The sequence below is a fragment of the Tenrec ecaudatus genome, chromosome 6, assembly GCF_050624435.1.
Source record: "Tenrec ecaudatus isolate mTenEca1 chromosome 6, mTenEca1.hap1, whole genome shotgun sequence".
NCBI classification, from domain to species: domain Eukaryota; kingdom Metazoa; phylum Chordata; class Mammalia; order Afrosoricida; family Tenrecidae; genus Tenrec; species Tenrec ecaudatus.
In genome coordinates, this window is record NC_134535.1 from 129,428,971 (window position 1) to 129,572,511 (window position 143,541).

General features: G+C 47.5%; 3 protein-coding genes across 5 annotated transcripts; 2 read left to right on the forward strand and 1 right to left on the reverse strand.

Moving 5' to 3' along the window:
- Nucleotides 1-16,833: 16,833 nt before the first annotated feature.
- RAD51AP1 (RAD51 associated protein 1) lies at nt 16,834-42,328 on the reverse strand. Of its 3 annotated transcripts, XM_075552191.1 has the most exons (10): nt 42,195-42,325; nt 41,800-41,933; nt 35,787-35,836; nt 32,763-32,901; nt 31,408-31,517; nt 30,134-30,220; nt 29,472-29,621; nt 27,631-27,795; nt 23,607-23,753; nt 16,834-17,804 (listed from the first exon to the last, which is right to left on the reverse strand). In XM_075552191.1, coding segments are annotated over exons 2-10 (984 nt in total). In that variant the 5' UTR covers nt 41,802-41,933; nt 42,195-42,325; the 3' UTR covers nt 16,834-17,670. The 3 variants fall into 3 exon arrangements, with proteins under 3 accessions (XP_075408306.1, XP_075408307.1, XP_075408305.1); XM_075552192.1 differs by lacking the exon at nt 41,800-41,933 and having other exon boundaries at nt 16,835-17,804; nt 42,195-42,327; XM_075552190.1 differs by lacking the exon at nt 41,800-41,933 and having other exon boundaries at nt 16,837-17,804; nt 31,414-31,517; nt 42,195-42,328.
- Nucleotides 42,329-42,587: 259 nt separating this feature from the next.
- Nucleotides 42,588-86,740, forward strand: FERRY3 (FERRY endosomal RAB5 effector complex subunit 3). Its single transcript, XM_075552193.1, has 14 exons — nt 42,588-42,735; nt 46,124-46,318; nt 49,131-49,276; nt 56,361-56,542; nt 59,183-59,282; nt 59,403-59,524; nt 63,102-63,208; nt 63,563-63,760; nt 64,772-64,900; nt 69,741-69,815; nt 74,139-74,341; nt 83,569-83,626; nt 84,386-84,453; nt 85,030-86,740. The coding sequence occupies exons 2-14, from the start codon at nt 46,141-46,143 to the stop codon at nt 85,120-85,122; spliced, it is 1,659 nt and encodes a 552-aa protein (XP_075408308.1). The 5' UTR covers nt 42,588-42,735; nt 46,124-46,140; the 3' UTR covers nt 85,123-86,740.
- A 24,799-nt stretch (nt 86,741-111,539) lies between these two features.
- On the forward strand, nt 111,540-125,883 carry FGF6 (fibroblast growth factor 6). The gene is made up of 3 exons (XM_075553143.1): nt 111,540-111,885; nt 113,220-113,323; nt 125,707-125,883. The coding sequence occupies exons 1-3, from the start codon at nt 111,540-111,542 to the stop codon at nt 125,881-125,883; spliced, it is 627 nt and encodes a 208-aa protein (XP_075409258.1).
- The last annotated feature ends 17,658 nt before the right edge of the window (nt 125,884-143,541 follow it).

The following is a 143,541-nucleotide window of genomic DNA, read 5'->3' on the forward strand; positions in this document are numbered from 1 at the left end:
ACCGGGCCGCCTTCACTGGCAGGGACAGACTAAAAGCATGCCGGTGGTTTTCACACCATCTGAGAATGCGTGCTCTTTGTTATATTACCATGTGTCTATCGTGGGATGTAAAGGGGCAGATTCAGCAAGCATAAATGGAGGGGAAGGTCCACGCTAGACGCCTCACAATCACGAAGGAATCTACGATTGGAAGCTGAAAAGAGACAAGCCTTCCTCCAGAGCACGTGTCTCCCACCGAGCCGCTGTGCTGCAGGTCGGCTTCCAGCCTCCGAAACGGAGAAAACACACCCTCTGTTTATTCAAACGACTCATGTTGAGCATCTCCGTTCCCGCAGCACTAGATGACTCAGACAGAAGGTGAGATCATTTTTTAGTCACATTTTTAAAAATTCCCTGTTGGCTTATGCTTTACCAACACTCAATGGCATTTAAAATAATTTTTCAATACTTGCTCAGAGCTACTGAGATGTCGAGATCCATAGCTCTCATCAGTGGTTTGTTTTTTTTGTTTTTGTTTTTTTTACGTGAAGGAGTTAAAATGCACCTTTTCATCCTTGAATTAATATCATTACTCTCCATGGAAACCTAAGCTTTCAAGAGTCAAGGACAGTGATGGATTTGTTTATATTCCCTTATTTAAACCTATTCGATTCTACTGGATGAGAAGCCCACTAGGAAAATAGACAGATAGTGAGAAGACATATATTAAGGGTCCACTAGGATAATTTGCCATGCAAATACAATCAAACATAAGCTTACATGGTTATTTCATAATGATATTGTGAGTGTTGTGGTTCTTGTTATTGTGCCATTGTTCAACACAAAAGCATGGGATGGAACATAGGCATCCAAACTTATTTGGCCTACCAACCCCTGGTGGGGCAGTGCTCACAAGTTGGGCTGTGATCTGCATGGTTGGCAGTTTGAAACCACCAGCAGCTCCATGGGGAAAAGACTGGGCTTTCTACTCCCTTTGACAGTCTCAGAAATCCACAGGGAGGTCACTATGAGTCAATGTTGACTCAGTGGCGGTGAGTTTGGTTTCTGGACCCCCTTTTCAGAAAAAAAAAATTACACACACACCCCCAGCAATTAAAATTTTCTGTATAGCCCATAATCTAGGATAAAGTGTAGGTATCTGCTTCTGCAACCCCTTGGGTAATTCCAGTGTTTCACAAGGAGGTAGTACCCACTTTAGGAAACACCGGAATAGAGCAGCTATGAAAATAGGTTTGAATTCTGTCCTCCACACACTGGCTTGTGAACTGGAGTTAATTAGCCTCACTTGGATCTCAATTTCCCTGTCTGCAGAATGAAGGTAATCAAGGACTTGCCTATAGGTTCGTGTGAGAGTCATGCAACCCCCACGCTGGGGATTCTGGTACAATGGCAATTCCCCAGGACAGAGCAGAAATGCCCACAGACTTTCCAAGGTTAGACATCTTTATAGATGCCGCAGACTGTCACCTCTTTCTCCTACTGGTGTCCTTCAACCGGTATCCTTTGGGTTAGCAGCCAGTGTCTTAGCCACTGCACCATCAGCATTCTTAAAGATAATGTAGGTATAAGTTCAAGGAGCAGTGGGGGGAGAGGGGGACATACCCGAACCCTGCAAGAGGCAAATCCGGTAATCAAGACCATTTGGTTTGTGTACAACTCTAAACCAACAGAACGTTAATCTTTACCATTCCTATGTTTTTCTGTAGAATTACTATTTCAGTTTATGAATTTTTTCTACAATGTACTTTGTAAATGTACTTTGACTGTGGAGTGCCTATTTATGGAAAAATAAGTGGTTTTGTTGTAAGTGGTGCTGAGGGGTAGATGCATTGCTGTGAGTTACATGCCTTTGAGGGGGAGCATGCTGGGGTTCAGTCAGATGAAAGGTTGGAGGTGGTGACCTAGGGTTATCATTTTAGGGGGGGGTGCCTAACCCCCCAGCAGGAAGCTTTCACCAGACCTCGGGTAGGTGCTGACTTCCAGCTTTCCCAGGATTCTGAAAGTCACACCTGCCTGCTCTGAGCTAAAGTTGGCTGGAAGCTTCCGGAAGCTCTCAGACAAGAAGAGCATTTGAGAAACCTGAACAATTCCAACTGAGGGCTGTCAGCTTGAACTCGCCTCCGATTCAGACGGTGATCTTGAAAATGGCAAACACCAAAGCGCAACATTACAATATCAGTCTGACAGCATTTGGCTAGTTTTATATTTTAAAAAAATCCAAGTCCAAAGATATCTTTCATGTCTCCTTTTCCTGGAAATGCTTTTTTAATATTACTCAGAACTGTTGCAGGAAGCCTTGAGTATGGTTCCAGGTGTAAATCTGAGCAGAATGAAAGCTGTTATGGAAATATGCTAGCCCAATTTTGTGTCCCACCCCCCACCCCCTCATGTTACCACGGAGTCATTCCAATCCATAGGGTTTAACGGGCTGTGTTTGTTTTCCAGAAGCCCTGGTGGTGGAGCGTTTACACATTGGACTGCTAACTGCAAGGCCACCAGTTCGAAACCACCAGCCAGCCCACGATGAGGCTTTTCATTGCTGTGACGAGTTACAGTCTCGGACACCCGCAGAGAGTCAGTTCTAACCTGTCATGACAGGGAGTGAAGGCACCTCTGGGTGAACTCAGCCAAATACATTCTTCCCTTTGCGCGGTTCCTGCACCAGGCAAACAGCGTCAGTTCTGACTCACAGCGGCCTGCTCCCTGAGGTTCCCCGGGCTAGTATATCCATCAGTCTTTACAGAGCAGAAAGCCTCCTCTTTCTCCTCAGAAGGGGCTGGTAGGTTGGAACCGCTGGCCTTGAGGTTAGCAGCCCAACTCGGAACCCACCGCGCCAGCAAGGCTCCGCCAGGAGCGCAGGCGCGTCTCACATACAAGTGGCCTGGACCAGGAAAGCCTGGCCGCTCTGAGGCTCAGGCCTACACCAGGCCCCCGGCCGCTGGCCCCTCCAGTCCCGTCCACACCTGGCTCCGCTGAGCACCCTGCTCCTCTGACGCCTGCACCCCCCCACCCCGGGCTCCCGCCCCCCGCGAGTCCATAGAGGTGCTGGGGCCCAGCCATCGTGACAGGGGCCCGAGCTCCCCCAACCAGGGAAAGTCCAGGGTCCCTACCTTTGTGGAGGTGGACACTGGCTTCTTCCTTGCCTTCAGGATCGGGAAGGAGGTCAGATTGTGTTTCCGCGGCTTTTTGGCGTCCATATTCGTTCTGCGGGAGGAGGAATGGAAGATGGGTTGACAGGAAGCGTGTCACGGAGGGTCCACACCCTGAGGGGCAGGTCTGGACACCGAGGCGGCCTCTGGGGCGAAGCGCCCTCTGCTGGGGAGACGGCGTCGGGACGCCGCGCCGCAGGGCGCCCCCGCGAGGCGAGGCAGAGGATTGCACCTGGCTTCTTCTGGCTGCAGGGCGCCCCCGCGGGCCAGGCAGAGGATTGCACCCGACTTCTTCTGGCTGCAGGGCGCCCCCGTGGGCCAGGCAGAGGATTGCACCCGGCTTCTTCTGGCTGCAGGGCGCCCCCGCGGGCCAGGCAGAGGATTGCACCCGGCGTGTCCTTACCACAAACACCGTATGTGGGTGGCACCTTTACCGAAAAGCCAAAGGAGGACAGGTGGTAGAAGAGCTTTCTCCTGGATGCCACGCGGCCCTATCCCAATGCAGACACTGGGGCCTGCGTATGGAATCGAGTTCAAGCACGTTGATAAGGGAGGAGATTGAACCAGACAGCCTCTAAAAACAAACAAAACCTCGCTGTCATCGATTTCCCACTCCTAGTGACCCTCATAGGGCAGGCTTTCTACTCCGAAAGCCTCATCTTTCTCCCTTGGAGGGACTGGTGGTTTCAAACTGCTGACCTTGTGGTTAGCAGCCCAACACATAACCGCTCCATCCCTTCCAAACCGCTTTGATGCAAATGCCACGAATATACTGTCACACAGACCAAATCACTGCTGTGATGTGTTCCTGCACTCCTCTCCTTTGGCTAATTCTGTGGCTCTAGTCTACCCACTTCTTTATTTTCTGCAGAGTTGGAATAGCTTACATATCATAAAAGTTACCAGGGTACAGTCAGAAAAGGCAGATACCATTAAAGAATCACCCATGATTCCGTTTGGGACATTCCCGGCACTCCAAAATGTGCCCGTGTGCCCGCCGTTGCAGGTATTGTCTGCTCCCTGCCCCAGGCAGTGGCAGGCCTGCTTTCTATCGCAGCTATGAGTGAGTAAGTGAGTGAGTGAGTGAGTGAGTGAGTGAGTGAGTGAGTGAGTGAGTGAGAAATGTCCTGCAAATGGAGTCCTAGAGGAAGCAGTCGGGGGGAGGGGGGTGTTCCAGCCAGAGTTGAACAGGGGAGCCAGAGGGCCAGGGGTCACCTTCTTTGCGCCTCCATTTTCTCATCTTTAAAAGGCGGGTGCCGATTCTTCCTCCTCTAAGGGGGACAACCGCACATCAAACTATCGCTGGGGAGTCGCCTCCGACGCCAGGCCCACGTGTCACTGGATTTTGCATGGCTGCGGGAAGGGAACCAGATCACCAGGAGGTGCCCCCGAGTGGACGCCACCCTCCAGCCTCTGCAGGAGCAGCCGACTGGGTCCATCAGCTGCACCACCCAGGGGACTCCCTGAGGGCTCAATCCCCGGGCAAGAGAGCGCAGCACTGGCGTCTGGCCTGGCGTCCTCACAGGCGGGGCCTGTTGGAGAAGGGAAACAAGCTGTACCTGTTCCTTTCTGCCTTCAATCTGCTGCAGATGAAAACGCTCAGCCCCGCTGAAGCTCTGCGCGCACTGCTTCTTATCCCCCAAAGCTGGCAGACGACTTAGGGAAAGCAGGGAGAGGCTTCTTTTCTATGGTGTGCCGTGTGACATGGAGGGTGGGAGAGTGGAGGAGCCAGCACGCTGTGAGGAGAAGTGAAACTGAACGTTTTATATGCATCCTTTCCTTTTTTTTTTTCATTGTAAATCAGTTTCCCTACTTCTCCAGCCCACATTGGCCCCTTCATCTAAAGTGTTCAGCACATCAACTCTGTGTCCCAGCACTGTACTAAGCGCGAGGACGTACATAAGGACTGTCCTCTCAGCAACTAGGGTCCTGAAGCCTCATGCATCTACATCTAAGATGCAACTATCGGTCTCTCTTTCTGAAGGAAGAAAGACGAGTGAGGAAAATTGAAAGACACACGGACACAATTCCATTGGAGACACCCGTCTCCGTGACCCTGTGACCAGGACTAGCTGGTGCCCAACCATTCCCAATTGCTCTGCAAGGGACCACTGTAAGAGGTCCTCAACAGAGGGGGAGGAAGAGAACTTATTCAAAATTTATAATGCCCTCCAACAAAATAATGTCTTCCAAGTGAACCAGAAGCACATATAATCCACAGATGCATGAATAGATTTGGGACTTTCACTTAATCATAGCCCTCATCTAAGAACAATTTGTTCTTATGACATGGTCCTACTCAATACATGCACCCATGAAGAGATCACTGAAGATAAGGGTGCATTAGCAAAGTGTGGTGAAGAAATCAGATGATGCCTGGCTATCAGAAAGAATAGTATCTGGGGTCTTACAGGCTTGCCTTGAAACAAGCAGACATTTAACTGAGGTGTCTGCCAAGTCCACCCAGAAGAAGCCCACCAGCCTATGTGATCGAAGGATTGTAAATAATAAAAACCAAATCTGGAGGAGGGAATATTAGAGTCTAAATTCTGAACATCCGGCTGTCAGGAAGTGGTGGTTGACAGTAAACTCCCCCAGTTTGGGTTAAACCTCAGGTGAATTACCTGTGATATGGACCAAGGATTAAAAAGGCCTTGTTATCAGAGAGTACACTGTAGGACAGATCACTGCCGTCATGGTTGGGTCCCATGTGGCACCTGCCATTTGCTCCCCTGCCTAATTGTTCCAGTTTTCAGTATTCTTTACTGAGGTCTTCCTGTTTCCTTCTGTCATTGTTGCTGAGCCGTGTGTGCTGTGTTTTGATTGTGTGTGCTTTTCTGTCTATGGAATAACTAAAGGGATAAACACCGGATGGGGTTGTTTCAAAGGGACATGCCAGGGGAGGTAGGTGGGAAATGGAGAGCTAACCACGAGGACAAGGAAGAACTATACTGGAATTGATAGAGATGATGGTTACACCATTCTCCTGAATGTGCTGGAACTCGTGAACTCTGTGATATGTGAATCGTATGTCAGTGAGACTGATAAATATAATAACCTGATTAATTGAAGAGAAAGAGAGACCTTACTAATCTAACATGACGAGCTTTTAGTCAGCCTTCAGATCTGCGTCTGAGCTCACCCGCATGGCTCAATTTTCTGCCAAAAATAGACAAATATACAAAAGGAATAATATTAGTTACTGAATGGACACACCTTAGAATAATCATCAATTTGGTATCAAAAGGGCAGCATGTCCCCAAGGATGAGGTTCAGAGGGTTAGGAAAGAAAGATAAATGAAAATATAAAGCGCAGGAAGGAAGCCAGCACTCGACACCTTCAAGGGATCCCAGTGATTCGGAGAAAATAAAATGTGTGTGAATTGTTGCGTGTAAAACTGAGGCTCTTGTGCTGCAAACCATCACCGAATTCACATTTTAACATGTTTTTTAAAGAGAAAGAACGTTTACACTCCAGCAGTTCCAAGCCTGGTGGGCAAGAAGGACCAGCACAGCGTGGGGCTCGTAGGACTACCTTGCATGGTAGTTTATCATATGCATCAGCTGCATATACCGAACTTCTGTGGCTGGAGTGGAAGCGTGTATTTTGAGATTTACTTAAGATTTCTATTGCAGTCGTCAGTCACTTGATCTTCAAGTTGTGGGGCCCTGCTTTTAGCAGAAATTGAGGCACTAGAATGGCTTACAGTGACTCCCTGTGCCCACGTGTACTTTAAGTGCATCACTTCTACCAAAGCGAAGGACCCTGGCTGGCACAGCAGTTAGCACTTGACTACTAACAAAAAGGTTGGTGGTTCAAACCACCCAGCAGCTCCATGGAAGAAAGACCGGCCTGGCGATCTGTCTCCATAAGGATTACAGCCTAAACGGATCTTTGATAAGGGCCCCAAAATATTAAATGAGGATCAGATGTCATCTTCAATAAATGGTGCTGGGAAAAATGGATATCTACCTGCAGAAAAATGAAGCAAGATCCTTACCTCACTCCATGCACAAAAATAAACTCAAGGTGGATCACAGACCTTGAAATACAACCCCAAACTATTAGGGCCATCAATGAGGGAACTGGGACAAACCTGAGAACCTTGGCACAGGGAATCCATAGGCTATCAGAAATAGGGAAGGATACAAATACAGAGGAGTCACAAATAGACAAGTGGGAAATACTGAAGATAGGACACCTGTGTACATCAAAAGAATTCACCAAGGGAGTAATAAGAGAGTCCACTGACTGGGAAAACATCTTTAGCAATGACACATCAGACAATGGCCTTATTACTGAAATCTACAATACTTTTCAAGTTTTCAATAAGAGAAAAACTAATTTCCCACTGAGGAGGTGGACAAAGGACCTGAACAGAAGGTTCACAGAGTCTGAAATCCGAATGGCCAATAAACATATGAGAAAATGTTCCCAATCATTAGTCATAAGAGAAATGCAAATTAAAACAACTAGGAGATACCACCTAACACCCTCAACGATAGCCCAATTCAAAAAGTCAGAAAGCAACACGTGTTGGAGGGGCTGTGGTGAGACAGGTATGTACAGCCACTATGGAAATAGATTTGGCGATTTCTAAAACAGATGGAAATTAAGTTACCATACGACCCAGCCAATCCCTCTACTGGGCATATATATACCCAGAAGAGGCAAGACACAAACCACAGCCAGACATCTGTGCTCCAATGTTCATTGCGGCACAGTTCACAATCACAAGGAGTTGGAAACAACCCAAATTTCCATCAACAGACGAATGGATTAAAAACTGTGGTACATACATACAATGGAGTACTATGCATTGCTAAAAAGCAGTGATGAACACATGAAGCATATCGACACATGGGAAGAACTGGAGGAAAATATGCTAAGTGAAGTAGCCAAGCACAAAAGGACAAGTATAACATGAGTCCGCTGAGGTAAGTTTGTATATATATAAAAAAAGAGAGAACAGAAAGGTAAGTGCAAAGGGGGCACAGGGAAAAAGCTATTGGATACAAACACTCCAGGGGTGAGGTCCAAGGGTACATATGGTAGCCAACTAAAACGGGGATGGAGGGAGGAAAGGGGAAAGGGGACAAAAAGAGATGTGGCAGGGGAATAGGGCACTGACCCACCCAAGAGGAGGGTATTCAAGGGTGTGAGGGACGATGCTGGGAGAGTGGAGGGTGAGTGGGTTGGAAAGGGGGAACTGATTACAAGGATCCACATGTGACCTCTTCCCTGGGAGAGGGACAGCAGAGAAGGGGGGAAGGGAGACTCCGGATAGGGCAAGATATGACAAAATAACGATGTATAAATTACCAAGGGCATATGAGGGAGGGGGGAATGGGGAGGGAGGGGGGGAAAAAAGAGGACCTGATGCAAGGGGCTTAAGTGGAGAGCAAATGCCTTGAGAATGATTGGGGCAGGGAATGTATGGATGTGCTTTATACAATTGATGTATGTATATGGATGGATTGTGGTAAGAGTTGTTTGAGTCCCTAATAAAATGTAAAAGAAGAAAAGAGAAAAAAATGATTAGGGCAAAGACTGTACAGATGTGCTTTATACAATTGATGTATGTATATGTATGAACTGTGAAAAGAATTGTATCAGCCCCAATAAATTGTTAAAATAAAAAAAATTAAAAAAAGAAGGGAAAAAAAAAGAGGAGGGTATTGTTTGTGTCTCCACAGGGAAAGAGGAACCAGATATAAAGCCAGTGCCAGACGAATGCAGTGTGCCGGCAAGGAGTGGGGAGCCAGTGGAGGAGCCTGAGGGCTCGACCCCCATACCAGCTACGTGCACAACTGCCCCTCACCCCAGAAGAATTTACTTGTGAGGACAGCACTGAAGCTGCAGCTAGGGGAGAGGGGCATGTTTGATCAGAGCAAATGGGAGCAAAGAAGGGAGAGGAAGAGAGAGTGGAGCACATCCTGGCCCATAAGGCCTGGAGGACGATATCCCTGCTCTGAACAGCCAATGGACAGAGTGGACAATATGGCTGATCCCACTATGAGACACACTGTCCATTGATGGCCCAGGGCCCTAAGGGGGACAACACTGAAGACTCAGGGTTACAACTGGCCCATACTGATCCTATGACACTGAGGCAAACCACTAAAAGTGTGTGGCAGAGCAACCGTGGGAGCAGAGCAGGGAGCCCCTGAGGTAGTACAAAGGACAGACTCTGGGGTCAGAGCATGGTACCCCATTGAACCTGACTGAAGGACATGCCTAGAAATCAAAAATAAGACCTTGATCTATTTACAGGTTTTTCTTTCTTTTTTAAAATTTTTTCTTTTAATTAATTTATTCTTCTATGGGTAATTGGTTTCCTTTTTAGTTGTCATAGCTGTGTTCTCACTCATCGCCTATCTTGCTATGGCTTGATTTTTAGTGCATATTATTATCTCTACAGATTTATCTAGATAAGATTGACTGGATGAATAGTCTGGAGGAGAAAACAATGGGACCAATGATTCTGGGGGGACAAGAGAGAGGGGAAGGAGGGGGGAAGGAGGTGGTACTGACCAACCCAGGGATAGGAGCGCAATAAGTGATCCAAAATCAGTAGCAAGGAGGGTGTGAGAGGCCTGGTAGGGATTCAGCAAGGGCAAGGTAACCAAGAGAAATTACTGAATGAAGGCTGAATGAAGGCTGAGCATGATAGTGGAACAAGAGGAAAGTAAAAGGAAATAGAGGAAAGAATTAGGTGACAAAGTGTATAGAGGTCCAAAGACTAGAATGTACTTATGTAAATAGATTTATATGAGTGTAGGGAAACAGATCTATGTGCATATATTTATAGGTTTAGTACTACGGCAGCAGCAGATGGACATTGGGCCTCTACTCAAGTACTTACTCAATGCAAGAACACCTTGTTCTATTAAATTGGCATTCCAGGATGCACACCTTCCCAACACAATTGCTGAAGAAAAATGTGTGCATAAGCAAATGTGAAGAAAGCTGACGGTGCCCGGCTATCAAAAGATATAGAGTCTGGGGTCTTAAAGGCTTGAAGGTAAACAAGAGGCCATTTAGCTGAGAAGCATCAAAGACCACATGGATGAAGCACACCAGCTTGGCTGACCACAAGGTGCAGAAGGGACCAGTTATCAGACATCAAAGAACTAAAAATCATATCAATGGGTGCCTACCTCCCTGATATCATCAGTGAAGACAAATGTGTGCATAAGCAAATGTGGTGAAGAAAGTTGATGGTGCCCAGCTATCAAAAGATATAGCATCTGGGGTCTTAAAAACTCAAAGATAAACAAGTGGCCATCTAGCTCAGAAGCAACAAAGCCCACATGGAAGAAACACACCAGCATGTGTGAACACGAGTTGTCAAAGGGATCAGGTATCAAGCATCAAGGAACAAAAAATCACATCATTGTAAATGTGGGTGAGTATAGAGTGGAGACTCAAAGCCCATTGGTAGCCAACCAGACACCCCTTACTGAAGGGTTGTGGGGAGGAGATGAACCAGTCAGGGTGCAGGGTAGCAACGATGAAACATATAACTTTTCTCTAGTTCTTAAATGCTTCCTCCCCCCCCCCCCACTATCATGATCCCAATTCTACCTTACAAATCTGGCTAGACCAGAGGATGTACATAGGTACAGATAGCAACTGGAAACACAGGGAATCCAGGACAGATGACTCCTCCAGGACCAGTGGTGAGAGTGGTGATTCCTGGAGGGTGGAGAAAATGCAGGGTAGAAAGGGGTAACTGATTATAAGAATTTACATATAGCATCCTCCCTGGGGAAGGGACAGCAGAGAAGAAGGCAGGGGGAGACATCGGACAATGCAATACATGACAAAATAATAATTTATGAATGATGAAGGGTTAATGAGGTAGGGGGGTGGAGCGGGAGGGGGAAAATGAGCAGCAGATATTAAGGGCTCAAGTAGAAGGCAAATGTTTTGAGAATGATGATGGAAACAGATGTCCATATGTCCTTGACACAATGGATGTATGTATGGATTGTGATAGGAATTGTATGAGCCCCCAATAAAATGATTTTTAAAATTCTGAAGCAAAAAAAAAAAAAGAAAGATTACAGCCTAAAGCATCTCTCTGTTAAATAGCGAGCAGGCCCTGTTACAATCTATCAGCCAATCCCTTTTTTGGGGATCCATCTCCCAGGACCCGTTTACCTAACAACACTCATCCCCTTTGAGTCCTAGCGTTCACGATCAATGGGTGTGCCTTCTACAAGACCCCATTGCTCTTCCTGCAGTGGGGGATGGAGTGGCTTGGTACCCCACCCTGTTACACCTTTAGACTTCTTTCAGTGTGGCCCTCTTGTGAATATTTCCCAACCAGTTCCGATGAGGTGCCAAGCGCTGCCACACAGTCAGAAGTCTACAACCCGGATACCTCAGGAACTTTGTGGCTTTGCTCCCATTGCTGGTCTGGTGCACTCCCCTCTTGGTTTGCGCCACGTGGGCGGGTCAGACCTGCCACAGTCCCCACGCTGTATTTTCAGTGCTATTCTCTGCAGCAAACATCCAAGGAGGGAGGGCATGTCTCAAGCTGAGTGGCTATTTAACAGGGAGATACTATCTACTTTGGGTCAGGACAACAGTTAGACTTGGAAGCATTTGTTTCTTCTTTTTCGTTTAGTGTCTATCCATACAAGATAGGCAGGGTAAGCAACCCCAAGGAGACAGCAATGGGACCTATGGCTCTGGGGAGCATAGGAGAGGAGGTAGGGGTGGGGGTGGGGAGTGGGGAGCCAATAATGACAGGGACAGGCGAACAGCAAGCGATCTAAAATTGACAGCGAGGAGGGTGTTGCATTCCTGGTCATGTTTGATCAATTTAAATATGTCTGAGAGGAATTACTGAAAGGTGAATAATGGGTAAACACGATGGTGGGGCAGGAGGAAAGAAAAAGAAAGGATAAGAAAATAAAAATTAAATCTACAGGTATAAATATAGATACGTATGTATGTAAATATATAAAGATAGGTGTATTTACTAAAAGTCAGAGGAGCCTTAGAGGTCACCGTCCTCATTTTCCCACGCCGGGAAAACATCTTTTAAAAATATTCCTGACAATCACGCGGTCTCTGGTTAGATCTTTCTACTCCTGCATCCCGTTTTTCCAGGCAACCACCTCACAGCCCGCTGTTCCTTTGGGTGTTCCACAGGGCGGTGAGCGATAGGCCCTCCACAGTGATCTTTAAGATCCACTACAGATCGACAGAGCCGGTTCACCAACTCCCGTCCTTGGATATTCAACAGTGGCCCACGTCCTTCCCCCAACTTACTGACCTCTAGGGAGTCCACGGTTTTCTTTCTTCAAGCCCTTGCTTGTATGGTAAGAAGCCGTGGGGACACTGTGGGGCAAGTATTGGACTAACTGCAAGGCCGGTGGTTCAAAGCCACCACCTGCTTCCCAGGAAGACAGTGGAGGCGATCTGCTCCCCTCTGGATTCACAGCCTCGGGAACTCTGTATAGGGACTCCAGTGAGTTGGAACAGACTCCATGGCCGGGGCTTGATTCGGGTTTTGCTTACACTCTGTCGCATCGAGGCACGATGGGAGAGAGTATCATTGGATGGGTGTGTTATCTCGGGCTTCTGGTTGTTTGTTTGTCTGACTGTCTGCTTTTATGGTCCCTCTCAGTGGTTTTCTAGAACAAGAGTCTATCTTACCAGTGCTAAGTCAGGCGCAGTGGGACCTGTCTGTCTGTCCCGTGCTCGGGTCACTGTGGTGTAAGTCATGCAGCAGCCAAGCTGGGCCCACACTCCGGCTCTCTACAAGCAGCCAGCCCAGCCCGGGTCCCACACTATGGAGAAGCACCGGGCTTTGTAGCAAATTCGCTGACAACATGGTTGAGTGGGAGAGGGTCAGGGACAGGGAAGTGTGGCCTACTGCTAGGGAAGACTCCCTGGAGGTTTCCCTCAGGCCTCTAGACAAGGGCCCAAACAGAGGGAAACAAAGCAAAAACAGGCTGGCCCACTGAACCAGTTGGACCCATTCTAGCTGGTTTGAACAAATACGCCCACAGAACCAGTTGGACCCATTCTAGCTGGTCTGAACAAATACTCTGAATGACGGATTTTGCAAATTGACCTCCAGGAGGCGGTGACACTCCTTAAGTTACACACACCATAGGACATTTCCATCTGTCTGTTTCACGTCTTAGGAGGCCTGGTGGTGTCCTGTAAACAGTTACCTTCTCAGAAACCCTGGGGGGGGGGGGGCGTGTGTGTGGTGGTGGTGGTGGTGGTGGTGGTTTTTCTCTGAATCAGCATTAATGGGATGGCAGTGAGGTTTCCCCCACATCTTCAAACTGTCCTGTCTTAAAGGATCCCCTATTTTTGCCAGATCTTCATTTAAACCAATAGTTTTGGAGGGTCACAAGTTACTGAAAGCCTGACTGGGTTGCTGGGCGGTTTAAACTTAGTCAATAGCACCGGCGAACTATAAGAATGGAAAGTTCCTCCAAACTAGGCTAAGCAGGAGAAGGGGCCACCCCAGCAGGGGAAGGGGCCACCCCTAGGGGAAAGGGTTGCCCTGGGTGCTGGACCTGCACCTTCACGCGCCCTGCGTCCAGGGCTGGGGCTCTGGAGGAGGGCGGGGCACACAGGCACAGGCGTGCCCCTGGCGACTCGTCAAAGTGAAGCGCGCAGCAGCCCCCCGCCCCCCCCCACCAAGAGCACTCGCAGAGAAGGTGGGTAGATTTTAGGCGCTCCCTAAAACCCACCTCTCCCCACCCCGCCAGCCATGCATGCAGCCTTCCAGGAGGCTGATGTCGGGGTCTGCGGCGGCAGCCAGTGCCCGGAGATCGAAGGTGGTACCTTGCCCCTTCCCTCCGCACCCACGCACCCCGCCTTCCCCTCCCTCCCCATCCCTCCCCCATCATGGACCCCTTTCCCGCTTCCCAGGTCGCAAAACTGGCCTCCACTTTCCTGCAAACCTACACCTTCTATTCCTCCCCCCTCCACCCCCCCATCCCTCTTCACCTCGCAGCGTCCCGAGGCCATTTCCCTGGGGAGGTTTCGCGACGGCCCCCCCTCCCCGGCCCCCCCCCACTCCCCGCGAGCTGACTTGGCGAAGCCCCTCCCGCCTCCGGGCCCTTACTTGGTTCCGGTGGGGCTGGGAGGGGCGAGGAGCTGCATGGGGCGCGCAGAGCTCGGCGGGGAGCCGGTGGAGCATTGCAGGTGGGGGGCCACACCCTCCTTGGGTCACTATAGAAACTCTTTCTGCCCTTTTTGTGACTCCGGAGCTGGACGGGCTGACACTCCGGTCTGGTCCCAGACCACCTTTCACATCAGCGGAAAGAACTTGACCCCAGTCCCCCTCCCCCTATTCTCCTGCCTCCGTTCTTAAAGGGACGACTGCTTCCCTGGAGTCAATTCTGACTCACAGCGACCACATAGGTCAGGTGCCTCTGGCCCCAAGGGTCCAGAAGAGCGTGGACTGAGCAGACCCCAACACAGGAAATTGCCTCTCCCCTGCCCCTCCCTCGACAAGTACCCGGCTCTTAGAAGCACCTATAGCAAACGTTCCAAATAGCCTGTAGTCAAGGGAGCTCTATGGAGCACCCCTCTAAACCAGGTGCTGGGAAAGCACGGTCACTAAGGAAAGCTATAGATGCGTGACAGATGGCCCGGACAAGTCCATTGTCTGGACTGGGGAGAACAGGCATTCCCACAAAGTGCTTTGAAAGAAGTGATATTTGAGTCTTCCACAACAAGTAGGAGCAAGCCTGGAACGGACTTTCAGCCAAACAGGCCTCTCTGCTAACCGTCACACCCACCGCTCCCTGGACCGACCTACCACAGGGGCTGACCTGACACTGGCAGCCTTGGCCCAGGGATGGAGGGGTAGGAAGGTCCAATGGAAATGGTACAAGGAGGAAGCAGGAGGGAGGGCGGGCTGTCACACTGTGGGGACTGCAACCAATGTCGCAGAACCACAAGCATGTGGCTCGCTGAGCGCCAAGCCAAATTGCTCACTGCACCTTCATCCACATCCCAGGAAGACCAGGTAGGAGGCCAAACCCTCCTCCAATAAAGAAGCTACAAAAACCATACCAGTTGTCCCGGACCCAAGTCGGACTCATAATTCCACACGGTTTGCCCATGATAAACCTTCTTCTCAGAAGCACATAGGGGAGCTTTTCTTCTAGGTGCCACTGGGTAGACTTGAACTCGGCAACCACTTGGTTAGTAGTCCACCACTTAATACGCACCACCCAGCAACTCCTGGGTGAAGACTTCCATGCCGCCAACCCGCAGCTATCTGGTCGGAAAGCCTGCTCCTCTTTTGGCCCCCCCGGAGCATATCCCCTTGTGGCTGGGGTCCAGAGTACAGATGGCCAATACAGCCAGTGAGATTTCCAATTAGTTTGTGAACTCAAGGGGCTGAGCATGTGTTCAGACCGGGCTCCTGCTCAGGTCTTCTTTTACAAAACTCACTCAGGCCATAATGGTGTGGAGGCTGAACAGAGCAGGTGAAGAATCAAAGCGAGGAGGCCTCCCTAACACGTGGCAAGTGGGCGTGAGAACATAGAACGCCACACTTATTTGGCCTACTGCCCACTTTACAGAAAAATGACCCACTGCCCCTGTCACTGGGAAACCCATCATCCAGGATAAAATGTAGGTATCTACTTCTGCAGCCCCCAAGTGCCCCCCTGGGCGGGGCTATCTCCCACACTGGGAAAGACTGATTTAGGAATGGGAGGGGAGAATGAGTGGGCGGTCTCAGGCCTCGGACACATGGGTGGAGGGGGGTGGGGTGCCATTTACTTATGGAAGATACAGGAGGCAAAAGGTTGGGGGTAGGGAGGAGGTCGTTGAGTGACTGATCGACCACAGCCAACTGTCAGTGGACTAGGCAACAAACAGGCCTGTGTCATAGCCCCAGGTATGCCCTCAAGATGCTGATGTGACCACTGGAGCGTGAAGTCTCCCAAGGTTAGAAGGAAAACGTGGAGGGTAGCGGGGCTGAAGACGAAACACCGAGAATCCACGGTATTGGGGTGAGTGCATACACAGGAACACAACAGCCAGAGAGCTGCATAACAGAGTGAGCACAGGTGGGACAGGGGAATGACACTCAAACAGCATCACGCGAGTCAAGGCAATAGGGGTTTTAAACAGGTTCCGTAAGACTAGATGAGAAAAATGTACCGGGGATTGGGCCCCTAGAGGCCATTAATGATGTCAACTTTAATAGCTCGTTTTAGCACACGTTGAGCTAATTATCAAACCCCACCCACCCACTGCCAGAGTTGTTTCCTTCTCAGACACCCTACATAGGGCTTCTAAGGCTGTCATCCTTTCCGGAGAAGAAAGCCTCATCTTTTTCCTGAGGAGCAAGTGGTGCTTTTGAACCCACAACCTTTCAGTTAATTGATCAACCCTTCACCCACATCACTGAAGTCTTTCCATTTCCATATAGAAATGAGCTCTTAATAAATGGCTTTCTCCCTCCGAGCGGATGGTGGATTCGAATTGCCAACCGATGGTTAGCAGCCTAATACCCAGCCCACCCATTAGATAAGAGGCATTAGATAAGGGGTGGGTGGGAGTACGACAGGAATAAAGTACATGCTCGCTTTAATCATATTCTAAATTACTTATTTTCATGAACATAGATGTTTCCATAAACCAAGCTATATATTTGACATTTTTAATGCTTACCATGATTTTAATTTTTTTCAATTTAAAAAATGATCAAGAGCTAGTTGCAATTCTCAGCATAAAACATCCACAACTAGTTTTATTCATAATACATTCATCTCTAAGCATTGTTAATGCTCCAGGGTGGACTGAATCACCAGTCTATTAACGAGACAGTTCATTCTTTAAGAAGTTCTCATTTTCCCACGGATTTTCAACCATGAGAGACAAATGGGTATCAAGGAAGGGGGCATCTCACATGTTTTCATTTTTATTAAAGACTTGACAAGAAGGCTTCATAAAATATCTTGAAATTCCATTATACAATAAACAGCTATTTCTAAGTAGGGGCCATATGGTATAGTACAGCAACTATTTTAATGTGTAAGATAATTCTGAATTCTGACCATAAATATACTTGGCTAATCTATGAAACGTCTTTGTAATAAACTGACGGACCTTTCAGTGGTTTGTAAGACTGTAGACAGGCCACTGGGAGGCCATTAGGGTGTCTCGCTTTGCTAGGTAAACAGGGCAGCGAGCTGCCAGACGCCAGACAGCCAGAAAGGAACAGCAGGCTAGAACAAAACAGCATGCGGTGTGGACTTCCTCCGTCAGGGTGGCCTCACTCAAGGACATAAACGAAAGGACTGGGGATGATCTTCAGGAAGCAATGACATAAGAAGGTCATTTTCACGTATTTCTCCTTGAAGTCCTGAATCGCTCTTCAGAGAAGCTGAACCCCAAATGGGAGATCGATGACATGCTGTTAAATGACGCCCCACTCCTCCGAGAATAACACGGCTGAAGTAGAAACACAAAACAGCGCTTGTCTGGAATCGGGAGGTTCTTTGGCAGCACCCGGACTCAGGTGCTCGCAACAGTTGGATGCAAAGGTTTAACTCGCGCTAACCGCGACAAGCCCAGGCGGAGACTCTGATTCGGAGACTTCGCAAGGACTCCTGCTGCCGGCCTGCTGCTGCTGCAGTTACCTCTGGATCCTGTGGAAAGAAAAACACACCACCGGATGCCGAGGTCAGGAATCTCTGAAAGATTAATTTATAAGACAGACAGAGCCCAGGAATTGACCCTACTCTGTTCTGCAGAATCTATCAAGCCAGCAGGTGGATCAAGAGAATGAAACATGAAAGAGGAGAACGAACCGCCTCTTTCCAAACATCCCCCAGGCCCCCGGTAGTGGCGCCCAAACATCCACGGGGAAAGCTGCCGTAGGGCGGCGGGCAAGCCACACGAGTTGTAAAGGCATGAAAGCACGCAGCTATCGTGTCCAAGGCTGGGGACAAATTTAGTGCATTTTTTAAAAACTGTAATCGTCACATCTTGAAAGGACCCTCCCCCAACTACTGAAGAGCTTTGTACATCACAAAGGCTTATTTTTATTTCCATGTGTTTCATTTGTACTAGCACCAACACAGCAATGATCTCCATCAAGTAGAAATGTTCAAGATGTATTCACATACATATTCATAGTTGTTGAGGGTAGTCATAATAAATCAAAATGTTTTATTTTTCATTAAAGATTGACAAACCCTTTCCTGTCCCTAATCATCGATTTAGCATTCTAAGTCGCACGTCTGTGTCGCTGTGTGTTGGAATAGACTCGATGGCAGTGGGTTGAAGCAGTGTTTTGGTTTGGCCATATCTTGGTGACTTCCTAGAGCAAGCATTGTGGTTCTAGTTTTCAGGCAGTGTGGCTATGGGAAATGTAGCCGTTAAAGCTCTTCTTCATTTATCAGAATAAACTCCCAAGCATATTTCCTAGGTGTAATGGAGAGAACTGCCCCCACGACACATGGCACTCAGGACAGATAAACCCTCGGGAACAGTAGTGGAAGTGGTGATATCATGAGGGGAGGGGGAGAAAGGAGAAAGGGGGAACCCATCATGAGGGTGGATACATAACCGCCGCCCCTCCCTCCACCAAAGGGGACAAATAACAGAAATGTGGGTGAAGGCAGACAACGGACAGTGTAAGATACGAAATGAAAATAATATAGAATTGACTAAGGATTCATGAGCGTGGAGGGTGGAGGAGGGAGGGGAAAAAAGAGGAGCTTATACCAAGGGCTCAAGTAGAAAGTGTTTTGGAAATGATGATGGCAACATGTGTACAAATATGCTTGATAAAATTGATGTATGGAATAAGAACTATAAGAGCCCCCAATGAAAATATTAAAAAAAAGAATGGTCCCCCCCAAAACGTGTGCTATAAGCCTCTGAGAATGAGTTGTCTTCATGACGTTAATCATGAGACGAGACATGTAAATGAATCTTGAGTCATCTCTTTTGCGATCTCTGAGACATGAAACGCAAACCAGCAAGCAGAAACAGAAGACGGATCCCAAGCCCCACAAGATCATCAAGGCGTTAGGAACATGGGTCTACGGATGCCAAAGAGTCAAGAAGCTTCCCCTAGCGCTGGTACTCTCAATTCAAGGACTAGCCTCCTAAACGGTGAGAGAATAATGTGCTTGTTAGCGCCCCCATGTGCAGGGTTCTCCTATAGCAGCCCAAGACTGACTCAGGCCGGATTTGGTACCACAGGAGGTAAGTGCTGCCCTGTCAGCTACCTAAATTGTGAAAGCAGTTTTGGAATGGAGTAATAGGGAGAGGTTGAGAGAGTTAGGTGCTCGAAAGCAAATGTCTAGATTGCTTTAAAGAGACTGTTGGTAGAACTCACCCCACCCCTACCCCACCCCGTCCTTCAGCCAAGCATTTATCTAAAAGCTAAAGTACCTTCCAAAGGAGGCCCAGGTCATTCTCTACAGAATGCATTAGACCTGTTGGTAGGATTCTGTTGAGGAAGAGCTGCAGAGAGAGTCTCTAGCATCTTGGAGAATACATCTGGCACCAGAAAGAACTAGATCCTAGAGATATGGACATTAAAATGCTTCTTATGGGACTTAGAAAGTGGTGAACATGTGATTGTACACCTAAGTCAGGAAAAGAACGTGCATGAGTTATATGCACGTGTTTGGGGGAAGCAGAACTGTACGTGATGAGCTTGGATATCTGGCTGAGGAGATTTCTAAGCAAGAGCTTAAGAAGGTCACATGGTTTCTCCTCCATGCTTGTAGTAAAATGCATAAGCAAGACCAAAGACATGGACTTTGACCATGAACTGTGCAAAATGAAAACAAACCTTAAAAAGTTTGGAAAATTCTGTTGCACAAACTATGGGCATGTGTGCTAGAATTTTCCCCAAGGATGTTGCTGTACAATCTGTTGGTGGAGATTAAGCCTGTAAATGATGGATCTGGTCAATGACCATAAGAGAAAACCTGTCAGCTTAAGGGGCACAGAAAACCGAGAAGAAAGATCAGTGCCTGTCTCTTTGGATTCTACAGCAAGAAACAGGGCAAAGGAGTTATATAGGCTGTCTTCCAAGACAAGAAGACATCCTGGAGCACAGGAAGCAGGGCTTCCTCCATTCCTAAGGGTGGCGCCAAAGCCTGCTGAGTGTCAAGGGGAGGCGTCAAAATGCATTCTGTTTCAAAGGATCTTCACCTACTCAGTTCCAGAGTGTGGGGCTGTGTTTACAAGTGCCAGGGGGCGCTTTGCTGCCCAACACTGAGGGGGTGGGGCTGTCACACACAAAGGGCAGAAGAATGAGACCCGCCAGGGCAGAGGGATGGGGGACACATACAAAAGGACTAGAAGAATGGGCCACCCAGTGCTGAGGGAACAGCTGGAGCCCAGGGTAAGGGACCTCGCACCCAGAACTCACAAGGCATGGCCAGTATCTAGAGTTGAGAGGGCAGCCACTGCCAGGTGGTCTCAGAAAACAGAGCATGAGTTTGAGGTCTTGAGAGTTAAGGCAAAGTGTTCTGCTGGGTCTTGGATTCGCTTGGCACCTGTTCTGCTGTCTTCCCTTTCAATTCCTCCCATTTGTAATGGAGACGTTTGCCTCGCACCTCGTTCCACCTTTGTATTTCAGGAGCAGAGAACTCGTAGCCTTGATTTCACAGGCTCCCAGGTGAAAAGGAATTTTGCCAAAAGCCTCATCCATAGTTGATTTAGATGATGCAGAAGATGAGATTCTGGTATAAGATATAAGACTTCACATAAGACTTGGGGATGATGTGAATGTTTTGCATGTGGCAAGGACATGGCTCTTTGGGCAGAATATTATGGGTTGAATTGTGATTACACCACCACCACCACCATCACCACCAAAAATGGGTTGTAAATCCTAACCTCTATGCCTGCTATAATCCCATTTGGGAATAGGTTGTCTCTGTCATGTTAGAGGCAGGCTCAGTGTAGGGTGTGTTGAGTCAATCTCTTTCACCTCATGTAAGAGCTTAAGCGGGATCAAAAGAGAGCGTCATAAAACAAAGAAAAGTCTTGCTTGGATCCATAATTAATGCTCACAGCAACCGCAGTCAATAAGTCAAGTAACACATTACACTGGATAAACCCGCTACACCAGACCTCTTTAAAGTGCTACAGAGCAAGGACGTCACTTTGAGGACTAAGGTGCACAGGACCCAAGTCAGGACATTTTCAACGGCCTCTTATGCGTGTGAAAGTTGGATTTTGAATAGGAGCATCAGAGAAGAATCGATGCATTAGAATTATGGTGCTGGGGGGCGGGGCGGGGAACGAAGAAATGGGGCGCTGATATCAGGGGCTCGAGTGGGAAGAGAGTGCTTTGAAAATGATGGTGACAGCATGTGTGCAAATGTGCTTGACCCACTGGGTGACTGTGTGGACTGTGATGAGAGATGCAAGAGCCCAATAAAAGTATGGGAAATAAAGAGTTACGGTGCTGGCTGGTGGGAAGGAGAAATGGGCACTGACTACAGTGACTGACACAGAAAGCCCTCTTCCAGGAGCATAAACAACAGACGTGGGTGAAGGGAGGCGGCGGACAGCCTAAGGTATGAAAATAATCCTTTATCATTTATCAGGGGTCCACGAGGGTGGGAGGCTGGGGAAGGGAGGGGAAGAGAAGAGGTGTTATCAAGGGCTTAAGCAGAAAGAAAATGTGTTGAAATGATGGCAACATAGATGTACGAAGGTGTTTGAAACAATTAGCGTATGGATTGTTAGAAGAACGGTAAGAGCACCCCAGTAAAATGAGTTATTTAAAAAAAAAGAATGATGGTGCTGGCAAAGAATATCAAAAGTACCAAAGAGTGCCAGAAGAACAGACAAGTCTGTCCTGGAAGACGGCCAGCCAGAGTGTGCCTTGGGAACAAGGGTGGGTGGAAACTGAACGGGAAGAGCGTGTAAGTGCAGAAAGTCCTTATTCTCATTAGTCTAAGAAACCTGGCAGGCTGGGCTTCTCGGGTGGAGGGAGGCCTTCATACTTGTGAGTTAGAGATGAGTCCCAATCACATTCTCATAACGCAGATTGATCCCCACAATATCCTCCCATAATAGTGCTACCTTAAAGTTACTTCCTACCAGCACATGGCTCAGTGCTGCCTTGCCGGCAGCTTTCTCTCTGGGAGCAGACATGTTGCTATTGCTCTCCCTGCTCAGGGGACAGTCACTCCCCCTTACCTGCCCCAGCACTAGTGTTAAGTTCCTCCTCCAATAAGCACGGGGACCTCTAGGGTTAGGGTACAGCCCACTTTGTTAGGTGTGTGGATACCTGTAATCAGCAGGGCTTGCATGCCCAGAGAGAATATAAGGCCTCACTCTCTCTGCTCAGACCTGGTTCTTGAAGTCATGGAGGAGGTGAGCACCCCAAAATTTTTGTCTGTCTCTTAATTTGTTCCCTTCAATTGCAAACTGTCCCTAAGGACCCATCCAGATGTGAGGCTGGATCTCACAAGTGGTGGGACATCGTCTCAGATATTTTAGACATGTTGTCAGGAGAGACCAGTCCCTGGTTTCTCTTCACTGGGAGGAGGAAGGACATCATGCTTGGTAAAGTAGAGGCAGCACAACAGAGCAAGGTCAAGGAGATGGGTGGCACGGTGGCAGCAATCACGCTTCAAGCACAGGAACAATTGTGAGATGGAGGGTCTGGCAGGGTTTTGTTCTGTTGCGAGTCAAGTCATTCCAGGTTAGAACCATTTCGATGACCCCCAACAGCATCAGGGACAGCAGGGTACTGCAAGCCAGATCCTGAAATGTCCTTCTCGACAATGAAGCCAATGCCATTTCTCTTGTGTCATTCCCAGAATTTATTCAAAACGGCCAACACCAGTTATTTCAGCTTAGTAAAGCCTAGAATATTGGTCTCCATGCATTCCCTTTCATTTGAATGACTTCTGATTCTCCTGGATTCATGCTGGGCGCGCCCCAAGTCCCAGTCACTAGTTGCTGTCTGCAGCTGTTTCTCCTCACCGTGAGTAGTGCCCCGTCACAAAGGAAGGTCCCAGAGCCCTTACTCTCTGTGTCACTGTGGCTGACTCTACTTTGGGATAGAAGCTCGTCCTGAGTGCCTGCTGCCTGAGGGCTCACTTCCTGGCACGATCGCTGATAAGACGTGCTGCTATTCACTGGGCCCTCAGCAGTTGGCAGTGTTTCCGCGTTAACCATCCGTTTTCCGTGGCTACTTCCTCTGAGGTGGACAGCAGGTTCCTTCTTCAGAGTCTATTCTTAGACTCGACGCTCTCCAGAAACCTGTGCACGAGGGTGACCCTGACAGCCGGAGGACCAGTGACACATCCGTCAACATCACAGCACCACACAAGCCGCCACAATACGACAAACTCATCGACTAATGGGGGTGTCCACCAATGCCCAGTAGGGAGCAGTGGAGAACAGAATTCACCAGCAGTAACTTTCCAAGGCCCTGCCCTCCATCAGTACATGGACTGTACCTGGTGGCACCCACTTGGGTCTCGAGCTCGCAGTGGGAGGCTTGCCTATCTGGGACGGCGTCCTGGCGATCTCTGCAGAGATTGAGACCTTCTTTGGTGAGGGTGGAGAGCCGGATTTGGCGGTCACAGGCGCAGAGACTGCCAAAGCTGATTTGAAAAAATATACGTTAAAAGGTTCATCACACAAGGAGATCAGGTTTAAGCCTAACAGGTTATGTGTAAAAGTTATAAAGTTTCGTAATCATACAAGAAATGTTGAAAAGGAAGTAAAGTAATAAATTCTTATTATCCAACAGTTAGTGAGAGCCTAATAATAGCATCTCTTGTGAGCATTAAGATGCCAGGCATCGAGGTAATTCCAAGGTTTTCAGTGACTAATTCCTCTGACGTGGAAAGCCTATTCCTTCTTTGTAAGCATCACCTTGAACCCTGACAGTAAGTCTCATCCCGACACACGATTCCACAGTCAGAGGAGGACACAGAAAAGTGCTGAGGTCTGCCTGTCCTCTGACAGTCTTAGAGCTGCCGCACGACTGCACTCCGCCATGCTAACACACGCTGCAACGGACGGCTGCGTTCCAACCAGTGCCACTCAGGGGCCCTGCTCCCAGGGACGTTCCGCTCCAGGGACTAGCCTCTAGGGGGGGAAAGAAAGGTAGAGATGTGTACGTGCAATGTGAAAGGGAACGGCAGACTCTAGGGCAGCAGTCCTAAACCTGTGGGTCGTGACCTTTCACTGGGGTCACAGACTCAACAGTAGCAAAATGACAGTGATGAAGTAGCAATGGAAATAATGTTATGGTTGGGGGTGGGGGTCACCACAACATGAGGAACTGTCTGAAAGGGTGGCGGCATGAGGAAGGGTGAGAACCACTGCTGTGGAGGTAAGCAGACAAGGAAGGCCGTCTGCAGTCAAGTGTTCATCTGTACGTGCTTAGAAGCAGCCGGAGGGGTGCTGGTGAGGAGGTGAGGGTTGAATCGTAAAGCTGAGGAAGAGGGCAGCTGTGCAGGCAGAGGGTGCACACAATGCAAAGACAGAGAAGGCAGCACGTTCCAGAAGCAGCTTCTGGTTCCGTACGGCTGCAGGAGGAACCCCACGGGGAGGGAAAGTGAGACAGGCAGGGTGTGGAAGATCCCAGAAGAAGGCGCACATCATGTATTCACTGTACTCAGGAGCGACTTGCTGATGGAAGTCTATGGCAAGGAGAGGGCTCAGAAGGGAAGCGATGAGGGTCTGAACCAAGGTGAGAGGGAAGGCAGCGGGTTGGATGTGCTGATGGAGATAACGCACAGCGCGCAAGCTGCTGCTGCTGCCGCCCCGGGCACGCTGCTTGATGGGCCTTTTACCCAGGGAATGATCCTGACGGCAGCGGGTGCGGGGTCCTGTTTGTTGTTCTGTGGGGGAGTGCCACCGGGCAGTGCTCGGGTGAGGGCACAGACTGATACCTATGAGACATAACCTAGGACTGCTAGAGTAACAAATTCCATTTCAGATCACTGATGCCTGCTGTGAGATATTAGCTGAAAGGTATTCCAGTGCAGATAAAAATGAGTATTTCCAGTATATATGAGGGGCTTCAGAAAGTTCATGGAAAAATCCCATTGTCGTTTAACTCCATTTTTCTATGAACATTTTAAAGTTCTTTCGTATATACGGATATGCATACGTTACCACTCGCATCCCTTAGATTAGCACTGTCCAGGAAAACCTTCTGTAACGAGGGAAAGTTCTGCTATCTTTCACTACAGATTACAGTGGTCACTTGGCTACAGACAGCCAGCCACTGAGTGGCAGAGAAACTGCAGCTTGAAATTTTAACTTTATTAAATAAAACACCGTCACAATATCAACTGCCGGCTAACATCCTCAAATATCAAGAACTACTCTAGGTGTTTTCTCTATCAGTGGAAAAATGAAAATTTGTGCCTCTAACTTAGTAGATACTAAAAAGACTCAAGGGTGGCCCAATAAATTATTGGTGGGGTTAGAAATATAATCCATTTCCCCCTAATTCTTTATCCTATTACTTAAGTTTGACTTTTAAAATGATAAGCACATTTATCTCCTTATAACATATACAGAGGAGACTTTAACTGGAAAATCCCGGCTTTGCAATGGAAGCTTTCTCTTTTCAGTTACCTTGGTGACACAGCACATACAGAATTGCCGATGCCTTCCTGTGGTGGTAGGCAGCATGGTGACTTCCCAGGACGCCCATGCCCTAGCCCCCAGAACCTGTATTGTACGTGACCTTACATGGCAAAGGGTCTTTGTGGATGTAATTAGGAATTCTTGGGTGGGGGGTTGCTCTTGATGGGCCTAAGCCCTAAAGCAATCACAAGGATCCTTGTAAGTGGGAGAGACCAGGAGCCCAACGGGAGTCGGAGGCACACGGTGAGAAAAGCTCCGCCGCTGCTGGCTTTGTTGACGGGAGGCCACGAGCCGAGGACTGTCCCAGGAGCTAGCAAAGCCACGAACATGGGTCCTCCTCGAACGTCAACCTGGACTTTAGCCGTGAGAACCATTTTGGACCTTTAATCCCCTGAACTGAAAACTAATAAATGTGTTTTTAAACCACTAGGATGGTGATAACTTGTTACAGTAGCTATAGAAAATGAAAACTTAGTTTCAGCTAGAAAGGCCTCCACATTTAAAATCTAATTTCTGGAAATCAGATGAATTTTCTCAATTAAAAGAAGACTGTAATTAAAATGTCAATTCATAGTACAGTGAAGGAATATTCTTTGGTAGTTAATTCTAAGTACCCAGGACCATGCTACTTAAGGCAAATGCACCTCCCACCATTCATAAATAGGAAACCTGGATAAGGGAGCTGTTAGTTTCAAGTAGCAGCTATATTTAAAAACTAAGACATGGAAAATGACTAGCAATAAAACATCAAACCCCCTTGATAAAAATTATATTTGACAACAGTACATTATATGTATTATAAAGTAAACTTAAAATATCGTGCCTGGTCTTTTCATGTTTAAAACATAAATTCCAAAAGTTTTATTGGAAAAATGTTTTGGTTTTTTTTTTTTTAATGGAATTTAGAAAAACAAAAAGGGGGAGGAGGGGCTAGTCAGTGGCAAAAGAGCCCTCCAATCAAAGACCAGGTCAGGCATGAAAGCAAGGAGGTGGAGTCAGGAACACCCCCCTCTCAGTCCCAGAGAACGTGCGCTCCCGTAGACAGCGCATGGGCTTCCAACAGACGGGCTCAAATCCTAGCTCAGTTACTAGTTGCAAACATCCCAACAACCGATACAATCTTGTCATCTGTCAGATGAGGTGATAATTACTGTCTGAGACGGTGGCCATACCACAAGGGGGTGACACGCATTAAGTGCTAGTTTAGACAATGGGGCTTCGAATATTTTCTCACAAATAACATGCCAATGTAAATCACCTGCCCACGCGTCTCACATGGGAAAAGGACAAAACTAAGAAAAATCCTGGCGTAGCACACTCATGCATATAACGTGCAAGTCCTATGATGATCACACTTTTCTAAGCCATGCCCAAAGAGTCATGGATCCATGTTTGCTAATATCCCTTGGTAAATGGGAGCATAAACAAGCTAATCTCTGTTTGTGATTATTAATTTAAGTTGGTAAACAGAGTGCATTGGCCCAATGGTTCAATTTAAAAATCTTATCAGCTGGTCTTAAAAAAGTGAAACCGCTAGGTTATGTTAGGGCTGCTCATTTCAGAGTGTGTATCTTTTTAGTGTTACCTGAAGTCAGAGACAACAATCGGTATATAAATAACGTGGGGACGGAAGTTACAAGGCTGGCAAAAAAAAAAAAAAATAGGATGCACACTTTCTTTGTAAAAAAATATGCTATTCTACCTATCTCCTGTTCTCTCTTCATCTCGCCACCCCACCCTGCTTCCTTTTTGTAATTTTTCTAAAAATAAACGTTGGCAACATCCGCTGGAGACCCATGGCAAAGAGAAGGCACGTGCAGCACGCACAGCACACACACGGTCTTCACAAGGTCCAGGGTGCAGCAGGCTTACCCAAAGCACTACATTTGGACTTGGGGTTCTTCTCTGCCCTTTCTACTGGGGGCTTCGCCTTCTCTTCTTCCCTCACCCTGGCTTTTGCTTTACTTTTGCTCACGGTGAAGTTGTCATCAGCGTCTTCACTCTCACCCACATCGGAATCCTCCGCAGAATCGCTGCCTAAAACAAATCACACAGCATTTTCTCAATTTGTATGTAGTTTCTTTTAACCTTTGAAATCAGTTTTTTCCCATCTTTTTAAACCTGATGCTTTCTGAGCCCACAAACACGAAATACCTCCCCCCCCCAAAAAAAAAAACTCTTCCCAAGACTCCATTGCTTTGCTACCCTTTAATGAAAGCACAACAAAGCAAAAGATGGAGTCAGTTCCACGTCATAAGGCCCGGAGGACGGAAGAGAAGCGCTCGTGAGGGCTCCTGGGATGGCACGCCTCCACATGAGCAGGAGCCTCACTTTTCTCTCATGGAGCAGCTGGTGGGTTTGAACCACTGGCCCGTTGGTTAGCAGCCCAGTGCTTAACCCACTGCACTACCAGGACCCTAAGCTCAGTCCCCAGTGTACTGCCTCTGCAATTACCTTGAGCTCGGATCAATGGGGTTTTCATTGCCACCAATACACCCTGACGTTGGCAAATGCATTGGTTAAGTTTGTTATCATGTGTTAGACCTAACCATTGATTTAATCACTGCTTCACCTTCAAAACCTGTCTCCCCTGCATTTCTAGCCATTCTTTCTCCGTCTCCATTGCTGTTTCTAATCTTTCTGACCCCTAAATGTTGAGTATCCCAAAACCAATACCCAATGCCAAGCTGTGCAAAATAGCTGGGAACTGCCCCGAGATACTTCAGACGCTGTGATCTCCGTGGCAGTAGCCGCCACTCTTCCCGTCCACAGAGTGGCTGATGGCCTTGGACTGATGATCTCTCAGTCGGCAGCCAGCCACGCACTAAACCCTTCACTACCAAGACTCTTTATATACTCCAAAATTCAAACTCACTGCCATCCAGTCAATTCAGACTCCTAACAATCCTGTGAGGCAGGTTACAATTGGCCCTGTGCGCTTTTGAGGCAGTGACTCTTTATGGGTGTAGATAGCCTCATCATTCTCCCCAGGAGCCGACTGGTGGTTTCAAACTGCTGACCTTGAGGATCACAGCCCAACTCATAACTACTATGCCACCAGGTCTCCATCTTTATTCACAGGAGAACTCAAATACATGTTGGATAAATCTGTTTTTGCTTGCCTCGTGTGTGCTAAAATCTACCAAAACAGCCCATCAACAGAGCATAAATGTTTAGGCATGTATTCATTTTCATTTCCATTGCTATAGTTTGCTGCTTTGTCAAGGTCACTGTGATTTGCAGTTGTCCCCGTTTCTGAATGAGTCTGAAACAACTGTAGTAATAAATGCAAACTATCATATTACTTCTACTTAGAATATTACATAACTTCTGACGACCTATATCAAAAGTCACATTCCTTAAGATGGGTCTGAGCGCCTCTGTGATTCAGGGTCGACCTGCCTCTTTAGCCCTCTCCACGTTGCCCTTCAAGCCTAGTGAGCCCTTGAATGCACACTTGCCCAACAGCCAAGACTGCCATTCTACTCCTTGAGCTTTCCAGAATGTTCCTCAGTTTTCAAGCCACGGCCTAAAGGTCCCCTTTTAGACACAGCTCTTTCCCTAACCGCCATGGCTGAATTTCCCTGGCCTGGGTGTTCCTCTAACTTGCGTATCTCGAATGTTTAGCAGAACACTTGACATTACACTGGTGACTACCAACAACTTCCTACTGGGTGTCCAGATGGCCAGTTTTGCAGCAGGAAGGCACTTACTACTGTCAAAGTCGGGCTCGGAATTCCCAACACTGTCACCATCGCTGCTTCCCAAAAGAATTTCCCTCTGTTGCTCGGCACCTTTAGCGGCTGCTTGTCTTTTCCCCCGAACACTAGGCAGGTCGTCTTCCTCAGTGATCTCGTCCAGATCTTCAGGAGACACACAAATTAGAGGGGGGGGGGGAAGTTCTTTGATATGTAATATTTGAAGAGCTGCATATTATAGTTATTATTTGCCCCACTCCATTCCTCCCCTGCTTCCAGTAATAAATCTAAATTCCCAACCATGTGACCCAACCTGATTCAGGATTAGACCACCACTCATTCGGCAAGGGAATTTGGCGTAAAGATATATCTACGACCCAAATCGATGGTCTGTCCCCCATGAATTAAAAAAATTTATTTATCCCCGCCCCCCGACGAATTTTCAAGCGGGGCCTGAGAAGCAGTCCCTTTCTCTTCAGTGATCCACACTGTGGGCTAGGGAGTCGTGCCCCTCCCCGAGGGAGTAGAGAGGGTGCCGTCTGCAGAGAGAGGAAAAGGGACAGAGGTCAGGGGCGGGAGACAGCAGGGATAGTACAGGCCTCCAGGCGCAAGGCCTCCTCACAGACTCAAGCATTAAGGCGAGAGTTGAGCGAGTATGACTGATATCAAAAACTGACCTACATAATCACTGGTTACGCTACAATTAGAGACGTGGGGTGGCCTGGTCCTTGCTTCTGTGCCATTGCTGTCACAGTGCTCAGGGTCTGAATAGAACAAGAAAGAAAAACGAGGTGCATTTCAGTCAATGTCTGGAAACGGGAATGACCGGGCCTAAAAGCTCATAGCAGGTCCCACATCCAGCATGGCGAGTGCTGACCAGGAACAGCCCTCTCAGAAAGGAGAACTGCCCCACGGGGGTCCCAGAGGCCGAGCAACTTCACAGAAGTAGATTGCTTTCTCTTTCTCTTTCCAGAACTGGATTTGAACAGCCAACCTTCTGCGTAGTAACCCAACACTGAACTCACTGCACCACCAGGGATCCCAATAGCATATACTCCAATCAACCAAACCCACTGCTATCAGGTCACTGGGGACAAGGGGTGACTCTATCGAAGTAGAACCACCCCTATTTGGGGTTTCCAAGGCTCTGAGTCTTTACAGGATCAGACAGCGTTACCAGTGTGTAGCCTCGTGGTAACCCCCTACACTACCAGGGCTCCTCCTAAGAGCACAGAGACCCACTGCCATCGAGTCATCCGACTCTCAGTGACTCTCTAGGGCAGAACAGAACTGCTCCCAAGGTGCCCCGAGCGCAGAAATCTTCCCTGGAGCACACAGCCTCATAGTAGAAGGCAGGTTTAAACCGCCAACCTATCAGCAACTCAACATCGAACCCACAAGTGCCAGCAGGGCCCCTTCCTGAACAGCAAAGTCAGCTACAATACCCGCACCAGTCTCATCGGACGATGCATGAGCAGTTGGAGTGCCTTTCCAGGAGCGCTGTCTGCCTCTGAGAATGCCAACAGTGCCACCTGCTGCACGGGGATCAGAAAAAGACTCAGAGGTCTAGAAGTCGCGCATCTCTGAAACCTACCGAGATCACTGCTCAAATTAGTGTTGCACTTTGAAAAGGAGAAAATTACCATCACTAGCTCACGCTTAACTGATGGGTATGGTGCACATGACTTCATGTGATCAATTTTCAGTGTGCCCAAACACAATTAGACCACCAGGCCCAGGATCGACATCCTCAAGCTACTCTGGGTGTTCAGCACAATATGGATGGACGGATGTGACTTAGGCAGCGGAATAAGCATTTGAATCCAATGGTGTCCTTTGCTAACTGCTACTAATGGCCCAAAGCATTCCACTTTCTGTGCTCTGCGCACGCACTTCCGCAGAGAGGACGGCACACTCCCTAAGCGGACTTGAATATGCAGAAAGCAGTTACTCTGACCTCGCGCCTCTGGGGAATCCGAGGAGATGGTTGGAGTTTGCTTCACTGATAAAGCGAGCGCCAGCTCCAGGTCTCTGTGATAGAGCTTGTCATCTAACGCCATCCTGAAACAGACACAGGGGCAGCGATTATCCACCCCAACCGTGAGTGGCTCGAGCCTCACAAAGATGCTCTCAAATTAAAATCATCCCCATGAACTGGCCTTTGAAGGTAAGACTTCTGAAACGGAGAAGAGGTTTGGAAGTATGTATCTCTGCACGCGCTATTTCCTTTCCACGGATTCTCCTTACCACCAGTCCCGTCCAGCTGGGAAGCACCTTCTCAATCTCAGAAAGACTTGGCTCACACATACATCACTCTGCTTTAGGCAGCTGTGATTTGAACCAAGTCCACAGCTGGCGGCTGTCGAGTAGTGTGCTCCTGAGCAGAACTGACCCGCGGGGTTTGCTTGGCGATGACCTTTGTGCGAGCAGCAGAATGCTAGGCCCTCCTTCCGGGACATTGCTGGGTGGGCTCAAAGCACTACCTTTAGGTTTGCCGTTAGGGGCACACCAATGTTACCACCCAGGGACCATACTGACGGAAGCACACATATTTCCATCTGTCCCCTCAGCTACACCGGAACAAAGTCTTTGCCCAGCACTTACTGTGCACAGGCCTTACCCTAGACGGCCCTAAAGTGCCTTCATGCGGGCTGAAATCACAGGAGAGGAGACGTAAAATCAGTGCCCGAGTTCATTCCACCCATGGCGACTCTACAGGACAGGGTAGGACTGTCCTGTGGGTTTCCCAGACTGTTACTCCTGAAGGGAGTAGAAAGCCTGGTCTTTCTCCCCAGGAGCTGCTGGTCGTTTCAAACTGTGGACCTGGTGGTGAATAGGCCACCAGGACTCCTCCAAGACACGCCACAGCTACCCCACACAAGGACAGTGTCCAGTGCTACGGTGTGTGACAGGGGAAACCAAAGGCAGTAGCCAAGGAAGGGTTCCATGACAGAGCAAGTGCTTTCCGTTTGCACATTTCTTACACACGGAATAAAAGACACGTGGCTTTAGTGTGTCGCACTGCTTCACGGAAGCTCCCTGTCACCAAGACGAATCCCTGTCGTAGGCAGACTAGCACTTCAGCCCTTTTGATGGCCTGATTCGAAGGACACAACTCCGTGAATGTGATGGCGAGGCTCTTCTTTGAAGGCAGAAGAACAGCCAGGGGGTGTAAGCGTGCCTGTGGGTTCTTTACGCTCAAATGAAGGAAGACTGTTGGAGTCCTCATGGAGACACAGCGCTCCAAGCTGGATCTGTTTGGAATGACAAGGCAACTCACCCATTCCACGGTGTCTTACCTCTCACCTTTTATTAGGGGCTTTCTCTTGCAGTGGGGAGTCTTCCTTCTTGAGTTTTGTCAACTTGGGTTTTGGTTTTTCTTGTTTCAACTCTTTTGTGTCTGTTCTAGGCTTCTTCTTTAAGGATGCAGTTGAAACAAAATCACCTATTTGTGTGTGAATTAAAAATAAAAGGGCATGAAATCTGCTTCTCTTGAAGAAAGAAAGTGATTTTCTTAACAGCTGAAATCCAGTAGTTTATCTCTTGAAGTTTTAACACCCAAGGAGAAATTCTACATCTCCCCCATTTTACAATGTTCCACTGGTGTGCCATGGCTCCTCCTCTGCTTTCTAAAACACCATCCTATCTGACGCCGATTAGTGAACGAGAACCACTTGCCTGTGGCTCCGTGAGTCTGAAGAGGGACTTCTGGAGTTGAGCTGGGCTGGGCTGTTTGCCTAAAGCTTATTAAACTAGTGTGTACACGGGAAAGGAAACGTGAGTAGTCGGAAATCTGTGAAGCCATTAGAGAAATTATGTCAGACACCACGGGGGAATTTTAACATGTTGAAAATTATTTTTGTAAACGGCTCCTAACATTCTTCTTTCAGGGTCCTATCTGTCCCTAATACAGTAATCAGGATAGGATAGGAGTTAGAAGCATCAGAACATACGGAAGGGGGAGAAAGCTCCAATTCGAAGCTTGTTGCCATAGTATCTACACTCTTTCCGTGAGAATATACCGCATATGCTCGAGGATAAGCCGGCTGACAATCAGCCGAGGCACCTGATTTTACCACAAAAACTGCATTAAAAATGTGCTGAGAAACTTGGCTGATACACGAGAATATACAGTAGCTTTTCTCCGATCCTACCAATATAATTGTTAGACCAGGTTGACTAAAGAAACCAAACCAGTGACACTCACAAGTGTGTCAGAGAAGTAGTTACACATCAGGAGAACATCCCAGCCCAGGCCAGCTCAAGTCTGGAAGTCCACCACGAGTCCCTCAGTCCCTCTGCAGACTCACAAAGCCACAAGCAATGATGCAGAATGCAGGAACATCACAGGTTGGCGGGTGCAAAGCCGTGTGGATCCAACGGTGGGGGCCACATCACAGGGCTCTGGCTGCCATCAGGGTCAGCCCTTAGGAAAGGTGAAGGCAGAGAGAGGGGGAGGTTCTCAGGACCCTCCTTATGAGAAGGCCATGACCACACGGTGGCCCCATCAGGCTGCGACCTGACTGACAGGTTGAATGCCACCCCTGCTTTGGTTGTGGCAGTTACATGACATTATGGGACTGCCACAGTACTTTCGACATTTCCAGCAAAGGGGTGTTGTTTTTTTCTGTTCCACCTGCCAGTAGAGCTGACACAGCTCTCCTGCTGACCTTCCTTCACCACATAAAGCAGTTGGTGTGGCATTCGACACATGCATGCCACATGTATGGACTTTGGTGTAGCATTAACTAAATCCTTTGTCGATCCCCAACCGTTACTGGTGATCCCATACACGGGAGAACAAAGCGCTGCCTGGTCCTGCAGTGTCCCCATGCCCAGGTGCAGATGGGAGAGTTGTGGCAGTGTTGTCATTGGCTGATGTCCAAAAGCAGATCGGCGGGCTTGTCGCTAGGCCATCTCAGCTTGGAAGCTCTGCTGAAACGTGTTCAGCATCACGGCCACACAGAGCCTCCACTGAGGAGCGGTGGCTGCACATGAGAGACCAAACCGGTTGGAAATCAAACCGGGTCTCTTGCACGGTTGTCTCCCTTAGGCTCCCCAAGTGGGAATACAAAATGTCTGTGATTCCCTCCCTCGCCCCACAGTGTGCAGAAAATACTAGTGATTCGTATATATATCTGGTGACAGACCAGCGACCGAAATAAAAAGCTGTTATGTTATATTCTGTACTATTGCATACCCAGTTTTAGACTCGTGTATGGTTATGATGAAGGCAAAGTACAGATTTCTTCAAATCCTAGGAATTACTAAATATTAGATTTATAGAGAACTCAGGTGTCTGAAAGAAAACCAAACCAAACCAAAAACCTATGCTTTTTTGAGACCTAACAATGTAGTGAAAAGCTTCTCAGAGTGTTTGCCTAAAGCTCCCTTATTAATGGAGGTGAGTCAACAGAGGACTCAATGCGGCACACCTCAAGCCTGATCTGCCTTCAAGGTTTGGTTTGGTTTTATAATTAACGGGATTTCTACCCTGCATTGTGTAGCACGCTCTTATTTCAGAAGGACAGTGTTTACCTTCTTGAGGGGAGGTAACAGACATGCCCTGGATCTTGAGTCGTTAAGGTCTAACGAGCCACTCTCCCCTGGCTCTGTTCATGTATCACACTTACCTATGTACTTCTTATGTATGTGGTAGCAGCATAATTATCCCCAGTTCTCAGAAAAGTACTTCCCCAGCTCTATGCCAAATAGAAGGTGTCCCTGAGTGGGGAAAATGGTTCAGCACTTGACTACTAACCACAAGGTTGGCGGTTCAACCTGCTCAGGGGCACCTCAGAAGACAGGCTTGGGGATCTTCTTTCCAAAAGGCCACAGCCTCGAACACCCCACAGTGATGCTACTCAGCACACGTGGTCCTCACGGGATGAGATCAACTCAACAGCAACCGACGACAAAACCCACCCGGCCCACCACCGTCACATGGACTCTGACTCCCGAAAGCCTGCAGAGCAGCATCGACCGGCTCCTCCTTAGGGTTTCAGAGACTGTAATTCTCTTAGGAAGCAGCTTCATCTTTCCCTCACAAAAGAGCTGGGGAATTTTTTGGTTTTGTTTTTAAATCATTTATTGGGGGCTCATACAACTCTTATCACAATTCATCCATCCATCCATTGTATCAAGCACATTTGTACATTTGTTGCCGCCATCATTCTCAAAACATCTGGGGCATTTGAATAGCTGGCTCTGTGGTTGGCAGCCCCATGCTTAACCTGCGGCACATCGGGGATGCCTTAAATAGCAACGCCACCAGGTAAATGCTGAGAATACGAAGTTTCCGAATCTTGTAAGCACGAAGCTTCCACTTACCATCGCTGTCAGAGTCTTCGAACTGTGAATAATTGACTGGTTTCTTATGCCTATGACCAAGACAGAAAATTTTATTTACACAAATGTCAACTTCTCACCTCTCCTTCCTCAAAGTCATTAATGATCTTTGAATAAATGAATATATGTTTGGATTTCTGCCAAGTATCTTTAAACTTAAAACATGACATGCGCTCCACAGGAGGGATTTAGGATTCTCAAAATTCCCTGCCATTGAGTCAGTGTTTGCCAAGACAATAAATCTTTATGGGTGTAAAAAGCCTCACCATTCTCCCCAGATTTAGAGTTAGCTGAAATCATTATTATCTCTTCTACTTTAATGTTAGATGGGATTTGTATAAAAAGTGACTAGTACAGGTTACTGGGAAAATATGATGGTGAATGGAAAAGAAAATTAATTCAGGTGACCAAAAAGACTAATTCATACGATAATGCGTATATTTAACACACTATGTCATTGGTATTGAGTATTTTACGTTTCTGTTGTAGATGTTCCTTTGTTTTCTATGTGCATTCTTAATGCAAGTGGGGTATGAGGATGAAACAAATGCTATGAGTTGTTGATGGGAAACCGATCCGCTCTGTAAGCCACCCAATTCTCAATACAAACAAATTATGGATAAATGGAATTAAAAGATAATGTAATTTCTTTGGAAGCCTCCTCATATTCGTTCACTCAGGTGTGCAGGTCTTCTAAATCCTCATACATTTCAATACACAATGCCAAAAAATCCACTCGGCAACCTGAACACCACACTGGTTGGAAAAGTCTTGGAACACCGGAAAACTATCAAGCTCATAGTAATGGGCGTATTTTCCAAATTTCTAAATTTCCCTTGATATCTCATATTTGTTCACTGGCAACAAATATCACCAGCTGCTGTCTTTGAAACGGCATGCTCACAATTCACTTTCCCCAAAATGTGCATCAACTCAAGTGAGAATAACCCAGTCTGGTGGTCAGTCCATGAAGAGAGGCTGGTTCTCCTTGGAATTCAATCACAACACAGGAATGCTTCTCCCTGAGCATACAGTCAGTATGTTTAGTGCTTTATGCATACTTCCCCTTTCCTCTGTTTTTCAGTACATGAAAGTATATATTGAGTATATGTAGCATTGAGGATTCTTTTTTTCAAGTGTACTTTTGTTGTTACTCTCCTATTCTTTCAAGGATTTGAGTTGTACACATATGGAAAACCCTTAATAAATTCTGATCATAAATAACAGCAAAATAAAAGCCCAAGCCATTATGAACAAAAGTACCCTCAAGGATGCAGTGAGCTAAGTAAAACCGCCTTTCCACCTTTCTTTCTTTCAACTGAGCAGTGACAGCAAATGATACAGTAACTACTAGGGCAATTAGGTGCCACTGCCTTGAGCTGTGCAAAGGAGCTGGCGGTGCACCACTGCAGTACAGATGGTAAAACAGCGAAGAAAGCAAAGAACCTCTCTAACCCCTGCACCGGCGGGTCCTCTTCACCTGGTACTGTCGCGACAGCAGGCTCTCCTTCGTGGACTTCCTGAAAGGTCCCAGTGACTTTGGAGGGCGCAGGTCAACATCTGTGCTGCTAACCTCACTGTCCCCTACATTCACGTCATAAGCAAATGCTATAAACAGTACTTCCAAAGTATAGCCCAAGTGCATTGATTTTATTCCATTTTTGCTAATATGCTCTTCCAAACTACTACCCAATGATCTAAAGCCTACAAATCTCTAGAATGCAGAAATTATTGAATATCATACTCAAGTAAAATTTTGTTGAAGATAATTGAAAGAAAAAAGAAAGACTGCAAAAGTATAGCTGCCAGAAATTCAAGTTGAACTCTGAAGAGAGCACGGCACAGGGATATCAGTGCTGACGTCGATGAAGGCAGAGAGTAACAGAAAGACGTACACTTATATCTGACTGACCGTGCAAAGGCCTTGAACTGTATGAACCCTAACAAACTACAGATACCAGGGTACAGAATGGAAATTCCAGAATACTTAACTGTGTGCATGCAGAACCTGCACACAGACTAAGAGGCAGTCTTTTGGCAGAACAAAGGAATACTGTGTGGTTTAGATGTGCATCCGGGCTGTATCCTTTCACCAAACATATTCAATCTGCACGCTGAGCAAGCAGTCCAAGCAGCTGGGCTCTATGAAGATGAAGGTGAGATCAGGCTCATGAATATAGCACATGCAGATAGCACAGCGCTGCTTGCTGAAAGGAAGGAAGAATTGACGCACCTGTTGGGGCAATCATAAAAGCTTTCCCTATGGCTTATTCCAGACATGACACCGAAGAGGAGCACTGTCACATGCATCGTCAAACAGAACATTCTAAGCTCTATTCTGCAGGACAGCACGATCAGCGATGCCAGTGACAGGACACTACACATGCGCCTACAAGGAAGGCCTGTCAACACGATGGCCACGAGACTTCCACACCACCCACGGATGAGGTAAGGACTTCTCTCTCATGCCGTGCGAAACTGACCCAGCATGAACCAAGATGCACTGCTAATTACCGGTAACTAAAATATCAAAACTAGAAACAGAAAAGAAGGATCAGTAGTTATAAAATATGGCCTTGGGGACAGACACCATGCCAGAGATAGCATGATAGAATTGTGTCAATAACAAAAACAGCAACTATACATGTAAACCTTGCCAGACGGAACACGCAAGGATCAAACTGAGATGATGGAGAGGCTCGATGTCATCCGTCAGAACAAGGTCAGGGGCTGACTGCAGAACAGACCGTCGAGAGCTCACAGACGAGCTCGAGTTAGAGCTGAAGAAGGTGTCGCGTCCAGGAGAGCCACACTAAAACCTCAACTGTATCTCCCTTGAATGTAGAGACCCTCGCAAGAACAGATGGACAGACGTATCAAACATAATGCCCAACAAGTTGTGGGATGACTTCAAGGACATCACACATGAAGAAAGCAAAAGGTCGTTTTCATGAAATATGTAACACCTAGAGTTAGAAAACCAAAAAGGGAAAACAGAGTATTTTTCAAACTGAAATAACTGAAGGGGAGAAAAAAAAACAAAAAAAACCCCACTAAGGATTGTATGCGAAAACATCAAGTTACATAAGAAGCATCCAAGGAAGATGTACAGAATAGAAAGAAGCACTACACCCAAAACAACTGTAGACATTCAGCCACTTTAAGAAGCAGCATGTGATCAAGAAACAATGGTATGACAGAAAGAATCCAAGCTGCTGGGGGGGGGGAGGAGGAGGGAAGGGGGTGTGGCCACACGGGTTGTGGAAAACAGTACCCACTGTCAATGAGTCAATCCCTTACAAGAGTGGAGCAGAACTATTCCACAGCGTTTTCAAGACGATGACTCTTTACAGGAGCAGAAAGCCTCCTCTTTCCTCCTTGGAGTGGCCAGTGAGTTTTACCTGCTGACCTTACAGTTAGCAGCAGGCTTCAGGAATCGCCAAATGAAATGTTTTTACAAACAGATACAACACTGGAAGTGATTACTCCAAGTGATTATGCCAGAAAAGTTGGGCAACAGACTGGAAGAGATCCATACTTGCAAGGATTGCAAAGAAAATGTGATCCAAAAGAACGCGGATGTTCCCCACAAATAATAATACTGCACAGGTGTTAACTTCTGCCAGAGATCTCTCTAATTCACTTGCAATAGTCCATCCACAGAGAACTGCCAAATAGCCGATCAAAATTCAGAAAAGGATATGGAACGAGGGACATCAATGTTGAGGTCGCATGGATCTTGACTGAAAACAGAATACTAAATTACCTGTGTCACTGTCAATGCAAAGGTATTTGTGTGGATAATAAATTATGGGTAACATTGCAAAGAATGAGAATTCCAGAACACATCTGCATAAACCAAGATAAGTTATTCAAACAAACTGCATGGCTTAAAATCCAGGTGTGCCAGATTGTACCCTCTCACCATACTTATTCAATCTACATGCTTTGCAAGTAATCCAAGAAGCTCATCCAGAGTGAAGGAAGGCTTTTAATCTGATTTCCTGCATATGAAATCCAGGATAGGTAAATCTATAGAGAAAGTGGATTCAGGGTTTCTTGGGGATGTGGCAGGGGAGGTTGGGGGAAATTGGGGAGCTAATAACAATGAGTCCAAGAAAGAAGAAACTATTCTAAAATCGATTGTGGTAATGACAGTCCGGTTCTTCTTTATGTCATTGAACAATGGAATTGTATGATATGCGGATTATGTGCCAATAAAACTGTTTAATTAAAAACAGATCAGAAGAAGGCTCATTAGCAAGCTGCAAGATGTAGATGATACAATCTTACTTGCTGAAAAGACAAAGTGAAGCACTTACTAACGAAGTTCAAAGGACTGCAGCCTTCTGTATGGATTATGCTTCAACATAAAGAGAACAAAACCCCCACACATGGACAAATAAGAAACAAGATGATAAAGGGGGAAATGATCGCAGTTGTCAAAGATTTCATTTTATTTGGATCTATAATCAACATGCAAAGAACCAAGTATCAAGAAAGGAAACCATGCAACAAGGAGGGCATAGAATGCCAGGTGGACTGAGAGGAATTACTGAGAGACAAATGATGGGTGAACTTGAGAGTGAGGCAGGAGGAAAGTAAAAGGAAATTGAGGAAAGAATAAGGAGGCCAAAGCTATATAGAGAGGTATAAATATAAGCACGTATATATGTAAATATGTCAATATATAAGGATAGCAAGTACATATATTTACATACTAAAGTATTAAGTACAACGAACTTTGGACCTCTACTCGTCCTCCTTAAACATACAAACACTTTGTTCTAATAACCTGGCACTATGTGATACTCACATTCCCAACACAATCACTGAAGACAAAATGAGTGCATAAGCAAATGTGATGAAGAAAGTTGATGGTACCCGGCCATTAAAGATACAGTGCCTGGGGCCTTAAAGGTCTGAAGTTAAGCAAGCATCTATCTAGCAGGGAAGTAACCAAGCCCACATGAAGAAGCACACCAGCCTGTGTGATCATGAAGTGTTGATGGGATAAGGTATCAGAAGATCAAAAACAACTATATGAATGTGAAGGAGAGGGGTCAGAGTGGAGACCCAAAGTCCATCTGTAGACAACTGGACATCCCTTCACAGAAGGGACAATTCAGCCAGGGTGCAGTTTAGCACCAATAAAACACACAACAGTCCTCTGGTTCTTTAATTTCCACACTATCATGACCCCAGTTCTACCTCACAAATCCTGCTAGACCGGAGTATGTACACCAGTACAGATAAGAGCTTTCGACACGCTGACCAGGACAGACAAACCCCTCAGAAATAGTAATGGGTATAGAGACATCATGAGGGTAGAGGGTAGAGGAACGGGAGGAAAGAGGGAACCGATAGAAACGATGGATGTTTAACACCCCCCTCAGGGGAGCGAACGACAGAAATGGGGGTGAAGGGATACAGTGGAAGGTGAAGATAGGGGGGGGGGTATATATATACTTTATCAAGGGTTCACGGAGAGGAAAAAAAAGAGCTGATAATAAGGGCTCAAGTAGAAAGATAATGTTTTGAAAGTGACAATGGCAACATACGTACGAGTTTGCTTGATACAACTGATTTACGGATTTTTATACTATCTGTAAGAGCCCCCAATAAAATGGTTTAAATTTAAAACTGAAAGAAATCAAACGATGTATTGCATTTGGAAAATCCGCTGCAAAAGACTTATTTAAGTAGGGTATGTGAATTATATGTTAACAAACTGGTCAATAAAAAACTTCTTAAAATGTTTTTTTTTTTAAGCAAAGCTATCCCTTTGAAGACTAAAGTGCGCCTTGTCCAACTCATGGCACTTTCATTCCCCTTATACGCATGGGAAAGCTGGACGATGAATAAGGAAGACCGAGGAACAATCAATGCCTTTTCATGATCAAGACGGAAGATACCATGTGCTGCCAGACGCAAAAACAAATCTTTGTTGGCAGACGGATAACCAGAATAGTGCGCCTGGGAGACTTGGTCTTACATTCTCTGGACGTGTCATCAGCAGGGGTCAGCCCCTAGAGAAGGCCGTCATGTCCGGCAGGATGACGAGGGTCAGCGAAAAGTGGGAGACCCTCGAGGAGATGGGGTGATAGATACAGTGGCTGCAACCAGGAACTGAAAACACAGAAGTAGAACTTAAAGCTTCCTTTGGCTGGTTAAAAAAAGAAAATAAAAACAGCAGTCGCTGCGAAGAAGGAAAAGCTGTAACTTCTGAGGAGTTCGGGGCTCTCACTGAGGCTGGAGGCTCAACCAGACCATCCACCCCACTCCCGCCGCCGACCGACCGACTCCCCCGGTGCAGGTAAGGGTGCCCGCAGCCACTTGCTCTCCGCCCCCCCCCCCCCCCAACCCCGGAGGCTGTCAGGAACGACTCACCGCGCAGGCCGCATCTTGGACGCCTTTCCCGGCTGAAACGTTCTAATTTGCAAAGTGGCCCAAGCGGCAGCGACGGCCGTTTCCGTTCCCGCGCAAAACCGAACGCCGGCGTCCTCCGCCCAGCGGCCGCGCTCCTCCAATCACGCCCAGCCGCGCTTACGTCGGCGCATGCGCCCTGAGCAGGTCCCAGTTGGCCCCGCCCTGCCCGACGCGCCGGCAGCTCCGCGATGGGCTCATCCTGACGCCTGCACTTTCGTCACAACAGTGGCTTTTGGTGCTGCCTTTGGAACACCCCATCATAGTCGAAAACCGCTAACGACTTTTTTCAAACCACTGAAGGATCCATTCTGGATTAAAAAGACACCCGAACCCACTTATTTTCTACTGGGGGCCAGGCAAAAAGGGAAAATATCGGGGCGAATCTGCCGCGGCGGATTACTGGTTGCAACGAGGGGTTGTCAGGTCAGCTGACGTTCGTGGAGGAAGTGCTCGTTGACAGGTCGGAGTGTGCGGACTGCTCGGGATTTGGCAACCAGGAGAGGTGAGACCAGAACCCCAAACAGGGAACTTCTTCAGACTAAAAACTCCCAAATGATGGGCAGGTTCCCTCCCTCGGCGGAAGCTTCTCAGTGATTTGAGCCTCAGCGTCTCCATTCGATTGGTGGTCTGCGCTCGGTCCAGCCCTCCCGCCCCAGCTTTGTATCGAAAACCCTCCTTAAAAATATTTAGAACTACCCTGCAAAACACAGGAGAGTCTTCAGATAGACTGTTAGCCAAAAGCATAAAAACAAAAATGGGGGTGGGAGGGGAGTGGGGGGATGGGCGCCAGTATCCGTTTGCAAAAGCCGCATAAATTTAAGCTTTGATTCGGTTGAAACCGTAGCTCCTCGTTTCGGATCCCTGCTACAGTGGTCTTTTACAGCCTCTGCTTTCATCTTGTGACTTTCATGGTGATAGGTACTTATTTTATTACAAGGTTCTATTTATTGATCATCATGTGCTGGTGTTTGACTACTGACAGTTGTCCTTCCAACAAGGTGGCAAGTAAATGGCAGAACTAGAATTTGAGCTACCGCGTCTAGGATTGCCGGTATCACACTGCCTTCAACCCACACACAATCTTACCTTAAAGCTAAGTGCACCGCGTCAGAGGCTGTGGTATTGATAAGACATGGCCCTTTACCTCAGGATGCTCACAATCTGGTGAGGGCATGGTATCCATAAAGCTGGGGATGTAAATAGGGATTCAGTTCTGAGGGTTGTTTCCAGTTTGAGGTTTTAATGAATAAACCGCAGTGAATAGTCTTCTACGTGTTTTGTGTGTGTATGTGTATCATAAGTTATCTATGTCTCTTATGCTGTCTATGAGAGTAAGTAAAAATTCACTTCTACAAAATCACAAAAACCTTATTAAAGGAAAATGTCAAAATGTAAAGCTCTTGCTTCTTGGCATATCCTCCACCTAGCTCTATGCGCTTCAGTGTTTTTATCTCTCCTAACTCTTCCTCCCCAAACTCTGCACTCTTTGATTTATACCAAATCAAAACATAAGTTTTTGTATCCTTGGGGAATCTCAGACTGTGTTCCTTTGAAATGTTCTTTGCATTTGGGAAACAAGAAGAAGTCTGGATGACAAGATCAGGCCTGTAGGGTACATGGTATAAAGTTTCATGACGAAATTTTCATAGGACAGCCCTTGCTACTGTTGAGAATGTGCAGATGCATTTTCCTGGCAGGGGAAAAAATTCCTTGGTTCAACTTTTGTGACCTTTTTCTCACTAATGCAATTTTCAATTTTCATGATGGTCTTATGTCCTTCAAAAAATATATATTTTTGATTACTCAGGATCAGTGGTGAGAGTGGAGGGTGGAGGGAAGGTGAGGGTGAAAGGGGAACAAATTACAAGGTCTACATATAGCCTCCTCCCTGGGGGATGGACAGCGGAGAAGTAGGTGAGGGGATACGTCAGATAGTATAAGATATCACAAAATAATTTATAAATTATCAAGGGTTCATGGGGGAGGGGGGAATGGGGAGGGAGGGTGAAAATGAGCTGATACTAAGGGCTCAAGTAGAAAGCAAATATTTTGAGAATAATGATGGCAACATATGTTCAAATGTGCTTGACACAGTTGATGTATGTATGGATTGTGATAAGAGTTGTATGAGCCCCTAATAAAATGATTTCACACACAAAAAGATTACTCCTTTGGAATCTTAGAAATAGCAGCCATAACCTTTTGAATTGACCTCTCTGCCTTGACTTTAACTGGCCCAGCAGATTCCCTTGGAAGCCACTGTTGGATTGGACCTTTTGTTTAGTATTGAAGACTTCCTAGCAGCACATTACTAAAAGAACATGCCTGCAGACATACGTTGATTGTATAGACATGTTTAAATAATATGTGTGAGTGTCTGAACTAGGACCCTAGTAGCAATACCTTTTGATTTACTCATATTTGCAAATTGTATAACTTAAGTATGCATACATATTTTTGTATATATTTATGAGTCTTAGAAATGATTCATATGCATATAGAAATGGTATAACAAAAGACACATGTAGACTTATACTCAACACATACTGTGTATTTCACAAATAACACATTACAGTTTTTGTCAAACTGCAAGCCCTCATGCGTTAGCTTCCTATGTACATTCCATGTATTTTATTTATATGGGTGCATTATATGCAAAAATATAGTAGACAATTACATGCATCTTTTTTAAATAGAAGAAACCCAGGTGGAAAATTGGGTTAAAAATTAGACTGCTAACCACAATATCAATGGTTGAAACCCAGCAGCTGCTCTGTGGGAGAAAGATAAGGCTGTTAGTCCTCCTAAAGATACATAGTCTTGGGAACCCAATGGAGCACTCTACTCTGTGCTACGGGGTCACCAGAAGTCAGCATGGACTCACTGGGCATAGGGTTATATGTGGTATATCCTATACAAAATAAAACCAAACTCAGTGCAATTTTTGTTGAATCCAACTCACAGCAACTCTAGAGGACGAAGTAGAACTGCCCCCGTGGGTTTCCGAGACCGTAACTCTATGGGAGTCGAAAGCCTTGTCTTTCTCCAGGGGTATATACTTGGGGTGGGGCAGTCTTCCAAAGTAGCTGTACCAATTTCCATTGCTTTACTTTTAATAAATGCTAGCTAATTAACTGTGAATGAAACAAATATCTCTGCGCTATGGTAAAATAATTTGTTTAAAATTACTGTATAATAACCTCGATGCAGATTTGAAAAAATAGTCTGGACTTTAAAAAATCAAGCCAGTGGCTTCCTCTTCCACCTCACCTCTGCTTCAAATCCTTTTGTCTGAGTTATTTTTATAGTTCAGGTGACCTCTTTTTAGAGAACAATATAGATAATTGCTTGTTCTTTGTTTTTTTCCAGCAAGGAACACAACATTTTAAAACACCATACAATGCAACAGCTATTAATTTGTACCTGAAATTATATTGCCAGTACACTGTCTGGCACATGAATTAAAACAAAGTCTTTCCACCTCAAAGAGACTTGTTGAGAGATCAGATGTGCCAAGTACCATGCTTCAGATCAGTGCAGTGTGATATGAGAGCTTGTAGTGAGGAGAGACCCCAACCTATTTTGTAGCGGATTTGAGATGGCTTCTTGGAGAATAGCCAAGCTGAGCCCTGAAGAGTCCATAGCTGATAGCCAAGGAAAGAAGAGCAGTAATTGTGCTCTAGGGGAAGGGAAAGACATTGAGAAAGGTTAGGAATGGAAAGAGAGGTTTGGTATCAGAAGAAACCGATGTCCTGAGTCTAACAAGGAAAAGCGTTGAGTGGTGGAACTCCGTAGAAATGGTGCGGCAACAACAAAGCACCGTGGTTGTGGTTGTGCTTGTTTTGTTTGGTGGGCTTACATCACCTGCAGCTGTTTTGTTAATTCCACAGAACTCCTGCCAAAGAAGATGAAGAAATACCGAGGAAGGCTCTACAACCGAGAGAGAGAATTTGTATATAAATTCAAAGTAGGAAGGCAGTGCTTAGAATTGAAGGTGCCGCTCCAATTTCCTGTTGAGGAGGATGCCAGCCATTTGCATGGACGACTGATGCTGCTGCACAACTTACCGTGCTTTATCGAAAATGGTGAGGACAGACTTTTCAATTTGGTCCATCTTCATCGACCTTTTTCTCACTAATGCAGTTTTCAGCTTTCTTAAAAGTTCTTAGTTCTTCGTAATAAGCCCCCACCCCCGCTGATGGTCCTATATCCTTCAAAAAGTATATATCAAGATTACTCTTGCATTAGAGCCTTTGGAATGTTTAACCAGATTAGAAAGCAGCAAACCAAAGAAACATTGGGAACGCCCATAAACTATGCCTGTAAGAATAAAAAAGTTTCCCTAGATATTTAATTGACGGTCCCTTCCCCATGGACTGTAAACATTACATTCTGGGATGAACAGTTAGTACACCATCTTGATTAGAACACTTAACCTCTGATTTTCATGGAGTGGATTCATAAGCCATTTAAAGTACCACTGACTGTGCTTTTAGGAACTCTGGTGTACTGGTTATGCGTTAGGTTGCTAATCACCTACTGTTCCTGGGGAGAAAGATGTAGCTTTCCACTCCCAAAGAGAATTGCCGTCTTGGAAACTCACAAGGGCAATTCTACTCTGCCCAATAGGGTTGCTCTGAGTCAGTGTGGATTCTGTGGTGGTGAGTTTGTTTGGGTTTGGGGATTTATATCGCTAAATTAGTTGCGTTTCTCAATGATCTGGCCATCAGTTCCAGAGATGTCATGTAAGAGAAGGAGAAATAAACTTTAAATAAGTTTTTATTACCTAAATTCAATCCATAAAGTATCTGTTTTACCATTTGTGTGTTTGTGTGTGTTTTTAAGGCCTCTGTTCTATCTCTAAGATACAGACAAAAATAATTTTAAATGAAAATATGTTGGGTCATAAAAGGTTAGAATCACAAGGGAACCCAGAAACTTTCCTGCACAGTCTCCCTGAACAGTGAGGAATCTGGTACTTAAAAGCGGTTCATCGCTTTGTCTAAGGCAGTGCTCCTCAAAGGTGGCCCCTGATCTGCTGCAGCAGAGTAACCTGTGAGCTTGTCAGAAATGTAGATTCTCAGATCATCACCCATTTCTGCGGAATCAGAAGATCTGAGGGTAAAACCTAGTTATCTGCTTTCTCATTAGCGTCATGCGGAAGCAAAGTTTTGTTGAAGGTCACTCAGCAGCTACAGCAGTACACGGACCGGATTTAAGCCAGGGTCACAGGAGAACGTAGAACCAGAGACAGTGTAATCAATGTCCGACACATCTCCGCTGAAAGCAGAGAGGATCAGAAAGATGCTGACTTGTGCTGTAGCAGCTGTACAATGACGTTAGACTGCGAGTCATGAACTATGGCTACGGCTGAGAAGAGTAGAACCCTGGAGCACTTCATGGTGCGCACGTGGAGCCTGTGCACAAACTAGGAGGCGGTTATTTAAAAACAACAAGGGAATACTGTGTGGTTTAAACTCAGGAAAGCGGTGTGTCATGGTGATATATTTTCACTATGCTTACCCAATCTGCACGTAGAGCAAATAATCTGAGCAAGCAGACGATGGAGCAGAACATGGTATCAGGATTGGAGGGAAACTCATTCACACCTGTCGCCTATGGCTGACACAGCCTAACTTCCTGAAAACGAAGAGGCCTTGAAGTACTGGTGAAGATCAGAGACTGCACCCTTTCACATGGGTTACATCGCAACACATGTCCTCACAGCCGGGTCCACAGCAGCCACAAACAGGGAAGACACTGCAGCTGTGGGAAGTTGTCGAGATGCCATTTTACTTGGATCCGCCATCATTACCCACAGAAGCAGCTGGGAGGAAATCAAATTATGTACTGGGCTAGGCAGACCTTCTGGAAAAGACCTCTTTAAGGGTTAAAAATGCACAGGTGTTACTTTGACGACTTGGGTTTGTCCTGACCCAGCCGTAATACTTTCTGTTGCGTCATATGCATGGGAGAGCTAGACAATGAAGAAAGAAGATTGTAGAAGAATTGATGCCTGTGAATGGTGGGTTGGGGAACAATATTGACTACACCATGGACTTCCAGAAGAATGAACAAAATTATCTGGGTTGTACAGCTAGATGCCCTTTAGAAGCAAAAGTGGCAAGACTTTGCCTAGGTGCTTTGGAGATGTTTTCTGTCAGGAAGGACCAATCCTTGAGAACATGATGCTTGGTAACGGAAAGGACCAGCACAACTCTCAGCAGGATGGGTTGAGAGCAGCTAACACGAGAACAAGAGCATCGGCTTTATAAAACCTCTTGAGGGGTCCGCTGCACATACAGACTGAGACCCACTGAGCTAAAGGCACAGCAGGTTTACTGACTGTCCCCTGTGCCCTTTTCATTGTAGCAAACAATCAGTGTTGTAAAGTGTGATCATAAAAATCACTAAGAATATACCAGTCATTCGATTTCTCTTCTAAACTCAAAGACCAAAACAAACTACTTCTAGAAGTTAACATGAGAAACTTTTTCATTTAAATCCAGGAACCTTCAGAGCCTAAACATCTGTAGAAAGTTTTTATTTTTTTAATATGCGTACATAATCATCTTCAAACTGAAGAACCAAGCATGCAAATGTATTAATTAGTGTCCACTTTATACATAATGTTAGGAATTTTGACATTTTCAAAATTATAATTACGTTATAATAAGGAAGAATAATTGTAAAATTAGATAAATCTTCCCATAAGCTGATTCATTTTAAACTGGACATTCTACTAAGGTTTTAGACATGATACTTTTTTACTCTGGAATGGGAAACTTAATAAAATTAAATTTCCCATTAGCTAGGCAAATTTTTCTCCAGTTATGTCTGGGGTTTGCTCATGATGGCATTTGTTTTTTTTTTGTTTTGTTTTTGTCGTTGCTTCAGATTTGAAAGAAGCCTTGAGCCAGTTCATAGAAGAAGAATCCCTTAAAGACTATGATTGCGATGCTGAAGCATCACTTGAAGCTGTGAAATCAGGAGAAGTAGATTTACATCAGCTGGCAAGTACATGGGCCAAAGCTTACACGGAGGTAAGAAAATAGGTCCGCTTGTACATTTCAAGCGTATGCCGGACTTTGATGAAGATTTTTAAATCTCTAAAGTAATTCAGAAATAGTTGTAGAATTATTTTTCCTTTGTATAGCAAAATTTATCCTATAATGTAGACTACATGTTGCCACTTCTCTGCTTCCTTCCTCTGTCAGGAACCACAAATACCACAAAATACTTTATTTCATCCCTTTGTTAAAAGAGAGGCTGTAATAGATCTGCGTGCATATATTTATAGGTTTAGTTTTAAGACAGCAGATGGACATTGGGCCTCCACTCAAGTACTCCCTCAATGCAAGAATACTTTGTTCTATTAAACTGGCATCCATGATGCTCACCTTCCTGACACGATTGCTGAAGACAAACGTGTGCATAAGCAAATGTGAAGAAAGCTGATGGTGCCGGCTATCAAAGGAGATATAGCGTCTGGTGTCTTAAAGGTTTGAAAATAAACAAGCGGCCATCTAGCTCAGAAGCAACAAAGCCCACATGGAAGAAGCACACCAGCCTGTGTGACCACGAGCTGTCGAAGGGATCAGGTATCAGACATCAAAGAACAAAAAAAGCATATCATTGTAAATGAGGATGAGTGCCGAGTGGAGACTCAAAGCCCATCGGTAGGCAACTGTACACCCCTTTACTGAAGGGTTGTGGGGAGGAGATGAGCCAGTCAGGGTACAGGGTAGCAACGATGAAACATAACTTTCCTCTAGTTCTTAAATGCTTCCTCCCCCCCACTATCATGATCCCAATTCTACCTTACAAATCTGGCTAGACCAGAGGATGTACATTGGTACAGATAACAACTGGAAACACAGGGAATCCAGGATCGATGACCCCTTCAGGACTAGTGGTGAGACTGGTGATGCCTGGAGGGTGGAGGGAATGTGGGGTGGAAATGGGGAACCGATTACAAGAATCTACCTATAGCTTCCTCCCTGGGGATGGACAGCAGAGAAGAGGGCAGGGTGGGGCGGGGAGACATCAGACAGTGTAACATAGGACAAATAATAATTTATGAATTGTGAAGGGTTCATGAGGGAGGGGGAGAGGCAGGGAGGGGGGAATGAAGAGCCGATATTAAGGGCTCAAATAGAAGGCAAATGTTTTGAGAATGATGATGGCAACAAATGTACATATGTGCTTGACACAATGGATGAATGAATGGATGCCATAAGAATTGTACGAGCCCCCAATAAAATGATTTTTTTTAAAGAGGCTGTTTTCGTACTGAGAACCAGCCCAAGGATGCCAGATTTACCTAATAAAACCAAAAATACAGCCACCTAGTGAAATTAGAATTTCATGCAAAGAATAGTTTTTAGTAGAAGCAAATAAAGTATTGAAATGAAAACTTTATTTGTTGTTTATATGACATTCTAACTTAACTATGTGCCCTGTATTTTATCTGGCAACCATAAATCAGCAGTAGTACTTTATTTTAAGATGAGCTCTATTTTGTGCTCTGATTTTCCTTTATTGTCGTACAGTTATATAGCACTATCTTTTTTTTCATTTCTATAACACACCTTCATAAAGTCTGAGATGCCATAGAAAGCCCTGTTGGCACAACAGCTAAGTGCTTGGCTGCTCACTGCAGGGCTGCTGGGTGAACTCCCCACACCAACGGCTCTGAGGAGGAGAAGACCCGGTGCTTGGAGGTCTTTTCCAAAGTGTAATCCAGGAGACCTGGTTGCCAGCGCTCCCCTGCTTTACAGGGTTGCTGCGGGTCAGAATTGGCTCCGTGGCACCTAACAACAAGACGGCAGGGCGTGCAGCCTACTATCACTGTATTTAGTACCAGGAAACAAAAAGGCCACCAATTATACTTGGAATGTTACAGAACAGTAGAACGCCAGCAAGTATAAACTGCTCTGTCATTTCTGAGACTTGTGGAAAATAAAATATGCATCCACTGAGGGGGAATTTCTGCCAGGCATGCACTGCATGCCAGGTACTATAGTAGGTGTTGGGGGTAAAATAGTGAACAAGACCATGGACACAGAATGGAATTCGCATCTTAGAGAATCAGAGACACAAGTATATAAGCAGACAGACAAATGAATAATCTCAAAGTGTCTTGAGTGACTTACATCCTACTCTGAGCAAATTCGGTCTGAGAACGTGCAAGAACCCAGCTTTATTTCAAGCAGTTCAGTTTGCTCAAATGTCCCATCGTCGCCCAGCCCAGAAAGGCATCATAGTTCATCCAAAACATGGCCGTGTCCATCGACTTGTACCTGGAAATGGGTGGATTTTAGTAGGAAAATTGTATCACAAGAAAAGCTTTTCTTTTTAAAAGCAATAATTGTATATGTTAGCTGGAATGTTGAAAACACTGCATCAAAATATATTTGTAATAATTAGCTTTTTAAAAAACAAAACTAGGCTCTCTGCTGAATACAGTATAAAGTGTATTGAAATAATAACTCTGCTTAATTTATTCCATCAAATTTTTTTGCTAAAATGGGCTGAGTATATAGCGAAGAGTAACTCTCTAGCCTCAGGGAGCTTACGTGTAGTAGGCAGAGACAGCGAAGTGCACAGACGGTTATCACGCGGCACAGTTTTACTGTTCTGTCAGAGAGGTGTGTACTGTGATGCTGTGGGAGGACATAGGGAAGTGGGGAAATGAGGACTGAGCAAGGAAGGGCTCTTGGAAAAGGCAGCTCCTCCCCTGGGAGTTTCCTTTCTTCCGATGGAAGATCTGAAAGCAAACCTCTCCCATCCCTGATCTTGTGGAACTAAAGCGAACACTTTCCATGCGTTTTTACTCTTTTTCAATTTCAGTGTTACAAGTAATCAGAATATTTCTAGAACATCTGGCTTTCCTTTCTCTTGTGTTTTTAGCTGTTCTAAAAAAGGAGTTGACACTAATTTAGATAAGTTATATAATAATATAACAGTAATAGTAGCAGCATAGCAAAATAATACTTCTTTGTGTGTAGTGACTCAGGTAATCACTGGAGTATGGCTTTTCAGTAAAAATACCTGTTGAGCAAATACTCTTTGCTTGCCCCATGCACACACAGTAGATGCAGAAGGAGTTTAGTGACTCTAGGATTGTAGAACTGTATTAAACTGTTGATTTTTAAAGTAGCAAGGAAATAAAGCAAAGGATCTACCTCTAAGAGCAAAAGAGGAAATATTAACAAAATAACAAATAAAATCTAAATATTATACCCATAAAACTTGTACAGGTACCAGAGTTGAAAGGGAAGACTAGAAGAGTGGACTGTGCAGTCGATGGAGAAGGGGCCAGCAGAGGCCAGGAGCTGCAGCATGACAGGGATTAGAATCCAGTGTCACCGCCAGCAGCAGACTCTGGCAGTGGAAGCAACATGGGGCCCTAGGTGACAGAAGGGGGATCTCATGGCTACCTAGAGGTGTTACAAATGAAATACTATACGTGGGTGACTTCACAAACAAAATTTCATCTTCTCAGAGTTGAGGTAGCAAGAAATTTGGATCCAGGGTGCCGGCTTTGGAGGAACACTTTTTCATGCTGTTGGCCTTTGTCTCTAAGCTTCTCTTCCTAGTGAGCTTCGTGTGGAACAGACATCCCTCCTCTTCTATCTCTGCTTCCCTCACTTGCTATTTTCTTATATACTGCGATAGGGAAAGATACTGACTCAAGACACCGTACACCAGCGGTTCACAACCTGTGGGTCTCAACCTCTTTGGGGGTCGAACGACCCTTTCACAGGGGTCGCCCAGTTCATAGCAGTAGCAAAATTACAGTGATGAAGTAGCAACGAAAATAATTTTATGATTGGGGGTCACCGCCACATGAGGAACTGCATGAAAGGGTCTCAGCATGAGGAAGGTTGAGAACCACTGCCCTATTACTAATCCTGTCTCATTAACACAACCAAGACAAAATGCTTTCCCAAGTATAACCATAGGCCTAATTAGCGGGTAAGAGTCACAACACATATTTTGGGGAAATACCGTCCAGTCTGTGACAGGTATTAGAGCATCTCTCCAAACCCACTGACCTTTTATGGTGTTTCTGAAATTGTAAATATGCATGGGCACAGACAGCCTCATCTTTCTCTTGTAGAGTGAGTTGGTGATAGAGAAGGTGAGAAAGGATGTTCTAGGTAGAGTATTACATATGTAAAAGCCTGGACGTAAGCAAGCCCTTGGCATAGTATAAAAATAGAGCCCTGTTGAGAATGGCTGGAGAAAAGTTTTGCCAGCCATGTTAAGTTTTGCCTTTCTGCTAAGGGCAGCTGGGTAGGCGTTGAAGGAGCTGAAGCAGGGGATCACACCTACGTTCCAGAAACATCAGTGTGCTCGAGGGAAGAACGGCATAGAAGAGAGCAAAGACTATTACAGTTAGGGGGAAGAAATAATACAAGTTTAGACTCAAAATTCGCTCCCATCGAGTAGATTCTGACTCATAGTGACCTGACCCTGTAGGATGCAGTTGAACTGTCCTGTGGGTTTCCAAGCCTCCACATTTTTACAGGAACAGACAGGTTCATCGTTCTCCTTCAGAGTGCCTGCTGGATTTGAACTTCTGGCCTGGGGGTTAGCAGCCAAAGCAGGTAACCCACTATATGACCTCTCATCGTACTATCAGGATTCCTTGTGCCATCATGGCGATAAAAAGACAGTGGTTATTTTCACTCCTATTTCATTTAGTTAACAAATACTATGTGTAGGTTTTGTGCAAGACATTAGGAATATATTAATAATTTAGTTCTAGTTTAAATCTTCTACATTGAGCAGTTCCTTGTGAAATTATGAATGGATGACTGCTGTGGGATAAAGAATTTATTGAAGTTAAGGAGGTTCAGGGAATTGATGCCTGAAGACATTGATTGGATTACTGATGCGGACATGAAAATGAAACAGGTTAATGGCAGGATTTGGTACCAAAGGTTTGTACGAATGAGGGTGACGTGGCAGGCAGGTTCTTAAATGAAGGTGGCCGCGAGGGATACGGAAGCCCAGTGGTTAGAGCAACAAAGAGGTTGGGCTTTGTGTCTGAAGGTAGAGGTGAGGAAATGAGAGCTTAGGTACTGACTAGCTTTCTCTTTCCACCCCTTTCCTTGGTATCCCAACGTTCTCCGCTGTCACGCCCCCTTTCTCCCCTCTTTCTCCTGAGAGAATGACAGGAGTTTCAGGTAAGTGGCTTCATTTCTCACACAGGTAGTTTCTAGGAGGGCTTATTGTAAGCAGATTTAAAATCGGGGCTGACAGTGTTAGAGACAGGCTATCTGGTGAGTGGAATTAACAGAGCATCCATAGAGGAGTGTTTAAGGTTATCAAGAGCAGGGGGTAGCCGACTTGAGACGGAAGACCCAATCCTGTCCCTCACAACAACTGAAAACTTGTTCTGTAGCCATAATATACTTTTACAAACAAACGGGGCCACCACTATCTGAATAACGTCCTTCAGAGGTTTATTTTCATCTTCCTCTTTACTTCAGAGCCACATGTGTGCCCTGTACTGAAGGAGCTGTGTGTGGTAGATGCGCACCCAGTGGTCTAGAGTTACACGAGGCCAGACAGATCTCTAAGCTCCTGCACTGGCTCCTTGCTACCAAGGTGCAGCCTCAACCTGAAGTTAGTCTGAACAGAAGTTAAGTTACAGGGCTGATCATAATTCCTAGACCAGCACCAGATCCAATGTTGGGGTGCAGTTAAGAGAAGGAGGCTTCAAGTGTCCAGTGACCTTGAGTGGCTGAGACCAAAGTTCTTGGTTCACCTAGTCATTTGAAAGGCCTCCACCCTGACCGGAGAGTGCTGCGGACTTATAATGGAAGGAGAAGGGGAGGGAAAGTGCGCCTGTTGAATGACTGAATTCAGAATTGCCTTGAGGTATGAGGTTGTGTGTATGTGTGTTTTAATTTTGTTATTAAATCAGTGATGTCACAGGTCCCTTTTTTTAATGCTTCCCTTGGTAAGAAACGTGAAGAATAGGTAGTTTTTCATCCATAATGGGAAAAAACATTGAACGTCAATACAAGCCTTTGGTTTATTTTCACTTTTGCTATTACATGGTATGATCCTTAGTTAGAGATTTCCCAGCATATCATATTGTTTTTCATCTGTAATGGCACTGATGGGCGAGGCCGCAGTCCTAGGGACAGGCATCTTTACTCGTGTGAACTGAGGGCCCCCCTGGTTTGGTCTGGCTCTGTGTTTCCAGCTTTCTTACGCACCGGTTCTTGTACTCTTATCAATTTGACAGCTACTGTTCACAGGCGCTTTTTAAAAGCTTACCATTCAAGGAAAGCAGAATGCTAGAAACGATACAATCAGGAGATTGCACAACCACTAACCTACAGGTTGGCAATTTGCAACCCCCGGCAGGACTGCAGAACAGAGTCATTGTAGCACCGCACACGACCACGCAGGTGGACCTCATTTCTGAACATCACCTATGAAATATTTCTAGCAGTGTGTTTAATAACAAAACAGAGTTTTGTTTGGGGTTTTTGCTTCCTGATATTTCCTAAAAAGCTATCAGAAATCCACCTGCCCCGAAAGACCAACCATCAGCATTTGGTCGATCATTCCTTTAGTTAGTTAGTTAGTTAGTTAGTTAGTTAGTTAGTTAGTTAGTTAGTTAGTTAGTTAGTTAGTTAGTTAGCTAGTTAGTTAGCTAGTTAGTTAGCTAGTTAGTTAGTGTGTGTGTGTGTGTGTGTGTGAGAGAGAGAGAGAGAGAGAGAGATATTGATTTTTCCAGAAATCAGATCGTGGTATACTTTTTAAAACAGAGGCCACTTCCTGTCATCTCCTCCACTTAGCATTTCACCTTGAGCCCTGCCCCACAAGTAACTCATGTTAACAACTTAGGTGATATATTTCCATATATTTAATGTGCTCAGGTAACCCTAAGCAACACATATATGATCACATGTATACAGGTGGGCTTCAAAAAGTTTGTGGGAAAATTCCATTATCATTTCATTCATTCCATTTTACTTTCCACAATCTCTTTTGAAGCCCCCCCCCCTATCATATATATGGCCTTTGAGTAATGCCTGATCATGCTATGCATACTTTAATTGAAATGACTGAATTACAGACTGCGTGTGTATGTTTTAGACTACTTTAGAGCACGCCAGGCCAGAAGAGCCCAGCTGGGATGAAGACTTTGCAGATGTGTACCATGACCTGATCCACTCTCCTGCCTCTGAGACGCTCCTCAATTTGGAACATAATTACTTCGTTAGTATCTCAGAACTGATTGGTGAAAGAGATGTGGAGCTGAAAAAATTACGAGAGAGGTATTCCAGATTTCTTATCAAATCTTAATTAAATGCTACATTGTCAAATATGATGGCCTGCAGAGCAACTTGTTTTCACGTTTGGTAAAATTAAGTAATAAAATGGAAACACCTTCAATATCAATCATGAATTTTATTGTTTAAGCGTGCAATTTCAACTGAGTGTCGTCTTCTCACTAAACTCACCACCATCCAGTCAATTTTGAAAAAGCCCTGGTGGCCCAGTGGGCTACTCACTCACTGACCTGCTAACCACCAGATGAGTGGCTCGAACCCACCGACTGTTCTGTTTGGAAAGACGAGGTGGTCTCTTCCTAGGAAGATTTACAGTCTCAGGAACCGAAAGAAACAATTCAACTCTGTCCTATAGCATTCTGAGCATCAGATTTATAGACTTCCAAAAAGGATTTTTTCCCCAAATAAATTACCATATCTACTCTAGTATAAGCCTAGTTTTTCAGCAGATTTTTAATGCAGTTTTTGTGGTAAAATTAAGTGCCTCGGCGGATATTTGGGTCAGCTGACACTTGAGTATCTACTGTAAGCTATGTCTCCCCTGTGGGAGGAAGTGTTCCCTAAGTCTCTTCAGAGTCACCTCCAATTGCCAAGGTTCGCCCTGACTTCTTAAGCCAGTCTATATTTAATATTTCACATCAAAGGTGATAAAAGTGCCTTGCATCATAATCATAGAAAATGTATGTTATTATTTAAGGTGTAATTAACTTGCATTTCTGATACATCCCAAGAAGCCAAATTTCTGACATAGAGTCGATGCTGACTCACAGGAACTCTGGGGGCAGGGTGGAACCCCCCCTCTGAGTACCGACTTTAAGATATTACATAGTACATTAGGGTGAAATGAGTGTTTATGAAATGTTATTTATTAAGTTCCTATTTATTGAAGGTGTTTGTTTTTGTCTTTTACTCCCCTTACTGGGAAGTTTGCCCTTTTTTTTTTTTCTTAGCGAACCAGATTCAAGAGATTCCTTTACGCTTTAAAAATGGCAATATCTTGTGTCCTGTAAAGGGAACGTGTAATGTAAAACGATAATCCATGTTTATATGTAAATGTACAGTGATGCTGTTTGGCAGCTTCTCCAGTCTCTGACTGAGAGTGGCACTTACAAGCACGGTCTGCCGCTGAGCCGCAGTCGGTGTTGCACAGTGGAACCAGCTGCGTGCAACTAGTAGGCCTAAACAGTGTTGCCTGTGTCACACCAGATGGCATAAGCCTGTGGGAGTGAGTTTCATTCGTCATATACCTTTTAGTAGCTTCATCAGTTCTTACAAATGCAGTTTCACTTGAGGAGAAAATTGCTGAGATCCCCTAGACCAGTCATAAATCCCCTTTGAGTTCCCTGTGCTTTGCTCGTTCCCAGTTTGTGTGAACTATGCAGAGGAGCACGTTTTTACAACTGTTGCTATTAGAGGATAATTTTGCAATGTGAACATTTTAAGTGGACTTGTTTAAACAGAGCACACAGCAGAAAGGGAACAAGCTATGGTATCTATAGCTCTAGACACCGGCACAGAGTGAGCACAGCTTTGTTGCCATCACGCAGGCCAAATATTAGAATAGTCCCAGCCCCGGGTACTCCTCCTCACTACCCTGTTCCTCCCATAAATAACCATCATCCAAACTTCTGACTCCACAGATTAGTTTTTCCAGGAGTGAGAGCCGTTTTTAACTTGTACACATGTTTTCTTGGGATAAATGAAGAAGATAAAAACTCACACTCACATATCTTCAGGGTGTATTTTTGCATTCCTCTGTAAAAGGAACTCTAGGACTTAATCTATTTTTTCTTAGAACCAGTGGGCAGCTTCTGGCTATCACATTAACGTTAAGAGATTGAAGACGCTTTAGCTCATGTCAAAATAAATAGAAAATATTTTTAATTGGGCATTACAGAATACCTTCTTTGAGGACTATGCGGATGTTTTATTTATATTTCGATGGCTGTCATGTATGCATTGAGTTCACTTCATGCTCGCCTGCACAGGTGACCTCGCTACATTTTGCAGCACCAGCACCGTTAGTGTCATATGTCCAGTTCCAAGAATGCAAAGTGCCCGCCAGGGGTGAGGATCCCCACTCTTGGGTCTATCCCTAGAGAAGACTATTTTCATTCTCTGGGGTCCCTCCCTGTGCAGTGCTGACAGCTAAGCACTCAGAAGCAGGAAAGGTTTGATGGTTTGGACCCACCAAGAGCAGTCAGTGGTTCTCAACCTTCTGAATGCCACGATCCTTTAATACAGTTCCTCATGTGGTGGTGTCCCTCCCCTCCCCCCCAACCATAAAATTATTTTCGCTGCTACTTTATCACTCTAATTTTGCTACTGTTATGAATCGGGTGACGCCTATGAAAGGGTCGTTCGACCTCCACAGGGGTCACAACCCACAGGTTGAGAACCGCTGACTTAGAGCATCTCAGGAGCCAGGCCTGGTGTTCTGCTTCTGAAAGCTTGCAGCCTTGAAAGCCCTTGGAGCCATCCCACTCTGTACACACAGGCCACCCAAAGTGGGAGCCAGCTCGACAACTACCAACAACAAAACGGATGGTTCAATGAAGCCGAAGTGGCCATACATGCGCCTTAACAGTTATATGAGTATATAAGCTCCACTGATTTATCTTTTAGACAGGGTATTGAAATGGAAAAAGTGATGCAAGAATTGGGAAAATCCTTGACAGATCAAGACGTCAACTCTCTGGCAGCTCAGCACTTTGAATGCCAACAAGTAAGTGGCACGCCTCGGCTTTCCGCTATGCTGCTTGCTGTACGTCCTGTTGCTTACTCGCTTGGGGGTTTAAAAACACAAGTCAACAACCTAACCAGTCGGCACACTGTCTATTTACAGGACTTGGAGAATAAGTGGACCAATGAACTGAAACAGTCAACTGCCATCCAAAAGCAAGAGTATCAGGAATGGGTGATAAAACTTCACCGAGACCTAAAGACGCCCAACAACAGCTCCCTCAGGTATGCATCATGAACGGCCCAGATTTCTCCATCGCACCTTCCTGATGGTACTGTGAAGTTGATGAGAATTCAGGATGATTTTATACTTCTTTCACAACTCTTACTCCTTGTGTGTGAATTATCTGGGGAGATGAGGCTTGATTTGTTTGGGTTGCAATAGTCATTTCCCCATAGATTTACACATCTTTTTGGAGGCACATATAAATACAGAGCCCTGGTGGCACTGTCAGGGAAGCAGTGAACTTCTAACTACAAGGTCAGGGCTACTCATAGGCGAACAATGAGGACATTTGCTGCCTTCAAACGTATAGCCTCAGGAACACATTATAGGGTATCTAAGTACACTGCAGACTCTTACTTCTTCAAGGTGACTTCTGTTTGATACAGCAAACATCACTGGAATTTCTGCTAAATGCCAACCTGTAAGCAGAGAAACAAAAAGATATCTGACCTCATTGAACTTACATTCTAAAAAGAGAGACTAACTTATAATGAGAAGAACACTATGTAGAATGCTATGTGTATCAATAATAGCGTGTGTCGGGTGCAGAGGGAGTATGCAGGACTTTCGTAATTCATAATTCCTATGGCAGCGTTGGTCCCAGAGCCGACAGTGCCTGTGCTGTAGCCCAGTTAGACTCAAATATTTGAGGATTGGTTTATTCTTTCAAATCCTATATTATACTCAATTGGAAATATCCTGAGTATAGACTAATGGCCCTATTTCCAGCATTTAGAAGTAAATGCTGGCACAAACTCTAAACATTTAGAAATACCACTTTGTCAGTGTCTTTGCACTTGTCTTGAAGACAAGATCAATGTCTCTGGGTCCACTGGGCAGCCTCTTGCTGAGTGCTTAGCTCTCGGTGCTGGCACACGAGGTCTGCTCAGCAAGTAAAGGATTTTCCATTTCCACCAGCAATGTCTGAGGGTTCCAGATGCTTCACATCCTTGTCCACACGTGGTGTGTTGGTATCTAGCCAATCCAGTAGGTTTTGCATTTCCCCGATGGCTAATGATGTTGAACTTTTTGCATGCCTGATTTTCTGTCCATATCTCCTTTGTGTTTTCTTGTTATTGACTTACAAAAGTTCTTTATATATTCTGAATACCAGTCCATTATCAGATATGGGTTTTACAAATATTTTCTCTCAACCTGTAACTTGTCTTTTCATTTGCTTAAGTGCCTTCTGAAGACAGAGCTTTTGATTTTATTTAAGTGTAGCTTGTCAATTTTTAAAATGCTTCTATCTTACCTAAAATATCTTTATCTAACACGATATAATGATTGCCTCCTGTGTGTTCTAGAAGTTCTGTAGTTCTGTGTTTCTGGGTAAATTTCTGGACTTTCTATTCAGTTCCATTGATTTTTATGTGTATCTGTAAGTCAGTGATGTCTTCATTGTTGTAGTCTAATCTTGAAATCAAATTGTGTGAGCCCCTCTGCTTTTCATTTTCAAAAGCATTTTGCTCATACACTCTCTGATTTTTTATATTAATTTAGAATCAGCTGATCAATATCTAAAATTCAATAAAAACTTGTTGTTTTTATTTAGATTGTATTGACTCTGTAGATCAATTTGGAAGAAATTCAAATCTTAATAATATTTAATCTTCCAATCCATTAATATGGTATATATCTGTTTAAGTCTTTTAAGATACTTATCTTCAATGTTTTATATCATTAAGCATACATGTGGTACGTAGATCTCGTTAGATGTATACCATATACACTCGTGTATAAGACGAGTTTTTCAGCACCTTTTTAATGCAGTTTTGTGGTAAAATTAGGTGCTTCAACTGATCTTCGGGTCAGCTTATACTCGAGTATATACGGTACTTAGGTATTTAATTTTGGGGGGGGGGTGTGCACTTGTAAATGGCCCTGTGATCTTAATTTCAGTTTCCCTTTGCTCACTGCTAGTGTGTAGGAAAGCGCCCTCGGGGCGGGGCGTGCCGGCTGATTGCTCAGCTGCTAATGGAAAGGGCCGGGGCTCAAACCCACAGGCACCTCAGCAGAGGAAAGGGCGTGGCCATCACTGCTGAGAACTCCACAGGGCAGCTCTGCTCTGTCATATAGGCTCACTAGCATCAGGATCATGACACTATCTAGGCAGATAATAGGTGCATACCTATCGTCTGTATTCCCTGCATCCTGTGCTAAACTTACTTGTTAGTTCCAGGAACTTTGTTGTAGCTTCCTGGGAATTTTCACCTAGACAGTTACTTCACCTTGTGCAGTTTTCTTTCTTTCCAATTTGTGTACCTGTTATTTCTTTTTCTTGCCTAATTATACTGGCTAGTAAAACAATGTACCACCTCACACACGTCTGGTTGGCTAGTTACAAGTGGTCCCTCTGGCTGGGCCTCGGGAACGGGATCGTTCTGCTTTTGGAGCAGACAGACCCCTGCTGGCGTCTGTGTTCTTGTGTGGCTTTCTGACTCTACTACACCAGCAGCAGAGCTCTGTATGATAATGGGGTGGGATTTTAGCCCAAGCAGCCTTGCCCCCTCCCCAGATGGGCGGAGGGTTTTCATTTGTACCCCTCCCCAGCAGCACCGATCCTTGCCTGTGTCTTTGGGATAGAAGAGCAGGCAGATGTTGCTCCTCATTCGCCCTTAGAATTAATGGATCTGTGGCTAGGTTCTTGGAACAGGTTTATTTTCTCTACTCCAGCGACAAGCAAAAGCTTTTCCTGAAATAAGAATTCAGCACGGCCTTAGGAAGGCTGAGAACCACTGCCCTACAGGGACTTATGACTGTTTGGAATTCAGTTCAGATCTCTACTAGGTTCAAGGAAAGTTAGGGTTTTGTAGATTATGTGACTTATCTTTCAGTTACGGTAGAAACAACATTCATTTGCAGCTTTCTACATCCTAAAATGAAAGGTTTTTAATTATCGTGCATTTTATTTTTAACCTTAAATTTACCATATTTACTAATGAAGACAATTGGTGAGCCTAATGATCTGGCCTAGACTAACCCCCAAAGTCAAGATATGAATGAATATTATAGACTGATATTACCTTTGGTATACCATGAAATTAGAATGTGAACTGCTGTACAGTGCCAGCAATCTCCATGGAAACCTTTTCAAAGATGCGCAGAACGGAGCAGAGATTCTTTCATGAGAGGATGCTGCTGGGAGGAAGGTGAGGGGAAGGAATGAGAAAATAGGAACTTCAGTATGTTTCAAAGTTCTATTTGCCTTCTTAAAAAGTTTTCATTGTGTCCTTTCACCGATTGTCTAGTTTTGCGCAAGGTTTTTGACTTAGCATAAGAGAGATCACATGTTCTTAGACCACGAACAAACGTTAAATGGCAGTACATGAACTGCCGTTACAGTGGCTGAAGAGAGTAATATGCGTTACTGAGGAACCGAAGGAGAAGTGGGGATTTTGGAATCTGTTGACACTTGTGGTCTTGGCAGCCTGGATTAAGGATCCGTTTAGGAATATATTAAGCCCTTTCAGCTGTTGGTTTTTCTCTCATTTTACCACAAAGTTTCTTTCCTTTAAGAAAAGTTTCTTGAAAAGCATACAAATAATGCATCTCAATAACTTTGATTAATTTTAGTGAAGAAATTAAAGTTCAGCCAAGTCAGTTGAGAGAATCTGTGGAAGCAAACGGGAGGATTTATGAGGAGCAGAGAAAACTAGAAGAAAGTTTTACCATTCACTTAGGTGAGTGTATTAATCTTGCTTTACTGTACTGTGGGACATTTTCTGTGTGCTCTGTAAGAGCAGAAGCTCGAACAAAGGAAGAGTTTTCTTTTGATGTCCCCGGGGTCTTGGGAAGTCCCCATTATGCCCCGTTCCAAGAAAGCCTTTAGGTTGCTGGCCCTCCATTGCCTGTTTCAGCTGGTGAATTATCTTGTGCAAATAGAAGAGTTATACAGTAATAAAACATGGAATTGCAAGACCCATTTTTAATCGTTTGTAGCACACTATTCTGGATTCTCCTGTAGAGATTACCATCTTGTTCGACTGGCTTTTTGCAGCTGTCTAAGTGTCTTTCTGGGGCTGTCCCCACCCCAGGAGCCCAGTTGAAGACCATGCATAACTTGAGGTTGCTGAGAGCGGACATGCTAGACTTCTGTAAGCATAGACGCAACCATCGCAGTGGCGTGAAACTCCATCGGCTCCAGACAGCACTGTCACTTTACTCCACGGCTCTCTGCGGCCTGGTTTTACTAGTAGATAATCGAATCAATTCGTACAGCGGGATTAAAAGAGGTAAGGTAACAACATCCATATTCATGTCATTAAACGCTCTCCTTCCTTAAAACCAGTCTTACAAAGAAATGAATTATAGGAACATTTACAAATTGCTTTCCTCACACCAGTCTTGAAGGCGATCAGACAACACGCTCTAGTAGATCTCGTCATACTTTAGCAATTGTAGAGCGCTTCACGATACTGTTTTTCTTAAAATGCTGCGATTGAATGGTGCTCTTAGAGAACTCATAGAATAAATGTATTTTTTCATCTTAGAAGTTTCTGAATCAGTGGATTTTACTTCATCCATTTTGCTCCATTTAAATTTTTTTTCACTTTGCTCTTTATATTAAAAAATAATCTACTTTTTAAATAATGCTGAGTAAAATTCTACCTTTGCTCCTATCACAGCTTCCTTTTTATGATAATTGTAAATCTCTGAATCTATGTTATGTTGAAATGTATAGCTGTTTTTAGGAAGTTTGAATAGAGTTTATTTCCTATCATAAATATTAGAACCTTGTAAGATTTTTAGTACTCTTTGGGACCAAATTATGGTCAAAGTATCTATTATTTAAAGAAGAGTTGAGATTTTTTAGCATTACTTAGTCTGTTAATAGGAGCCTTGGTGGTGCTGTGGTTAGGTGTTGGGCTGTAAACCACATAGATGGCAGTTCGAAACCACCAGCAGCTCCTCGAGAGACAGACTGGGCTTTCTCCTCCCATAAACAGTTGCAGGCTCAGAAACCTACAGGGGGTCACTTTGAGTCAGCATTGACTCGATGGCAGTGAAGTTGGTTTTGGGTTTTGTCTTTGAATCGGTTCCTTTTATGAGTGATGGAGTGGTTCAGTTTCTGATCAACATGAAATTGTTTTACCCTAACTTTATAAGGGAGGCTTATTAAAAGGAGAAATACAAGAAGTCAGACTCATGAATTTTTATTTTCTATTTTACTAGATTGTATTTCTTTTAAGTAAATTCTAAATATTTGAGCTCACAGAGGTTTGTGAATGTTTCGAGTCCCCTAGATTTTGCCACAGTCTGCCAAGAATGCACTGATTTCCATTTTCCCCGGATCGAAGAGCAACTGGAAACTGTCCAGCAGGTGGTCCTTTACGCGAGAACCCAGCGCAGCAGCAAATTGAAGGACTCACATGGTTAGTAAAACGGTTACATTTCACTTTCAATGTATCCTGTCCCTCCCATTCTAATATCCTATGGGTCATCGTTAAAATTAGATAGAGTACTATATTGGTGAAAAGTGGTGGAAGGAAATTAAGAACAAAATTCAAGATCTTCAGAATTTCTTGTGTGCATGACTGTCTTGTTCAAGATCCTTAACAAACGCTGTGGTTTATGTTTTGCTTTTAATTTTGGTACTGTTGTTAGCCATGATGACTCCTTGGTGGAGTAGTGCTTACGCGTTGGGCTGCGATCCTCATGGTCAGCAGTTTAAAACCACTAGCAGTTCCACGGAAGACAGAATGGACTTTCTACTTCAGTAAACAGTTTCCGTCTTGGAAACCCACAGGGGCTCACTGTGAGTTAGCATGGACTCGATGGCAGAGAGTTAAACATGAAGTAGGCACCCAATGGGCAGTTCATCTTTTGAACCAATTTCTCTATCCCTGTATTTCTAAAGTGGACAAAATCATTATTCTAGGAAAAAACCTTGTCCCTGCCTGGCCCCCCTGTACGACAGGGCAGAACTGGCCCTTTGGGTTTCCGAGACGAACTCTTTCCAGGAGCAGGAAGCCGGTCTTTCTCCTGCTCTGCTACAGGAGGCAGGGAAGGGGAATGGGGACACCGATGCACATCTTTTCTTTCCTTCCATTGTCGATCCACTCGAGTAGTATTAAATCAATTACATGAGTTGTTTTGGGTGGTTCTCTAAAAATTAAAATAAAAAGTCCTTAAGCTACCGCCTTTCTCTAGTGTTCACAACATAACTAACTGTCCATTCAAACTACTGGGGAAGGTGCTGGGAGATCTTTGTCAGGCTATGAAACCTAACAAAAACGTTCTGGTCTCTTTCTTCAGACGTCTCTATCTGCACTTGCAGGATTTAGGGGATAAAATGCTCTAACAAATTGCAGAGTCATGCTAAGCTTTAGTTGAAAATGGAAGTTGAAAAAGTATTGTTCTTTGTAAATTAGATTGGTGTCATAAATTGGTTTAACTAGGAGGCAAATCATGTAAGTTTCCACAGTTTCTCAAGCTTGCGCGTACAAAGGTAACCGTCATTTCAAGTATTTGTAAGGTGTGTCTTCACCTCATCACAGGTGTAAAATCACTAAGCATGCTCTTGTTTAGCTTGAATACATTATCAGGATTTTATTGTTTCCTATAAAAAATTGTTGCCGGTTTCCAAGAAAAAGAATTATTGAAAGTTGTAATATTGGAGCCAGTCAAACTTTTAAATCCACTTTGGGTCCCTACCGCCCATGGCTGTAGTGTGTAGAGCAAATCATTGCAGTAACTTAAATGCATATGTCTTGTAGAAAGCAGAGAGATACTGTTCTATCTTTGGTTGATGGCTTTCTTCTCATTTCATAGTGTAATTTATGGACTTCTTCCTTTACTTTTGAAGCTAACAGGTAGGCTTAATCTAGGCTTAAATTGGTGATTAGTTGACAGTATAATGTTCAAAGTGGAATGGCAGCCAAAAAGGGGAAGGGCCTCAAGGAGCTGGACGGGCACCATGCCTGCAGCACGGGCTCAGGCAGAGGAACACTTGGGAGGTGGTGCAGGCCCACGCTGCACTTCAGTCTGTTGTCCAGGACCAACGCGATGGCGCCTTACGACAACACCATGCTTTCTCTAAAGACTCGGCGGACTTTTATGTTAAAAAATCATTTTCTGAAATAGGAAAAACATTTCCAAGATTCCCATATCAAACCATCAGTTGTAAGCTGCTTGATTTCCCTCCTAAAGTCCGTAATTATGATCGTTAGCTGTGCATTTTGTGCAACCAATGCAAAGAATTGTCAACCCTACCTGAGAAGTAGAGGGTGGGAGAGATGGTTGCTGTTAGAACTGGCAATGACAGTTGGAGGGTGGAGGCTTGCTGAACTCAGACTCACAGGGGTCAATCTTGGGTTAATGGAGAGTTTGATTCTCCTTCTCCCTTATGAAGGAAGTCTGCGGAGTCTGCCCCACCCCTGTGCCCTTTTTACAGAGCATACATTGACAGTGTCTTTCCTACCTCTCTCGGGCTTCTAACCACAGGGCAGCAGTTTGCAACCACCAGTCTCTACACAGGAGAAAGGTGGGTTTTCTACTCCTGTAAAGAGTTATTTCTACTCCTATGCAGTCTTGGAAACCCACAGGGCAGTTCCCTCCATTCCCTGGGGCCCTGGGTCACTATGAGTTGGAATTGACGCAACGACAGTGCATGAGTGAGCCTGTGGCCATCCCATTTTCCTCTCCAGAGTCACCTTGTGTTCTTTCATGAGAACCTTCTAGATAAATGCTTATGTATATGAGTGTGTGTATATGTGCGCCCTTTATGTATGTATTTCCCCATGACACATGCGAGTACGACAGCTTTCTGTGCACCCAGTTCTGCACTCTGCTTTTTTCACCAAGTCCGTTATTTTGAGTTTCATTTCCTCTCCGTCAAGAACATCCTCAAACGTTTTTACTGTGGCATAGTAATCCATGTGGGATGTCCCATTCTCAGTGAACCTTCCGTAACAGCCATGCAATGTTCCTGATGGTTTGCTCCTGTAAGTAAGGACGCGTGAATCAGTTTAGACACGTGTCGTCCCACCTGTCCATACACTTCTCTGTAGTAGAGACTCCAGGGTTAGGGGCACATCCGTGTATGGTTTGGATTAGCAATTGCTCCCTGTAGGAGCTCCACTCCTCTCCACTCCCACGAAGGGTGCGCTGCTGCAGCAGCGTGCGGCCTATGTGACAAGCCAGCGTGAGCAGCAGGGCCATCGTACGCCGGCCTAGCCTAACAAACGGTCTTTCAGAAACTGCACGTGACCTCTGATTCTTGTACCATCTCCTTCCTCCACTGTCTCCAAATTGGCAACAACGTGATCAGGGGCTTTTTAATATTATTCTTAGTAGTGACCAAAAGCATCAAGATTGAGCTCATGACAGGTGTGGAAGGAGGAGGATTCTAAGTATATTTACGAGAGCTAGAAAGTGTGCAGTAAATGACAGGAAGCTTTTAAACCACATACGGGTAAGGCAGTACATGTACATCATGGTATTATTTTGTTCTTGTCCAAGCGACTACTTTGTGGTTTCAGTGAGTCAGTGAGACAAGCCGGGTTATAGAAGACAGCTTTCTTAAAGGAGCCTGCATGTTGTTATGGAAGAAAGTGTTTTTGTGGAAATACGTTTCGCGGTTTTTTCCTCTTTGGGGGAAGTTCCACGTTTGTTCTTTGTATCCTGACGTGGAAGTAATTTCTAAGACATCCCATCATTTTTCTTACTGTGATTGTTATATTAGACATCTTTGTAGTCCTACAATCTATGATGAAGAAGCAAAAAGTATTTGTCTCTGACAGTCATTCTCTTTTGCCTTCCTAACCAAGCATTCCCATTAAGACGCAGGAGGGGCGGGTGGACTGTGGTACAGATCTTTATTCTGACCCCACATGATCAGAAAGAACAGCAGCACAACTAAGACACCTCACAGCAATGAGGACTTCTCGCACGTCTGCAGGACACAGCGGAACTGCCCCGGGGCTTCAAAGGCTGTAAATCTGCACGGAGCTGAAAATCCTCCTCTTTCCTTCGCAGATTGGTTAGTGGTTTCAAACTACTGGCCTCGTGCTTAGCAGCCCAGTGTCTACTCTACTATGCTACCAGGGCGCCTAATGAAAATATCGGCAACATTGAAAATGTGTTCGTTGCTCAAGCGTCCACCCTCGCATATTAACTCAAAGCTTGCTCTTTGGTGGCTCTGTCTGAGGAACAGCTTTATTCTCACTAGGCATCCTAGCCTTTTGTTCTGCTGTCTGCTTAGACATTTACAGGAGCCCGTGTTGGAGCACATTTCACCAGAGGTTTTGAATCTATGGTCTTCTGTTGGCATTTGCTGTGTACTCCTTTGAAGTTGTGGCTATTGTCAGTGCCGTTTCTGATGTGGAAGACCTTTCCAAAATAGTTTTGAACTTCACTGGAATAAAAATACAATACTCGATACATAAAACTTACATGTATCTTTATTGAAAGTATGTACATGTGTGTAGAGCAGTTTGTGTTGTCATCAACCATGGTGTTTCTTATTTCACCCACATTTGTCCTTGAAACCTGTGTCGTGTACTCTAGGAAGAATAGGGGGCATCTGATGGGGTGCTGTTGGGGGAGAGGAAAGCCGATGAATATCCAAGAAGGAAATCTTTCATTTGAAACCAAGTCCTAACCATTTCTTTTTTTAAAGTGAATTGTATCAGGGGAGCTACAGAACATTTGGGAGGAAATTCCATGACCTTTTCATTCCATTTGTCCATGAAGTTTTTGAAGTTCCCTTCTCTCCTGTCACATAAGACACCACAAATGTGGGCGGACTGAGAAGCTATTCCCTACGGTCCTGACCAAGGACAGCAACAACAGTGACTCGCAATCTAACGGCCACACGGGGCCCACATTACAACTACCAAGTGGAGCTGTCTGATGTGCCCTCAGCTTCCCACATGAAGAACAAGGGCTGCTGCAGCGTCTATGGGGGCGGAGACCAGAGATTGGGGATCACGAGCATCAGGGTGCAAGACCAGGCTCCCCCACCTCTCTGTGCATCTTCATTCAGCTAGCTCAGCCTCTGTTCCCTGGTTTTCCCGGGTGAAACAAAGGTGTCTTCAGTACCTACCTCGCAAAGGTTTTGTCGGAATTAAATGAGACTGTTCATCCGATGGCTGGGAGCAGAACGCCTGGCACGCAGGATGCCCTTAGTGCACGTGTACTGTTGTGATCTTGCTGCTTGTGTGTTTTCATACGTTGCTGTGTTTTTCTAACGTTGCATTATCCTGTGCATAGATTCTGGAAACCGAAATGGAGAACGTGATGAGAAGGCTAAGAATGCTGATCGCAACTATTTAAATATTTTACCTGGTAAGGATTTTTCATCTTAAATTGCCGAGGGTTTTTGTTTGTTTGTTTCTTGTTAATACACTTAGCCCCTTACTTGTCTACTACCTTGTTAGCTGACATTTGCATTCACAATAGTAGAAACCCTGCTGGACTGTTTTACACATTAATGAAGTAAGTCTCGCCGTACAAACACCAAAGTGCAAGGGAAGGGTGATGGTTAAGGTTGTGGGCCACCTTGGGTGGGCCATAATTCTCAGTGGCTTGACAATTAGGTAATAATGTAATTGATGATATGATGTGATTATCCTCCATTTTTGCATTCCGCCATTTTTCCCCTAATGGCCTGGTCTTTGGAACCTGATGTCGTTAAGTGAGAAGTGGATGTAATTATGTACCTTGAAATCATAGATCTGAAATATAAACTCAAATTTTATAAAATGTTTGTCAGTATGTAACTTAGAAACATTATATGTGCATATATTTGAATATACACATTCATTCATATGCTTACACATGCATACATGTCCATATACGTACTCAGATACATATATACACAGTTGTATACTACATAGCGTCTGTTCAGCCAATCTCAAACTGCATGTATGTCCGCATTTCCACCACTCTAAAGCCCATTCAGAATTCAAGGGACAGCCATGTTAGTAATAACAAATGTGTGCTGCTTTGCAACATACATCCACACGTGTTATTACTGTGTTATTATGTTAGATATGATTTAAGGTGTCTGAAAGTGTATGCCTAGAGAGGTATACTATATACTAAGAAGACATTTAACCAACTCATGTTAGATCAAATCTATACCTAACTGGTCTGAGTTATGTACAAACTAGATGTAAAAGACATACCTATAAACGGAACTCACTCACAATCCAGGGACTCCCTGTTTTAACATGGTGTTTACATAGTAGCTAAATCGCAGATTGGCATTCTGCCCTGTTTCACACAGTGCATCATGGATGAGCAATAGATGGCTGTCTACAAGGGCTTCAAACACTCATGGAAAAATTGAATAAAAACATGAATTTTTCCGCGAACTTTTGATACCCCCTCAGATATGTAAAAATACTTCCACTGTGTTTGTTATCTGATGTAAATTTTCGTTTTTATACTAAAAATGACCGTTTCCCTGAACCATACAAGAAAAGCTGTGCAAGGAGTTGCATGAGTTTTTTAGTTATCTGCTACTTCAGTTTTCCTCTTACATACGTTTCTCAGTTTAAAATGACATTAGCTAAGACATAATTGTACTCTGAGATGCAAACAACTGTACAACGAGACATAAACAGTCGCTTTGTAGAAAGACCTTGGGAAGATTTAGAATCTTTCTCTTTTCCTTTTCTTGCTCTTGGCCGTGTTGTTCATCAGATGGAAAGTCAGCTCCTTGCTCCTCTTGCTGATAGACTTCTCACTGACCATCCTCGGGCTTGTTTCTCCGGCAGGCACGCTTGTCATTGTCAAGCCTTTCAGACTCGTGGGTAATTGTCTGTGCCCCTTTAAGGCAGCTTCCTCACATTTCCTTCCCCGGGTCTACTATCTATAGGTCACCTTTCCTTTCATGTAGGCACATGGCAGACCTAGACCTGGCGATGACCCAGCCGCTCAGCTTGTGGTCATCAGCCTCCGAAGTTCCTCCCACCTGCAGCAAGCCCACCTTCGTGGATAACGTGGGAGCCAGGATTGCCTCACCACATGCCGCTTCCCCCACTTTGTGCAGCAGGAAGCCGTCCTCCTCGCCAGCTAAAAATACCTTCATTGAGGCAGTTCTCCCCATAGACCCAAATGCAAAGTATCCATATTTTGTGGCTTTCTTAAAATACGCCGATCTCATTATCTATTCTGGACCTACTGATGTCTGATTTCTTTTCTAGCTTAACTCTTAATTGCTAAATCAGTATTTCCCATTTTGGGCTCCTTTGTGGGGGAAAAATAAGCCCTTATCTCATTATTACTATCAAATCAGGAGCCTATCTCTAATGTGTCAGAAAATGAATACCAGACGACCCAGTTGGTTGGCCTAAGGAGATCAGATTTTCCATCTGAAGGAGGTCTGCACACCCAGGAAGTTTGCAGACTCACAAAGACCCAGATCAGGATCACTGATCCTTCTCAGTGTCTGCTGAAGACGTTTTAAACTGCAAAGAATACTCTTGTTTTATTTGCGTATTCTCTGAACCACTAGTAGTTTACGTTATCACTGTCTAAGTATTTGCCCTTTCTACCACCTAGTACACACAGCAACCTTCTGAGGACGGTACATAGCTGTTCCTTTTCCCGTTTTATACACCACATAGGAGAGGGTCAATCAGTACGTGGCATTGACTTGCCCAAGAGCACTCCGCTAAGATGCGTCAGAGATCACATGTGCTGTAACGCACAATCTAGTCCTTTTTCTGTATCATATTATTTTCATTGTTTTGATCAGCCCTTTGACCCCTATTTTACTAATAGGTAAAATGAGGTCAAGAGACAAGTCACTTAAGGTCAAGCAAATCAGTGCCAGTCTGGGGATGAGCAGCACCTGACTTTGTTCACTAAGTCAGTTTGCCTAACTGCTGGCCCGCTGTCACGTTTAACCCCACGGCTTCTGCCACCTGCGTTATCAGCAGAAGCAAGCTTAGACGTGCATGTGCCTCACTGGGCTCGCAGGAGACTGTCTTACATCATTATCATCTCCGGGTATGCCCCATAAGCAATTTGTGTTTTTCAGGGACTTACAATTACACTAGTCCCCACTAGGCAATTCTCTCATTACTTCCTCTTGTGTAGTTTTATTTTAGGCATCTCCATCACTGCTGTTTCTTTCATTCTTTTCTGCATCTAATTCCTTTATCTTGTTAACATTTAGAAGAAAGAAAAACCTTTGCCTGTGGCCTGTGTATCCTGGTGACTAAGAAGCTCGTAAGCTTCTTGTGCTGAAGTACACCAAGTGTTTTTGAATATGTTTCCTCAGTAAAGTCCTAAGGTAGTGACTTTGAACCCAAGATGAGCAGAACTTGTGGGGGCTAATGGTACAGAAAGCAGAGACATGCCAAGGTCTCCTAAAACGGGATAACAGGATTCCTAGTGAGGCATGTGTATTTATGAAAGCACTTTCTCTATGTGTTTGCGAATTTATTGATGAATGTGACTATAAAGTAAAAACGATGAGATTGTTCTTGGCTACTGGGCCTACATTAAAAATGGTGTGATTGTAAGGAGCATGGATTTTAAAGGTTTGAGGAGCACTATTCTAGCAATTGGTCAAAGCATCCATTCATTCATTCAGCAGGTATTTATTGGTTCTTTCTATGGCAGGTAGTGTTCTGTGTGCTAGAGATAGATCATCAAATAAGATCGATTAAACGTGTGTGGGGGGGGTCATGGAGCTGAAACGGCAATATCTTTAACACTTAACACAGCCTATCTGAACAAACTAGCTCTTAGAAGAAGATAAGATCGGATCATGCGCACGAATGGGAAGGGCTGCCCTAGGTTGGCTCGGGGAGCCACAGCCGCTCTCTGAGAAGGTAGTACCTGAGCTAAGATTGTGACTGATGGAAAAGGCCAGCCAGGTGAGGAGTGTAGAGACAAACTTGTCAGGCAGCAGCCCTGAATGGGGCATGCATGTTCCACGATTGGAGGCCCGAACAGAAGTGCGTGTGTCGAGAGCCTGAGGAGAGAGACTGAGCCACGAGGGCGTTAGGGGGAGAGCATCGGCAGGGATGGTGCAGACCTCTTGGAAGCTGGAGTAGAGACGTGGTACGATCTGGTCTACACTGGTATCCTTTTGGCTGCCAGCCAGAGGGAATCATTTGTGAGGGCAAGGATGTGAGCTAAGAGGCCATTGCAGTGAGCAGTGACGTGGCATACTGGTGACAAAGGTAGACGTGGGCTATTTGTTGGAGTTAGAAGTGGTGGGTGAGATTTGGGAATAAGAGGAAGAAAAGAATTCAGGACAAATTCCTCTCTTCTGTTTTAGCCCTGAGCAGAATGGCTAGCGGCTGCTCTTGTCACTGGGAGAAGAGCAGATGTCGGGAATGAGGTAGACATGTCATGGAGGCACATGCTAACTGTGGGCTACACAGGGCAGTGTCACTTTCTGTCTCAAAGAGCGATGACGAGAACTCACTCGATTGCCTTACTTCGTAGTGATCACTTCCTACCCATTTATGAACTTAGTGCTTAATAGCCCTTCCAAGATTCAGGAGCTCTAATCACCGTCGCTTCCTAAGCCTCAGATAGGTTTCTGGACCCCTCCTCTCATTCGGCTCCATCGCTTTTCAGCTTTGCCCATTGATGACTCTGATTTATGCACTTGAAAGTCATTATTGTACCTGTTGTCCACAGGAGAATTTTACATTACACGGCATTCCAATCTCTCCGAAATCCATGTTGCCTTCCACCTATGTGTGGATGACAACGTCAAATCTGGAAACATCACGGCCCGCCACCCTGCCATTATGGGGCTGCGAAATATTCTCAAGGTCTGCTGTACCCATGACATCACCACAATCAGCATCCCCCTCTTGCTGGTGCACGAGATGTCCGAGGTAAGCAGAGACAACTCCATGAGCTTATGATGACGTTCGGAGGCCCTGGGTGGAGCAGCTGGGTGAACGCTTGCCTACCAGCTGAGAGGTTGGTGGTTCGAACACACCCAGGCACATTTGGGAAGACAACCCTGGCAGTCTGCTTCTCAAAGGTCACAGCCTTTCTACTTCAGTTGGAATCCACTTGTCAGCAACTAGCTACAGGAACCACATAACTATATGGGCTCTCAGCATTTGATGTTAGCAACCCCCTTTACGCTTTAAAATACTTTGTTTTACAAGGAAATTCCATCTCTGTATGGTTAACAAAAGTGTTATCTTTCTAATGTAAAACAACACCACACCGTGAACACTCTTTAGTCATAAAGGCTTAGAGAATTAGAACTTTGTCCAACAGTCGGGAAGCTAAAAGGCAAAATAATCTAGCTTTTGAGAAGGCACTTCCCATCCTGGTCCTCCTCCTCCTTCCTTTCTTCATGCCTGTTTGCGTTTCCACTAGCACTACATTTTCCTCTGCGCTTAGAGTTGGTTTTAGCTGACAGTAAGCTCACTCGGCATTCTCATTAATGAGTAATGGAGAGAGATGCCAGGTGACAGGAAGAACCATTTTGAAAGGATGGTCTTTGGCTAATGTAGTCTTGATTTCCATTGTTAAACCATGGGCTAACCATTCACATTTAATTCCACACTGTATTTGGCTTGAGATTTTTAATTTAAAAAGTCTCCATGCTTCTCTGATTTTCTTCCTCCTTTCCTTCCCAACCCACAGAAAAGCAGTTAGAGGGGATAGCTTGTATAAATGATGCGAAAAACTGAAACTCGAAACAAAATCTTCAGCTAGTCTGGAGCAACATAGGACCTCTTCCCTCCCCGTGGGTGCAGGCTGGCCCTTCCAGGAGAGCTGTGGCCATGAAGAGCCCACCAGCAACTCCGCATGCTTGCCCTGTGGCAGCAGAAGGAAAAAAAAATGTTTCAAAAGGCAGAAGCTTTTTTTGCTAACCGTTAGCTACACATTGTGAATGCCAGAAAAGAAGGGCCACCGTTGATCACTAAAAGCAATTTGCCAAAATGCGCTATATGGTAAAGTACAACTGAAAGACCGTGTGACTCTTTTGAGTAACTACGCTCCCTGTTGTGCTCATTTTAACACAACGTTCCATGCTGCCGTTTTGAGTCAGAAAATTGCAGACCTCCTCACGTTTCAGGCCATTCCCGTCTGTGGCCTCAGTCATCCGGAACATGGCACCGGGAGGCGTGGACCCACATGGGAGTTGTTTTCTGCTGTAGGATCCTGAAGTTTCAGTTGACAGTGAATTCCTGCCACAAGGAAACATCCAAACATTCTTGCAGCTGGACTCCTGGTTAACCAGCTTATAAAAATGGTTCTATGTAGGTGGGAAACAGCCTCAAAAGCAGTGTTTACAGAAGTCACCAAGTTCAGATTTACTTCCAGACATCTGATACTACGAGCGCTCCCTCTCCCACAAGGTTACAAAAGTTAAATGTTTTAAATTGGGACCGCCAGCTGCAGGACATTAAACTGCTCTCGGAAGTGTCCAATTTAATTCACAAAAGTATATTGAGCCACGATCCTCCCATTTGTTGTGTTTAAACAGCCCTTCAGGTCAAGGAGTTTACAATCACACAGCGGTTGTCATAGGAGTGTTCTAGGGCTGCTATAACTGCAAGACCACAGCTGGATGTCTTTGATAAACAGAAACGTGCCCTGTCAGAGTCTAGGGAGGTGAAGTCTGCAGTCCAGGTAGCCAGATCCATCAGAAGGCTGTCTCACTCTTGGCTTTGGGGAAGGTCCCTGCCTCCTCTTAACATCGGTGGGCCTAGAGTTCCTTGGAGCGCTCCTGTGTCTACATCAATTATTGCCCAGTCTAGGAGGTTCTCAGCACAGGGGCCTTGGGTCCCAAGGACATGCTTTTCTTTCTTGGGGGTCCTGGGGTCCCTTTCATCTCTGGTCCCTTGTTTAATCTCTTATGTCTCAAATGAATTTGACTCACGATAGAACCTAATCCGGTAGATTGTAACCACTCGAATCCTGCCTCATGTACATCGGAGAGGCTAGGGGTTACAGCACATAGATGAGGACATAGTACCGAGCATCAGGGCTGACCCTAGTCCACACACTTTGAGGGAGACAGTTTGACCCCTAACAATGGTACGTGGGACATAGAGGCAATATTGTTTTAGCCTTCATGCAAGGACCCCACCCCCACCCCCAAAGCATTTTCAGATCCTATTTTCTTCCTCGAACAAACAGAATTGCTAGACACTCCTTTGTCACATTTAATGTGCACGGTAATGACGGTAATGTCTGCAGGAGTCCACGTCCTAGGGTGGGAAGAATGTGATAGAAATGGATGACAGCTAAAAGAGAGAAGAAAGGAAAATTCATGTATCAACAAGAAGAAAGACATACTGGTATTGCCAGTTTTATCTCTAGTTCCTGAGATCTGAAGACTCCGTCATAACTGGAATGAGTCTAGCGTGGCAGATGTGGAATGAACAGGGAAGTCAAGAATCCTGATTTCCTGATCTCTTATTTTAATATTGTTGAATAATTTGGGGCTGGGGGAGTGTTGGTTGTTGTAATTGGTGTTGATGAAGTATAATACATTTGTAGAAAATGACACTGAGCTTAAGTTTACATCTCGAGATCCAGACTGAACTCTCGTGTAAGAACTAGCCTGACGGTGAAAAGGGCCCTATCAGTACCCCAGAAGCCCATCTCCTTTGCCTCCAGTCACTTAAGCCACACCCTCACCCCAAGATAACCACTATTGTTACTTCTCAAAACAAACCCTGATCGCCTTTGTTTTCTTTGTTTTTAACTTGAATTGGGTGAAGGTTTACAGAGCAGATCATCAGTCTCACACCCACCTGCCCTTTCATAGTTTAAGTCGAATCATGAGACCTCCTCTTTTATCTGATTCCTCTTCTTTTATCATTTTATGGAGGGCTCTTACAATGTTTATTACAATCCATACATCAATTGTATCAGGCATATTTGTACATATGTTGCCATCATTCTTTTTCTGGACAGTTACTGTCTATTGAGCAATTGGGATCAGCTCCTCTTTTTCCCCACCTCCCTCCCCCTATCTGATTTCTATTATTCAGTATTGTTTGTGAAATTTATTCACTTTATTGTGTGTGGCTGTAAGATGTTCAATCTTATTGTTGTATATCATTCTACGTGTGACTAGACCACAATCACATAGCCATTCTAGTGTTTGTAGATATATGGGTGGCCCCAGGTATTCATTACAATGACCAAGGGGGCTATGAACTTTCTGGAACATGTCATTAGGCAGCCCTTTTTGGTTCATACTCAGGGATGGCACGTTTGAGCCTTCAGGTATATAAGTATTTGGCTTTGGTTGGCACAGCCAAGCAGTTTTACAACCTTGTTGTACCTGCCTAGTGTATCTCAAAGTGAAAAATGAGCAAGAAAACCAGACTCTCTCCATATGACCATGGCTGTGAAAAGTGATTAGTACAAGTATTTCTGGGACCACAGAGACACATTCTTGAGAAGGAAAGCATAGTCTTGGGATTTCCCCCCTGGATGTATAAACGCAGAAAGTAATTCCTATGGCTAATTATGGAGGGAAGGCCGAAAGCTGAGCCTGAGCCACCTCTCCAAGCCGTCCGCCTTCCAACCGAAGATTCAAGTTGAACAGTCGGAGCCTGGCTTTTTAAGGTGAAGTTGATAGTACTGCGTGCAGTTGTAATCAGAGTTGATGTTTTATCTTCAGTTTCACAGGTTTAGAGTTTATTCTTCATGTGTTACCCGCTTATCATCTAAAATGAACCCGAGAGCCCCTTTTCCTGCCTCAGTCCCAAAGTGAAACTTTCACATGATCCAGCCATCTCATTCAATGGCATTTCCTCAGTGTGCCGTATCACAGGTGTGTCACTAAGGTGCTGTCACTTTGCCACTACGTAGAATTCATGATCAAGAACTCTCTGTGCTGTTATCTGACCCACAGTGTGGTTTCTCCATCTACTATATATTACATACCAAGATTTAATCTCATAAATGAGCTCCTGGTGAAAATGAAGGCCGCTTCCTTAATGACACCCAGCAGTGATATCTTCCTATGACCTCGTTGACTTCGAAAGTCTGTGGCGTGCTCTTTCTATGGACTCAAAGCCAGTCTTTTTATGTCGTGACTTTAGAAACAAAAATGGCAAGATTAAAACCAAACTGACAGACCTTATACCTGATGGAGTCTATATGTCAGCATGTCGAAATTTTAAACACCACAGATATGTGCATGCGTGCACAAGATGTGTACATGCGGCTCTCTAGGTTTCTTTTCAGATTCATATGCTGCTAAAGACCCCCAGAACCAAACTCCCTGCCATCAAGCTGGATTCTGACTCATAGCCACCCTATGTAGGTGTTTGAGGCTGTAAATATTTACAGGAGTAGATGGCCTCATCTTTCTCACTCGGAGCTGTTGATGGATTTGAACTGCCAACCTTATAGTTAGCAGTCCAACAGAATCTGAGGGTTTGCACTATTCAAAAATTAATATTTCTAGCACTTAAAAAGATCACCTGGGACTCTACCACAACTTGATGTTTTGGAGTGTTCTCCTCCATGTAAACTTCCTAATTATTATCAGATTTTTTTTCTTCTGGACTACCCTGGGGCCACACATATAAAGTAAGAAAGCATGGTTTTCATAGACCTTGATGATCTCTAGACAAGTGGAGCTGTGAAGGGCTTTGCCTATTTTCCTCTTGACTTTGGTTCAGAGCATTAGGCCTATTCCTACTCTAGCTTATCCTGATTTTAATATGAGAGTATATCGTGTATTCTGTTTGTTGCTGTTCAAGCCTAGCCCTTCCAAAGTTGCATAGTTACCGTTCCCATTAGTTTCCCCATTTGAGTAGCAGTGCCCAGGTTTCACTTTAGCCTGAAACAGTTCAAAAGCGAATCATAGCTATCAGTACATTACTCTAGATTATAAACAATTTTCTCTCGAATAATTATGTCTATACATATAAATGAGCTTTGTGGACATTGTACAAATGGTAATAATTCTTTGATTGTGATTATTTGCATGTGATTCCAAAGACATATTGTAGAGTCATGTTTTATGAAGTTGTCGATACTGTCCTACTTTCCTACTTACTCCTATGTATGATTCAGTGAAAATGTTCAACTACAGGTGACTCGGCCTTTACAGAAGTGAAATAAAGGGAAAGGCCGACACAGAAAGAGAGAACCAGATTTGAGACGCTGGGGCTGCCAGCCACAGGCCATAGACTAGCTGATCAGTGTGCTTAAGGAATTCCCTCACTGCCACTGAGCCCAATCCAACTCCGCCAGTCGCCTGCAGCGCCCTCAAGCATGAAGAAAAAGGCTCTGGAAGTGGCCGAGCAAGCGCAGAACTGCCGAGAGAAACTTTAGGAGACTTAAACAAATGGAGAGACTAAAGGTTCATGGATTAAAGATTTAATTTTAATATGTCAGTTCTCAAATTGACCTTGCAGTTGGCAGTCCTGACAGAGCCACCAGGATCTGAAACATACTGTAGAGATTGCATCTCAGGATGATCAACAGCCAAAGCTGACTGGGGTCATGGAAGCCAGGCTGATGTGTCCAGAGTGCTTAAAGGAAAAACTCCTAACCTAAGACTTCTGTATCCATCAAATGTTTGTGAATGAGCAGACAGTAAAGACAGTCTCAAAGAGAGGTGCAAGCAGAGAAACCCCTAAAGGGTGCACCTGAGGCAAAAGCTAAATGAAGGCTATTAGGTTGAATGGCGGGTATGCAGGAAAATATGAAAAGCAGAGAAAGTGGTAGATGAGGGGGCACCCCCCCAAATAGAATTTTCTTTTAAAGTTATGTATTTAAACTTTTTACAAAACAGCCTTATCAACTCTGAAGTACTCTTCATTACACTTTAATACATTTGTCAAATGTGCGATTCCATTCTTGGACACATTTTTCAAACTCATCTGTTGGGTGACTGACAGAACCTACCTCGTTTTTTCCTTCATCTCTCCTACTTCATCAAATCACTGTCCTTTCATGTCCCACTTCATTCGAGGAAACAAAAAGAAGTCTCATGGAGTCAGGAGAGTAAGGTGCATGGGGCAAGAGAGACATGCTGGGGTTTTTTAGCCCAAAACCAGTGCACTCAAATGGCTGCATGAGCAGGTGCATTGGCGTGGTGGCAAAGCCGTTCCTCTGTCTGCCACAGATCAGGCCTTTTTTGTTGCACACTCTTAGGCAATCTTTTCAGAACCTCTAAATAGAAAGGTTGATTAACAGTCTGACCTGGTGGAACACACTCCAAAATCACTCTCCCCCTCGCATCAAAAAAAAAAGAAAAGAGAGCATTGGTTATTTGGGGTTGGCCTTGTATATCTGAGTAAAGCTAAATAATAAAATCAAACATAGGCATGTTCAAACTTTATATTTAGCTGTTAGGATTTAATAACATAAAATTGTCTCTCTTTGCCATCAAAAACTGGTATAGCATTAAGTTTGAAAATTCAACTTAATACAAAAACTCATATGAATGAAAATGGTAGAAAATTTTACACAGAGTAAAAGAAGTTAGGAAAACAATTTCTGTTTTTATTGAATGGAAACTTTTTTAAATTTAGAGGGTCTTTTCTTTCCCTTTCTTAGATAGAAGATATCAGTGCAAATATTACACACCACATAATATTGGTCAATTGTAATGGCAACAGCAGTGGAAGAAAATGTAATTTTAAAACACTCAATCCAAAAAGATGGAAGGGAAGAAATAATACATCAAAATAGTGGTTTATTTTTTTTGAAAGATGGTATAAATGAAAAGCATACAATAACATGGTAAACTGATGATGACATTCGGTATAAATAGATTAAATACTCCAGTTAAAAGATGAGAATAGCAGATTGGTTTTTTGAGGAAGGTTTATATTTTATAAGTAAGGTATCTAACATTCAAGAATACAAAAATGTTGGAAATAAGAGCATAGTGTTCATGCAAATGGTAAGCAGAACTAATGTGGCTACATTGATGCCCGAAAAATAGACTTCCAAGTCAGAAAACTTTACTGAATCATTTCAAAATGATAAAAGATTGATTCACCCAGACAAGAAAATGTTCCTAAGTATCTAAGTACGTATATTTACCTAAGAACAGTCTAACAATATATAGAGCAAAAACCTACATGCCTGTAAGTGTAGATAAACAAAGCCACAATCATGGAGGAAGATTTTCACATATTTGTGTGACTAATTGATAGAACAAGCAGACACAAATCAATAGTTATAGAAAATGTGAGCAGCGTAATTTATATTATACCCAGGACCTCCAGAATATGCATTTTTGTAAGTTTACTTTGGATATTTATAAAAACTGAACATACACTGGGCCATAAAGAAGCTGAAAAAAGACTGTATTTAAATCATACAGATTGTTTTGTGACTACAATGTAATTATAGTAGAAATCAATAGTGAAAAGGTCTCACCACCATCGAGTCAGTTTCAACTAACAGTGACCGTATAGGATGGAGTTAGAACGGCCCCTGTGAAGTTCTGAGATTGCAACTCTTTATGGAAATAGAAAACATTATCTTGATCCCATGGAACAGCTGGTGGAACTGTTGACCTTGTAGATCCCAAGCCAACTCATAACCACTATGCCACCAGGGTTCTAATCTACATAAATAGAAACTCAATAGTCTCAGTAAATTTTGAGAGTTCTAAAGATCCTGTGTCTCAAAAAGGTTGAGAATAGCCATAGTGAAAAAATGATTTTAAATGTTTATAGTTCTAACCTAGGAAAATAATTTTGATGTGAAAAGAGACCCACGAACAACTCCTTCCTTTGCCATGAGACGAAAAGAACCAGATGGTAGCTGCCTACTATTACTGAACATTTTTATCAAAGATACCATACACAAGTCGTGATCGAAAGGGATGAAATACAGAACAGAATTTCAAATTCTCGTGAACTTTCTAGAGCCATGGAGACTGGATGAGCCCCTGAAACTGTAGCCTTGAGATAATATGTGAAGCTTAACTAGAAAATATACCCTGAAATAATAATAAAACTGAGTGTCAACTGTCTGGGTTGACAAGAGAACATATATGTACAAGTGACACTCATATGTGTATAAGAAAGAGCTTTCTATAAAGAAGCCAAGTTATATCAAGAAAGCATCCCAGTCCAGTCCTGCAGAGTGTGGGAGAGAAAGTGAGGCAAAACCCAAAATCATACAAGCACCTGGGCTTCCTGGTCAGATAAGTAATGGGTGGAACCCCCGAGACTATGGTCCAGAGCCCTCTTCAAGTCTAGAACTGAACTCACCCCCGACTTGGAATAATCTCCCATTCACATAAAAGGAGCATCTTCTACTCAGGGCAACATGCAGTGGGTTAAGATAAAGACCGGATAGAAACAAGAAACACAAAAAGTAGGATACCTGATGGTACATTGAGGGGATTGCAATTGATGAGTGAATCAGAAATGTGTATGAATTGTTGAATGCAAAACTGTGACCTGCTTTGCCAACCTTCACCTAATTCACACTGGAATATTAAAAAGGGAAGTAAAGGGGGTGAGGATAGTTGTACCACTGAGTGCGACTGCGTTGTACACGTGGAGACAGTGGAGTAGGCGTTAGTGTGTGCCTTCTCCACAACAAAAGCGGTGGGAGGAACAAGTTCAAATGGACCATAACCATGGAGAATCAGAACTGTCCTGGCACCAGGATGGTTTGTGCATAGGGTCAAAGATCGAAGGGTGAATGAAAAGTACAGACCGTTTGTTACTGGGCTGGGATGGGGCATTTGTTTATTCCCATGACTTTGGAACAGCCTGTATTATATAATGGAAACACCGTCTTGCATTGCTTATGCAAATGTGCTGCAATTTAGTACAATTATTCATGCCGGCATACTGAAGGTAGTAAGTGGAATCCCTAAGCCATTTATGTATGTCTGTGGAATTAATTATGTGGAAAGTTAGGATGATGTTTATACGTCTAACTATGATTGCGAGGCTGAATTCGTTTACGTTCTAACAGCTGGAAGAAGTTGTATGCCCCAGAGCAGAAGAAATCCAGCCGGCATTAGACATAAGATGCCCAAAATCTGTTCACGACGTGAATAATCAACAGTATAGAGCAATTATTTATTTATGTATATTTTTACTCAGTTCCGTTCCCTTCTGATTCATTTTGTTTCTCTTTGGAGGAAATGACCATACCCTGGTGCCTGAAGCGAGCAGAACTGGTGTTTAAGTGTGTCAAAGGTAAGCATGGTCCTTACATCTAACAAACTACCTTGTTTTCCCCCCAAATATTGACCGTTGGAAGAAATATGAGAAAAAGAAAGAAAGAAATATGAGAGTAACTCCTGCCCTCTGGTACCTCATACGACGAGTCCTGCATAAAGGGCCACTTTTCACTTGCCTTCTTCCCGTCAGAAAATAAGTTAGCCTCCTCGAATAGACGAACACTTGAGTGCGTTTATGCGTTGCTCTGGTTCTAGCTTACCCTCCCGTGCCTTTCGTTTTCTTCAAAGGAAGTAAGATAAAGACGGGGTGGTGTTTCGTTGACCTTTGGTTATTTGTTTTAGCTTCCCAGGGTAGAGACCAAACGGGATCTGAGGAATCCCAAATGCACATGTGTTGTCGAAACGACGGGAAGCCTCTCCGGCGTGGGGCATCAGGGACTGCAGGAGTCCATCTGTGGTTGGGTTTGGCCTCTCCTGGGAGCCCCGCCCTCACTGCCACCGCGGAGCCCCACTATGGCAGAACTGCCCTTGGGGGTTCCCAGACTGCAACTCCATCCGGGAGTCTTTCTCCTGAGGAGTGTGGTCGTTCTGAACTGCTGACCGACCTGTTAGCAGACCCACGTGTACGATGCCATGAGGGCGCCTTCCTACGAGCTAGTGGCTCCCCAAAAAGTTAGGGCCCGGAGTCTTACGCTAACTCCGTTGGTCTCGGTAAGTGACCAGTAGCTTTGAAGACCAGAGCTCAGAATGAAAGTCTTCCTCTGTTCCATTTTAGGCTTCATGATGGAAATGGCTTCGTGGGACGGAGGGATCTCTAGGACAGTGCAGTTTCTGGTCCCACAGGTGTGTTACCTGACGGTATTCCACCTCACTCTAACCTCGTCTCTCTTCACATTCCTCTCAGACTTCTAAATCTAACTCAATGAAATGCTAGCAACTTCCTGTTTGTGAAGGGGACATTTGCTTGGATTACCTAGGGGTGCTTAATCTGTTAAAGATGGCAGCGTCTGCCTCTCCAGGGACCTCTTATTGGACCCCAAACTGACTCCTCCTGACTTTGCTCTGTGCCCATTGGAATAGGTAGATTGTGAAGAGCGCCTAGTAAAAGCATTAGCAGAACTTCTTAGATCTTAGTGATTCTCTGTAGAGCTGAGCAAGGTCGGTGATAGAGATTTCTCTCGAGTTCTTCAAGGGGTTTTCTGGTAGTCACGCTTACAATTTGACAGAAACAGCATAGGTTCTCAGAGCAGGGAGCCAGAAAGGCATTGCCTGCTTTTCACAGCGAAGCGAAACCCGCCACTTAAGATCATTTTCACACATAGCTAGAATGCGTGCCACATTTTAAAATACTTCTTAAAGGTTTTTTAAAAAGATACTATAACGGAGGAAACCTTTGTTCTCCCCTTTAACCTCTTACAGAGTATCTCTGAAGAAATGTTTTATCAACTTAGTAACATGCTGCCCCAGATCTTCCGAGTGTCCTCAACTCTCACTCTGACCTCCAAGCACTAGCGCCGCCACCGCCCAGTGCAGCCTGGAGTGCTGGCAGAAGACCGCTGAGAGCTCCAGGAACGGAGCTCTGCTGAGACGCCGCCCAGAGAAAGGCCAAGAGAGAAGACCTGCACCCCAGCCACAAACCATGATACGTGACGATAAGTCTGCGAAATATGTCGGTCCCTGTCTATACTGCACCCATCGGGGGCCCGACCTGCACATTTACTCTTGAAACCCCCTTCTGACAGCATAACCTGTCTTTGCCCAGGGCAGTACGTCGTCGGTTGGATTCCACCGGTGACTGAGAAAGCCAGACTTCCCGTCCCACCCAGGGGCGCCCTTCTCATAGGAGACACAGGACTCCATCTTCATGGAGACATTCCGCTTTCCCAAAAGGTTTGACTTATGTCACGACTGTACCTGGCTTGATTGGGCACGTTTGACTTATGTCACGACTGTACCTGGCTTGATTGGGCACGTACATAAAATCATCTTTGTACCATATTTGCCAAGTGAAGAATTAAAGAGCACTGAAATGCACACGGCCAGCTTTGGGTTTCTTGTGACGGTCCTTTACTTGGAGCACATAAGAGCAAACGTGCTGATTCCTTCAGTTCTGTGGCAAAGAGCAGCTGTTCGTGTAGTCTTTCTAAGGTTTGATGAGTCCGAGTCAGAAAAGGGTCTGAGATTCTTGATCACGGTCTCATCTTTCCTGTGTGACCTTGCCCTTGTCTATTTATAGCATTTAATGGGCTGAGAAAAGATTGTGCTCATTTGCAAGCTCGATGTTACGTTACGTCTAACTCAGGACCTGGCCGTTTCATGCTCTCCCACAGTGGGACGAACAGACCCCATTACTCAGAAGAGATCATTTTTAGTCCCCTCTCAGCCTGTCTGCACGCTCAGCTTCCTCAGCCATGTTTCTACCCCTGCCATCTCCTTGTCCACCTGTCGATCTTGGATCGATGTCCCCCTGTCTTTTCATGTGCTACTTCTTTCTCAGGTAGGGGACCCTTTTTATTAGCCCATCTGAGTCCACCTCAGAGAGTCTGTCTTTTATTTCTGTTTGGTTTGGTTGTTGTGTGTTAACCATATAGAACCAAGGTCGCCTGCAGATATTTATGAAAGCAATGTTGTTGTTAGGTGTGTCAAATTGGCTCCAACTCTGGGTGACCCTGTGTTCAACAGAACAACTCTGGGTGACCCTGAAGCTGCACCGTCCTTACCTTTGGTGCTAACTTGGAGCCCACTGTTGCAGCTTCTGCCAGTCGCTCCCCGGGCAGGTCTTCCTCTTTTCTCTGACAATGTCTCACTGTGCTCGGCTCTAGGGAGCGTTCTGACCGAACTGCTTCCAAGACAGAACTTTCATTCTCGCAGCGCTCCCTGGTTTATGAACATTCCTCACCAACACCATGTTCAAAGGCATGAATCACGCTCCATTCTTCCTCAGACAGTGTCCAACTCTCTCATGCAGACGAGGCCATTTACAATACCACGAGGGCTTGGGTCCAGGCCCTCAAAGGGACATCTCTGCATTATCACACTTTAAAGAGGTGGTTTTGCAGCTGATTTGCATTGTTTGATTTCCTGGCTGCGGTTTCTGTGGGTATTGAATAAAAATAATCATTTAATCAAATCCAAGTTGTCTGGACATTATAACTGGCCAACTGAATTCAATGAAGTATCTCTGGCATCATGAGATGGTATGCCTTCATGCCAAGACACAAAATGCACTCTGTGAACGTGTCTACTTGTAATAAATGTTACAGAAATCCTATTGAAACTCAAAACGCTTTCCTGCTATTCAGGATGTGTCTTCACTGTGTGCTCACAGGAAAGGTATGACCAAGTAACAACCCTGAAGAGAGGCCAGGTCTCCGAACACCGTCTGCTGCAGCGTGTCCACTCAGCACTTTCCAAATTCTTAACTAGAGAATCTGTTAAAGTCACCAAGAAGGCAGGAATGTTGGACTTAAATCCTCCACCTTATAGAAATTGCATTCCCGGCCCCTGTTGTCACGGACACTGGTCCTAATGGAAGCAAGGTGCCCACGTAGATACAAGAAGTGCGCGTGCTGCAGAGAGTGCCGTCCTTAGAGTGTGACAGACACGTTAGATGTGGTATGGGATGGCAACAAGGCAATCACAGAAAGCCCCGAGGCCCTTCCCACAGAGTTCCTGTAGCTAGCTGGGTCACACCGGCAGCTTAAAGAATGTACAGCCAAGTGCCAGGGGGAGAAGCAAGGATTCACTCACAGGACTGGTGAATGCTGCCCGACCTTCTCCCTGTAATCTCACAGCTGTTGTAGGTAAGCTACTTACAAAGTAATGGCTTTCACCGCATAGTAGCTTAAAGGTACTGCTTGGCCTATTAAGGTATTCTGAAATTGAGATATACATTGTTCACATGGTACCATATTAGGAAATATGCAGAAGCAGGAAGATTCTGCAGTAAGAAGGGAAGTCTTGCTTATGGGGTTACCTTCCACTGAAATGAAAAATGTGGATGGGAGAACGAATGCATAATGTAAATTACTAATTAGATGCATTTAGACGGGGGAGGGTGTTTAATGAAGTAGTCGATGAGGAAGTCAGGCGTTTGATACTTGGGAAGATTCGGATGAGATTATCACGTTTTTCGGATGTCTTGGGTGATTGATAGAATAGGAAGGGCATGTCCACGTACCAGGGACAGAGGGAAGTAGAGGGGGTGAACTGGAGAAGGACATTTTGCTTGGTAAAGAGAGCAGCACAAAAGAGGAAGACCCCCCATAAGATGGATTGGCACCATGCTGCCACAGGGGACTGACACCTCAGGGCAGTGGTGAAGATGGCACTGGGCCGGGTGGTGGTAAGTTCTGTTGTACATCGGGTCACGATGAGTTGGAGTTGACTCGATGGTGCCTGACAGCAAGTTAAATTGACCAGTACCTTCCGAGTAACCAACCAGAGAGTCGTTTTAGTAGGAGAGGGTCACATGCATATGACATTTTCTAGTTGCATAAACAGTTAACTGTTGCTGAGACACTGGTCCTCACACCTGTAAAATATGCTTTGGAGGTGCAGTCTATCAATCATCAGAGTCCACAATTTGTACCACTCTTTCCTGCTCTTCTTGAGTTTTGCTGTCAGAGCACCGTACCCAGTAAAGCTGGATCCTTGCCCATCATCCAGAGGGGTGGCACAACTGGCCCTCAGTATGACGGCATGGAAACTAATTGTAATGGGGAGACAGCTTAGTGTCCCTAAAAGTTGGCAGATCTCTTATTGGCACAGCGCACACCATCGTTTATGTCACCTCCTGGCTAATTCTCACAAGGAGAAAAAGGTTCCGTGATGGAGAGATGGATTCACCAGAGCATCCCTGTTCTAGAGGCCCCGGCAGAAAATCAGCAAAGCCACATTGAAAGCGGGAACAAAACTTAGAGTAGAATCTCAAGGCTGTTTTTCAGTTTGTAGATGAAGATGATTGCTTTTTCTGCTTTAATTTCCCCCATTTAATTGGAATTGGACTGCTTTTCTCAAAAGTAGTAGCAATGTAAAAACCATTATCTTAATTATGAAATAAAAATATTTCAACACCTATATATAAAGAAAAACTACACACACAAAAAACACAGGCTTGCTGTTGGCTTAAGCACTTACACATGAAGGACAAAGACTACAGCATTCAATGTGAATTAGGCTTGAATGTGAAGAAAGAGAAAATCTTCACAGCTGGTCCAGAAAACAACGTCATGATAAATGGAGAAACAGTTGGTGTGGTCAGCAGTGCTTTCCTTCTCAGATAACGATCAAAGTCCATGGAAGCAGCCGTCAAGAATCCGCACTGCCTGTTCATCTGCTAAATCCGCAAGAGACCTTTCTAAGGTTTCAGAACGTCAGGGGATCATGTTGATGACTAAGTTTCAGCGTGTCTTTTTCAGTCATTTCAGGTGCGGGGCAATGGCACAAGAATGACTGTATTCGACAGGCGACGCTGGCGAAGGGTACTGGCTATACCACGACTTCAGAAGAGCGAGCACATCGGTCTTAGGAGAATACACCTGAGTCCTTCGAACAAGGGTGACAAGGCTTCAGCTTGCTTACTTTGGACTTGTCCTCAGGAAAGACCAATGGCCAGAAAAGGACGGCATGTTGGTTAAGCAGACAGTAGACAAAAATGAGGGAACTTCTGGAAATGGATGGACCCAGCGGTCACACGATGGACTCAAACGTGCGACCATCATGGAGGTGGCGCAGCACCGACCATGTTCCATTCTTCCATGCACGAAGCGCTCGCACGTCAAAGCTGGCCTGATCGCCACCAACAAATACCGTAACGAGGAGAGAGAGCATCAGTGAGAAAAAGGAGGACCAGCCAGATTGAGATAGTGGCCGCCACAATAGGCTCAAGCATGGCAATCACTATGAAGGTGGTACTGGACCGGTCAGTGTTTCCTTCTGTGTGGACAGGCTCACTGAGTCGGAAGGAACTCAAAGGCCCCCTGACAAGGACAATGTCTACCAAAGGTGCCGTGTATTCAGACAAGGACAACGTCTACCAAAGGTGCCGTGTATTCAGACAAGGACAACGTCTACCAAAGGTGCCATATATTCAGACAAGGACAACGTCTACCAAAGGTGCCGTGTATTCAGACAAGGACAACGTCTACCAAAGGTGCTGTGTATTCAGACAAGGACAACGTCTACCAAAGGTGCCATATATTCAGACAAGGACAACGTCTGCCAAAGGTGCCGTGTATTCAGACAAGGACAACGTCTACCAAAGGTGCTGTGTATTCAGACAAGGACAATGTCTACCAAAGGTGCCGTGTATTCAGACAAGGACAACGTCTACCAAAGGTGCCGTGTATTCAGACAAGGACAACGTCTACCAAAGGTGCTGTGTATTCAGAACCACACAGATTCATATTGGCCTGTTCTTCCACCCTCAAGTAACCTTACTATTATGCTCCCAAATTTTTCTGAACTATTTTGGAAGCATTTGCTCAGCAGCCAAATGGAATTTGGGGTTATTTGTAAATCCCAAGACATGTCTGTGGAGCTGAGCTTCTGATCATTCTGATTATTCATAAAATTTGTATAATCTAGGCAGATTCACCCCCAAAAAACCCCTAAAAAACAACTTGGTATTTCATATAACCTGTGGAGTCTTCTAGTGAAATATAGTTTTGCAAAGATTCTTTAAATTGCTCATGATAAAGGACCAATAAGTTCAAGGAGCATGACTGTACTCCAAAAGGAGGGCAGAGGGAAAGGCGATGCAAGAACAGGACCCTAAGCATCCTTACTCAGTAAGCAGCATATTTACCAGGTTCCTTTCTTACATAATGGCACAATGCTCAGGAAAACTCAGCTTCTGGAAGGTTGTATTGAGCGTTGGAATTTGAGGGACTTCTTGGCTAGAGTAAGGCTTGGCAAGGTGATCTGTGATCTGTGATGCAGACACTCTGGAATGACCAAGGGGAACAATCCCAGGTCAAACAATGGAAAGGATGAGTAGCCTTCGGAAGTTCCCTGCAGAACTAATATGTGTTTGTGACATCTTATTTAAATATACACCCACTGCTAAGGTTAAGAAACACTTCAGATCTCCTTTGTGCCATTCCTGTGTTCCCATAAAGGGGGGGGGTGCGTTTTCTGATATATCCAAATTAATGTATATCAGGCTTTCTGATATATCTAAGACTTGCCTGAACCTCAGCCTACAGGTGTGTCTTCTCTCACACGCAAGAAAGCATACAGAGGTCTCTGTGGGTTTCTTTGCACAAGGAGACTAAGCCCTGGAAGCCATTACCATAGAATCAGAAGCACCCTTTCTGGAAATGTTTAAGCATGAAAGCAGCAGTTCTGCTGTTTGCCAAGGCTTAGGAGTAACACCTGCGAGAGGAAAGTGGACTCATAGCCCTCTTCCTCTTCCTCGCTTGTTTCCCAGTCTTCTCTCCTTTCCCCCAACCTCCCTCCTCCACAGGCTTTATGTATCGTGCATCCCACAGCTCATCTGCACTTAGAACTCTCCCACTCAGAGCCACGGCACAGCGTCATGGACGAAGAGCAGACTCTAGCGTTAAACAAACCTGGTTCAAATATGGACTCCTCACTTACTTTCTGTGGCTTGTTACATTGGGCATATTATCTAACCCTTCTAAGTATGGCCCTTCATCTGTAAACCAGGAAAAGGTAATAATAGCAGCCACCTCATTGAACAGTTGGAAGGATTAAATAAGGAAGTGCACATTACCTGGCATATTAGCATATCCTATAAATATTTGCTACTGTTAGCCTTCCTTCCTGTCTCACCTTTCTTCCTTCCTGTCTCACCTTCCTTTCTGTCTCACCTTCCTTCCTTCCTCTCTGCCTGACCTTTCTCTTCCTTTCATTAGATAGTACAGATACATAGTCACAACATCATGTCCTCAAGAGTGATATAACCTAATTCAATTGGGAAGATTATACACACAGTACCAGCCAATATGCCTGGTAAGACTACACAGTCAGTGCAGAGTCAAGGGGCCACTCAGAGCATGGTAGTCAAAATAGAAGCATTAGCAATGCATCAGGCAGACAGAGATGTCGGGCCCCTGGACAGCCCTGCTTTTCTCTGGCATTGAGTGGACGTACTTCTGGGCAGAGTGACAAACACCCTCAATTGGTCAAAGACAAATCCTCTTGTCAGGCAGATAGAATGCCACCTGCGCCAACCGTCCTTTCAGATTCAAAGCACAAGGGCAGGTTAGACTGTCAGGAGGAAGTCACAAGGGTTAGGTGACTACCCTGTGTTTCAGTGCAGGAGGAAGCATTTTTACCTAGTGAATCTGGATTTCAGGCAGAACCATCAAATGAAGTAGTTATGAAATTTCAAGTCTTCTACCCAAAGAGCAGACTTGTAAACGTTGCCTGGATAATGCTTTTCTAGCTGACCTCTGCTTAAGATTCGTTTGCAAACCGCTTAGACAGAGGAGGCATCTCCTCAGCTGGGATCAGTTACTCACTTTGAGGAGACCGGTGTTAAATGGCAGGATCTGCTTTTGAGGATGCCTCATAAATGGGAGCTCAAGGCCACCGTAGATTTGCTACTTTCACACTCTTCGCTATTCTTAGGCCCACTTGAGCCCAGCATCCCGCCTTCTGTCTTAGTGCGTGAGCATTATTGACGGTTGTGTCCTGTCTCCAACCCTCAGTGGAATGACCATAATGCCACATGGTACGGTTTATAATGATCCCCAATAACATAAGGATGTCCCTCAAGTGAACCAGGGACATACAGAAACCATAGATAAAGGAATGGATTTTGCACTCGCACTTAATCATTAATTGTAGCCCTGATCTAAGAAAAATTAGTGCTTATGACATGACCCTGCTTGATACCCTCATGAAGCAATCACTGCAGATAAGGGTGCAACAGCGGAGTGTGGTCAAGAAATCAGATGGTGCCCAGTTATAATAGCATCTGGGGTCTTAAAGGCTTGTCTTAAAACAAGAAGCCATCTAAGAGGTGTCATCCACGTCTGTGCAGAAGAAGCACTCCAGCCTGTGTAAATCACAAAAGCCAAGGCCAGAGAAGGGAACAATACCAGGGCTTAAATTTGGAGCCCCTGGTTTGCGGAAGGCTGTGGATGGCAGTGAAATTCCAAAATCCATTTGCAGGGTCTTCATGTGGAATAAGCCCTCCGTGAGTCCCCAGATGATTGGCCGGGGATGTGACTCGTCTCCCTCGTAGACAGAGTGCATTGCAAAGTGGATTGATGCAGACGTAGTTGGATTATAATGTATCACATTATCTTTTGTTTTCTCCCTTTTGACGCATTTTAAAGTTGTGCTAATTTTAATATATTCTGTGTTCTTTCCCATTGAGATTGTTCTCTATTTTATTTTTGTTGTTGTTGGGTTATTCTGTTTGTGTTTTGTATGTTTGTCTCTATATCAATGGTTCTCAACCTGTGGGTCACGACCCCTTTGGGGGTCGAATGACCCTTTCACAGGAGCTGCATAAGGCCATTGGAAAACACATATTTGGGATGGTCTTAGGAATCAAGACACCGCTCCTCTATCTGTCTCCAGGCAGGTCCACCCACATGCAGGTATGCCCACATACGAGTACCGGCATGAAGACTGTTACCCACCCTACACCATGCTTCAAGACAACATTCCATTTCTTTGTAATTAGAAAGAAATATTTCACATTATAGCATTACATATTGTTCTGGAGATAAATCACTATGCTTTAATTATGTTCAATTTGTAACAATGAAAATATATCCTGCCTTTCAGATATTTACATGATAATTCATAACAGTAGTAAACTTACAGTTATGAAGTAGCAACAAAAATAATTTTGTGGTTGGGGGGTCACTACAACATGAGAAACAATAATAAAGGGTCACGGCATTAGGATGGTTGAGAACCACTGCTCTATTTGAAAAGCAGGATAGGTAAATGACAGGGATAGTAATTGGATCACTAGTTTCTTAGGGGTCAGGCAGGGAGGTTGGGGGAGATGGGGAGTCAATAATGAGGGCAAGAAAGAAGAAATGTTCTAAAATTGTGGTGATGGTTACACAACTCATTTTAATAAGACGAAAGCAGTGGACTAGTCTTTAACAGTCCTTCTCTCCTGCCTTACAGACGATGGGCAGAGGAGGAAAGGCGGAGAAAGCATAGGGAAGATGCCCCGAGGGGCGAGATGAGCACCATGCTCGAGGACACTCCCTTTCATCTGGTCTGTGCTGTATGGCGGTCCGGAGAGAGCAAAGGGGCAGGCAAGCAAGCACTTCTTGATCTTTCCAAAGAAAAAATCAACTCGTCTATTCCAACATAGTTGCTTTTCCATTTTCATTTCAATTTAGGGTGAAATACTCAAGAAAAACAAAGTTAGGAGACTGACTTAAAAAATACCCATGAACCAATTCCTTGATTTGTTAAATCCACATCTAGCTAGAGTTGCTTTGGATCTCTTTCATTTTAGGACATGTAACATCACAGATAAAGTTCATCCCCGGCCCTCATAGTCTTCTCAGATTCAATTCCCTCTTCCTATATCAGCTAGTGCCGAGTAACAAACAACCCAAACTTGGTGGTTCCAACAGTAAATGTTCCTGATTGTTCATGACTCGATGGGCCCTCAGCAGTCTGGCCTGTGCTGGGCTCATCCATGAGTAAACAGTGGGAATGAGGTGGCAGCTTTCTTTGTTTATGATGATTTTTCATATGAACCGTTTTATTGACGTCTAGTTGACATCTGTGGTGTAAACCTCCTACAATGACATGGTTTCAGCTGTCACAGGGCTGTGCAGCCATGACCGCAGCCAACTGTGGGACATTTCCTTCATTCTTGTACTCATTAATATTAACTTGTACCCATTAACTCGCGACCTCTCCTACCGCAACCCTAAAAAATTATTCCTCCGGTGACTGTCTCTACAGATTTACTGATCCTGGCTTTCGTATCCAGGAAAACATTAGAAAAACAAAAACACTAACAACGTGTAACTGTGTAACCCACCATGCCGCTAGGGCTCCGGATATGAAGGAAATGTTTCCTTGGGCTTCATCTGGAGATTTCAGTCATGGTCCTTTTCAAGGTTCCTTGCGTCTGGGGAAAAGCAAAGACAAGACCATGGGAGTTGGGGGCGTGGGGTAAGCTTTCCTAATGAAAATGCTGGCTCCAGTCTGGTCTCTTGCCCTTTCTTCGTCCCATTCTAACGACCCCAAAAGAAACCATCGCCATGGGCTGCCCTTGCTGAAAAAGCTCCACTGCTTTTAGCCTGGCTGAAACTAGCAATTGGAAACGCTTCCCTGTAAGAGACTAGGCAGTAACAATATTAGGCATTTAGGGCCACATGTTCGCGGGGGCAACCGCGCGCCTCTTCAGTTGTACCACAAAATCAGTCGTGCATTATACACCCACGAGAGTTTCAGCAGGGTCAGAAAAAGGGGAATTCAACGGTAATGGGATTGCCCACACCTTTCGAAGGCCCCTCATGATCCGAACTCTAATCACCAGAGCAGGCAACAGAACTACCTGCAAATCCTCAGACAACAGAACTACCTGCACATCTATGTGGGTGGACGGTCTCGTCCCCTGAGTTGTGCATCTCCTGAGTTCTTTCATCTCTCGAGTGACCTCTCTAGTCTGTCTGACATGCCTCCCTCCTCGGCCTGGCTAACTTCAACCCACCATCAGATCTCAATTAGATGCCTTTCTTCAAACACATTGTTCCCTGGATTTCCTCTAGGGCTCCCTCCGTCTGTCTTTCTCCAGAACTTTTTCGTTTGAATGATGTGGGGAGGTACGTGTTTTGTTTGCACTCCACAATTTAAACAACCTATCGAGCCTCCCAGTGGCTTGCTCTGTTCCCCCCACCCCCACCATCTTGTTTTTATCACCCTCTGGCAGAATAATATCTGCGCCTTCCCCAAAGTGAACGCCTGTCTACCTTCTAGCCTGCTGCTTCCCTTCCCACGGTGCCCTCTCTCACATGGTGACCAGCAAAGTCTGTTTGTTTGGGGGTGTAAACCTTTTCTTGATTTGTATTTTATAACAGTGGTCTCATACAATATTTGTTCCTTTGTCTCTTACTCCCGTCACTCAGCACAGCATCCTCAAAGTGTGTCTGTGTCACGAGGGGTCCCACACGCTCATCAGGCTTCTTCAAAGCTGTGTCGTCATCCATTGTGTGTCTGGACCGAGGTTGATTTCTTCGTTCTTCCACCGATGGGCATCGGGGAGGTTTCCATCTTCTCGCTGCTGTGAATCTGCGAGGTGAACATGGATGCCCACAGGGTCTGCTTGTGCCCTGGTCCTTAGTTCTGTAGAGTATCCACCCAGTCACGCTGTTGCTGGATCAGGTGGTACTTGGGTTCCCAGTTGTTTCAGGAGATGCCGGGCTGTTTCCCACAGTAGGTTACCGCTTTACAGTTCCATGCACCACCACCCCTTCCAGCATGTGTTGCCTTCTGCTTTTTTTGGAACTTTGCTGTCAATGCTGGGGTGCCCCCCCCTCCATTTTGAAACCACACTAATGTCTACTGATTTGATTCCCCCCTTATGTCTAGAAGCTTCTGGAGAACAAGCGTGATCTCAGGTTCACATTTCAATACCTACTTCCTAGTGGACTACTCAATGAATCTTTGCTTCCTTTCCAGTGGGTGCCAGGAAAGCTAGTAGCCCTGTGGCTGGTCTAGTCCTAGTCTTAAAACTGTAGGGCTGGGGAAGACACTTTCTGAATAGGAGGTTGTGTCGCCATGAAAGCTATGATCGGATTTGGCCAAGCCATCCTATCTCTCTGGCCTGGTTTCTTCTCCCAGAGCAGTAGAGGCCCCAAATTAGGGACCAGCCACTATATCTCCTTTGGGGAGCACCCATCCCATCCATCAGGCAGCTCAGCACTTCGACCCTGTTTCCGGCAAACATTCTCGGTCACTTGTTTTAAAAATAAGCCCCGAGAGGGAAATTGCTACATCCCTGTCCAAAGGCTATTGTGGACGCCAAAGGCAGTGACAATGAGCCATTTGTGGTTAAGGGTGGAGACACCGCCCTACAGCCCGGCAGTTTTGGGGATTCTCTCCGCCTGGTCAGCATCCTCCCAGCCCAGCCCAGCCCATCACCAATGTGGTGTAAAGGGGAACTTCTCTCTGCAAGTCATGAGGTAACCAGACAACGGAAGAGCCAACTTGCTGGAAGGTCAAGCGCGTGTCCTGTTCTGAACTAGTTCTCTGGCATTAAATCTCAGGTGAGGGCAGATGGACCCATCCTAGAGCAGCCTACAAGCTCCCTGAGAATACCCAACGCGCTTATGCACTGGTGGAGATCAGTGAGCACAGTGCCTCTTCAGTGTCAGGCACCATGGGGGTAAGAAAGATGCAAAAGAGATGTTTCCCCCTGGAGAACCTGGCGGTCTAACAAAATGTGTGCCCAAGTGGGCAGATTATAGACGCTAAGGGGCTTTAGAGCCTGACAATAGCAATACATGGGGAGATTTGCCAGAGAAGGGTCTTTGAAGGAGGTGGGGCATTAACTGGATTTAGGAAAGTAGGAGATCAGAGCTCATGGGGCGCTTGGGGGCGGGGGGTGTCGGGGGATGAATCCAAGCAGAGAACATGGCAGAGCAGACGTGGGGGGAGGGTGGAGTGTGGGCAAGCACGGGAGCGGTGAGTAGTGGAAGACAGGCTGAAGAAAGAAGCGAGGATCCTATGGTGGGAAACCCGGAAGGTCGGGCTTTACACTTTAAGGGATGAGGGAGCACACATGATGAAGGGCCTGACTACTAACCAAAAGGTTGGCGGTTTGAAGAAGCTCCCCAGAGGCACTGCAGACAGGCTTGGCATTTTGCAGAGTCACAGCCCGGACCATTCTGTGGGGGCAGTTCTACTCGGCAAGCCAGGCATCCTCTCACAGACAGCTATGAACAGCTTGTTCCACGCACCGTGAAACCCCCAACCGAAAGCATCCCTGCAGCTCAGCTGTGCAAGCATCGCCACTCTCTAGTTCCCAAGCAGGTCGCGCTCTCCTGAACGCGGTTTCCACAGCACGCTGATGGCATAAACCTGTGTTTCAGGCGGGGTTCCCGGCTTCCCAGAGCGAGAATGGCAAGACGTTGAGAAGCCAGCTAGCAGGTGCACAGGTGTGGGGACATGCACCTCTCCGAAGCCCTCTCACTGCATGCACGATGGCAGCCTTCATTTCAGGATGCCTTCTTAGGATCTGGGCTTCTTCTCTCTTGGGGTTGGCTTCCGTGTTGGAAGGGGACCAGGCATTCCTGTGCCCTGTCCTGCATGGCGGGGAGGTTTAGCCCACAGAGTTTTGGGAGCTGGGCTGAAAGCAAACTGCCTCTAGAGAACCGCCCTTTGTGACTTCTGTCCTAGAATTCTGAACGTGATGCTGGGATTAGGTTGGGGGACGGGAGAAAGAGACTCTTCAGTGGCAGGGATCAGACAAACCAGAGAGAAAAGAGGAGATCCCCCTCAAACGTCAAAGAGCCCGTGGTTTCTGGCCCTGAGGGTAGTGGGACCTCAGAGGGTATGACCTGAGCCCCAGCTCAGGCTCCAGAGCTCCAGGATGGCAAGCACTACAAAGTACTCCCTTACCCAAGGCTTCCGGTAGCCCCAAGGTACCACTGGATTTGACATCGAGCACATCACTGATGACTGGGTGGACTGAAAATCAGAAGATCCTCTCCTAAGTACACTGCTCTGTATGGGAGTCCTAGGATTTTGCCCTTTCCTGGGCCCGGGGAGCTCCATCATGGTGGATGCTGCCTTGGTCACCGCCATGGCAGAAGGGGGCTCTGAGTCACCTTTACAGAACGTGAAGGCCCGTGTACTTTCCTGCGAGGTAGAATGACATCATCGTTCATCGCACAAGATTGGCGCCCCGAGATTGGGGTCTCAGCTATCTTATGTATTCCCTGGAGGATGTTTGGCATGTTCCTCTTTCACCTAGAAGGATCACGGGAATGAATGATATTCCATTGGTGTTAGTGTTGGGATTCAGTGAATTCACACTATGACCCTACCTGGAAGATAGCTAGTCCTCTATCAGGAAAGCTTGGTTGTTATTACTGATAGGTTAAGTCGTGGGAGAGAAAGAAACAGCAGGAGAAGATGAGGTGTTGGTCCATCAGGAGGAGAAATCGTGTGTGCAAACAGGGTGGGGAAAGAAGTGAGAAAGTAAAGAAGCAAAAGTGGAGAATGGGTGTGAATGCTTAAGGCATAGAGGTAAAGGAACAGGAAGCTCAGAGGATCACTGAAGATCAGTAAGGATAGAGAAAGCCATGGTTAGATAGATAATCCAATAGATAAATAGGGCGATGGGTATAAAATAAAATATATATATTTTTAAAGTCAGGGGTGAAATGTCATAAAATGAGGCCAACTAATGATGGTAGAAAGGTAGATGATGAACTCAGGTGGAATCGAGAAAGTTGGGCTAGACGCTAAAGTGGGGAGAAAGGAAACAAGAAAGTGAAGGCTCGAGCAGGAGGGGTCGGATGGCCTCCAGGCCATGAGATGGACAGAACTGCTGCCCCTTTGCCTAGCCAGTCGTCATCTCTCTGCCTACCCTGCTCTCACCCTGCCCCTCATCTCTGACTTCCGGCCCACAATGCGCTCTTTCTTCTCTTAGAAAGTCCCTGTTCTTTCTGGACAGTTCAGAAATCCATTTCCTTCTGCCCGGATCTCTCCATGTTCTGTGTGCCCAGCTCATCTCTATCCCTATCCAAAGTGGGATCTAGCCCTCACGTCCTTGGTACCCCACCCAGCGTGGGGCGGAGAGAGCACGTGTACAAGGACAGCCTTGGTACGGAGGAAGGAATAGTGGGGCTTGCGAGCATCCAATGACCACTTTCTCCATCCTGCTGGAGGTCACCAACCACTGCTCTAAAAGTCTAGCCAAGAGAGAGCTCACGCAGCATACCTCAGCACAGGACAACGGGGGCGGTAGCTGATGGGGCCTCCGCAGCTCAGCGTGTCCTCTGTAATCCCTGCTCTCCTGTACAATTGTGATCTCCCAAAGAGCAGGGACTTTGTGTAGGGAGGAGCAAAAATATTATAGGATGAGCGGGGATGTATATTCGGACCAACACTTTGTAGTTGGTATGCTTGGTCCTGGAGACAGAAGCGGGGTGGAGAGAAGGGACATTTTGATGTACAAATGTGTTCACACAGCTCCCGAACCTAGGACAGGAGCTGTGTGAGGATCCGGAGAGCATTCGGGTCATCTTGGCCAAATGAAACTCCCCCAGACTGATCTAAACCAGGTCCTTTCCTCCTAGACAAGAGGAAGGAAAAGTCCCATTCATAACCGCGGAGAAATAAAAGTCTTCCTCACTGATTATATACAATTTACAGCGGAGTGTTTCATTTGGTGCCCCGGAGCCTGTAATAGCTGGACTTACCCTTGTTCCTCTTCCCCGCTGAGATGTGCTCTGTGATTACGGGTCACGGTATGACATCTCCATACCAAACCCGCCTGGCTCTGGTTTCGCATGTGGCTGTGTGCGAACGTGCCCATTCAGAACCCGAACTTGCCTATCTTCCCCGCGGTTTTTTCACATTCGGTGATGACATGGTTTGTCACTGTGTCTATCCTTTTGGGAAAGGAAGGAAGGAGCAAGGGGAGAAAGAATCATCCCTTCACTCCCACGAACTTCACAGGGAGATGGAGAAGGCCCATTTGCGCACGCAGAAATAACTGACGTGAGGTCGGGCCGTGGGCTAAGGAGGTCGGTCGTGAGCAAGCAGATGGGAACCTAAGCATGACAGACACCCCAAGTTGTGAAGGTGAGCCCCACCACTGAGGGGAGGTGGCGGCGGGCTGTGAGGGGTGGGCTAAGGAAGGACGTCAACACCAGAAGGCAAGGATCGATGGCTGTCTGAGACCCTGGCAATCAAGAGAACCTCCGTCCTGAACCTGTATGCCGGGAACTGGAACCTGTCATAAGGAGGAAAGGGAACTGGGCTCCACTGATTGCAACACTCGCTCAAACTCACCGCCTCCTCCGAGGGACCCCATGAGAGGGCAGAACTGCCCCTGTGTGTTTCCGGGTCTGTAACTTTTCAGGAGTAGAAAGCTTCCTTCCCCCTTCTCCCGAGGAGCAGCGGATGGTTTTGAACTGCCGCAGGGAAGTGGTAAAGCTGTACCCTGTCAAAGGCCTGAACAAACTAGGTAGCCCTGCCGAGTTCTGGCTGCCCCAGGTTTCACTGTTCTCGGATGGTCCAAGGATTTGTGTTGCTTAGAGTGAATTCATTTAACAGGTGTGCACAAAACAAAACACCCACTTTAAAATGGATGACAAGATAGGACTTGTTTCTCTGAAGGGTTCAGGGATGGGAGGTTTCAGAACTGGTTTATTCAGCGAGACAATCATAGGAGGCTCTTCTTGTTCAAGTTTTCATGGATTTTCCTTCCTGAGCACAAGACTATTGACCCACCCCCACATCACATGCTTACTGAAGTTAGATATAAAAGAAGAAGAGATTATCAGGTGGGTCCCCGCGAACAGTGCTTGTCACAGAAACTTGATCTATACGAAGATTTAGGATATTCTGAATCGGGCGGTGTGATAGTCTGGGTACATTAGAGAAACAAATCCACAGAAACTCATATGCATAAGAGACAGTTTTATATAAAGGGTAAGTACTCATCAAGAAAACATCCCAGCCCAGTGCTGCCCAAGCTCACAAGTCCAACATTAGCCCATATGTCCCACAACAAGCCACAAGCTCCTCCTCCATCTCACAAAACACACTTAATGATGCCGACTGCAGGAGGAAAACTGAGTCAGTGAATGTGTAATCATCTCAGCACTGGCAGGGGTCTCCAAACGGCTGCTCCAGCACCCAGGGCTGCATCGGGGTAGGTCCATGTGGCATCTCCTTGGGGATGTCTTGCAGGAAGTGAGCCTTGTCAGTTGAAGCAGGGAACTGGCTAAGACAGCTGCACCATGGTCCGAACATCAGAAAGCAAGAGACCTGAGAAATAGAAAGGTGAGGCTCACCGAGCCATTTATCCCTCTGCCCTTCAGTTAACCCCACATGTGTTTATCGGCCAGGTTGGCACAATAAACTAACTACCTCAGGTGGCATGAAACATTCCTCTTGTAACTTTTATAAAATCCCAGGCTCCTGGGACTTTTAAGAGATCTTGGAGTTCAACCCCCAGGTGATGTTTGCATCCCTTCTACAAAACCCACAGGACATGGGTCAATGTCCACCATTTCCTTTCACTGCAGTAAATTCACTTGTGTATCCGAACTGTAAGACAGGGCCTTTAATCCCAGTGCACAATTGTACAGCATGTCAAAGGTTGAGGTCAGCCTGCTTAGGAACCATCCCCAAGTCCCTGGCACGTAGCAAGAATTAAGCAAGCTCTAGCCAAGCCTTGTACAAGAGACTGCCTTGCTCTCTGTGAATGTCAGCAGTCCGATATCTCTCCTGCCCCTGAAATAAGCTCCAGGAGGGCTCCAGTCCCCCACAACTTGAATAACAAGGCCAGGGAGTAAAATTGGCCAGGAAAAGGATTTCCCAAGCAGTGCTGTTGCTGCTGTTGGCGGTGCCCTTGGTGGAGCTCCTGCTCAGGACGTGCTGAGGACAACAGAGCCAAACACCACCCTCCCGTGCCACCCTCACGAGGATCGTCAGGTTGGAGACCCTCGTTGCAGCTATTGGGTCAATCCATCTCCTTCAGGGTCTCCCTCCTTTTCACTGCCCCTCTACTTCACCAAGCATGGTATACATACATAGATGAGGGGGCTTCAAACAATCCATCCAAAAATGGAAGGAACGGGTCATGGAATTCTTCCACAAGCCTTTTGAAGTCCCCTGGAGTATGGGTGTGTGACATTGGAAAAATCCAGTCATTGTACATAGGGGTCGTGATGAGTTGGACCAACTCAAGGGCATCTAACAACGACAATGATCGCAGCTTTGCTCTGCGGGGAGGTATCTTCACATAGGAGCTTTGCATTGGCCTCTGAAAGTCTATAACTGCAGACTCCCATACAGGATGGAAAGTCAAATAAACGATGGCCACCAACTTTCCTTCTAAACCCAGAGTCAATGGTTCTCCCGGTTTCTCCTCCGATACCAAGCCTAAACTTCTTTTGTAGGGCTTTTGACTGAATTAATAAAGTCACAGGCTGTCGCAGCTGGAGGTGAGACTGCGCATGCTACTTTTCTCAAACCCGGGAGTCACCATTCCTATTTACTTGGAATCAGTATTTCACGATCTTCCTTTTGTTGCTCAAAATTTGTAATAGACTCGGCTTTCTCAAAGTACGCATTAAGTCTCCTACAATGCAGCCATTTAATGTGTACTATTCAACCCAAACCAAAACCCACTGCCATCAAGTCAGGTCTGGCTCATGGCGAGCCTATAGGACTGTAGGACAGCGTGGGATTTCCCTTCTGGGCTTCCAGGATTGTAAAGCTTTACCGAAACACAGCCTCGTCTTTCTCCTTTGAAGCATCTGATGGGTTTGAACCATTGATCTTGGGGTCAGCACCTCAGTGCATAGCCCACTACCCATGAGGGCTCCCATACTCTTCAACAGGTTTTGAAAAGGGAGCAGCCGCCACAGTCAGAGGTAGAATGCTTCCTCCTGAGGTAGTTTATTGTGCCAACCTGGCTGATAAACACATGTGGGGTTCATTGAAGGGCGGAGGGATCAATGGCTCAGAGAGCCTCGCCTTTCTAGTTCTCAGGTCTCTTGATTTCTGATGTTCAGACCAGGGTGCAGCTGCCTTAGTCAGTTCCCTGCTTCAGCTGGCAAGGCTCACTTTCTGCAATTCATCCCTGAGGAGAAGCCATACGGACCTACCCTGATGCAGCCCCGGGGACTGGAGCAGCCATGTGAAGACCCCTGCCAGCGCTGAGATGCTTACACGTTCACTGACTCAGCTTTCCTCCTGCAGTCGGCATCATGACATCTGTTTTGTGAGATGGAGGAGGATTTTGTGGATTGGTGTCGGATATATGGGTTAATGGGCTAATGTTGGACTTGTGGGCTTGGGCCGCACTGGGGTGGGGTGTTTTCTTGATGTGTACTTAACCTTTATATAAAACTCTCCTATACATGAGTTTCTGTGGATTTGTTCTCTAAAGTACCCAGACTGACACACCTCCACTCCAAAGATGCCCTCATGACCCTTTCCCTCAGCCCCCACCTGAACAAAAACTTACCACCAAGTTGATCCAGACCCCTAGCAACCCTCTAAGGCAGGGGTCCTCCACCTTCCTCATGCCGCAACCCTTGCATACAGTTCCTCCTGCAGTGGTGACCCCCAACCATAACATCACTTCTGTTGCTACTTCGTCACTGTTATTTGAAAGGGTCGTTCAGCCCTTCAAGGGGTCCCAACCCAGAGGTTGAGAACTGCTGCTTTATAGGCTTCCCAAGACTGTCAATCTTTCCTGGGGCAGACAGGCAGCTGGTGGCTTTAAACCTCCCACCTTGTGGTTAGCGGCCCAACACTTCTCCCACAGCACCGCCAGGGCTCCTCATGGCCACCATGCACGCGTGCGTTTTTCATGTGTTCCATGAAAAATGGAATCATAGAGGACAAACTCGTTTTTTTCTTTTTTAACCCTAACCCTAGAAACTCTTTTCTGTAAACTGCCCTGGGCTCAGCAAAATGCTGTCAGATCCAGCCATGGATCTGAAGCGTATGAGCCCGAAGCGTAGGAGACACAGCTTCTGCCGTTCTGTGGGCAGGAGAAAGAAGGAACCCGCTAACAAGGAAGAGTCTGTGTGTTCACTTTTCCTTCTCCACTTTCCATTAGACCAATCTGTTCAGGTCTCGAGTATTTCCGTCTTCGGCTTCCTTTGGTTTTAAGTAGCACTTTTTCTGCAAACCGAAACCGAGGCCATTGTTGTGAGATCTTCTTGTCTCCTGAGACATTCAGTGTGATAGAATTTGAAGTATGAATTTAGTGGTGGTCCACAGATTTCAACGAGGTGAATTTTCATTTTCTTCCATTCAAAACACTTGTTCAGAATCGAAGATTACAGCCAAGAAAACTCTATGCGTCACCCATTTAGTCGTTGGACTATCCTGTAACAGAGGGAAGCGCCGAAGACCAAAGCCAAGGGCAAGTACACCACCACCACCAAAGACAGAGCTTTCAGCTCCGGGCACTTCTCTTTAGAGAGAGGCCACCTCAGGGCTCCGGCAGGCGGTTCTCAGAGGCCAGGCAGCGAGGCTGCTGGGGGAAGAACCACCCGCAGTCCTGGATCTCGGGGGGGTGGTGGGGGGGCTCAAGAGCCAGAGCAAGGTGAGGACTGGCTGGTTTTAAGCTGTTCTTGGTGCAGGCTTGTGAAAGCCAGGTGTTTTTATGTATGTGATTTCAGTTTCACTGATCTTGCTTGACAAGGAAGGGGCTGTCAGGGTAATCTATATCATAGGCAATCTATATATCCATAATCAGGGGTCCACATTTTTTAAACCTGGCTAAATGAAAGGGCATGTCGCAGCTTGCAGTGGTCAGCCAATCCACCACACATGGCACTGGGCAATCCTGCCTGCATCAGACCTCGTTAAATTGCTGAAGCGCAAGGACGGCACTTTGAGGGTGAAGGTGCGCCTGCCCCACGCCAAAGTCTTTTCCATCACCCCATAGGCGTATGCAAGTTAGACTTTGAATAAGGAAGACCGAAGAGGGATTGATGCATTTGACTCAGGGTGCTGGTGAGGAATACTGAAAGCACCGTGGATTAGCACAAGAACAGACAAATCTCTCTGGGAAGAATCGTCCTTCGAACTGAGGATGGTAAGACTGCATCCCATGTACACTGGACTTGGGATCAGGAGAGACAGTCCCTGGAAAAGGACACCATGCTTGGTAAAGCGGAGGGTGGATGGAAACGAGGAAGACCCGCGAGGAGACGGACTGACACAGCGGCCGCCACAATGAGCTCAAACACAACCATTGTGAGGCTGGTGCAGGAGCAGGCGGGAGTTCCTGTGCTGTGCGCTGGAATTGACACAGGGGGGTGGTGACACCATCGCTACGGTCGCTCACTGTCAAAACGGGCAATTCAGTAGGGGCTATTTTAACACAATAGAGATGGGCGCAAAACATTAAGGGGGTCCGAGAGAGTGAGGGGCCCCAATGCTCGCTGAAGAGGTGGCCGGTGTGACATTTGCGCGAAGTCTTCAAAGATGGAATGGGATCAGCAGACAAGGAGCAAGGAGAAAGCAGCAGCAAAGCCCCGTCACCGTGTGCTGGTGAATGGCAGGCCATCTGAGGTTGCGGAAGCAAAACTTCCCAGCGAGGGAGAAGCAGGGGATGGAGCTGGCAAAGACAGACGGAGGAGGTCAGGACACCTCGTGCCACACTGGGGAGCAAGCCACTACCGGGCAGAGAGTCCTTTACATTTTACATAACCGCCAGAGATGAGGGCTGCCAGAGTACATGCCCGTCTCAGCACGCAGTCGGTATTTTTAGATGATGGTCGTGAAAGGTAAGCCTGAGACGCCGCACAACCCTGAGCAGAGCCAGATGCCCTTATGTACTGAGGCTTCAGAAAACGTCTGACTTTCTGCAGATGAGCCCAGATGTGCAGCCTCCTAGGCAGTGAGTTGACCCTCTGGATTGGGAGCTAGGGCTGGAGGGTAGAGAGGAGGTGTGGAGAGGGAGGGGGATAGGGAGCAGGGGAGGAAGCTTGAGTGAGAGAGAGGCAAAGAAGAAAGCGGGAGAGACCAGGGATAGAGCATCACACTGAGAGAAAGTGAGGTGACAGCTCAGATGGGACACAAGCTCACTCCAAGCGGGGATCAGGGTGGGAGGTGTGCGCTCGCTCCCTCCCTCCTCAGTGGAGGGGTTTCAGGGAGTGGAACTGGGTTTCTGCTCTGAACTCACGCCAGGATTCCAGATATATCTAGACAACTGGTGGGCCTGACCTCAGCAGAAGTCTATTAGCCAAAGAGTTCAAGAACCTCCTGGGAAAGAATCCATCCTAGAAGTCAAGGGGACCCAGGCTGATGAGATTGGCCCAGAATGCAGCCTGAGCCCCTGCAGGGCAGAGTCACAAGAACCCCTTCCCCCCCGCCCCGCCCCCCAGCCGCAGCCGTGCTGGTAGGTGTCTTTGGGATTAGGTAGTCCCACACCAAGACAGGGATGTAGGCAGTCTTCCTTGCTTTCAAGCAGAACATACAGCAGCGTTGGCTCCTCGGGGCTCCGGGGACAGAACTGTCATGAGAAATGTAAAGCCATCGGCTCCCAGGCAGATGGTGGCAAGGTCGGTACACTTGGTGGTTCACAGATGCCCAGCAAGGGTCCAGGACAGGAGCAGTGAGTGTACACAAGCACATAAAAGCCCCCCTCTGGAACTGCAGAAACAAACCGAGGGTCACTGTAGTGGATTGAAGTTCTGTGTGAGCTCCAAGAAGCAAGACCTAGGGGAACTTGGATGGCTTTGACAGCGGGCTCCTATTAATTGGGTGTCATGAGGAAAAGATCGTATACGGGCCGATCCGCGTATCGGCTATCAAGATAATTCTTGATTCCTCCTGCTTCTAACAAATCCCATGATCCTCCTCTTCTTCCCATGGTCATCTCATACCCATTAAGCCCCATGAGCATCCTCTGCCGTCAGCCACGAGGAATCCATGCAGAAGGGCCTGTTTGAGAAAGCGGGCAGGAGAGGCCAAAGGTGAAGCTGACGCTCCTGTCTCAGGGGGGCTCACAGACAACCTTGGAGACAAAAGATATCGAGCCATTGAGTACAACAATTAGCTATTTCATGTTAGGATGTTACGTCTTTCTAAATTTTCTGCGTTAGCCTTTGGAAGAACTCAAAACACCAACCTCTGTGTGAATCACCAAGAAAATGAATTGCTTTCATCACTGGTGACTCCCAAAGGGCAGAGTAAGGCAACTGTTACTTTTTGAAAACACAGAAGATTAAAAAACAAAAAACACCAAAACTTAGGTTGTGTGGGTTTTTTTTCCACCATCTTCACCTAGAAAGCTCTTCTGAGCCTTTCCCAGGTTCTCAGGCAGTTGCTCCTGTTGTGTTTGGACTTAATCACGTAGCAAACAAGATCCACCAATGGTAACTCTCCTGGTTGTGGGAAGGGTGTGAAAGGTAGGTGGAGCTAAGTGCCGACAGACCGACTGACCCAGGACTCCGCACGCGCATGCGCGGTGTCCCACTGCCACGGAAGACGGCAAGCAGGAACATTTTCCGCATCCTCCTACACTAAATCTTGGCTCCTGCAGAGAGAGTGATTGACAACCCCGAAGGCTGCTGGGCAACTATTTGAAAGAGGGGTCCGTAGAGAGGCCTCTTCCACCTGTTACCCTGTTCTCTATCACTTCACATCCGCAGGGGTCCCTAAGCCCCAAGACAAGGGTCAAGTACAAATCTGGTAAACCAAGAAGGCCCAGCAGTTGTCAACCTAATTAGCCTTCAGGAAAAATATATGGCCATATGAGCGCAGCAGCGTTGCTATAGAGACGGGCACCGGAGCAGGGCCCCATCACATCACCTGATAAAAATAAGAGGCAGGCTTTTTAATAGAATGAGTTACTTAAGTTTTATATTTAACAGGGACGACACCAAGGCTATTACTGGTTTTCAGAATATTTTAGGCATCTGCCTGCCGGCTCCTGCATATGTTAACAGCCATCACAGAACATGTTCTGCGGGACAGCAGTCAGGTGCTGGAAGCCCACGGGGCTCCCTCCACCCGGGGCAACCAGAGCCGGCCCTGCTGGCATCCAGCCTGCCCTCCCTTCACTGGGGAGGGGTCCATTCAGAGAAAGGACTGCAGGAGAACCCCGCATTGTTGTGCGGGTGGTGGTGGTGGCGGGCCCTGGGCATGCATTATTCTTGATAACAACCCAAGGGAGCAACCTAAGGATGTTTTTAAAAAGAGGCCCGGATCGGTTCGGAACTTTCCCAAAGCCACCCCGCTGCTAAGCGGCAGAGTTGGGAGGCACATTCAGGTCTCGCTCATCCCAATGTCCACACGTGTCTTCAACGACACAGACCACACCGTCTGCAGGACAGACTGCGGAATGAGGGAAATCCAGAGAGCATTTCCCCCCATCTTATGGATAGGCAACTTAGGACCGGTCATCAGTTGAGCTCTCATCCAAGGGGCTTCCAAGAAGAGCCTCCCTCCCCACCCACCACCCACCCCCGTGAGATGGCTGGCCTCTGTGGATGACTGTTTCTCTGATGAGCCTAAGACAAGAGCTTTTCTTATTGCTGGGAATACATCGAGATTTACATATTTATGACTCAGCATGTGCCAACTCGACATTTTCTCGGCGCACAATTTAATTGGTTCAGGATGCCGTACGCACCCCTCACCAGCACTTGTGGCCCAAGTCCCCATCACCATAAACAGTAACCGCAGTCACCTGAGCTAGGCCTCCCTCTCCACACCTCCACCCCCCCCCACTGGGAGCCCCTAACAAACATCGGGAGCTATACATTGGCCTACTCTAGATCCCTCCATGGCAGGTTTCCACAACAGACTCGCTTCTCCTTTCTACCCAGCGTGCTTCTGGGCTACCTCCTCCCCAGGTGAGCACACAGGCAAAAGCTAATTAGCACACACGGTTCCACATTTAACTTCTCTCTTTGGTGTCCTCATGGCTCTCGTGTAAGTAAAAGCTTAAACACATGACATTGAACTGAAAATCAGCTCACAATTTTGTGTGGGAGTATTCGTGACGTCCCTACTATGCAGAGGAAGGCTTCCCTGACTCCTTCCTTCCTCACTCTCTCCTTCTCCTCCCTCCCTTCCTGCCTTTCATCCTTTTTATTTTTTCCCTCTCTCTTGTTAAAGACAATTTTCAACAAAGGGCCACCCAGTAGACCCTCCTCTGCCCACCAAGTGATAGTCTCTCAGTGTCTGTGTGGGAAATGCTGCTGGTGATGCTGAGGTTGGGCCTAGGCCCTGGGGGCAACGGGACAGGTCAGGAAGGATGGGCAAGTACAGAGCCCAATGTTGAGGGTGTGAGCTGGTACAAGGATGCATGCCCCTCCTCGATCATTGTACCATCTGAAGACTGCAGGAGGTCTAAAGTAGAAATATAAATATACGTCTCAATGGAGAATCTAGCCAAAGCATCCATCCAAATGAGCCAAGGCAGAAGGGCAATTAGACACCATAATCCAGAAGTTGGGAACTCAGAGCAGAGCAGGAGAGCTGCCATCTGAAGTCACGAACCCCAGAAGAGACCCTGCACCATGGGGCTTGTCCCAGCCAGTGGTGTAGAGTGTTGCTGAGGAAACCTACTAGCCAGGGTTGCTCCTCACTGCACAGCCTCCCCCTGCCCACCCCACCCCCTCATTCCCCTTCTAGTCCCCACACAGTCACTGCTGAAAGGCCGGCCACCAAGAGATTACGACCCGGTCTGGAAGACATCCACTGCCCTCAAGTCTCACAGGACTCATAGTGACCCCAGACAGGGCTTTGGAGACTGAACCCTTTATGAGAGCAGACAGCCTCCTCTTTCTTCACTGGATCAGCTGGTAGGTTTGAACCCCCAACCTTGCCGTTCGCAGCAGCAGCACTTACCCGTGCACCACCTGGGCACGTGGGCCTGAGAGTTTTGAGTCCACTCGCCATGTAACCCTTGGGAAGACATAGCGGCTTCTGCATGGCAACGTGCAAGACGTTTGTTTTAAATGACTGTCACCTCGGTAAGACATGTGACCTCGTTAGAAGCAATTGGGGAAAAGAAAATTAGGTGCAGAAATATTTGTACTAGGGTCAAACTGATGTCCCTTTAGCAAATGTTGTCTGCAACTTCGGGAGTTCTCGTGGACATCAAAGGCACTCTCAACACTGTCTGGTGAACAAATCGATTGTTCCGTGCTATCACAATAAGCCTGTGTGGACTGTGGGCACAGAGAGACTTTGGAGGCCAGCCTGCAGGTCTGACATCGCAAAGAAGGGGACTGGGGACTCGGGCGGTCTTTATAAAGTTCTGACTTGGCCGTTTATGAGCTGGAGTGACTCAGGTAAGTCACTTAACCTCTTTTAGACTTGGCTTCCCCATCTGTTAAGTGGGCATCACAAGAGCCAGGTGCGGGCACCAATTCCAGGGAGGAAACTGGCCCGAGGGCTGGATGGACAGCCAGACAGATGAGCACTGCCCTGGCTGGGTGAATCTCATGGCGAGGATGAGGCGCAGAGGGCACTGGGGGGCTGCCTCGCCTGCCCTCCTTGGAGTCTGAATCTCTGTCTCTCCTCTCCTGCCGACTCAACTCGCTTGCCCTCAAGCCTGGGCTCTATGCAAAACTCTCAGCGTGAACTTGTAGGCCGTGGTCATCACCCGCCACCAAGCCTCGGTCCATCCCTGTCCTTACACTTCCCTCTAAATAAGGAAGCCAGCTCTGCCAGGCCAGGAACTCCTGCCCAATTTGGGTCCGGGGTGGCCTGTCGCCTGTCTCTTCCCCTGGGCCCCCAGCCAGCTCCCCGGACACCCACCCCACCCCCAGAGGCTCCCAGCTTACTTCATTCCTGCCTCATGGTTGGAATGACAGTGGCTCCCAGAAACCCAGGGGAGTGCGGAGGGTGCTGGGGGGTCTGGGGTGGCAGCCAGGCCCAGGGGCAGGTTAATGTTACAGGCCTGGATCAGTGAGCGGGCCCAGTTGACGTCAGGGTGATGATGGGTGGAGGGGAGGGCCAGGCTCCTGAACTATTAAGATAGGTCAAATCAAATATAATCACCTCGGGACTGAGCAGGCGGGTGAGCGCGCGTCCCCAAGCCATGGTCCCTACCAGCCGTGGCTCAGCCTGGGTCCCTCTGCTCGCGACCCGAGTGCCCGAAGCAGGCTGTGGTTTCATGTCAGCAGTCTTCATCTGCCTTCCAAAAATAAGCCCCTGCCGCCATGCCGAGGGGAGAAAAACAAGGAGGGCGGTATTTTTAGGGCCATTAATTCTGACCACGTGCCTGAGAGGCAAGGTGGATGGCCCGGGGACAGCGGCTGTTCCTCACTATGTCCCTGGGAGCAGGACGTCCTCAGGGCACGCTGCAGGCGCTCGTCTTCCTAGGCGTCCTAGTGGGCATGGTGGTGCCCTCGCCTGCGGGCACCCGCACCAACAGCACATTGCTGGGCTCCAGGGACTGGGGCACGCTGCTGTCCCGCTCTCGGGCTGGGCTGGCAGGAGATATCGCCGGGGTGAACTGGGAGAGCGGCTACCTCGTAGGGATCAAGCGGCAGAGGAGGCTCTACTGCAACGTGGGCATCGGCTTCCACCTCCAGGTGCCCCCCGACGGCCGGATCCACGGGACCCACGAGGAGAACCCCTACAGTGAGTGCAGCTGTGGCCCCCGGGGATGCTGGGGGGCTGAGGCGATTTGTTCCTACTCTCCAGGGGAGGGATTTATTCCTACTCTCCAGGGGAGTCAGCAAACTGGGTGGCTGCTGGGTCATTTTTGACTCACGGTGACCCCTGAGGGTGGCAGTAGCTGGGTGCCAGGGGGCTTTCTATGTCTGGCTATTCACAAGGGGAGCACCAGCTCTTTCCTCTGAGCCACCTCTGGGTGGATTTGAACCTCCAGCCGTTTGATGAGCAGTAGGCTGTGGGAACTGCACCACGCAGGGGTTGTGGAGGAGACAGATACACTATTTACCATGCCTATGAGAATCCCCACCTCCTTAGCTCAGTTTAGTTAGCCCTGCAAGCGCACTAAGCTTGCATTCCCAGGTCCGAGCATCCCTGGTCAGCACCCCACAGGGCCTCTGTGGCACGAACTGTTTCACTACTGTTGTTTGTCATCCATCCACTCATAAGAGAGCCCCTCAGAGTAGAACCACCTCCCCTGAGACTTCTGAGGCTGCAATCTTCGCGGAAGCGTGCCATCCCCCTATCTGCCATGGTGGTGCCCAGCGCCGACCTTTGAATCGCAGGGACGTGCTGGACCACTGTGTCACCAGGGCTCCTAGGACAGGGTCGGGGACCCATCACCGCCCCCTGGGAACCATCAGACACCAGCTGAATTTTTCTTCCTCTCCCTTCTCTCAGAGAGGGGACGGCAAGTGGTTTGCAAGGTTTCCAGTGGAGCCACATCGCTCCTGTCCCTTCAAGCTGTCCCGGGGGCTCAAGGCCCTTCTGGCACCCTCTGACGGGCTGCGGCCTGGACAAGCTCTCCTCCCCAGGAGAGGATGGAGTCCCAGGACACGGTCAACCACCTTCTCGCGAGGCTGCCGTGTTCCCAAGATTAGATGACTGAGATGTGTTGAAACATAGTGTCTTATCTACTTTAAAACTAGAACAAAAGGCGAATCCTCAATCTTTTTTTGTTTTGTTTAGTTTTTGACCCAAGCTAGGGACCAGCGTGAGTCTATCAGGGAAGCCTACATTCAAAGGCCATCTCCACTAGACACATGAACAGCCGCCCCACTCCCCAACTCTGGGGCCAGCCCATTCCTGCAGTGTCCACCTTCTTGCCATACACAGACAGGCCGTGGCCGGACTAGCGGCAGAGGTCTGTCTCCCAGCGTCAGGGGCGAGGGCAGACGACGGAGGGGCCGGCCCTCTGGATGCAGGGGATGGACTTAGATGACCTCTTCCCACGACGCGAGGCTGACTCTTGCTCTGAACTGCGTTAGCCTCTGGTAACATGGCCCCTGTTTCGTTGTCAGGCTTGCTGGAAATTTCCACCGTGGAGCGGGGTGTGGTGAGTCTCTTCGGGGTGAAAAGTGCCCTCTTCGTGGCCATGAACAATAAAGGAAGATTGTACACCACGGTGAGTCCCGGGCTCGAGGGCGAGGCGCAGACACAGTGGAAGGGGATGTGGCATCGTGAGCAAGGAAGAGGCTCTTTCTCTAGCGTGAGAAAGGAGGGCACTGTGGAAGGAGCTGAGCAGGTGATCTGTGAGAGGCTTCCAAACGTTTGAGGGGGAAAAATCCAGTATTTTATATTCTGTTTGCCTACGATTTTTTTTGAAGCCCCCCTAGAATTTAAAATAACGCATTAGTGCAGTGGTTCTCAACCTGTGGGTCGCGACCCCCTGGGGCTCAAATGACCCTTTCACAGGGGTCGCCCAATTCATAACAGTAGCAAGATTAAGTGATGAAGTAGCAACGAGAATAATGTTGTGATTGGGGGTCACCACCACCTGAGGAACTGTCTGAAAGGGTCGCGGCATCGGGAAGGTTGAGAACCACTCCATTAGTGCAAGCGAGGGGGCTTGAGACTCACACCTCACTGCCAGCTGACACACAGTTAGTTGTGACTCAGCGTGACCTTGCGAGCACTTAACAGAAAGGACACGTCCCATCCCGCACCACGTTCAAGGCCAGAGCCCAGTTGGAGTCATCCTTGGGACTGTGATGTCAACTGCTCACTGGCTTCCGCTCATTGGGCTCAGTATGACCCCTGACACAGCCTGTCATCCAGGCCCACAAGCTGGTACTGGGAAGGCGAGCCTGTCTTCCAACCTGAGCGGAAAGAGTTCCTATCCATTACCCAGTCTCTGAGAGGAACCCCTTCCTGACTCTCCCCGCACTTCCCACGCCCTCAGCCCCCTTGGTCATGTTTACACAGGCCCAATAAAGTGGGGGCTGTTTTTACTCAACGCCAACACTTTATTGAAACTTCATTCTAAAGTTTTAAGACCTCTGACCTCTGACTCGCTAAGCTGCACCGCATCCTGCCTGTCACTCAGACTCTTGACTAGGCCCAGCCCCTCCGGGCCTCTGCACACATCACTCCTGGAAGGGCAGGTGCTGGCCCTTGGGTCGACACAACCCACTTCTACATCATTTGCCTGGCTTGTGGTTTTGAATCCATGCATTCTGGGGTTCATCGCCTTAAAACTTGAAGAAACAGAATTGTTTGGACAGAAAGGTTGTTGTTCGTGGGTGCCTTCCAGTCAGCTGACTCCTCGCAGTCCCTTCTGCACAGAGGGACACGCTGCCCAGTCCCACCCCGTGCGCACTCACTGCTGTGGGAGCCCCTGGTTGCCGCCACCGTGCCAATCCATCTTGTCCAGGGCCTTGCTCTTGCCCCTCTACTTTACCCAGTACAATGTCCTCCTCCAGAGATGAGTCTCTCCGGATAACATGCCGGAAGGACATGACACGATGTCTCACCAGCCTGGTTTCCGAGGAGCGTTCTGGCTGTACTTCTTCCAAGACAGAACTAAGACTGCTAAAAAGGAAGCCCTCCGAGCAGCCACAGGGAGCCCTAGGTTTCTTGACAAGGAGGTTGTGGTGGATCGCCGCATCTCTCCTGAGGACAGACTGAGGCCCTGGCCCGGTGCTGGGTTGCGGAGAAGAGGTTGCATCAGCCTCTGCCTCCAAATCTTCAGCACAAACGCCAGAAGTGAGACCAATCTCTGGGGCGGTTTACAGGGACTGAGGGGGGATAGATCAAAATCAGTAGGTTGGCAGCGTTTTGTGGACTGGCCCCATCAACATCTTATCGGCCACACGCTAAAGACACGGATTCCCGGGGACTTCCCCTGGAGTGTTTCATTCACTAGGGCTGGCACAGGGGCCTGTAGGTCAGCCTTGAAGCATGGGTGGGTTTGGGGAGCACCAGGCTGCCTAACCCCTAGAGGGCAGAGAATCCGCTCATCCTGGGTGTTCCCCTCCCCTGAGCATCCTCTGAGTGTTGGGCAAGAGGAAGCAAAGCACTGAACTTGGAAGGCTCACACAACAGTTTCCTGGACAGCGGTGGAGACAGCAGAAGAGCGCCTAGGCCCCAACCTTCGCTTCAGGAGGGCAGTCCCCTCTGTGGGGTGACTGGAAGGTGTAGGGTCCTCCACAGCCCCTTCTCCCCAGTGCCTGGAACCCACTGGGCTGATGAGCCCTGGGATCTGGGGAGATGGCTTTGGGACCCTCTTGGGTTTGGAGTTAGGGTCTGGGTTGAGGGGGGTTTGTTTGGTTTTCTGCAGGGAAGCCTGCTGGAAGGAAGTAGGCATTTAGATAACCCTTCTTACAATTCCCCCTGAATCAGAATCTCTGAGGGGTGCAAATGGACAAGTGCTTGGCTCAGCCCCTCAGGTCCAGCCCACTGGGAAGAAAGAGGTCCCTTGAAGGAAAACTGGGTGATGTGTTTCCAACAAATGACAGCCGGGACAACCTGGCCCTGCATAAACGGGGTCGCCATGAGTTCCAATTGACACCATGGAACCGTGCTTGATTTGGGGGGGGGGTGGCTTATCATTGCCATCTTTATTAACAAACCAGACTGTTCTTTAAATTTTCTTTGACCTAGAAATGAATGCAATGTGGGGGAGCGGAAGGGGGGCATATACACGGTGGATTTACCCTACCCACTTCCCACTTGAAGTCTAGTGGTGTGGTGTTTACACGTTTCATTGCTCATGGCAAGGTCTGCAGTTAGAAACCACCAGCTGCTCCGAGGGAGAAAAATGAGGCTGTCTACTCCGGTAAGCAGTGACAGCCTCGGAAACGCAGAGCGCAGGACCATCCTGCCCCATAGGGTCACTGTGGGATCGGAATGGACTTCAGGGCGGTGAGTTTGGGTTCCAGTAGCTTACCTTCCCAAGGGGAACATGCTGGAGAGACTGGGACTGGGAGATGCAATAAGGAGAGGCAGAGGGAACCATCTCTTTGATGGGTGTGTTGACCAAAGTTCACAGGGGCACCCAGCCCTCCCCTGGAAGAAGCTCCATTTAGGCAAGTCCCTGTAAAAGAGGACTAGTGGGCTTATGAGCGGTGTGGGCTCCGTCAATAAGCAGAATCCAGGGAAAGGGGGCTTCTCTTCCAGAAGTCTGTTCTAAGCCTCCCCATTCCCATAGCATCTGGGTGGGACACGCTCCTTCAGAAATCCAAGGGCCAGGTGGCCCTGTCTGCAGGGGGTCTTGCAGAGCTGTGTGGCAGGGAACCAGGTGCTCCCCTGGCCTCTCAAGCACCCCCACCCCCACCTCCACCCCCCATCCCTTAGGGGCCCATTATCACAGTCTAAAAAAACAATTGCCAACTGATCCCCAGAGCCAGGAAGACTCCCGCTGGGTGATGATTTCATTCACACTATTTCCCTTAAGCCCCCAGAGCTGCCCCATCTCTGTGTGGCTCAGCTGCTGCTGCCGCTAATGGGCTTTCTCCGGGGGGAGGGGGGATCGTGCTGGGTGTGTTTGGGGGAGGGATGGGGAAGAGAAAAAGTCAGGGGATTAGAGATTCCGGAGCTGGGAAAACCTAAAGAGGAGAAAGCCCCCCACAGATCTGCCTATAGAAAGGAGGGGTGCAGAACCTCAGAGCAGTTTTCCCTGTAAGTAGCTCCCACTGAGCCCGTGATTCAAACACGTATAGCACTGCCTTCAGCGCTGAGTTGCTGGCCTCCAACTTAGTGGTTCAAACCCACCAGCCACTCTGTGGGAGAAAACTGAGGCTGTCTGCTCCTGTAAAGATCCACAACCTCCGGCACCCTGTATCAGGTGGCTATGAATGGAAACGGGCTCCGTGGCTGTCAATTCATATCCATCCAGAAGTCCCTAGGAAGAAAGGTCTGGCCATCTGCTTCCCCAAAAGGGCAGCCCTGAAGACCCTCCAGGGCAGCTCCACCCCGCACACATGCGGTCATCCAGAGTGGGAATTGGCTAGAGGATCAAGGCCTGGCATTCCCTCACAGCGTCCCCATGGGGCTCCTGTGGTCGTCAGCGCCACTTTCCAGATGCCAACTCCACTCCAAGGGTTGGAGGTCAGTCCTATGTGTGCTACGAGCAGACCCATGTCCAGGACATGTCGGGTCATTCTTTCAGGGCTCTGCCAATAAGTCACACGCAGTCACAAAGCACAGGTGTCTCTGTGGCCCTGGAATCCAGGCCCAACCCACCCTGGGCTTCTTGTCTTACTGTGGACAAACTCCTGACCTCCTCCAGGTGTGGGCCTCTCCTCCCTCGGGTGTGGACTGGGGCAGGACTTGGTGAATGTCATTCTCCATGGTGGTGGAGGGATTCCGCACTGGGCTGTTTGCAATCACCAGAAGCTCCGCGGGAGAAAGGCCAGGCTTTCCACTCCATCCACAGGTGTGGTCGCAGGCACTCACAGGGGCAGTTCCACCTTGCTCTGTACGGTCCCACTGAGTCAGGATTGACTCGATGGCAATGAGTTTGGCTTTTGGTTTCGCTCCCCTTTGAAGGAGCCCTGGTGGCTCGGTGGTTAAAGCGCTCCACTGCTAACCCCAAGGTTGGTGCTGCTCTGAGGAAGAAAGATTGCGGCCGTCGAGTTGGCATAAAGAGGTACATCCTTGATAGCTACAACTCTTCTCGATATGATTGAACTATTGAATGATGCGATACGTGGATGAAATATTGAAAAACTGTTTAAAAAGAAAGGCTTACAGCCTCAGAAACCGTCTGGGGCAGTGCTGCCCCTCCTGGAGGGTTGTAAGGTGTTCCAGAAAGGTGCACCGGCCCCACATAAAAATCCTCCCCAGGCTTTCCCCCAGGGCTCACCTGCTACAAAGAACTGCCCAGGAATGAGAAGGAGGAGCTCCTTGGTGAAAGCCCCGCCCAGCCCCTTCCGGATGAGTACTGCAGGGTGTGGGTTTGGAAAAGAGGTTGGCTTCAGGGCTGGGAGAGATTTCTCCTGTTTGGTTACAGGCAGAACATTAAGGGTCAGAGCTGCAGAAAGAAAAGAGTCTTTGGACAACCAGTTTCCCCTTTCTCCCCTCACCTCCACCCCCATGTATCTCATACGCCCCCTCCCCCAGGCACACACAGTCAGGATGAGCAGAGACAAATGGGTGAAGGAAGCCCTTGGGTGAAGATGGGTAAAGGAAGGGACCGTCTAGTGATTTCGTCGTCTGGTTGGTAATGGAGAGGAGCCCGGTGGCAGAGTGGTTATGCATTGTAGTGCGATCTCAAGGTCGGCAGTTCTAAACCACAATAACTCCTCAGGAGAAAGACAAGGCTTTCTACTCCCAGCAACAGTTACAGGCTCCGAAACTCACAGGGGCGGTCCTACCCAGTCCTACCCGGGTGGCAATGCGTCAGTGTTGACCAGATGGCCGTGAGTCTGTGTGTGGGCTGGCTCTGAGTCGGGTCACTAACCACAAGGTTAGTACTTTGATACCACCAGCTACTCAGTGGTAGAAAGAGGAGCTTTCTCCTCCAGTTAAGAGTGACAGTCTTGGCCCAAAGCCCATTGTAGTCACTGGATATCCCCTTATGGAAGGGTCTCGGGAAGGAGATGAGCCAGTCAGGGTGCAGGGTAGCAACAATGAAACATACAACTTTCCTCGAGTTCCTAAATGCATCGCCCCGCCCACTATCATGATCCCAATTCTGCCTTAAAATTCTGGCTAGACCAGAGGATGTACACTGGTACAGATAGGAACTGGAAACACAGGGAATCCAGGGCTGATGATCCCTTCAGGACCAGTGGTGAGAATGGGGATACTGGGAGCGTGGAGGGATGATGGGGTGGAAAGGGGGAACCGATTGCAGGAATCTACATATAACTGGGGGATGGACAACAGAAAAGTGGGTGAAGGGAGACATTGGACAGTGCAAGATATGACAAAATAATAACTTATAAATTATCGAGGGTTCATGAAGGAGAGGGGAAAATGAGGAGCTGATGCCAGGGGCTTAAGTGGAGCACAAATGTTTTGAGAATGATGAGGGCAATGAATAGTATAAATGTGCTTGATATACAATTGATGTATGTACGGATTGTGATAAGAGTTGTATGAGCCCCTAATAAAATGATTTAAAAAAATTTTTTTTAAAAAAGAGTGACAGTCTCAGAAGCCCACAGGGGCAGCTTGACTCTGCCCCATGGGGTAGATGTGAGTCGGCATTGACCCACTGGCAGTGAGTTTGGTTTTTCTGGAATGAGCAGGAGCCCTGGTGGCTCAACAGTTAAGTGCTCAGCTACTGCGGCAAAGGGTGGCGGTGTGCACTCTCTCCCGAGTGGCTCCAGCCCCTGTATGACGGCCGCCTAGAACACACTCGGGTCAGTTCCCCTCTGGAACACGTGGCTACCATGTGTTGAATTTAACTCGCTTACTAACTAACAGCCCGAGATTCAAATCTACCCCAAGGCACCCAGGAAGAAGACCTGGTGATCCACTTCTGAAAAATCAGCCATTGAGGATTGGGTGGGGCACAGGTCTACTCTGCGCACGTGGGCTGGAATCACAAGTCAGGGTTGGCTCGACCGCACCTGCTACCTGGTGAAAAAGACAAGAGGTGGGTGGGGTGTCTTGGCCAGCCTGGACATTTCAGGGTGTTTCTGCCCGAGATCGCTCATGCTGAACCACCCCTAGTTGTGCCCTTCTCTGTCGTGAGAGCTGAACACTTTAAAAGCTTTGGGTTCCACCTAAGTCGGATTAGACCTTCTTGGAATTTAAGACATTGTCACGCCGGGGCTTCAGGCGGGCAGGCCCAGGAAATGTGAGCTGGCAGGATTGTTTTCATTTGTTCAAGTAATAATATACGGTAGCTGCTTTTATTAACACGGCATTCATTTGGCTCGAGGGCTTTGCTCACCAGAGCCCAGGAGCCAACATTCCTGAGTCATGAGAACCCAGAGCGCAGGGATAGGGCTGCCTGAGGACCGGGTCAGAAAGAAAAGCCCATCAGCTTAAAGCCTCGGGTTCCAAAGAGCTCCGGAAGAAATGCAGGCTACTCACTCCCTGGCCTCGGAGACACCAGAACTGCCCACCCTGCCCCAGGGGTGGGGCCCTGAACCAGGGGGGAGGAGATTAAGGGCAAAGAAGGGGTCTCCTTAAGCCAACGGCTACATGTAACTCCAGACAAACTCACTGCCATTGAGAGGATTCTGTCTGAGAACAACCCTGTGGGACAATATAGAATTTCCCCCACTGTGTTTCCAAGACTGTAACTCTTCACAGGAGTGGAAAGCTTCGTGGTTCTCCCAGGAAGGGGGCTGGTGGCTTCAAACCCCTGACTTTGTGGTTAGCAGCCCAGCATCTACCCCACTCCGTCTCCGTGGCTCATGCATTGCATCTGGGTCTCCTTTGTCCCCTCTCGGTTTTTGCACGGGGTTCTGGCAAAGGCCAGGACTCCCAGGGAGACTGAGGAACGATGGGGCTGGCAAGGATCGAGATAGAAAACGTTTCTTTTTTTAGGGGAGAGAGGAGTTTAATCAGGATCTGATGAGCAAGAACCAATGTACACTGTACACAAACCACATTTGCTGCCCGTTAGGCAGTCCAGACTATTAGGGAAGCCTAAGGCTGTAAAAGGCTCCCTGGGGGTGTATTGGGGTTATGCGCTGGGCTGCCAACCACAAGGTCAGCCATTGGAAACCGCCAGCCACTCCTTGGGAGAAAGAGGAGGCTTTCTGCTCCCATACAGAGCTCCACTCTCTGAAACCCACAGGGGCAGAGCTACCCTGTCCTGTAGGGTCCCCGTGAAGTGGCAATGTCTCGCTGGCATAAAAAGATTGTAAATGGACACCTTCTGGAAGGAGGGGAATGGATAGATGCCAAAATGACGTAATTCCTCCTCCTTACCTTGCCTCCCACCCCCCCTACTCTCCCCAGCTGAGATTTTTATTGCCTCCGTGGAGTGTGCAAACAGCACAGGGAACCTCTCCCTTCAGCCCAGTGCAAGCAGGAAATCAAGGTTCCTGGAAACCGTGAGATTCCTCTCTGGGGGCAAATCAAGAGAGAAGGGAGAAGAAAGTTGGGGGTCTCAGAGGGGCCGTGCAGAACAAGGAGACCACTCATTTCTGATAGAAAAAGAAAATTACTCACCTCATTTCCCGCCCCACCCCCTCTTCTATTCTGAATTCATTTCCCATTCCTAAATAATGGACTCACTTGAATAGGCCATCCGTGAACAGCTTTTAGGGGAAAGAAGGCTACAAAAGAGTATGCAAGGAAACCAAGGCCCACTCCCACCATTGCCTCTGGCCCTGAATACCTCCCCAGAGGGCCACTCACCAGGCCTGGCGTGTTGCTCCCGGAGTCAAACTTACCAGCATCATTTAAACACACACATACACACACACCACCACCACCAGCCCCCAACAGTGGCATGTTGAATACCTCCCCAGAGGGCCACTCACCAGGCCTGGCATAAACACACACACACCCCACAGTGGCAATGTTATACATGCTGTTCTGAGCCTTGCATTCCCCCTTCAAACCAGACTCCACCATCATAAAGAATGTCTCGTGCTTTGTGGGAGTCCATTGGGAGGATGGACTATCACAGAGTTAACCATTTCCCTCCAAGTAGACAATTGGGTGGTGGAGAATCTTTAAAATTTCCAAAGAATGTAACGTGTGTGTGTGTGTGTGTGAATATACTTGTAAGATGGGAATCCAGGGTCACAACGGTCCTGTGCTCCGCTGTTAATCCAAGGTTGTGGGTTCAAGTCCACCCAGGGGTCCCATGGGAGACAGACATAGAAATGTGTGTCCCTGAGATTCCCAACGCCAGACTCCAAACCCACTGCCATCAAGTTGACCCCATGGGACAAGAGAGCTTCCCCTGTGGGTTTCCGAGACCGTAGCTCTTTATAGGGATAGAAAACCCCAGGGAATGCATACAGGGTCACTATGAGTCAGAAACTGATTCCACAGAGCCTAACCACTGATTCTGCTAGGCTGAGACAGATACGTTTGATAGCTATCATTTCGTTCTTTGCCTCAAACTTTATTATTATTAACTTATGGTACACTTTCCATTTGTTTCCACACCCGATCGCCCCCTGTGATTTCAAGTGCCACTTTTATTTTGTATTCATTTTCTTTTCTTTTTGGGAAAAATTCCATCATCTTCTAATTCCACCCTTCTGTAGGGTTTTCTACATCACGACATCGTACTGTTTTCCCCCGTTTCATGTTTCGCAGTTTTATGAGCAGAGGATTCACGCAGCACACGATTCAATAGTTCAGTCCCAGCAAGAGGAGTCCTGCGACCGTCGTCCCCACGAGCAGGTTTAGGGCGTTGTGTTTGTACAACTGTGCCCACCATTCTCAGCTCCTCATTCCCACCACCTCCAACCTCCTCGGCCTTACCCCCAAAGAACCATTCACCCAAGTGCTGTCTCTATAGATTTATCTATCCTGGATTTCATATATAGAAACACTTTAAAAATAATATTATACCCATTTTCAGATTCACTTAAAAATCATTTCATTGGGGGCTCATACAACTCTTCTCACAATCCATACATATATCCACTGTGTCAAGCACAGATTCACTTTTCTATTATATTCTCTTACGCATTGGGATCTACATTAGGACTCTGTTTTGTCTGTTTGTTGCATGGTAAAGGAGCGCCGATACACATTTGGGTAAGTATTGGGCTGCTAACCTCAAAGTCAACAGTTCAGATCCACCAGCCACCTGCTTCTTACCAGAAAGACCAGGCTGCCTGATCCTGTAGACGCACAGTCATCTCAGAAGCCTGCAAAGCAGATCTCCTCTGGTCCCGATCCGGTTGCTATGGGTTGGAATCAACTCAAGGGGAGTGAGCTTGTTTGCTTTGGGTTCTTCGTTTTGTCGTTAGTTTACCTTTCTCAGTCAACTTTCACAGTCAACCCTGAGTGTAATTTCTTCTAGGACTGTGGCTTCCAGAGCTTCTGCCCTGTGAACGAACACATCTCATAGACAAAGAACCTTTGTCCAGAGAGTCTGCCAGGAGCACACACCTCTCTGCTTATCCTGCTCCCTGTGCCCCAGCCGTCCTGTCAGGTGTGCAGTCACCCACAGCAAACCTTGTAGACACTGCTGTAGACTCAGAAGTCATTGTTGCTGTTAGCGGACATCTAGCCCATGTTTGACTCCGGGTGATGCCAGGTGGCGGAGGAGAATTGCTCCATAGGGATTTCACTGGCTGTTTTCTTCAGAAGTAGACTGACCTGTTTCTCAAGGCTGGGCTGGAACCCCCAACCTCACACTCAGCAGCCAAGTGTATTAATGTTTACATGACGCAGGATTCCGAGTTCCTGGCAGGAGCAGAGAAAAGTAGGCAGCATATTTGGCACTGGAAATCAGGGGAAAGGGTCACCATGTCCCCAAGCCCCAGCGTCCCCCGTCTCTCCCTCACAGACTGCATTCAAAGGTGTCTTATGGACGGAGCTCTGGCGGCATGGTGGTACCCATTGGGCCGCGAACTGAAAGGTCAGCAGTTTGACCCCCCCCACACACCATCTGCTCCAGAGGAGGGAAAACAAGGCTTTCTCCACCCATAAAGCATAAAGAGTCCCAGGCTCGGGAACCAACAGGGGCAGTTCTACCCTGTCCTATACAGTGGCCACCATGAGTCTGCATCGACTCGGGGGCGGGGGTGGGGTGGGGGGGGGGTGGTGAGTTGGATTCTTCTGGTTTTCTATGGGATGGGGGGGTGGGTGGAAAACCTTTATCTTTCCCCGCTAAAGGGCTCGGGGTGACCAGAGAGAGCTGTGGTCCTCCAGGTCCCCACGCTGTGATCTTGTACAGAAGGTCACCAACTTTCTTCCTAGTCACGGCTGGGAGGTTTGAACTGCCATATTTAAAAAAAAATTTTTTTTTTTTGGTTAGCTGACCTGTTTGCCCCACCCTTGGCCCTCCCCTGTACTACGCTCTGTCCTGATGAAAACATCATTCATTCAGCAGGGTGCACCCAGCGAGGCACAATCCTTGTCTTGGGGACCTAAGAGTCCACCGGTAAGGACAGGTCCACCGCAGCGGCTATGGGCTCCCGTTAGCTCAGGGCCAACCCTTCGTAACAGGACAAGACCATCAGCCATCCCCGCTGCCAGCGTGGCCGGGCACCCACACGATGATTCCTTTCCAGGCAGCTGACACCCTGGCCAAGCTGGCCGGCCATTGAGGAGGGATTTTTATAGCCAGCGGTACAGCAGCAGGATGGAGCCTGGATTGCCATGGCACCCACCTCTCTGTGTCTCACCCTTTGTTTCTCCTTCAGACTGTACCCCGGTACCTGGCCTCCCATCCAGCTCTCTCCCTCAAGACTGCACCCCCTCTCCCCAAGCTGCTCTCCACCAACAATTGCACTGAGTCCCTCCAGAGCCCCTCAGAGCAGCCACCCAGGCAGGCCTGGGGAGGGAAGGGCACCCTTTTCTAGGAATAAAGGGGGGCTTCGGTGGTTTAGTGGGGACACACTTGTTGATGTGTGACAGGAAGTGCAGCGTTCATTTTCTGACAGGTGGTCCACACCCGCTCCTCCACCAAATTAGCACTGAAGGGCCGATTTGTCATTGACCCAGACTCCGTGGCACCACCTGTCACCCAGGGAACCCGGCTCTTTCCCCATAAGAGCCCACTGTCCTCGCCACCTCTGGAGGACCGCGAATACTGAGGAGCACGGGGTACCTTCTGGGCTCAAGGACCAACAAAAGACACCAAAAACAACCAAGAATGGCGGGGAATGCACAGTGGACAGAAAGGTCATCAAGTTCAAAAGACAGGCCTGGGAAAGAGTGACATAACACGACTCCACGCCCTGCTTCCATTCGCCCCACCCCCTGTTTTCAGAAAAGGGAGCCGAGGCTGAGAGCAGAGGAGCCGGTCCAAGGTCAGAGAACCAAACAGAAAACCAAAGCCGCACTGCCATGGGGTGATCCCCTTTCACAGTGACCCGATAGGACAGAGTAGAACTAACGACCCTTGCGGGTTCCCAAGCTGCAAACCCTGACAGCAGCAGAGAGTCTCATCTTTGTCCTGTGGAGCAGTTGGTGGGTTTGAACTGCCGACCTTCCAGTGAGCAGCCCAATGGGGCCCCTTGGGCACAGAACGCTAGGCTCTTGATGGGAGTCCGTCAGACTCCTCTCTCATCAGACCTGAGAATCTCTTTGCCTAAAAGGCTTTCTCCGAGTGGAATGGGTTGTCTTTGGGGTCCTTCTCAGCTAGCAGTGCCTTGCATGGGGGGGTCCAAAAACCCAGTGGTTCTGGTGTCAGCCCCACCCTGAGGGACACAGGCCATGCATCTCCCTCTCTGAGTCATGGTTCCCTGGAGGAGAGGGTGCATGGCGGACACAGGACCTCTGAGGTCTCCGCCAGCGCCAGCCTTCCGTGACACCAATGATGGCGCTTGTGTGGTTGTTTTGCACGGGGAAGGGGCAATAACAGTGGGGGCCTATGGTCCCAGACTCCCCCGGTGGTTGGCAGCCCCCTCCCTGGCCCACCCCCCTCCCGGCACATGTACTTCAGTTTCTGCCTTTCATTCACAGCCCAGCTTCCAGGAGGAATGCAAATTCAGAGAAACCCTGCTGCCCAACAATTACAACGCCTATGAGTCAGACCGCTACCGAGGGACCTACATCGCACTGAGCAAATACGGACGCGTGAAGCGGGGCAGCAAGGTGTCCCCCATCATGACCGTCACCCACTTCCTCCCCAGGATATAAGGACCCGCGAAGGAAGCCCCATAGGCTGAAGGCAGCATCTTCTCTGTTGGAATTTTGCACACGTGGCCACCCCCCACCCCTTGCCCACAATGACTCGTGAGTGAGTCAGGGTTCTCTGGTGCCGGAGGAAAGCCACGTGGGTTCCCTTGGCCACCTTTGCCTCCTGCTCGCTGGCCACTGGACCCCATGGCCTGGAACCCACCCAAGGGAGAAGTCACAGCCAACTTCCTAGAATGGCAGTGGCTGCCGGGCCCTGACCTCATCCGAAGAGAAGAAGGTACAGAGGGTGTTTGTGGAACGTGACCCTGTGCACAGGAGGAGCCGGGGCGTGCGTGGGGGGGGGGGGGAGTGCAGGGGGTGCTGCTGGCGATCCATACGCCTTTATACATCTTCTCAGAGCAAAGGCATTTCAGAGCATCGGGTTTCTCCCTCCCAGCATCGATGCTGCAGGAATCTGCCTGCAAGAATGTCCCTGGTCCAACCAGCAAGATTCATGTGTGCCCCGGTCCTCCTCTTTCCATGCGGGGGTTCCCCGGAGACTCCGGTGGTGCTCGGCAGCTGTCCCCCAATGCAGAGAGGGCAGGAGGAGAGGGAACAAGATTTCTTGGCAGCCCAGAAAGAGAGCAGACTGTCCAGAGTTGCTGATGGCAAGGCCTCTGGCCCCATCCGTAGAGGGGTCTGTGTCTGGGACAGTGGAGGGAGACACACAGGAGGCTGTGGAGGGGCCTGATGTTCTAGGGAGAGCCCATCTTCCCGGTGAATTGATTCACTTCTGTGTGTGGCACCAGGAGCAAGCAAGGAGCATGCTGCTGGCCCATCGTTTTTTCTCACTTTGAACCAGGTCTTATTTTAACCTCGGATGACAAGGATCCTAATAATGGCAACCTCTTTGGCAGGAGGCGGGAGGTGCACCAGGGCATGAAGGAAGTGGAGAGGCTCTGGACGGCAGATGATTGTTTGTCTCCAACTATTTCCAGGGAAGTCACCCAAGTTCTCATCTGACAGCCTCACTTCCTTCTTGGTTGTCCTCCGCCTCATACACACAGTGGCACAGTGGCAGTTACGTGGGCACTGCGCGTGACCTCGAAGAGCTTGCCCCTCTTCCTCCCTGTGGGAGGGAGGAGGAAGATCGGCAGACCCAGGTTTCCAGACATCCAGCTGAAGGACGGCTCTTCTTCCCTGCCATCGAGTCGATGCCGACTCACGGCTACCTTTTGAGGCAAGGTAGAGCTGGCCCCTGAGGGCTTCCGAGACTGTTACTCTGTATGGGAGTAGAAAGCCTCCTCTTTCTCCTGAGGAGTGGTGAGTGGTTTTGAACTGCTGACTTTGTGGTTCGAAGCCCAGTGCACGCTGCCACTGGGGCTCCGTGGGGACCACTAATTCCTAATAGCGTGTACATTGCCCTCACTTGGAGCTGACGGAACCAACTACTAGTCACAGCGTCCCCTTCATCACCATCTCCCCTTCCTTGCTGCACATGAGGCTTATCAATCGCAGAGAAGAAGTCGAGCCTTTTCTTGCTCCAAAGGAAGGCTAAATAAGCACTGTATGGACCTGTTCTGACTTACCTGCAAATTTGACTTAGGCACACCCCTAAGAACAGATCTCACCTGTAAACCCTGGACTGCCCCTCATGATAATCCTGTGAAGTCAAGGCGTCCCTGGCCTGCTTGCCGCCTGTCCTTTGAGAGTGTCTGAAGGCAAGGTGCCCTGGAGACTATAAATGTGGTCTTCCTGGGGGCTGCGGACTCCTCGGCCACTGGGACGTTTCTCAATCTGAAACCAGAGAGAGCCGTATCAGAGTGCAAATATTTTTGGCATACGTGAGCCCTCGAGTTACAAAATGACCTGACACCCCCGCTATTCTCAGGGGGCCCTGCCTGCAAGACAATCCCTCATCTGCTGCAGATACCTCATCTTCAACATACCGCTCTATTTGCAGATGCGCCCAGCTATAGATAGATCTCAGCGGAGGGATGGTGAGCTCAGGGTGGATGCCGGCAATGGGAGGGAGACACACCATCCTGGCCCCCTCCTCTGCCCAGCAGAGATGGGGGGCAAGGGCGGGGGTGGTTAAGGGAGAGCCAATGGTGGGACAGAAACTGGAGGCGAGATCTTTGGGAGAAATGGGAGGAGGAGAGAGCAAGCCCACTTTAACTGTTAGATGTGCAGGCCTGCTGGGAGGGAGGGAGGCAAAGCTGGCTACTCTGTCAGGAGGGCTGGTCTCAATTCACAGGACTCAACACAGCAGGAAGTCATGCACTGCACACCTCAGGGTATGATCAGTTCCCGAGGGCATCTGGTGTGAGTGGAGAAAGCCTGAGTGGGCAGGCCGAGAAGGTTCATCCTGTCCTCCCCAGATCGTTGAGCCAGCTCAGCCTGTGAGGAGGCAAGCTTTTAAAGAGCATCCCATGCATCCCTTGGAATAATGCTCCCCTTTTCCTGCCTCTCTGTAAGGGCTCACCAGGCTTGCAAGCTCCCCAAGGAGTGCCCCCAAAGTCCACATCGTTCCCATGCTGTTTGAGGGAGAAGGAGAAAGCCGGGAATGCCCAGGATGGAGCGAGTTTAATATCCGGTCTGTCCGGAGCGAGCAGCCCCGTGGGGCTTCTCCCAAGCCTCCGCTCTCGCTCGTGCAGAGCTCACCGGGCCCATGCTGTCCAGTCGCTGGAAGACCAGCCTTGGATGCAGGAAGAGAGAGTGGCTTCTTTCCAATCATCCTCGTCTGAAGCCTTGTCTTGAAAGAGTTCACTTCAAGCCACAACCTAGGCTCCAGAAAAGCCCATCTCTGTTCAGAGAAGTAGGTTAAGGGACAGAAACAAAGGGAGACCAGCAAAGGGCTTCCCCCTACCCCTTTCTTTCTTTGCCCCTTCTCTCCTACAGAGAGCCTTTCAGGAGAAAGATGGGGCAGTAGGAGGGAGAGGGTGGCTATCTTTCTACCTCTGTGAAGAGTTCATCTCTCGGAAGCACCCAGGGGTATTCTGCCTTGCCCGAGAGGGTCCCTATAGACTTGACTCCCCTGCAGTGAGTTTGGTTTGGTTTGGGTCCCTCGTGTGACTGTGTCTGTGCACCGGTGGGGGGGGGAACGGGGGGAGACAATTGCTTCCAATCTACTCTCCACCCCCACTCAGTGTGGAGCTTGGTGGTCAACCCCTGTGACTCCGAGAGGTTTCTTTCAAAAGGACTGCCACAGGCAGTGGGACAAGAGGGTATCCCCAGTCCCCCACTGGGGATGGACAATGGGGGGTGGGGTTCTCTGCCCCAGATCATGAGCAGTGCCCCCTGGATTATAGAAGTCAGTGAGTGGCCCATTGGCCTCCCTGCTCTCCTGAACCTTCTCTGGCAGCTCCGTGCAAACTTAGGGTTCCAGGGGCTCTGAGTCCCTCTCCGAGGGCAACGGATGAAGAAGAAAGCAACATATCTGTACCACCTGGAAGATGGGTTTCTCCGCTGGGCAGAGGCTCGCTCAGAAGCAATGGCGGTACCTCAGTTCTCTTATAAAGTCCCCACGTGCTTCAGGGCAACGGTTGTCTCCTAGGAAACCAGAAGGATTGGTTCTTTTTGCTTCATCACTCCTCTGTTGCTGAGCCTCCCTCGGAAAGCAGCGCATGCCTTTGCCAAGGATGCCCTAGCGTTGGCCTTCCCAACCTGACCCTCCGTCGCTACCTCTCCCAACAGCAGCACACGCTTGGCCTCACACACTCCGAGCCCTCGGCCAGGCCGCGCTCCGGCCTAAGAAAGAGAGTGTCTTCTCCCGTTGTTGATCCACAGCACAAGCCTCTCTCCTTTGTAGGCTTGCTGGTTTCTTCTCAGGCCCATCACCCAGGCCTCCAGGCCCCTCCTGACCCCAGTCCCATCTTGGTCAGCTTGGAAATCTCCTTCCCGGGACAGCTCTGGGCCCCTTGCTTTGCCTTAAACCCCAGGTCCTTCCAGTTCTCACACTGCAGATGTCCTAAGATGCCCACGAGTTATAGCGTTCCTTTCTGTCCGTCTTGGATGCCCATTGTTTTTGCCCATTTTGTGCCAAAGCGGCGCATGCACTTCTGTTTGCTGGCCTTCAGGACACCAGGATCTCCTCTCTGCCCTCCAACCCCTCCTGCCCCGTTGCGTGTGGGTGTAAGCTAGAAAACTCCTACCTCTTTCTTTCTGGATGCTTTCCCCCCTCCCCCAAGGACTCTGGATCAATTGTCACCCATGAGCTATTCTCTGCCACTTGCCACTCCTGTGCTTACCTAGTGGGTGTGTAATAGTTGCTTCCTCCCCTGCCCAGGCAGTCAGCCACTACTACCTCCCGGGAGAGCCCCACAGGTAGGAATCATTGGAACGAGGCCAGAAGATCAGCTAGGAATACTCCAGGCTGTTTCCCCTTCCCACCCTGGAAGAGGGCTTGATTATGCCCCAAACCGAACCCAAAGCGAGTCGGTTGTGCAAGCTGCCAACACAGAACCATGTTTGTATACCTCACTGAACTCCCGGAATTCCAGCCTCAGACAGCTGTGTCCTTGTGTGGGTCTCTCTCTGCAAATCCCGAAGCCCGCCAGGCTCTGGGTCCCAGGCCAGAGCTATCCTACAGCCTGGGTGCAGCAGAGAGGAACACCCCGCCGCTGTTCAATCATATGCTTGCAAAAGGTGATGCTTCTATTTTTTTATGATGTATGTGCTATGCACAAACCCTATCATGTTCCAGAAAAGGGGGGCGGGGAGAAAACGGTCTTTTTATACATTTCTTGACACTGTTCTGATTTCACCCTCCTATTAAAACTGACAACGCATCTTTGAGTCGTCATTGATTTGCACCTCAGTTTGTTTCCCCACCTCTCCAATGGGAAAGGTCATGTTCATGGTGTTTGTGGGTTGGCTGGGCAAGAAGAAATCCTTTGAGTCACGCTGTCCTACCAAATGGGAATTGAGGTCTGAGGGGGAAGGGAGTTGCACAAGGCCACCGGGAGACCACAGCCCTCTTCATGCGCTGCCTTCGTTCACGCCAGATCCCGATTTCCTGCTACTCTGGCATCCGTTCATTCGTTCCTTGGCTTGCCCATCCACCAGTGTGCATTTCTCGTGCTGGCTTCTTGCACTGAATTCCAGCCTAGAAACAAAGAGGTCCCCTGTTGGGTTGTAAGAAGTAACCAGATAGGGGTTTGGGAAAGATGACTTCCACTCTCTTGTGTACGGGGATTTGGAGGGACAAGAGTTCGGGGCTGTGGGAGCATCCCAGGTGAGAGGAACTGGGGCTTCTGTTCATGTCACATCACAGTGCTCAACGGGGGAGTGCTCCATAGACCCCGCCAATCCTGCTACAGTGCACAAGGACTCCCTGCACCATTTCCTGAGGGTCTGAGTACTCCTGTCCATAAATGATCCAGCCCAGAAGGCAGACTCTCCTGCCGTCCCCTGTGTCTATCATCAGGTACCCAAGGCCAACCACAATGGCTCTGAACCCAGGAACGAGACGATGCGGCACGCTTATTGGGAAAACTTGTCAATACCTGACCAAATGCTTTCCCTGCTTTCTTGAGTTTTAGGGACAAGAACCCAGGTTCCAAGAAAGCAAGCTGCCATCATGTCACAGTAGTCAAAGTCACAGTACGATACTGAATTCCTTGTTCTTTTTTGTAATTTTGGTGGAAACGATGCAGAACCAGAGATACAGCGGGTATCCAACCACGCCTACAGGAACGACTCGGGGACCCTGGTCAAATCCTTGCGGTTGTATGATGCTTGCTACTCTCTGCAAGTCTTCCATCACCATTAACTTCCCTCACAGCCCCTGAGGATTCCTATCCTCACCTGCTAAGATGCCTTGTCAAATTGATCTCACTCAGACAAACTATTCTTTAAAAGCGCATGGTGTTTTGGGTTTTTTTTTTTTTTTTTGTCATTTGTTTTTGGTTCAACGAAAACATCAGGGGATAGTTTGTGTTTACAGTTTAAAATTGAGAGATCATCTCAGGGTAATAATTTCAAGGATCCATCTCTCCCCCAAGGTTTCCAGAAAATCCAGATTCCATTGGAACTTTGAAATGCTGTTCCAAATCCCACCCCCCATCCCCCAACCCACTCACCTCCTGATTAGAATTTTTTTCTGTAGAATCTTGGATCAAATGTTCGGTAAATGGTAACTGAGCTACCACCATCCAGTTCTGGTCTCATGGCAAAAGAGGCATTTGAATGTTAACCTACTTTTTTTGTGGTGAAAACAATATCCCAGGGACAGGTTGGTGTTTGTCTCTACACTCAATCACGACGTGTATACTGCAGTCATTGGGAGCATCATCTCTTACAACAGTGGTTCTCAACCTTCCTCGTGCCGCGGCCCTTTCAGACAGTTCCTCGTGTGGTGGTGATCCCCCCAATCATAAAATTATTTTTGTTGCTATTTCATCACTGTCATTTTGCTACTGTTATGAATCGGGAGACTTCAATACTGAGGGCTTCAAGGCCGCCTCACTTTCAGCAAACAAAGGTGCTTCCTCGGCACAGGGTGGGCTGCTAATGAGTCTTCCTCCACTCGGATGCTGTATTGTGCTTCACATAGTCCAGTTTCTCATAAAGTGCTCAGCATAAAACCCCAAGGCCTACCAAGTTCAGGGGCGGAGGTGGTGGGTCTGCAAAAGTTGACAGAAGGTGTTAGATCTCTCAGGGGAGAGACGTACCTCGGTCCTTGGCTCTGCGTGTGAAAGAACTCATGCCGAAGCCTGGTGTGTGATCCCAGTGGGTACAGAGAGAATAGTAGGTTTCTGGCTTCACAGTGAATGGAGTCCAAGCCAGACAGCATCCCGGCACGGATGCGAGACTGCGGCCTGGCTGCTCCCGACCACAGCCTAGCCGGACCAGAGCACAATCTCTGGCCTTTTCAGGGGCCCTGTTAGGAGGCGTGGTCGACAATACTGGTCGACCCCATTGGCTGAATCAAATTCACCTGGTTTAGATGGGCCAATCCAGGTGTAACACCCACCTAGGTGTACCACCCCTTCCTGGCCAGAAGCTCAAGCCTCTGAGCTGCATAACGGCCGCCCCAGTCCCTGTGCTAGCTATCTAACAAGGGGTCATTGAGGATTAAATGTAAACGTTGTGAAGCTATGGGACACAAAACTGGGAGCATCACCTCAACAGAGTTTGATGCTCAGTTACAGAGAACCGAGAAACCTAACTTTTCCATCCCTTTGAGCATGTCTATCGTGGTTTTTCTGCAAGCAAGAAACAGGCTGGTATCTGAGGCTCAGGAAATCGAGAGGTTGAAAAATACAAGGGCCCATCAATTTGATTGCTTATGATACCTATCAATGATTGATCATTCGATATTTTTTATGAAGAATGCAAGACCTCTCTCATCTGGTGTGGGAGCAACATTCCATTCTACAGGTTGAGACAAGGCCCCTGGTGGTCCCAAACATGACAGGCTGCTAGGAAACCCAGGTGGAAGGGAGTAAGGTGAATGAGTCCAAAGAGGTTATTTGCTGTCTCTTCCACCATCAGCCTTCCCCATCTCAGCCCTGGACCAGCGCTCCACCTCTAGTACCACCACCCCCATCACACGGAAGCAGGGCTCCCTTTGAATTTTAGCCTTACTTGTTTGCTTCATCTATAGCCTCTCAATTTGTTTATTCATATTTAAAAGAATGGTGTCATTTCCTTGAAATTACCAAGTTAAAACATGCTTATGGTAGAAACTTCAGATAACCAGGAAATTTAAATATCCGTGTATATACATGTATGTATGTATGTATATGTACATGTTTATCTCATCACACCCAACATCACCAGCCAAAGATAGTTACTGTTAACACGTTGATGTGCATCCCATCAGTCTTTCCTACGGGTTAAAGGTTAGCACGTGAAAGAAGCACAGTGGTAAGCTGCTACTGCAAAGCAAACTCATTTCTGCCTATCGCTTCCTTCCCCTTTTTAAATTTGGGAAGAGGAGCTAGAGGCACTGGAGGAAAATTAGGCAGTCCCCAGGCTTGTCTGGAAATTTCTATACGACTAACCTCAAAACACAAGGTCACTTCACCTTGCAAAACACAGCCAACGGTCCGAAAATTATAATCCAGGGTATCTCAGAATAATCTGTGCTTCAGCCTCACTTAAAAAGGACTTCTGCCAATGTCAGCCAGAGCCTGCTGCAGGCAGGCAGGCAGATAGGACGGTGGTCCCGTGCTCGGTTTCCTCTCGTCCCCAGTACCCCCACTCCTCTCCTTACTGGCTGGCTCTTGTTTCAGACACTTAAAGAGTTACCGAAAGGAGGCTAAGTGGGCTAGTGGTTATGTGTTGGGCTGGTAACCCAAAAGGTTTAGCAGTTCAAACCCACCACCTGGTCCTTGGGAGAAAGAGTAGTCTTTCTGCTCCCTTAGAGAGCCACGGTCTCAGCTCCACCTTGTCCTATAGGGTCATTAGGAGTCGATGGCAGTGAGTTTGCTCTTTAGAGGGTCGCAATTTCTTAAAACTTATTCCTGGTGGGGGCCCTGGAGGGTAGGGTCATGCCTTGGGCCACTAATCGCAAGGCCAGTCATTCGAACGCTGCAGACATCCCTGGGTTTTCTGTTCCCATAAAGACTCACTACCGCTTGGAGACCCACAGGGGCAGTTCCACTCTGTCCTCTAGTGTTGCTGAGTCGGACCCGACTCAGTGGCATTGAGAATATGTGTGAATCCCAGACATTCAAATGACTAGCTTTGACTTACTGTCCACAAGGTCAGCAGTTCAAACTCACCAGTCGCTCTCTGAGAGATCGAAAGCATCAGAAACCCAAAGGGGGCCTATGCCATGGACCGTGCTGTGGGTCAGAGCTGACTCCATGCAGCATGGATGCTTGAGCTGAGGACACACTGTATTCTTGGGCCTTCATCTCTGCCCATCTTCCTCCAGGTTCATCTATGGGTTCATCTGAACTCCAGCAACCCAAGGAAAATAACATTTACAAAAGTTTCAATAGTCTTTTGAACTAGAAAAAAAACTTAGCAAAACAGCATTATAAATAAATAGACAATAACTAAACCATCATTCTAAATTGAAGCTATTTAAAATCTATAGACAACAGGAAAGAAGAGGGTGGAGAGAGACAAGAAACAAAATTTGGAGAAAATAACTGACAATCCAGATGACCTATTTTTATCTCTCTTTATAGATCATTCCCTCAGCACATAGAACATGTTATACATTTCTTGGTTTGCTGATACCATTATGTTTGGGAAATTAAAGAGGTACATATTTTATAGAGAAGGTCAAAGAACCCTGGGCAGAAAGTGCTATTTTCTGCTTGTTTTGAAAAGAAGAAAAAAAATGTTTGCTGTCTGCAAGTTTTCAAAAACTTCCAAGACCTTCTTTATCTTCTTTACCTCCTCCCAGCCTCACCACCCCACCACCTCCGGTCATCTTGTTTCTTCCCCTTTTTGGCCAATCAGATGCTAATCACTTTATATCTGGGTTCCTCTGCCCCCTGTGGCCATAGTTTAGCATAAAGGGTTTCTAGCGCTGGGAAATCGAGGTCTCACAGACCGGTGGGAGCAACCCATTACAAAGCCTGTGGGGACTGCCCCCGTGTGGTTACTTCCTTAATAATCCTCATAATGATTTCATCCTGAGATTTCATGACTGCCTGTGCGAGTTTTGCGGACTGCCCTTGTGTGTTGGGATTGGATGCTGACTTTCAAAAGGTATCCATCATGGTTCTTGCAGATGTGGACGAGGGTCACCTGCCCAGCTGCAGCTGCTTTAGACCTGAATTGGAAACCACAAGGGAGAAGGCCGCTTACTACAGTGGATCAGGTGGAAAGGCTCTGGGGAGAAGGGCCCCTGGAGCTGGGCTGGCTAGATGAAAGCCTGTGGAGTGGGGGAAGGCTACTCCAGGCTAAGAGAAGAGCCTGTGCGTAGACTCAAAGGAGCGCTAAAGACACAGAGAAATCAATTTTCATATAGAGGCCAGGGTGTGCACTGGGGGGAAGACAGGTGGGGGGTCACACCCAAGGCTGTGACTCAAGAGCTGCACGGTCCCTCAGGAGGGTGGTGACAGTGGTCATCTTGTAAAGATCCGACAGAACAATGCACACAAAGTGCTCTGCACAGACATGGGCCTGCGAGCAATGTTCAATAACTGTCTGCTACTGATGGCGAGGGGCGCGGGGCACGGTGGCATGTGGGTGGCATGGAGGTTAAGGCAAGGGAGGCCATGGGGAGCCCATCTTGAATGCTGCGCTAGGCCGGGTAGACTACAGAAAGTAATCCAGGGAGACTCATATGTGCGTACGAGAGAACTTGATGTCAAACAGCAATTATGCATTAAGAAAACATCCCAGCCCCAGTCCAGATCAAGTCTACAATTGTGATATTAGCCCCTATGTCCAAAACCAGTCTGTAAGTCCCTCTTCAGACTCACGCAACACATGCAATGACGCTGAGCGCAGGAAGAGCACAGGCCGGTGGGTGGAAGGTCTTGTGGATCCAGTGGCGGTGGAACCATGTTAGTGCTGGCCTGGGTCTCCAGCTCTGTGGCTCTGGCTACCATCAGCAGAGCTCCATGTGGCTTGTCAACAGGAGTGTCTCCCAGGGAGAAGAGAGTGTGAATCCCGCCTCCCAAGAGCTATTGACCTTCGTAGCACCTCCAAATGAGGTCATCAAGCTGCGACCTGATTGGCAGGCTGAGCTCCACCCCTTCACTCTGCATAGTCTCAAGTTGGCACCAGATTGCGTAACGACCACAAATGCCACGCTAAGGAGCTCAACGTTCTCCTGTAGATAGTGGTGAACCATCGAAGGTTTTTGCAAGCAGCGTGATGTGAAAAGGAAGCGTGTGTGATGAGGATGCTTTTACTCATGGCCTGGGAGCTACTCCTTCATTTACTCCTCATTTACTAGCAGTTCTTTAAAACGCCCTGTGTGTCAGGGGCTGTGTGAGTGCTTATAAAGGACAGGGAGCAGCTAGCTGCCTGGGAGGAAACTCCTGCCTGCTGGTGAGTCATTCTGATGGAGTAGACACCCTCCTTCAATACCACACAAGAGGGCCCATCAGCACCCCTCGGGAAGAAGGCAGGGCGTTTGGTTTTGGACCACACCCTAAGCTTTCCTGTTCCCTGGGGTCCCGGACTTTTCCGAATGAAACACTTGGCACGATCTTGAAATTCCCACTCGACTTTGGCTCCTCTCATTGTTTTCCTAGCATCCCTGGAGGAGCTCTCGTGGAACAGCAGTTAGAGCAGTTGGCTGCTGGTCCAAAGGTTCAAACCCACCAGCGGCTTCTCGGGAAAATGACGCTGCTCCCATAACAATTTCAGCTTCAGCAGTGGTTCTCAACCCGTGGGTCGCGACCCCTTTGGAGGGCGAACGGCCCTTTCACAGGGGTCGTCCGATTCATAACAGGAGCAAAATGACAGTGATGAAGTAGCAACTAAAATAATTTTCTGGTTGGGGGGTCCCCACCACATGAGGAACTGTCTGAAAGGGTCGCAGCCTGAGGAAGGTTGAGAACCACTGGCTTAAAGAAACCCGTGGGGCAGCCTCACTCTGTCACGTGGGTTTCTAGGTGTAGAAAATCAGCTTGAAGGTGGCTGAAAACAACAAGATCCACCTGATCAGTTCATGTCCTCCTCCTCCCCCCACTGCTTCACCTGGCCCTCTTCTCTTCTGACCTCACTTCCGGGACGGCGCTGACCAGGCCACTCTGCTGGCCTCCCCACCCTGCAGCGGCGGTGCGGGCACTGGCTGCGTCTCTTCCCGGGACGTGCTTCTCTTCCATGTCCGACTCCACTGGATTCAGTCATCGGGACAGGAAGCGGCGGCCACATCTGCTCCCCACGCAGGCTGGTGAGTGTGATTCCCTGAGCTTGCAACTGTGGTGCTTAACCCACAGGGCCACCAGGGCGCCTGTACTGGACCATTGGGTGCTTTCAGTTCCCCAACCCTTGCTTTTTCTGGTCCTGAAACCAGTAGGTTGACTGCTAAGACACTAGTGAAGGTTTTAAGTGGCTAAGGATGACCATGCCGGCCAAGCCTGCTGAACGTGCTTAGCCTGGGCTGCCCAAGACAAACAGACCTGTGCTCCTCGGAAGAAGTCCAGCCAAGTGGCAGCAGAACGACACACGTGCTTGACACAGTGGGTGGATGCATGCATGGATGGATGGATGGATGGATGGATGGATGGATGGATGGATGGATGAATGGATGGATAGATTGTGATAAGAGGTGTAGTAGCCCCCAACAAAATGATTTTTAAAAAGGGGGTGGGGAATGAAGAGCTGATACCAAGGCTCAAGTAGAAAGCAAATGTTTTGAGAATGATGAGGGCAACAAATGTACAAACGTGTTTGACACGGTGGATGGATAGATGGTGATTAAGAGTTGTACGAGCCCCCAATAAAATGATGTTTTAAAAAGAAGAGCAGCCAGAGTGCTCCTGAGAGGTAAGGATGGCGAGACTTCTGTCTCCTGTACTCTGGACGTGTTGTCAGGCGAGACCAGTCCCTGGAAAGGACCTCGTGCTCGGTCAAGCAGAGAGAGGGCCAGCAGAGCAACAGCGGCAAAGGAAGGCCCTCGGTCAGATGGCTTGGCACCGTGGCTGCAGCCAGGGGCTCAAGCAACACGGTGGTGAAGAGGGTGCGGAGCCGGGCGGGTTTTGCTCTGTGGTACATGGGGGCTTGTGAGTGGGATCGGCCCCGATGGAACCTGACAACCACAAGAAGAAACATCAGGAGCCTGGGAGGAGCAGCCGTCAGGGGCTTGGCTACGAACCGCAAGCTCAGCCTTTAGAAACTAGCGGCTGTTCAGTGGGTGGGAGAGAAGACCTGGGGACTTGGCCTCCTAAACATGGCCGCTTAGAAAGCCCCTGGGCAGCTCTGTTCTGTCACACGGGGTGCCTGTGAGTCGGGACTGGCGTGACGGCACAGCACAGCCACAGCAGATACGTGACATCAGCCACAAGCGTGCATTTCACTTGCAGGTAGTGAAGTGGGTTTTCCCAAATGTCTGCTCTTGGCGTTGGTGCTTTGTGTGAGAGGGCAGGGAGCCAGTGGGTTAGGTGGTGGCATAGAGAACCCCTACTTGGCCACTGTGAGGGCAGGCTCAGAGGCTGGATGCCCTACTTACTTACCCCAGGCGGCCTCACTCCCAGGTCCCCATGTCTTCCTGGAAGGTCTGTCTAAGCAGCCTCTGTCTAGCCTGAGTTGAACCGAGCCTGGGCACCTTAAAGGAAAGAGAAGGGGTGGGGGTGGGGTGTCCTAACAGTTGCTGATAAAAAGTCATACTCTGCATCCCAAATCCCATGATCCTCCTGGCCCATGATTGGGAGCAGGGGAAGCCCCCAAATTTGAAATAAGAAACGGCACTGCCCCAATGGTCCTTCCTGTGGACGACACATAGGACTGTCATGGCCCCTGACCTGAGCTGAATTCCAGGGCTAAATTTAAGTCCCCCGGGAAACCTGCCTCCCCAGCTGGATCTCCCTGATGATCTGTCCATCACCCTGCAGTCATGCTTAGCAAGAAGAAACTGTATTTATAGAGCATCTTTCTGAGAGGTGATCCAAGCTCCTTTCGGATATTAGCTCATGACAGCAGGGGTGGAGGGGCCAAGTGGGAGCAGGAGGCTTGAGGTTTCCTCTCCCTTTAAGACAGAGGAAATAAGCCCCCATACCTTAGAGTCTCGGGGAGCTGGGCCCTCTGAGCCACTCTCCACGGCGTGGCTTTCACAGAGCTGGCTTTCTTTGTCTGTCCCTGCGGGCGCTGCACCTTCCCCAGTGGCCCGGATGCTGAGCAGCTAGGCGCAGGCTGAGCTGTCTCGGTAGTTTTCATGAATGGCGCAACCGAAGCGGAGCTGGCTGCGACCACCAGGGCCCACCCAGAGTGCCCTAACGGACGTGGCTGGGCCCACGGAGTGGATTCGCACACCACCCTCTCCTGCTCTCCGTCTCTTCTTGCTCCTCCAACGTAGCCCTTCCACGTGACGCAGGTCGCAGTCATGCCCATACAAGCACGGTGCAGCCCGAGCGCTACGCCATGTTGGACCTTCGTGAAGTTTGTTTTCAGAATCCTCCATCTCTTTTTCTGTCTTCTTTTTCTTTGCTTTCTCCTAACGTGAAGCTGAAGAAGCCTGGCCCGTGGCACACAACAAGAGCATCACAGCAAGGGTGTGCGTGTGCGTGCGCGTGCGTGTGTGCGTGTGTGCGGTTGGAGTCCTGAAAGAAACGGTTAACACACTCACCTGCTGACCATCAGGTTGGAGGTTTGAGCCCACCCCGAGGGTCTCAGAGGGAAACAGCCCTCCCATGGGGACCATAAAACCAGGGGGTGATGACTGAGGAAAAGTTAGGGGCGCAAAACACCCCCAAATCTAGGAACCAATATCAATGACATCTTAAGATAACATTTGTAAAACTCCAGCGTCACACCGTCCCAAACCCCATGATGAACAAGGTGTCAGACTGCCCCGTGGCACAGACGCTTCCTCTTGCCTCAGGCTTCAGTGTGACTCGGCGTGGCACTGTTACCGATCCTGCTTGTGACACACTGGACCTGGTCCTCCACACTACTCCCCAATCTCTACTGTCCCTGGTCCCCTCTGGTGGCCAGCCCATCCACTTGCTCATAGCAACAGGTGAGCGAAGAGGCCCTCCGGGGGTCTTCCAGCCACATCATGCAGACAGCCCGGACTCAGGTCCAGCTGCACTGGGAAGGTGATGGGGGAACCCGACAGCCAACTCTGGATGGGCTCACTTCCTCCCGGAAGCTCTCCATGATAGGTGCTGGGTCTCTGCATTTAGATCAGGCTTTCTAGGATCATGCTGCTTCCCACCCAGTGAGTTGCCAGGACAGGTATCAGGTGTAGACGGAAGAACCCCCCTCCATGACCAGCTGTTCCCATGAGCTGCTGTGGTCTCACGGTCTAGATGGAAAGCAAAACATGGTGAAAGCCACCCCACAACCCAGCGGCCCACCTTCCTGCCTGGCGATGGAGACCTAGAAGCCAGACAGGCGAGAGGGTTTGTCTGCCTTCTAGAATGATTACTCCCCCTCCTCCCCCTCCCTTCTTCATCCTCCTTCTCCCACCCTTTACTGCTTGCCTGCCTCCTCTCCCTTCCTTCCCTCCTCCATTTTTCCTTTGTCCCATTTCCCTTCCTCTCTCTGTCTCCCCTTCTCTTTCTGCCTCTTCGTTCTCTCTTCCCTTTCTTCACTGCTGTGGCCGAGTTCCTCTTACACAGCTGGCGCTGCACTACACATCGGGGGGGGGGGGGGGGGGAGGGGCGGACCATCATAGTCACAGTCCCTAATGAAGGGGGCAGCCAGCACTCAACACCCAGCCACACCAAGGAGGAGCTCAGGCCAAACAGAGGCTGAGGGAGCGCCTCAAAGACCACAAAAGACCACCGGAGGGAGGGGTGTTTGGTATCAGTTAAGGGATGAAGCAGATTGTATTTTCCAGAAGACCACAGTCGTTGTTCTGTCCCACCTGCACTTCCTCATATGTGTCTTTTGCGCCCTTTCATTCACACACGAGGACTGCTTTCCTTCTGCTGCAGGGGCCCCCGTGACTTCCTTCCGAGGCTAGGCCATGAGCCACAGTACAACCTCCCCTGGCTTTCTGGGGACTCTCGCGCTTGGAGCCCAGCCACCGTGCTGTGGGGAAGCCCAGGCCACATGGAAAGGCCACATGTAAGGGATCTGGCCAACACCATGGGCTGAGAGCTCAGCTGACATCCCACGTCAGCCACCAGGCATGTGAGTGAGGGAGCCTTCTGGATCTGCCCAGGCCAGCAGCGGGCTACTGCAGCCACATGAAAGACGTGAGCAAAAACCATCTCGCTAATCCCCGTCAACCCCAGCCCCCTGAGATGTAAAAATAAAATGCCTGTGCTGCTAGAAGCCACTAAGATTTATGGGGAGGGTTCTGTGTTCGTCTGAGTTGACTGGAGAAACAAACCCAGAGGCGCTCAGATATGTGTCTAAGAAAGAGCTTTATAGACAAGAGCAATTGAATATTGAGAAAGCATCCCAACCCAGTCCAGATCAAGTCCCTAAGTCTGATACCAATCTATAAATTCTTCTTCAGACTCACAAAATACATACAAGGACACTGAATGCAGGAAGATCACAGCCTGTGGGCGGAAAGTCTTGTGGATCCAGTGGCAGCAGAGGCATCTCAGTGCTGGCAGGGGTCTCCACGTGGCTCCTCCAGCTCCCAGGGCTCTAGCGTCCTTCCATGGGTCTTGTCTGTAAGCATGTCTGACAGTAAGCATGGTCCTGCCTCCAGCCAACAATTTATCTCCATAGCGCCTCCAAATGAGGTCATCAAACTGCAACATGATTGGCAGGCTAACCTCCATCCCTTCACTCGCAAGTCTCAAATTGACAACAGATTATGTAACTGCCACAGGTTCCAAGAGCAAGCGGGAATGGCAAACACAAAGGTCTAATGGCAAGAGGGTGACCATAGGAGGACCAGCGTGGGCGTTGTGCCTCATCTTGGCCTTTGCTAAACCTTAAGGGTCCTCTCCCGTCTTATGCCCAATTCACCATCTTTCCCCTTCTCCACACCTGTCTCTCTAAACCTGCCCCTCCTCCAGTGTTGTTTTCTCTTCACCAGTGACACCACCACCGTCTTGGAGGCAGAAGACAGTCGTCCTTGGCTCCTCCCACTCCTCCCATAACAAACACCACCATGAGTGAAAGACCCTACCGCACCACTATTACCATCCCCGGGAGCTCACTGTCCCCTAACACGCTGTTTGGACCTTTTGTGTGAGCCATGCCTGCTCTTGGATGCCCTTTGCCACCTAACTCAATCTTCACGACCAGGTCCAATGTCCCTCCATTCTCAAAGCCTCACCCGGCCTCTCTTCATTTTTCTGCACACACCTCTCACACGGCCCTGTCAGTCTCCATGTTCTTGTCGCTTAAGGTTTGCTTGTGGAGGACAAGGGGTTGGGTCTCAGTCTTCTTTAAGCCCCCAGCCCCAGAGCCTCTGACTGGCCCATGGTAATCCAAGTCTCCAGCCCTCGAGTTGACTCTGACTCACGGAGGTCCTGTCGGGCAGTGTAGAACTGTCCCATAGAGTTCCCAACACCGTTTTTAAGAAAACAGACTGCTACATTCTATTTCCCCCACGAGGAGCAGGCTGTGGGTTCAAACCCCCGACCCTCTGAGTGCGTGCACCGCTGCACCCCCGGAGCGTCTCTAGCCCCCCCGTGGGCACTCTGCACAAATTTCACTGCAGGAACGCACCCACAGATGAATGTACTTGGACTCTGTCAGCTGGCCTAGTAGGCTTCCCACTGGGTTGCTAACTGTAAGGTCAACAGTTCAAAGCCACCAGCCGCTCTTCAGGAGCCAGATAGGATTTTCCACTGCTGGAAAGCATCTCCTTTTTGGAAATCCACAGAGGCAGCCCCTCCCTGTTGCACGGGGTGGTCAGGAGTCTGAATGGACTGGAGGTCAGGGGGTGAAAGTGGTGTGATTGCTGAAGAGTGGAGGGAGTCCTTCTTTCTTCGTTGAGAGGGTAAAACAATGACATCTGGGCGTCCCCGGGCTCTGCGTTCTGGGTGGTGGTAGGTGGGCGCCCCGGTTGTTGTGGACTCCAGCCAGCAGACGTGTGAGTCGTTCTAGGAGCCGCTGTGGCCCACGCGGTGGCTCTTAGGAGAGAGAATTCCCTTACTCCTAAACCAAAACTGACACACG

Bases quoted from the DNA above. Each gene is read 5' to 3' on its own strand.
- FGF6 (XM_075553143.1), top strand. From the start codon at position 111,540: ATGGCCCGGGGACAGCGGCTGTTCCTCACTATGTCCCTGGGAGCAGGA. The intron at 111,886-113,219 runs GTGAGTGCAGCT...TTTCGTTGTCAG, and splicing joins CCACGAGGAGAACCCCTACA to GCTTGCTGGAAATTTCCACC. The intron at 113,324-125,706 runs GTGAGTCCCGGG...TTTCATTCACAG, and splicing joins AAGGAAGATTGTACACCACG to CCCAGCTTCCAGGAGGAATG.
- FERRY3 (XM_075552193.1), top strand. From the start codon at position 46,141: ATGAAGAAATACCGAGGAAGGCTCTACAACCGAGAGAGAGAATTTGTA. The intron at 69,816-74,138 runs GTAAGGATTTTT...TGTTGTCCACAG, and splicing joins CTATTTAAATATTTTACCTG to GAGAATTTTACATTACACGG. The intron at 83,627-84,385 runs GTAAGCATGGTC...GTTCCATTTTAG, and splicing joins GGTGTTTAAGTGTGTCAAAG to GCTTCATGATGGAAATGGCT.
- RAD51AP1 (XM_075552192.1), bottom strand. The intron at 31,518-32,762 runs GTGAGAGGTAAG...TGTCTGTTTCAG, and splicing joins GAGAAAGCCCCTAATAAAAG to GATGGCGTTAGATGACAAGC. The intron at 30,221-31,407 runs GTAACTGCTTTC...TGTTCTATTCAG, and splicing joins CCCAGAGGCGCGAGGTCAGA to ACCCTGAGCACTGTGACAGC.